Source organism: Oncorhynchus tshawytscha, linkage group LG15 (genome assembly GCF_018296145.1).
Source record: "Oncorhynchus tshawytscha isolate Ot180627B linkage group LG15, Otsh_v2.0, whole genome shotgun sequence".
NCBI classification, from domain to species: Eukaryota; Metazoa; Chordata; class Actinopteri; order Salmoniformes; family Salmonidae; genus Oncorhynchus; species Oncorhynchus tshawytscha.
This window is the reverse complement of record NC_056443.1, coordinates 12,020,259-12,164,437: the sequence shown is the minus strand read 5'-3', so window position 1 is coordinate 12,164,437 and position 144,179 is coordinate 12,020,259. Positions and strand designations below refer to the sequence as shown.

Genomic DNA, 144,179 nt, shown 5'->3' with positions numbered 1-144,179 from the left:
CCTCTCTCTCCTCCAGCTCTGACGCGCCGGCATCGTCCTGTCTCTGCTTCTCCTGCTGCTTGCTGTGGTTCTCGATAACCTGCATAATGATAATAACAATACATTACATTTTTGAACTCCTTACAAACAACTGAATGTATTATAAGGGCTTATATGTTAACATAAAAAGGACTTATGAGTGCATAATAAGCGCCTTTGAAACACCCAAGGATGACTGACTGCTGTGTATGTTTTTACATCACAGAATCACCTTGTTGGCGGTTTCCATGACGACCTCGATGTTGAGGTTCTGTGCAGCCATGGCGAGTAGCTCGTCATCGTCGTCCCCCACGTCCCAGGCATCGCTGGTGATGCTCTCAAACTCCTGGAAGGTGGTGGCTTTCTTTGGCTTCCCTCCCGGTGTTGTCTGGGGCTTGTTGCCCGCTTTAATTAGACTGAGAGGGAGAAACATAAGGAGAAGTTTAGGGTACTAGAAGTCATCCAAAACATTAAAGAAGACATCAAAAAGCACCAAAAAGATTCATGTATTTTCAAATTCATGTTATTTTTTGGGGAAGGTGGAAGGGGTTGGTAATAATGGTGATTTGAAGGACAGGTGTAAAACTTAGAAAGGATGAACAGAAGGGCCATGAAAGATTAGGACAGGGAGCCAAATTCACGCTGGAAAGGCAACTTCAAACAACCTTGCTGTCCATTAGATGGCATTAAGATTCAAATGCCAAATACAGTTTGTCAAAAAGTGCCTACTTCAGCCAAAGAGCATAATCTTGTACTAAATTCCAAAAATGCACGGGTCCTTTTTAAGTTATATTAGTCAGACTGCAGGTGTGCCTTTGATATTGACAGGCTACGGATGGATATTCTCACGTTGATGCAGTGAGCCAATGTTGAAAATAACTGACTGACGATAATGTTGGAAAAAACTGAATGACGATAATGAAAGAAATTAGACAACCACAAAAACATTCCACAAGGACAATCAATGAGTCAGCATCTATTTAAATTATTTCAAAATGGTTATTGTAAAAGGTACACAATCATTGCGCAGAGATGAAATCAATTAAAAATACAATCTCGCAGAAAACCTTCCTTTGTGTATGAGAGATGTTTTCTTCAGGGGGGAAATGTAATAAAAATTCTATTTAAATGTATCCTTTTTCCTCTCATGTCCATGAAACTCAGGTGTGCACCAAAGATTGAAAAACAGCACACGTGGAAGAAGAGAGGGAGGGGGGACCCTTCCTTTCCATCTAATTATTTTCATTCAAAACCAAGCATTAGCATAACAAAAGCAAAGCCAAGTTCAATATGACTCTGCCTGTCACTAGCCCACTCCTGACAGGTGATAAAACTATGGAACTCAGCCTAACAATAACAAGTAACTGAAATAAACCCCTCTGTGGACATCAACCACATGATTAAACTTGGTGCACTTTAATCTCAATGGCAAAGCAACAAAAGCCTATTAACGAAGATCAGCTGCTTCGTGTATTTCCGCTCCCTCCTTGTCAACCCACAACCAACAGTTGGGAGAATATACTTGGTATACTGGTATGTGAGCAGATGGGTGGAGATTCAGAACTGTGCTAGACTGGACTGTACAGCCCAGAGAGCCAGCAGAGAGAATATTATACTGTTGTTACGTATATAGAGTATTTGATTAGGCCTAACTTGGATCTGTGTGTGTTAATCTAAACAGATGTCAAATGGTGATAAGACAGATCATAAACAAATATATAGTCGGTGCCAGGCAGCCTGAGAAATAAGCCCTTCTAGGTATCAGTCTGTCTCTGCTTTAGGGAATTTCCATCAAAAAGGACACATGAGCACCGACATGTGAAGCTCATAGGCACATATAAAATTGTGTCAATTGAAAGCTATATATTTGGGGAAAATTAAGGCATAGATACATTTTTCAACCATTTTCCATCTTAAAAATTCAGCATAGTCAAGGCTTTGATTTCTGGATTATCAAATGGAAAAGGGCCTCCCGAGTGCCTGAGACGTCACTACAGATCCGGGCTTGATCCCGGGATGTGTCGCAGCTGGCCGCGACCGGGAGACCCATGTGGCTTGGCAGGGTCGTGTTTCAGAGGACACACGGCTCTCAAGTCCGTGCGGGAGTTGCAGCAATGGGACTTGAATGTAACTACCAATTTGATATCACAAATATTGGGGGGTAAAAAGTTTAATTAGAATTATAATGGAATAAAAATCTATGAGAAAAAGTAGTCAACGGTGTTAGAAATACATCAAAAGACCATAATGTTGATGTATAGACCCCTGACAACTAATATCATATTAGTATTGGAGAAATTGCTTACCTTCAGTAAGTTTAAGAAATATTGTCTTGTACCTTGTATTTCTGTTACCAAAAACTGATACCTTTAAGATATTTTCAAATTACTCTTCCTCATGAGGGAGGACAATGAAAGTTAGCAGAAGTAACAAGGAATGGTAGACCTACCAGTAGTTAGTGATTTTACTGATATAAATTTTGTTTACTAATTATAATGTAATTAAAACTCGTAATCCGTTAACAAATTGGTAACGGAATAACCCCACGAAAAAAAATCTGTAATGAATTGGCTACAATGGGAAATAATAAGTCACAAACCACAGTCACCTTCTATTGTCCTCCCTTCCACTGGCACACTTATGTTCAGCTCAAAATGAATTTCTTTGTCTTTCTGTGGTCTGGTAGTCTAACCAAGAGTGTTAAAACAGTCTGAGTCCCAGTTAATGTCTTACTGACACCTACCCATGACCCCTCTCTCTTTCCCTCTTTTCATTTACATTAACTAGCATCCTCACCCACTGAGCACCGACCAGCACCGGACGTTCATGAACATTGAAAAGTAGTTCACATTTGGTCAGGACACCCTGGCCTTGACGTTAACACCCAGACAAAACGGACTGGACCAAATCTGAACCAACTGTATCGTAGAAGTAAGTGCAGATTAGTGAGTAGAGCACAGTACAGTGAGTAGAGCACAATAGAGTACAGTCCAATACAATAGTACAGTATAATATTAGGACAGTAGAATACAGTACTATACTTTACTGAACTCTGCTGTATTGGACTGTCCTCTTCTGTGCTTCGTAAAGTATGAGGACAATATCATATCCATAATTATGCATTTCTGTGTAGTACAGATCAAGGAGCCATGTTGTAATGCCATTACCATAATTATATTACCGGGTGTAAATCCAACTCACTGACTGTAGTTCAATAACCAAAATAAAACAAATTCAAACAAGGTGCCATGTCATAGCTGACACCACAATCTTTCTGCAGACATCTTTGAATCTTAATTCAGAACTGATATTTTTCAGTTCTTGGAAAATGTGGTCTCATAAAAACCTAAGGGAGATGTTACCGTAATTCCGTTACCATAGTCATTGTGAATAGATTTGTATGGTCAGGTCAACTTTGAATCAATGTTTTTTGTTTGGCATACATTTGAAAGTGAAAAAAACTCAGTCAAAGCATAATTCTGTTACCGTGGAATTGCCCTTTAGCCAATCTGCTGTTGTCTTGGCAAGGCAACGATGTAGCTAGTGTTGATTAAACTGTTAGACAGCCAGGCTAAAGTGGAGCGGACATAATTCCCTATTCTCAATCAAGTCAAACGGGTGCTTAAAAAGACAGTCAAACTAGGACATGCAGTGTTTCTGTAATTACAATAGCCCTAACGCATAGATCACACTGACAGCGTCATTGCGCAAAATGGTATGAAGCATCATCTGGATATCTGTGCAAAAGTTCAACATTCACCTTCTGCTACCATTTCTGTCAAGCCATACAATTTGATGCATATGTTCGATAAATACAATGTATGCACCACACAGAATGCACTGAAACTGTCTCTGAAATGCAATGCTGCAAGGAAAACACAGCGATCCATTGGAAATGAATGTACTTTTGGTACTTCTGGTACCAAAACGCAATGTCGCTGTATGAGGCTTAAGGAAGTTACAATAGCATTGAACGTCGGCCTCAGTATTTTCTGAAAGTGCTAAACACACCCAGTTTATTGACTGGATTTTCAGGTACGTTCACTACTTCAACCTGAATGACCATCTTAAATCCCCAAAGGACCAACAGTCACCATTATAGAATATGTCCCGATATTATAGAATATGTCTCAACGTTATTCCCTATATTGTGCATTACTAGAAGGAAATGGGGTGCCATCTGTGACTCAGACATACTGTTGGGCCTATACAGTACAACTAATCAGACACTTACTTAGCATGCAGAAGAGGGTCAAAAGGAGGATGTTGAGCCCCATACACATGTTGTATGCTGTGGAGAGGAAAGAAAACACAGTGACCAATTGCTATGCTTTGACAAGAAATCTATTGAATGAATGTATTACTGTATTACAGTGTGTTATAGTGAACAGTGGATAACACATCCCTGTCAACTAATGCCTTGATTCAGTTAAAGTGCACTCCAATAAGGAGCAAAGTCGTAGAGCATGAATGAGCAGACTAACTTTGGTTTACTCAGGTTTCATTTGAAAACAACAGAAGTTGGCAATGTGATGCCCCATTTCATTATTTGATGAGCATGTAAGTTAGCTAGCTAACCTAAATGTGAAGTTACTTGAAACATGGCTACACATCAGAAAGAAGTTCAATAAGTCGTCTTATTTCATTGTTGGTGTGTTTACAATACGCTCTGACAACGAGTCAGTTCAATCAGAAAAGGCTACTAGCTAGCTAAATGAAAACCCTAGCAAGTTAGCGAACTGGCTAGCAAGGAATGTTAGGCTGGTTAGCTAAGCTAGCTGTTTACCTATCCGACTAAATTATTCTAGCCTTAAGCTAGCAAATGGCTGTTGATATGTTCTCTGAACTCACTGTCACATGCACACGTTTGACAACCCCATAAAGTATAACATAAAGCAAGAAATCATTCTTGGTATGTGAAAATTTTAATGTTTTAACGTTACAGTCAGTGTGATATGCATTTTCAGATTCAATAGTGCAACGTAGCTAGCTGTCAAGCAGTGAGTAAATGTAGCTAACAAGAAGGAACACGTCACTAACCTGCCAGGGACCTTAGCTGTGTTTCTTTTCCAGAATTGTTTCTTGTTTCCGTCAGTTGACATTTTACTTCCCCGGTACAATATGTCATATACACAAAAATGCGAGTGTTGTTAGCTATAGCTTTTAAAACGTCTAACGAGTGTTTATTTACACCCAGTTCCCTCCGCCATGTTGGATCTGGGTTCCTCTGAGCAAGCGCTGCAGGGATTGGTCCGTTTCACATTTCCTAGCCATCGCCCAATCACAAGTACGATCTCCCGAGAGTGATTTGAGACGCGGTTGACGTCAGTTTTCAACTATTGTCAGTTGCTGAATTCACTTACTAGCATTTTACCTCATAAATCTAATTGTGCTAATGGCAAAGTTTCACATTCATACGTGTAAATTCACTAATAAAAAAAACACTCTTCCGTGATTTCTATAAGGAATTCGAGCATTACATTAAGACCATTCTATATTCTTCTAATAAGAAAGCTGTTAAAACAATCTATATGTGTGTTTCTTTTAAGGTCTTTGTATAATCTGTCATTTGTTGTAACGTTACCCCCTAGCATATGGTATCATTGTCTATGCATTTATTGTATGTATAGACTTTTCTACATGGGTATTAAATAAAACAAATTTAAAAATGAATAACATTTTTTTATGTGCTAATCGATACTAGAAACTTGGACTTGTCCGACTACTTTCCTAGTTTAAGTTATTTACGTGCCGCGTTGAATGATTCAGCAAATCGGGCATTTCCAAGGTTCATAGTTCCGACTAGCTTTGTGAACGCGGCAAATGTCGCTGAGGTATAATGTTGCGTTTTCATGGTAGTCGGAATAGGAAACTCGGAAAATGTCCGATTTAAAAATTTTTATTAACAACAAATCAATACAGGAAGTACATGTAGGAACACAAGCATATATAAATAATATACAAAGGACAATTGGGCTAGGGGGTACAATATCACATTACACAAGGATCTTAAGGGACATACATACACTTATAATTCTAACAGCTTTTTTGTTAGTAGAGTATTTAATTGTCTTAAAATATAGTTCAATGTATTTTTGTAAGGTAAGAAAATGTGGTGTTTTGTTTGTAAATTTACATTTGTGAATATGAAATTTGGCCAAAATAATAATTACATTAATTGCATAAAATAGTTTCATCTTATATCTATCATAGGTAAAGAATCCAAGCAGTACATCTCTCCATAATAGTGTAAACTCTTCATAAATGTGTTCAATTATAAATCTACGGATGTCTTGCCACAGTTTCCTTACATGAACACAATGCCAAAAAAGATGCAACACGTTTCTTGGTGGTGATTACAAAAAGGTACAATTTGAGTTTGTTTTCCTTAAACTTCTTCATATAGTGGTTGGCAGGATAATATTTATGAACAATTTTGTTAACAAGTAGGTATGTGTGGCAACATCCAAACTTTTCCCCAACAGATATTATCAATGAAACCATTCCAATAAGGCATGACATAAGGTCATAGAGACAACATCCTACTGAAACAAGGTTTGTATCGCTCTGTTGTTGAACGGACCAAAAGATAAAAAAGCTTTCCTACTGATGAGTCAACAGGATTAATGGAAGGTAGGCTTTGAGGGACAGGTCTTGACACGTTCCTGAATAATAAAGCAGCACATGAGGGAATGGCATCTAAAACAATTGCAAAATCTTTAGGTGTTACAGGGAACTTATAAAGTGATAAGAATTCCTTATAACTAAGTAAAACAACCTCTGCATTTAGAAGATGGCTCACCAAGAGGATATTATTTCGGAACCAATATTCTAAAAACAAATAAGTATTTTTATACAATATATCCCAATTATTCCATATATAATATATGTGTGGAGAAAAATTATGCTTATAAATTATGACCATGACAAGAAAACCTGCAGATGAAAAGCAGAAAGTTTCATTGGAACTTTGTCAATATTATAATTGCAAACCAACATGAAGTTAAGGCCACTTAAAAGTAGAGAAGACATGGTGAGGAATAAAATTCCACATGGAAGTAGGTCTTCTTAGGAATTGTTTTATTCAATTGATCTTAAAAGTATTATTTAAGGTAGTAAAGTCCAGAAAATTCAGTCCACCAAGTGTTCATTACAACAGTTTTCCTGGTGTAATGGGTACGGTTTCTACACAGAAAGCTGAAAAGCATCTGGTCTATCTCCTTGTTTATTTTACTGTCAAGATCTAAAAACAGAGCGCCATATGTTAGCCTAGAGATACTTTCATCCTTGGTTATTAGGACGCTTCCTTTTAAAGATAAGTCCATCTATAGCCGTTGATTTAGCTTCTTCTGGGGTTTTTTAATAAGAGGAAATGTCCGACATCATTGAACGCAGTACGTGATTAACGAAAAGCAGTTAGCAAGTCGGACATTCCTAGTTTCCTAGTTCAGACTAGCACTTAAACACGGAATAATATGAACAGTCAGAGCGATGATAATTTCCTGTACATAGAGGCAGATAGTCTAGTGGTTAAGAGCGTTGGGCAAGTGGCCTAAAATGGCCTAAAAGTAATATATAAAAAAAATATCAGAGGTTTGGACGATTCACGAAATACAGTTGATGTCGGAAGTTTACAAACACTTAGGATGGTGTAAATAAAACAAATATTTCAACCACTCCACACATTTCTTGTTAACAAACTATAGTTTTGGCAAGTTGGTTAGGACATCTACTTTGTGCATGATTACAAGTCATTTTTCCAACAATTGTTTACAGACAGATTATTTCACTTATAATTCACTGTATCACAGAAGTTTACACACACTGAGTTGACTGTGCCTTTAATCAGCTTGGAAAATTACAGAAAATGATGTCATGCCTTTAGAAGAATCTGATAGGCTAATTGACATCATTTCAGTCAATTGTAGGTGTACCTGTGGATGTATTTAAAGGCCAACCTTCAAACTCAGAGCCTCTGCTCAACATCATGGGAAAATCAAAATAAACCAGCCAATACCTAAAAAAAAAACTGTAGACCTCCACAAGTCTGGTTCATCCTTGGGAGCAATTTCCAAACGCCTGAAGGTACCATGTTCATCTGTACAAACAATAGTACGCATCATACCGCTCAGGAAGGAGAGGTGTGAAAAGTGCAAATCAATCCCAGAACAACAGCAAGGACCTTGTGAAGATGCTGGAGGAAACAAGTACAAAAGTATCTATATCCACAATAAAACGAGTCCTATATCGACATAACCTGAAAGGCTCCTCAGCAAGGAAGAAGCCACTGCTCCAAAATCGCCATAAAAAAGCCAGACTACGGTTTGCAACTGCACATGGGGACAAATTAAATGTCCTCTGGTCTGATGAAACAAAAATAGAACTGTTTGGCCATAATGACAATCGTTATGTTTGGAGGAAAAAGGGGGATGCTTGCAAGCCAAAGAACACCATCCCAACCGTGAAGCACGGTGGTGGCAGCATCATGTTGTGGGGGTGCTTTGCTGCAGTAGGGGCTGGTGCACTTCACAAAATAAATGGCATCGTGAGGTTGGAAAATTACGTGGATATGTTGAAGCAACATCTCAAGACATCAGTCAGGAAGTTAAAGCTTGGTTGCAAATGGGTCTTCCAAATGCACAATGACCCCAAGCATACCTCCAAAGTTGTTGGAAAATGGCTTAAGGACAACAAAGTCAAGGTATTGGAGTGGCCATCACAAAGCCCTGATCTCAATCCTATAGAACACTTGTGGGCAGATCTGAAAAGCTTGTGCAAGCAAGGAGGCCTACAAACCTGACTCAGTTGCACAAGCTCTGTCAGGAGGAATGGGCCAAAATTCACCCAACTTATTGTTGGAAGCTTGTGGAAGGCCTACCCAAAACCTTTGACCCAAGTTAAACAATTCAAAGGCAATGCTACCAAATACTAATTTAGTGTATGTAAACTATAAAAGCTGAATTAAATCATTCTCAACTATTATTCTGACATTTCACATTCTTTAATTAAATAATTTTTAATCATAGCTAAGTTTCCGCAAGTTTCCGATTCCGCAACGCGGTCAGGCTTTATGGCTGGAACCGCAAGTTTTTCTCCCGGATTCCTGTTAAGTAGCAGTTAGCTGCTAGGCATCATGAAAACAGATCAGGCTAACGCTAGCAGTGCTAGCCCACCGGTGTTTTTTCCACAGCTGGGCACAAACGTGTCAGGTGTCAGATGTTTTCCACACAATTACACAATGAAGATAAGGTGGAACTGGGAAATAGACATGGATTTGTCTGCACCACCATCAAGATGCACCACCATCAAGCAGCTTAGGGAAGAGATCCTCTGGCTGTTCGCTCGGCTGTGAGAAAAGGATAAACTGCTTTCTAAGTACACCGACCTTGCTGTAAGCCAGGCAAACCGAATCTCAGTTTTAAAATGCCTCCTATAACAAAGCTGTTGACAAGTTCGGTGGCGTTGTCCCAATCCAACAGACAGATGTTAAGCCAACCGCAGCCCATGTGTTACGGCTTTCTTCCGTCGAAGGAGAGTCGGACCAAAATGCAGCGTGGTTAAATCGAGACATCTTTAATGACGATAAATACGAAACATACAAAAACAACAAACGGAAATGTGAAAACCTAATACAGCCTGTCTGGTGACAACTAACACAGAGACAGGAACAATCACCCACAAAACCCACAGTGAAACCCAGGCTACCTAAATATGGTTCCCAATCAGAGACAACGAGAATCACCTGACTCTGATTGAGAACCGCCTCAGGCAGCCATAGACTATGCTAGACACCCCTACTCAGCCACAATCCCGATACCTACTAAAACCCCAATACAAAAACACAACACAAAATAAACCCATGTCACACCCTGGCCTGACCAAATAAATAGAAAACACAAAATACTAAGACCAGGGCGTGACACCATGGGAGACTGGAAACTCACAAGGCGTGGGAGATCGGGGAGGCAGTCTGGCCACTCTTCATCTATCCGAGAAGATCTGACCCAGCTATCAAACAGCTTTCCCCCACTTGAGACGGATCTACTAGCCCCGGGAGTCAGCACGGATCCTGGGCATATACCAACAGCCGGTGGCCGCCCAGTGGCACACTCCACAACAGCCACCGCAGTTCAGCAGGTCTCTTCCCCATCAGATTCCATCACGACCACCATCATGGGAAACTCGATGGTGAGAAATTTTGACCTGCCTATTGAACTGTGGATCAACAAAGGTCCACTGTTACCCAAGAGCCCATGTCCATGACGTCAACTCCCTCCTGCCCACGGTTCTGGCCAACTACCCCAATATTGACGCCATCCTCACTCACGTAGGTTTTAACAATCTTCGTTTTAGGCGATCTGAGGAACTGAGGGAGGACTGCAAACATTTTTAAACACCCTCACTAGCACAGGGAAGAGAATAATTATCTCTGGCTCCCTCCAGTGCTACTGAAGGGATTCAGAACATTTTAGCCGATTCTTTGCCCTGAACGAGTACCTATAGAAACTTTCCAACGACAGGAATGTCTCTTTGATTTGATGTGGGAGCAACCAGCACTTTTTAAAAGAGATTCATCCTAACTGCAGGGGTTCCAGGATGTTTTCCAGCAACATCAAGTTTTAGAGACAGGCAGGGTCTGGTAGTACTCCAGTTCTCCCTGTCAGAAAAATCAAGAGAGGACGTGGCAAGCATATCAACTCCTTTAGAAATGCCACTATGGTTATTGTGAGTCATTTTATTTACGTTCCTTTAACTCATCCTTCTATTGAGTTTATACGGTACAAACTGTCATCTCCCACCATTCTGATAGATTGGAGACTGTCAGAAAACGTGTTTGTAATGTTAATCATTTGGTGATTGTTCTTTCTCATAAATTACCTCATTACTGAGCGCAAAGTTGATCGCATGTCCTTGAGTACTATGATAGAATCATTGTGTTGGGCGACTTTAATATTCATGTTGACAAAGAGACTGTCTCTAAGGCCATTGAATTTATGAATCTTTTGAGCTCTATGTACTTTATCCAACATGTTACTTGGCCCACCAATAACGCGGCCATACTCTGGGCCTGGTTATTACCAAGGGGCTTTCTACTGACATATCCTCTATTGTTGATGTTGCTTTATCTAATCACCACTGTATTTTGTAGTACCTTGTTGCCCATAGCACAGTGTAATACTGAACGCATTATTAAAACGTAATCTTACCTCTGAAGTTGCTACAGATTTTGAGTGTATGAATAATACTCCACCACCTATTATGCAATCCTCTTGTGATGATTTGGTTGATAACTTTAATAGCAAATTAAGGACAACCATTGATGCCATAGCTCCAGCGAAGTTGAAAAAGGCCACATAAAAATGGAGAGCCCCTTGGATGAGTGAGGAAACTAATCCATTAAAGAGAAATTGCAGAAAGGCTGAGTGGAAGTAGAGAAGGTCAAAGTTGCAGGTCCATTATGATATTCTGAGAGAGAAACTTGGCATATATTACAAAGCAATTGGAAGGCACAGGCACATTTTTGTAACGTGATCACTATTAATCAGACTCATTTGAGAATACTCTTCTCGACCATTGATGGCCTGATAAATCCTGCCCTCGCAAATCTGTGAACCTTCCTCCTTATCTAAATGTGATGAGATGTGGCATATTTCAGAGATACACAGCCTAATGTTGGTTATCAGTCAAGCAAGACCGGATGAGAAGTTTGATATGTGCCCTAGCCTACATGCAAAGGCACTGTCGTGACTTTACTTTCATTAATCTTTTGACTGTTATTTATCGAATAAACTAATTACACTATCATTCAAAAGTTTGGAGTCACTTAGAAATGTCCTTGTTTTTGAAAAAAAAGCAAATTTTTTGTCCATTAAAATAACATCAAATTCATCAGAAATACAGTGTAGACATGGTTAATATTGTAAATTACTATTAGCTGGAAATGACAGGATTTTAATGGAATATCTACATTTGCGTACAGAGGCCCATTATCAACAACCATCACTCCTGTGTTCCAATGGCACATTGTGTTAGCTAATTCAAGTTTATAATTTAAAAGGCTAACTGATCATTATAAAACCCTGTTTGCAATTATGTTAGCACAGCTGAAAACCCTGATTAAAGCAATAAAACTGGCCTTCTTTAGACTAGTTGAGTATCTGGAGCGTCAGAATTTGTGGGTTCGATTACAGGCTCAAAATGGTCAGAAACAAAGGACTTTCTTCTGAAACTCAACAGTCATTCTTGTTCTGAGTAATGAAGGCTATTCCATGCGAGAAATTGCCAAGAAACTGAAGATCTCATACAACTCTGTGTACTACTCCCTTCACAGAACAGCGCAAACTGGCCCTAACCAGAATAGAAAGAGGAGTGGGAGGCCCCGGTGCACAACTGAGCATAAGGACAAGTACATTAGAGTGTCTAGCTTGAGAAACAGACTCCTCACAAGTCCTCAACTGGCAGCTTCATTAAATTATACCCACAAAACACCAGTCTCAACGTTGTGACCTTAGAGATCCTTTTTATGTCTCTATTTTGGTTTGGTCAGGGCGTGAGTTGAGGTGGGCATTCTATGTTTTGTGTTCTATGTTTTCTATTTCTGTGTGTTTGGCCGGGTGTGGTTCTCAATCAGAGGCAGCTGTCTATCGTTGTCCCTGATTGAGAACCATACTTAGGTAGCCTTTTCCCACCTGTGTTTTGTGGGAAGTTATTTTCTGTTTTATGTGTCTGCACCAGACAGAACTGTTTTGTTTGTTCCGCTTTGTTATTTTTTGTTCTTGTGTTCAGTTTTTATAAAAAATCATGAACACGTTTTTTTTTGTTGTTGCTGAATTTATATACTGTAGCTAAGAAAGTAATACTAATTGTATGTTGTATAGTAAGCTGTTAGCAGCCCATGTGCCTCACCCTAATAATTTGGTCCCTTTCCCCCTCATAACTAAGCCTACTGTTCTGACTTGGTGGTGCACATGTAACCTGTAGACTGTTTTAGAGAAATGTAATCATTGAATATTGTTAGAGCTTTCATTCTCTGCTTACACTGCACTCGGAAAGTATTCAGAACCATTGACTTTAAAAAATGTTACCATACAGCCCTATTCTAATATTATGCTTGTCCCTCATCAATCTACACATAATACCCGATAATGACAAAGCAAAAACACGTTTTTAGAAATGTTTTCAAATTTGTAAAAATAAAAAATAGTATTCAGACCTGTGGTAAATTCAATCGATTGGGCAAGATTTGGAAAGGCACACACCTGTCTATATAAGGTTCCAATGTTGACAGTGCATGTCAAAGCAAAAACCTAGTCATGAGGTCGAAGGAATTGTCCATAGAGTAAAAGTAAATGTATAATGTAACGGTCCTGTGTGTAGCTGGTGTAGAGAGTCAGGCGCAGGACAGCAGATATGAGTAATCAACGTACTTTACTCAAAATTACAAAAATACAAAGCAACATAGCGAGCCCACTTGTATTTTCATGAATGTTTAATATTACGATTTTGTCATTTGAATTTGGCACGCTCCAGCTTCACCGGATGTTGTCGATTTTGATCCCTTCAACGGGATCTGTGCACATTGCACACTGCCATTGGCCTTTCTCTAAGTGGAACCAAATGTCCTTTAATAACCCTCTAAAGCTCTTAGGTCAATGTTCACCTAGCAATATCAAACACACAGATTCATACCCTCGACCAGCACACTGACGACAAGGGTCACTGTCCTTATCTGTAAACTAAACAAGGGCCGGGGGAGTCGGGGTGTTAACCTGGCTAATAACTCATTAGGGCATTTCCATTGAAAAGGACCCATGAGCACCAACAGATGAAGTTCATAGGTGCATATCAAATTGTGTGTCAAATGAAAGCTAAGAGTCTGTATTGTTTCGAAAATGCAGGCATAGATACATTTCTCAACCATTTTCCATCCAGTAAAACTAAGCATAAGTAAAGGCTTTGATTTCTGGATGAATAGAGGGAAAGGGGATCATAGAATCTACCAGAAAAAGTATTCAATTGTATCAGAAATACATCCAAACACAATAATGTTGATGTAAAACCCCTGACAACTAATATCAACACTTATATGTCATTTTGTAAAAATTGTTTACCTTGTGCCGTGTAGTTCCGTTACCAAAAATACAAGAGGAGGGAGGATTATGAAAATAACAAATAATGGTAGACTATAACCATTTAGTTATAGTGATTTTACAGATATTAACTTTGTTTACTAATAATTAAGTGATTCAAATTCATAATTATTTTACCAAAATTGGTAACGGAATTACAAAAAAATCCTAAATGGAATTACTGCAACTGAATTGGTTAATGGGAAACCACAGTTGAGTCACCTTCTACTGTCCTCCCTTCCACTGCCATACTGTTATGTTCAGCTCATAACTGTTTTAAAAAAATCTTTCTGTTGTCTGGTGGTCAAGCCAAGAGTTTGACAATCTCTCTTTCATTAATGTTACCTCTCCCAGCTCTTACTGACACCTACCCATTAGCCATCTCTCTTTCCAATTATTTCAACCAGCATCCTCACCCACTGAGCACCGATTGACGTTAAAAGTAGTTGAGATTTGGTCAGTTCCCTTGATGGCCTTGATGTTAACGTCCACGACTGACCGGACTGGACCAAATCTGAACCTACACTACATGATCAAAAGTATGTGGACACCTGCTCGTCGAACATCTCATTCCAAAATAATGGGCATTAATATGGATTTGGTCCCGCCTTGCTGCTCTAATAGCCTCCACTCTTCTGGGAAGGCTTTCCACTAGATGTTGCAACATTGATGTGGGGACTTGCTTCCATTCAGCAGCAAAAGCATTAGTGAGGTCGGGCATTGATGTTTGGCGATTAGGCCTGGCTCGCAGTCGTTCCAATTCATCCAAAAGATGTTTGATGGGGTTGTTGTCTGGGCAGGCCAGTCAAGTTCTTCTACACCGATCTCGACAAACCAATTCTGTATGGACCTCGCTTTGTGCACGGGAGCATTTTCATGCTGAAACGGGAAAGGGTCTTCCCCAAACTGTTGCCACAAAGTTGGAAGCACAGAATCATCTAGAATGTAATTGTATGCTGTAGCATTAAGATTTCCCCTCACTGGAACTAAGGGGCCTAGCCCAAACCATGAAAAACAGCCCCAGACCATTATTCCTCCTCCACCAAATTTTACAGTTGGCACTATGCATTGGGGCAGGTAGAGTTCTCCTGGCATCCGCCAAACCCAGATTCATCTGTCAGACTGACAGATAGTGAAGTGTGATTCATCACTCCAGAGAATGCGTTTCCACTGCTTCAGTCCAATGGCGGCGAGCTTAACACCACTCCAGCCAACACTTGGCATTGTGCGTGGTGATCATGTGCTGCTGCTCGGCCACTTCATGAAGCTACCAACGAATCGTTATTGTGCTGACGTTGCTTCCAGAGGCAGTTTGGAACTCAGTAGTGAGCGTTGCAACTGTTGCTCCTAGACGTTTTCACTTCACAATAACAGCACTTACAATAGACCAGGGCAGAAATTTGATGAACTGACTTGTTGGAAAGGTGGCATTCAGACGTTATCGATAGATGGGCAGGGACACCGCTGTCCTGACTTTAGGGGGAAGCTTGCCTTGTTCCACTATTGGGGTGCCATGACAGAGAAGAGCTTTGACCGAGCAGAAGCTGCCCTCCCGTAGTGGTGGGAGGACCAAGAGAGTTGGAATGTAGGTTTTGATTATAGCCTGAAGGTAAAGAGGTGCAGTTCCCCCTGCTGCTCCGTAGGCCAGCACCAGGGTCTTGAAGATGATTCAAGCTTTGACTGGAAGCCAGTGGAGTGTGCAGAGGAGCAGGGTGACATAGGAGAACATAGGAAGGTTATCATTTAGAAATTGTAATATCCCATTACCAGGCCAAGTAGCAATGGGTTTGAGGTTAAAAACTGCTTTGTTGGTACTTTATAAAAAAACATGCTTTGTTTTACACAGCTCACCTTTTTATGGATTTGTTCTATATTTTAGTTGTAGCTGGAGGACTGCCAATTCCCCCTTTGGGATGTTTGTATAAGCCAGATATAATGAGATAATTTTCACACTTCTTCCCTTGGTTATATTTGACTGTACTCATTAGGACGAAGTTGTTTTTCCTGACCATATGACCTGACTATAAAAACTCTGGGTCCCAGTTAGGTCTTGGTGCCAATACAATCTCGAAATCCTGTGCATTCTATACACAGTAGTTGTCAGACAACTTCTCTTGGTTATAGCTGTGCCAGACCAGTGAATTGTGTGTGGGAAAAGCTCCTGTGTTTTATAAACTGTGTCACACCATCAGGTCAGGTCACATACTGTCCAGCAACAGTAATTGGGTTGTGTGTTCAGCGTGGTAGGTGAGTCAGTTGTGCAAGCCAGGGATTCAAGGCCGTGCTTACTTAGCCGCCTGCTTTAGAGGCTTTACGCAAATTGGGTCTGCTCTATAATCATCGGCTCCTAATGCTGACATATCTTGAAGAGGAAGACCCAGTGTAGTTCACTTATCCTCACTTTGACAGTTTCTTGCTGACCAGATTTTTTTGTTGTTCTTAGGCGTTATGCCTTAATAAAGGCAGAGCATCTTTGGGTCCGTTGGAATGTCAGCCATTGTTCCAGCGGAACTTTCCACTTGCCCAGTTTAGTGAGGGTTGACGTCTTCATACTGGGGTGCTCCAGAGACGGCCTGACTGATTCTCAGGCACCTCTCTTATTTGACCTGTTTGAACAAAAAAATAGGAGCCTAGCATAGTGTTTGATCAATGTATTTAATTATATATTTAGTGGAGTGAATCAAAGTTTGGTTTATTCCATCATGTCATACATAGAGCCATAGCGTCACAGTGATACAACAGATTCAGCCCAAGACCTTATGATTATGACGGGCTGTAAACCTCGAGTCACCCATCCCATCTCTCTGCTATCACTAATCAGAGTCCACATGTGACTAAAGAATAACCTCTCCTGTTGATATACTGTCGCTAATATACTGGAGAATGTACAAGCAACACCGCCCTTCGCATTGTTTACCATTGTCAGTACTGGAATGTTTCGAAAGCTCCATTGTTCTTTATGTTGAGAATAATGTGTGATATTATGACTAGATATACAGTAGGCTCCAGAGCGGCATAAGGCACTGCATCGCAGTGCCTGAGGCGTTACTACAGACACCCTGGTTCGAATCCAGGCTGTATCACAAACGGCCGTGATTGGGAGTCCCATAGGGCGGGGCACAATTGGCCCAGCGTTGGCCGGTGTATGCCATCATTGTAAATGAGAATTTTGTCTTAACTGACTTGCCCGGTTAAATAAAGGCTAAATAAAAATAGAACCAATTGTTATACTACTTGACCGAGCGGGTGTAAGTTGGTTGACTGCCTATATCACAACACTAAAAGGTACAACACACAAATGGCAGGTTTCAATCAACTAGATTCCTGAGAGGATGGTCAGAACATATTTCCCAAACAGATATAACTTTATAAAACAATGATTTCAAACCTTGCTTACATTTGTGTACGTTCACATATATCTCTTTATTTCAGGGTGTTTTATTGTCTTTTATGCCCAACAACAACAACAATTAAACACTTTTGGGGGGGGGGTCAGGACTTTGGGGGCCAAACAAAATCACCCGCAGTGCAAATTCATCCAGAGGGCACCCATTCTTCAAGTGTTGTTTTTGCTGCCCTCTATAATTTTCATGGTGTCAGCTAACTTCCTCCAAAAGCTTTCATCATGACGCAGGTTAGGCTGTACTGTAGACCTAGACGTTTATGTATGTCGGCGTTAGGTGGTAACTGTGTATGACTATGAGGTAGATGATTAACGTCACCTAGTGCCTGGTCTAAACCCTCCACTCCCTTGAACAAAGCCATAACCACTGTCACCCTTCCCCCAGTATGTCACAGTCACATGAGATGTTTACTGGCATCCAGTGACGCAAACTGTAGTGCCCACAGCCTGTTAATAGGAAAGTCAACAAAACAGGAAGGCTCATTCCAAGCATTCACATGGTCCCAAGACAGATACAATGTTCCTTGATTTAAGTCATACAACCACTGGGAATATGACCCTAAAAATATGCCCAAGTTAACCCCAGGTTATCTTTGCCTTTTAATATCATATCTCTGTTATCGTTGAATTGTTAATCCTGACCGCAGGTCAAACTGTCCTTTCTGTAATTGATGTGTTATTATGGGCCACTAAACTGTTTTTCTGTGTTGTTTCTTAACGTTTACAGCAGACCATCATTTTCTCCTGGTGTCTGAGATAGTTGGTGCCAGAGAGACCAAAGAAGACGACCAAACAAACTAAGATGGTCGAAGGAAGCATAAAGTTCTGTTGTATCCGTCTGCATTCACAGGTAGGGGAGGGATACATCATCTGGCATGGGATGGTTTGTAGAGGCAGAAATCTTTGTTTTGTTTAATCTACCCTAACAAGACAGAAATTCATTTTTTTGTTGGAATGATAGAATCCTTCTGGACTTTTTACAGTTTTTCAGTCTCTGTCTTTATCGCTCTTTCTTTCTCTATTTCTCTTACCTTTTTCTAATTAAAGTGTCCTACATGGAGAGGGCCAAATCCATTAGCATACTATTTAGCAAGTACCTTTCCAATGCTTTTTGCTCATCTAGCCTTCAATATCCCAACAATTCATTCCCATAGAACATTAAGCGAATCAGTCAGAGGAATTCAGTTTGATGATGACGGAGCATTTCTGTAAAGTTTTGTTGGTTAATGAAAACTTCATGAAGTTGTCAGACAGTCACAGACTACCATCCGTTAAACTAAATGTTGAGTCCTCCGTTTTAATGACCAAACCAGACTCTTCTTCACTTTGCAGGCAGCTGACCGAAACGTTTGCTAGTGTACATCAATCCCTACGGTGGAAAACAGCGTGGGAAGCGGCTTTACGAGCAGAGAGCAGCACCACTCTTCTCCCGAGCCTCCATCTCCACCGACGTGATCAGTGACTTACTGTCATAGAGCCTACATTAACATTTACATAACAAATGAGCATTTATGGCCGGCAAATATTTTTTTGTTGACTTGGCAAACAGCCTATACCCGCCAACCACTCCCAAGAATATGGTTTTATTTATAGCACCATCCATCAAGGGAACACTAATGGAAGCTGTGATAGTCGATAAACATGAGAATCCATTCCAAACACATCTATGATTCGTGGGATGCTTTGAGAAGATCATGGATCATCTAGGGCAGGGGTACTCAACTCTCACCCTATGAGGTCCTGAGCCTGCTGATTTTCAGTTCTACCTGATAATTAATTGCACCCACTTGTTGTGCCAGATCTAAATCGTGAACCCTGATTAGAGGGGAATAATGAAAACGAGTACTGGAACTGGCTTCGAGGTCCAGAGTTGAGTTTGAGAGGTCTAGGGTATTGGCAGGGGGAGGCATCACATAGCTTGGGAAAATCAAGGATCGTCTAGGGCAGGGATGGGCAACTCCAGTCCTCGGAGGCTGGAGTGGTGTTTAACCCTTTCCCCATCCCTAGCAAACACAGCTGATTTAAACTAATTGCATTCTAAACTGAAGATCATGATTAGATGATTGTTGGAGTCAGGTGTGTTAGCTGGGGCTGGGGCAAAAGTGTGACACCAATCAGGCCCCCGAGAACTGGAGTTGCTAGTCCCTGGTCTAGGGTATTGGCAGCTCGCGACCATAGAACCGTCATGGGCTTAAATCTGGACCCAGCCCCATAGCTCAAGGTGTTTTAATTGGTGTGGGCATTTCACCATTAGTTGGAACACCTTTTTTTCCTTTTAGACAATGGGAGGAGAAATACTGTGTGCAGGATTCTTGGCTTAACTATTTTTGTGTTGTATGTGAACATCTTGACAAGCTTGTGAGATATTCGTCATGGGTTTCTAATTCTGACCATATAACTTGTTGCCATAGTTACGGAGAGTGCCAATCACATCAGGGATCACTTGAAGACGGAGGTAGATCTGAAGCAATGTGACGGGTGAGTTTTAGACCTTGCAGGAAGACACTTCAATCACCTGGCATAGACTTTATTATCTCGGTCAGAAATGACTTTGTTGGTGCAAAAGACTAAGTGAAGATTTCTGTACAAAACAGTCCATGTCCAACCACAATGCATTCATATCTGAGGAAAGGGGACTGCTGAGAGCAAAGTGGACATTAATGGCAGCATCAATGCAACAACAACATTAAGACGAAAGCTTAGGGGGACAGAGTCTCTGTGGGTTTTTACTCCTCCCTTGTACTTGATTGATCAATTAGGGTCACTGATTAGTTTGGAAATCCCCTCACCTGGTTGTATAGGTCTTAATAGGACACAAATTGAAGGGAAATAACAAAAACCAGCAGACACTCTAAGGCTGGTCTCAAAGTAGTGTTTTCATGCATCGTGGGTGTGTGTGTCCCTGATCAGGGTGGTGTGTGTGGGAGGGGACGGGATGTTCAGTGAGGTTGTCCACGGCCTGGACCCAGAGTGATTCCAGAGTGGACCAGAACCAATCGAACCAGGACCTGGTTCCATGTGTGCTCCGCATTGGAATCGTCCCTGCAGGTGAGAGAGGAGGGGTGGGGAGAGGAGAGGGGAAGGGAGGAGAGAAATGGAGAAGAGGAAAGAAGGGGAGACGGTAAGGTAAAGGCCAGTTATAGCCCATAGACTGTGTTATAACTGTTAGTGGCCATGGCTATGATTAACTCTCACAGTGGCTAACTTCAGCTCCCATGTTCTGTTATTTGGCTGTTGCTGAGTTACGGGAAGGAATCCCAATAGCAACGGGACACGGGGTCCTACAGGGGGTTGTGAAGACTCTATCACTCAACACTGCATTAAGAGGGGGCCTGTTGTGCTGCATGACACTTTTTAAAATAATATATTTCACCACTGTAAAATCCATTACTTCACAATACCTAAGGTTGAAGATAGAGGAGGAGAATCAAATCACAGCTGGTTAGGCCTTAGAGCATTGGGCCAGTAACTGAAAGGTTGCTGGATTGAACCCCCGAGCTGACAAGGTAAAAATCTGCCATTCTGCCCCTGAACAAGGCAGTTAACCCTGTCAGGTGTGCGTAAATGGGTGTAAGGGAGTCAGGTGCAGGAGAGCAGATATTGGGTAGCCAACAGAGCCATTTATTTAGGCGAACGTAAAACACACAGCAAAGTGAACACGGAATAACAATACGGGTTAACATAACACAGCGCAGGAGAGGCATTGACTTCAGCAGAAGTCGTGACAAACCCACTGTTCCCCGAAGACGTGGATGTTGATTAAGGCAGCCCCCCGTCTCTGATTCAGAGGGGTTGGGTTAAATGCGGAAGACACATTTCAGTTGAAGGCAATTCAGTTGTACAACTGACTAGGTATCCCCTTTCCCTTTCCTATAGCTTCAGTGATTCTATAGGTTAATGCTACTTCTTAGCATCAAGTGCATGCTGCTGCTGGGGTCCAGAATTACAGCCTTTTCCCGGTCAGTCAGATGTATAAGTATAAGCCAGTTGACATCTATATCTAGAGAAAAGGACTCACAGTATCACAGTTTTTGTTGTGCATTTGCCTTGGTTGGTTTCTCACTGACAGGTTTCATGAGGTCAAGTGTGGCCTCTTCTGCTGCCACTGCTTTTAAATATTGTTACCTATCAATCAATCATTATATCATTTTTGAGGCTGATAATATTAACTAAAAGTAATAACGATGTATTAATTAGACATGTGGTAAGATAGCGAACAAAAACCTCTCAGTATCAAATAGACTTTCACTGACTAATATGAGCAACACAGCACACATACAGCCTTGGTTAGAGTATCCAAGTCCCCCCAGTTTTTATCAGGTAACCTACTTAGATACCTAGTGGCTGTGTGTAATTCAACACATTGTCTTATCACATATTTTCTAGGTACTATGTTCAGGTAAATGACTGAACCTTGACTGTTAGTCTGTTAGTTAGGCAGACAGCGATAGTGAGAGAAGCTTTGGAAAGATTAAAATGAGGAAGTGAGTCAAAACTGCAGAAAATATCTCTTCGATGAGAATCTGGAAATCCACAGGGATATATTTAGCTGAGAGAGTAGCTAGTTTCCTCTCTTCTGTGAATATTTTGGCTGGGTGTTAAGATTTGTTGTTTGATCATGAGTACATGCTTGGCTCACACAGTCACACACCCAAGGCAGCCAGGCTTCCTTCATACAGATGTCTTCACTTGAGTAAGAAATAAGGAAGTGTAAACCAGTCTGTAGCACTACAGTAAGTTTTCATTTAAATTCAAGAACTTTTCAGAAAGTATTGGAGAAGCAAACCAGTCAGTCTGCTGTGTCATTGTCAAAGATTCTTCATAAAGAGCAATATGAAAAGGGAGGAGTGTGATTACTAAGCAATGATGAAGAGAGGAAGATAACTCATCTTCGTACTTATCTCTGTGTCCATCTGTAAACGGCAGGGCTGATTTCCCTGGCTGCTTTCTGCTCTGTCACGGTTCACTGAGTCAGCTGAAAACATCTAGCTTGCATCCCAAATAACACCCTATTCCCTATATAGTACAATACTTTGGATCAGGGCCTATTAGGGAATAGGGTGCCATTTGGGAAGCTTCCCTAGCATCAGTCTGCTGTCTAGCTGTAGTGATGGAAATAGGAAATAAGTCTGTCTCCTCACCAGTCTGTCTTGGTGTCGTTGGTGCGTCTCAACAGATAGTGAATTATCAAACTGTGACAGATATGCCTGAAATTACTGTCCCCCGGCTAAACGGTAGTGCACGGTCGATAGAGACCTATTACCATAATATAAAATCAGAGATTTCAAAGTAAAACTGAACATTTCTCTCAAGTGCCAGGCAGGGTCTGCTTCTCGCGTTCCCCTCATTTACTGTGTAGTGAGTGCTAATTGACCAGACCCAGACAGACCCATTGGCTATGATATCTTTCTTTGGCTCTGATACATATCACCTCTTTTCTGCCTAATAAAAAAATCTATTAAAATGTTATTTGTCACATACAACCGGTGTAGACCACCCTACAGACAGTCAGAGTAGACTGTTTGGTGTTGAACACACACACACACACACACACACACACACACTCCTCACAGCCCACTCTTCTCATCACAAACCATTATCTACCCCCCCAAACCCACTAACACCGCAAATACACACACTACCATCCCCACTATTGGGAAATGGGAAACTCTCTTCTCATCCAGAATTTGTTTATTCCGAGGAGCAGATAGGAGGATAAGTCATGTTTACTGAGAGCCACAGAGAGATCCCCTTTCTCCTCTCCTGGGACTCTAATTGGTGTTAATTTCAGGCTTCTCTGTCGAGGCTGGCTGGAGCGCTGGCTGAGGCGACAGGTTCCTGTGGAGCTGGGACACACACTCGCACACACAAAACACACAGAGGGAGACCGAACCCCACTAATCAGAGTTGGCGGGGAACTTGCTGCGCTCATTTTGGCAAGGAAATCTCCAACAACTGCTTAAACAATGGGGCAAGACACCGGCTGGGTGCCTCGTTGAAAACAAGCCTCCCAAAATACTAATGTGTGAGGGACACTTGAGAGGTTCCCGAGCTAAGACAATGCCAAGTCCCACAATAAAGTTTGTAAATGTCTCATCGTAATCAGATTGGTCGTTTTTAAGACATCTAATCATTTACCCTCCAATTAAATGGGACACATACCCAATGATTTGTTTTTTAATCCTCGTGGACTTCATGTTGGTTCAGGTTTTAGCTCCTGTGATGTTGTTATATGAGATAAGAAGAAGAAGAATTAAGCTTTTATGGCCTCGGATCACATAATATTCCCCCTGCGATCAGATATAATATTGTAAAACACTCAGGCATTTAGGAGTTACTGTATATCCCCCATTAAACCACTCAACCACTAATTGAATGGCAGAAGACTTTGATTCACCTGAGTGTTACCTAGTGGCATCACAAGTGTAATAACACATAATATTTTGTCCAGCCTTGTTCCTGATTTTAGAGTACCCCAAAGAGTTAACAAGAGTGTTTATATTTGACTAGCATTCTACAAATCAAATCAAACTTTATTTGTCACATGCGCCAATTACAACAAGTGTAGACTTTACAGTGAAATTGTCACGTTGATAACAATGTTTCAGGAGACAGGCGCAGGAATGCGTAATAGTTTTTGAAAATTACGACCCAAATTACGGTGTGCCATGTTAGAGCACGGGGACTAAGACCAAACAAACGCGTATACAAAACACAGGGTTGAAACCCAAACAAAAGAGCGAGGAGTACCTCGAATAAAGACACACGCGCACAATGATTAACACATGGGACGAGACCCGTAATCATATGCGCAATCCACAAGGGCACGAAAGCCCAAAACTCACAGCACAGGTACTCACACACACCAACGGACATTGTAACAATAATCAACAGCCCAATGGAAACCAAAGGGCACACTTATACCAGTACAAATCAGTGGGAATAGGGGACAGGTGTGCGCAATGAAAGTTCTGAAGGGATCCGTGACAGAAATGCTTACTTACAAGCCCTTACAAGCCCTTAACCAACAGTGCAGTTCAAGAAGAAGAAAATATTTACCAACTAGGCTATAATAAAAAGTAACACAATAAGAATAACAATAACAAGGCGGGGGGCACCGGTCAGTGTGCGGGGGTACAGGCTAGTTGAGGTAATCTGTACATGTAAGTGGTGGCGAAGTGACTATGCATAGGTAACAAACCACCAGCGAGTAGCAGCAGTGTACAAAAGGGACGGTGTCAATGTAAATTGTCCGGTAGCGATTTTATGAATTGTTCAGCAGTCTTATGGCTTGGGGGTAGAAGCTGTTGAGGAGAATTTTGGTCCTAGACTTGGCGCTCCAGTACCGCTTGCCGTACGGTAGCAGAGAAAACAGTCTATAACTTGGGTGTCTGGAGTCTCTGACAATTTTATGCGCTTTCCTCTCACATCACATTTTATATAGGTCCTGGATGGCAGGAAGCTTGGCCCCAGTGATGTACTGGGATGTTGTCATGCCCTCTTCACGACTGTCTTGGTATGTTTGGACCATGATAGTTTGTTAGTGATGTGGACACCAAGGAACTTGAAACTCTCGACCTGCTCCACTACAGCCCTGTCGATGTTAATGGGGGCCTATTCGGCCCACCTTTTCCTGTAGTCCACGATCAGCTTCTTAGTCTTGCTCACGTTGAGGGAAAGGTTGTTGTCCTGGCACCACACTGCCAGTTCTCTGACCTCCTCCCTATAGGCTGTCTCATCGTTGTCGGTGATCAGACCTACCCCTGTCGTGTCATCAGCAAACTTAATGATGGTGTTGGAGTCGCGTTTGGCCACGCAGTCGTGGGTGAACAGGGAATACAGGAGGGGACTAAGTACACACCCCTGAGGGGCCCCAGTGTTAAGGATCAGCGTGGCAGACGTGTTGTTGCCTACTCTTACCACCTCGGGGCGGCCCGTCAGGAAGTCCAGGATCCAGTTGCAGAGGGAGGTGTTTAGTCCTAGAGTCCTGAGCTTAGTGATGAGCTTTGTGGGCATTATGGTGTTAAATGCTGAGCTGTAGTCAATGAACAGCATTCTCACATAGGTGTTAATTTTGTCCAGGTGAGAAAGGGCAGTGTGGAGTGTGATTGAGATTGCGTCATCTGTGGATCTGTAGGGGCGGTATGCGAATTGGAGTTGGTCTAGAGTGTCGGGGAGCATGCTGTTGATGTGAGCCATGACCAGACTTTCAAAGCACTTCATGGCTACCAACGTGAGTGCCACGGGGCGGTAATCATTTAGGCAGGTTACCTTCGCTTCCTTGGGCACAGGGACTATGGTGGTCTGTTTGAAACATGTAGGTATTACAGACTCGGTCAGGGAGAGGTTGAAAATATCAGTGAAGACACTTGACAGTTGGTACAAGCATGCTTTGAGTACAGGTCCTGGTAATCTGTCTGGCCCAGCAGCTTTGTGAATGTTGACCTGTTTAAAGGTTTTGTTAACATCGGCTACCGAGAGCGTTATCACAGTCATCCAGAACAGCTGGTGCTCTTGTGCATGCTTCAGTGTTGCTTTCCTTGAAGCGAACACAAAAGGCATTTAGCTCATCTGGTAGGCTCGCGTCACTGGGGAGCTCACGCCTGGGTTTCGCTTTGTAGTCCGTAATAGTTTTCAAGCCCTGCCACATTTGACGAGCGTCAGAGCCGGTGTAGTCGGATTCAATCTTAATCCTGAATTGAAGCTTTGCTTGTTTGATGGTTCGTCTGAGGGCATAGCGGTATCTCTTGAAAGCGGCAGCTCTAGCATTTAGCTCGATGCAGATGTTGCCTGTAATCCATGACTTCTGGTTGGGATATGTATGTATAGTCATTGTGGGGACGACATCATCAATGCACTTATTGATGAAGCCGATGACTGAGGTGGTGTATTAATCAATGCCTTTAAATGAATCACGGAACACATTCCAGTGTGTGCTAGCAAAACAGTCCTGTAGTGTAGCATCCACGTTATCAATACTTCCGTATTGAGTGAGTCGCTGGTACTTCCTGTATTACAGGCACAGCAATGCAGAAAGAATTTTCCCAAAGGAATGACACATTTAATCGATCAACTCCTTGTGTTTATAGAGACGAGCGGTGATTGTGTATGGCGGTTGATCAGGGGGAAGTTCCTAGCAATCAACGCTGCCGGCATGAGCTGTGCCTGTCCTTGCAGCCCAAGAGGCCTGTTGCCAGAACCGGGCGGCCCTATACACTCACTACGCAAGTAGGACCCTGCAAATTACGCTAGGGCCCGCCTCCCCCTTGTGTCAAAGCAGGTGTCAATGTTTACAACTTCGATGAGAGGATGAAGTGGAAGTATCCTTCTGGTCACGAAAAGAGAGAACAAAACACCATGAGAGTGAATTGTGGGAACAGCAATCAGGTAAACTTGTGTTCTCTCCTCTCCAAGTTTGATGTCAGCAAATAGCAGTAACGTTAAGTTGATGTGCTAGCTTGCAGTGCATCTCTCTCTAGTCTGTCTGTCTTGCTAACCTAGCTGGATAGTGCATCTCTTGGTCTGTCTGTGTCTTGCTTGCTTGCCAGCCACTTCCAAGGCTGTGTTCTGTGAACTTGTGCCTAACAAAAGTGAGAGTGAAATAAGACTATTTATTACGTTTGACAAACGCCAACGGACAATGGTGTTTATAAACTGCAGCTCGGAAAAGATAACCGCGTTGCGCGTGAACATGCGTTCATATGTGCGCTTTCCAGCAGCAACCTCTGTGGGGACCAGTCCAGAAAATACATGGGAGTGACGGTACTCCTCAAAGGCGCACATCATTTTAAAACAATAAAATTATTATCTAGTCACTCAGTCAAGGTTTAGTTACAACTCTGGACTAATGCAAGATGAAAAGCAATGGATTGACATTAACTATTGATTTATATATTGAATTAAAAATGTTGATTAGCTGGCCATACTGGGCAATATGGAAACACATCCCTCAGTAAATAATAACCATAAATTACTCAGCCAAGCCATAGTATAAATAGTATTTTATGTTTGAAAATATATAAAAGGAAATCTGGGGGAGCCAGTTTGAATGGGCCTGATGCAGCTGATAAAATTAATACTAGTATTGTTATCTATAATTTACAGGTGCTATGCTTACGTTTCTCAGCAGAGGAGATGCTGGATCATCAGCCAGTACAAGCACAGTTAATCCAGATACTAGCAGCTCAGACCGCAATAGAACAGTTGCTTCTCCACAAAATGCCCCAGCAGATTGGCCCCCAGTCTTAACAGACTTTATGAGGACTGAGTTAGTGCTCAGTGGTCCATTCAAACCAGGACTGGATTTTTCTTACCCTAAAGACAAGTCTAGAAGAGGTTTCCATTCAGGCTTATTACAGAGACAGCTGTCAAATGGGGGAAAGATGAGCTGAGCAAGTTGTGTATTGTTTTAGCTGTAAGCTCTTTTCTACAAAAGACTATAAAATAATAAAGGAAGGCGTGAATGACTGCTCAAATATCAACGCCATTCTGAAACACCACGAGGGTAGTCCTGAACACACAAACAATATGATTAAGTGGAGAGAACTTGATCGGCGCCGAAGTCGGGACAGACTCTCGACCAGATACAAATGACAATTTTGGAGGCTGAAAGAAAGAGATGGCGGGATGTCCTTACACGTTTAATAAGTATCACCCAGTCTCTGGCTGAAAGAAGCCTAGCATTCAGGGGTTCATCAGACAAACTCTTCCAATCAGATAATGGAAACTTCCTAAAAGAGGTTGAATTACTAGCAAATTTGACCCCATTATGGAAAATCTTCTCAGCAAAAGTAAAGATGGAGAGACACATGCTCATTACTTTGGGAAGCGCACACAGAATGAGCTGATATAGATTGTGAGTGACAAGATTCTGGAAGCAATAGTGACTCAAGTAAGAGACTCAAAGTACTTCTTCATCATCTTGGACTGTACACCTGACATTGGTCACCAGGAGAAAATGTAAATTATTCTGAGAAGTGTGGCCTTAAAGGGAAAGCCAGAGATCAAGGAGCACTTCCTCGCCTTTGTGAATGTTGAGGTTTACAACAGGCTTGAACCTGTCCACTGTCATCTTAGATAAGCTGAACGAGCTGAAGATTCCATTTGAAGATTGCAGAGGGCAAGCTTATGGTAATGGGGCCAAACATGAAGGGCAAGCACCAAGGAGTACAAGCCAGGCTGCTCAAAGAAATCGTCCCATGTGGAGCACATACTCTAAACCTTATCATTGCAGATGCTGCCAAATCTTCAAAAGATGCAGAAGCCTAGCATTCAGAGATTCACACTTAAGAGTGTTTTTAAGAAACATGTGAACATAACTGAAGTCATGGAGTGACACAAGATGGGAGAGTAGGCTCCAAAGTGTTCATGCAATCAGGTATCAGGCTTCTGAGGTTCGGAAGGCATTACTGGAAGCCAGACAGATGATCAACGATCCTGTGGCCAAAGTGGAAGCACAAGTGCGTGCAGAGGAAGTTGGGTCCTACCGCTTATTGATTTGCTGTGTCATATGGTGTGAGATACTGACAATGACAAACAAGGTGAACAAGCTCCTCCAATATGTCTCAATTCAGTAAATTCGCAGTGAATTTAATCTCAAATGCAAAGGCCTCCCCCACTACATACGGGAAACTGGATTCTCTGTGACCCAGACAACAACCAAAAGCATTTTTGAAGAAATGATTGTGGAGGATGTTCTGAAAGAGAAGAGACTGAGAAACAGCAAGAGGCATTTCATCTATGAGGTCGCTGATGAACCAGTGACTGATGCACTGAAAAACCTTCAAGTCAACTACTTCATGTCACTGCTGTGATATTCATGAGTTTTGGAACAGTCAACCAGGTGAAAACCAAATATGGAGTTCTGCTGAACTTCCGCACTGCCTCTCAGATGTCCAGTGAATCTTTAAAGGTTAACTGCATGGAAGCTGAAAACACTCTAACCTTCAGTGGAATGGATCTGGCACACGAGATTCAGAATGTACCTGATCTTCCATCAGATAAGATGACTGCCTTTGAGCTGCTTTCCTTTCTCTGTGAGAAATACCTGGAGGAACTCTAGTCTAATCTTTGGATAGCCCTAGGAATTGCAGTCACCCTACCAGTAACAGTAGCATCAGCAGAGAGGAGCTTTTCAAAATTAAAGCTCATCAAAAGCTACCTGTGACAGGTCTGTTCCCGTCGGGCCTCAGCCGGACTGTCAGTTCTTGTTCGCCTGGCCGGTCCAGGAGTCTTTTTTGTTTGCTTTTTGTTTTGTTGGTGACGTTGGGGTGGATTCCGCCGTCGATGGACCCGGGAGTGCCTAAGCCAGCACGTCGGGCTTTCACGCCCTGGCTGGCTCAAGCGGTTTCCTTGCCTTGGTTGGCTCAGCGGCTTCCCATCAAACTTCACACTCCACCGGATCTTCGGGCTCCCCCTCTGCAGCGGGATTGACAGGCGTCTTGCCTCAGCTGGAACATTGGGCTTCCATGCCTCACACGCCTCGCCAGACTCTCACGCTTCCAAGCCCCAACCATCTTGCCCAGCGCCCATGCCTCGGCCGGTTCGCCCAGGTGGGACACCGGGTGGCGCCCTTAGAGGGGGGATACTGTCACGTCTGCTCCCGCTCCCCCCTCTGTTCCCCGCTTCTGCATTAATTGTTTTTTTTGTCTGTATTATTAGTTTGCTGACGCTGTTACTGTCTCGTTCCATGTCCATTCTTTATTAAAAGTTTTACTCCCCATACATGCTTCGTCTCTCCAGCATCATCCAATGTGACAACCTGAGGTATTCCATGTCACAGGAACGTTTGAGTGGTCTGGCCATCATGAGCATAAATCATGACGTGGGGAAACACATGTCCTATGATGACATCATTGATGATTTTTCTCAAAGTGCAGAAGAGGAATATTTTGATGGTAAGATTTTAATTCAAACATTGAAATGTTTACATTCTTTGTGACATTTAAGATTGTATGGCAGAAGTGCATTTGTGTAAATGACTGCTTAACTAACTATGTGACATACTTTCTCAACTTCTTCCAGACAGTCCAGATAGACTGGTGCTGATGCTGGAAATGCCCAGACTGCAGAGGGAACCAAAGTTAATCACACAGATATAGGTTTTATTTTACTATTTTGAGACATGTAGCTGCAGCCAGAGCCTATAGGCTTATGTTTACATTGTATAGACAAAGCAAATCACACAGCTGTATAGGTTTTATTTTACTATTTTGAGACATGTAGCTGCAGCCAGAGCCTATAGGTTTATGTTTACATTGTATAGCCAAAGCAAATCACACAGCTGTATAGGTTTTATTTTACTATTTTGAGACATGTAGCTGCAGCCAGAGCCTATAGGCTTATGTTTACATTGTATAGCCAAAGCAAATCACACAGCTGTATAGGTTTTATTTTACTATTTTGAGACATACAGCTGCAGCCAGAGCCTATAGGCTTATGTTTACATTGTATAGCCAAAGCAAATCACACAGCTGTATAGGTTTTATTTTACTATTTTGAGACATACAGCTGCAGCCAGAGCCTATAGGCTTATGTTTACATTGTATAGACAAAGCTAATTGTATAATACTGTGAGGACTGGACTAATTGCCAGGCAGCAAAGCCAAAGCTCAGGGTTATATTTGATTATTTTCTACGTTTGATATTTTCTACAATTTCTTATTTCTGTTCACGTTAATATTCACTTATCTTACGATTCTATACAAAATATTATATTTATTAAAATTGTTTGTTTATACCTTTGTCTGTATAGGTCTACTTATTCTTAGATTGACAGGTGGAGCAAACTGTTTTAAAGGAGGGGGGATTGTAGTGGGAGCACTGGGGGATCAGGTGTGACTGTGTGGCAATGGCAAATGGTTTACATGGCTCACGGTTCAGGTAGGAGGGCCCTTTAGCAGAATTTTTGTTTAGGGCCCCAGGGAGGTCAGGACCGGCTCTGCCTGTTGCCCTCTGCCAACCTGGCTGATGGCATCACGGACCTCATCCTAGTACGCGAGGCGTCCCGCCTCGACTTCCTCCGACACCTCATACGACACACCAACAAGGATGACCATGTAGGGAACTCTGAGTTGTTAATGAGAATTGTTTTGCTATTATTTATTGATTTTGACAATCATAAAAGATAATTAGATGTAAGATGATTCAATCAGAGGGGGATATCCCCCCTCCCCCCCAAAAGTTAGAAGATTTAGCAAAGTTACTTGCTAAGTAAGTACAGATTTTTTCCAAACCATATTAATCTCAGGTAATGTATTATGGATCAAGCCAGTAAAACTTTTGAAAGTCACAAGGAGTTCAGGAGAAGATGGAGAATTCCTCAGTCACTTACTCACTCAGTCACTTACTCACTCAGTCACTACCATGTACTGCATGTCATGGGTTACTCAGCTTTCACAGAGAGATGGAGATTGAGTGGGAGAGAGTTTCCCTGTACTTTGCTTGCACACCTCATGGTTTAGTTTGCTGACACAGCTCTTTCTAAATCGGGGTATACCTCAATTCAGACATGCTCTTGCTTCCCACTCTTGCTCTCTCACTTTTCGTAAATATCCCAATTCTACAAAGTGATATCCCAATTCTACAAAGTGCTCTGGATAGCTTGCGTCATCCTCCTACACACACACGCACACACGGGATGGTAGGATGTTCATTGCATTATACCTCTGTTATATCTGCATAGCCCATCCACCAAGGAGAGAAACAAGGAGTGAGAGGCCACTAGGTGTATTCATAGTTTTGACAGAAAGCTTTTTAGGGGAAACTTGGTGTGAATACTAACCAGGCCCAGTCATAAAGTAAGTCTGATGGAGAATAAATTGCTCCTCTCCTCTCAGACAGTCTGTGGAGTAGAACTGAGTAGTGATGGGGGGGATAAAGAGATTGTTTTCTGGGGCAGTGAAAGATTGAGATCTTTGGCACTGTTGATTGACCCCTTCTTTTCTGCATCTTTTCCCTACTCTCTATCCATCGCCTCTTGTCTTTACTCCCTTCTCCTTATTCCTACCTCTATCCATTCCTCCCTCCCCTAACTTCCCTCCATCCCTCCCTCTCTGCCTCCACAGTTTGACATGTCCTTCATGGAGGTGCACCGTGTGCGGGAGATCCGGTTTGTTCCGAAGCACAGCAATGTGATCTCAGAGGTGGACCCGAGTGAGACCAGTGGGAAGAAGATCTGTAACCAGGTCTGTACGGCCCATCCCAGCTACGACACAGGCCATAGCAACTGGAACTGTGATGAGGAGATCATGCCTCATGCGGCTATACATGTCAGGTACGCTATTCATAATTTGAATCTGTTGGTTTTGTTAAGAGATTTAGGAGTTTGAGGTTTACCCACGCGCAAACACACACACACACAGTGGTCCCATATCTTCCACCACAACATCAGTAGAGATCTTTTTATAGCATGATGGTGGCCCTCCCTCCACCACCACAACATCAGTAGAGATCATTTTATAGCATGATGGTGGCTCTCCCTCCACCACCACAATTTCAGTAGAGGTCTTTATATAGTACAACAGTGGCTTTCCTCCTGAACACATCATTTACTTTATGCTCCATTATACTTTGCCAATGAGGCATGGCTGTGTAATTCTAGTTTATCTAATTTAATATCCCTTCCACTGTTAAGAGCCTACTCCCTTTTAATTAAAATACAAGTCCATTCATTTATTGCCTTTTTCCTCTCTAGTAATTGTTCTTGGAATGAGTCAGCAAATGAGCGGCTGAGATAATTGATGGTGATAACCCCGATCTCCCCCCAAAAATAAAGAAAAAAAGAAGACGGAGAGAAGTTGGCTGCTTTCTTTCACTGCTAGACACAATATTAGTAGGTGACTTCAATAGTATATATATTTTAAAGTAAATATGGTTAAGTGTTTGGTTGCGTCTGTCTGGATTGCCTGATGGGCAGTGCATGCACAGTTGGGCCTATTCAAATATTATTTGAATCACCAGTGTGACTGACTGGAAAATAAAATCTGTATGGTCCTTGCAGCATCATCTGAGTTGAATTTTTATTAAAGTCGGGGTCTCCATACTGCATTAACAACTGTCTCACTACTAACGGACCATTCCAAGTCCCATCACCAGTGTTTCTGTCACCAAACCACGTGAAATCTAAATACCAATCTCCATTTTTACTCTAAAATGGGCAATAAAGTTCCTGAACTTGGAACTTGATCTGCATTCCATTAGTTTTACATCTGTGATATGGACCGTAAAGTCAGACTGGAAACGAACACTCATTATGTTGATAAATGTGTAGCTGTCCTTCTGTGTGTCTCTCTACAGTGTTCACTGCCTGCTGATCAGACTATTTGACCGAGGTGTTGAAAGAGGGACCATAATAGGATCAAATCTCTCGTGGCAAGCAACTGTCCCGAATTGTGCTAGAAAGTCCTGCATTTGGGCCCTTTAGCCCTCATCCTGTAACCACACATGCATGTCCTGCATTTAATTATTTTTTTATAAGTATAACATAAAACATTTTTAAAGTCAATTTGTCACGTATTTGACTTCCCATTTATTTGATGAGAATTAGCATCAGGTTGCGGTTTTGACAAGATATATAGGCTATCACATGGTGCTTTCCCTTCTCAGTCAAGTATCTTACTTGATGCATCTCCCCCCAGAACTTACTGTTAGCGAGTATCTGATATCTGACACAATTATGCAAGATTTTAGTTCAGGTTTCCGAGATTATGGAGACCCACAATGAGATGAAAGAAAAGAAGGACTCTGTTCTATATTCCTCAATCAAGTACGTGACTGATATTCTGTGTGGACATCCGAAGACAATGTGTGGAAGTAGAAATCACCTAGCTAGACTGTCAGTATTGCATCACTGTTTCCGCATATCACTGTGATACGATGTGAGGGCAGAGAGACTCATGGGCAATCAGAGGTTGCTAAGTGATTTTGCTTCCCCAGGAAGTGTCACACCTGTGGCACAAAGCAACAGTTTGTCTATTTAGAAGTTATTTAGTTAAGACTAGTAGCCCCCCTCACTAGCGGGGTGGGATGCTGCCAGTGGGTTGTCCTTTGTGTGTAGGGTAATGTCTTTGTGAGAGTGCCATCATAATGAGTTAGCTCCGTTACAATTATACACCAGACTGCCATCAGACAGATGCTGCTTCCTACAGCCAAAACATCAGCCAACTCTAGGACACACACACACACACACACACTCATCCATCATCTGCCACTGTGAAACCACACACACACCTAAACTCTCAACACAGTGGGAGGCTCTGCCTTTTCTTTTAGAAACCTCTCCAAGATCATTAGTGGTTGCTGTGAATGGCCATGATTATATTTCAACTCTGAGCTGTGAGTGAATCAGGTAGTGCTATAATGTTCCCTGTGGGTGTAAGGTGTCTGTGGCTGTCAGATTCTGATGAACTGGCTGAGGTTAGTCTCTTTGCTGTATAATACATATATCTGTGTGGAACCAAAAGGTGCTATGTCAGTCCCACCCTGACTCACTAAGCCAGCTGACTAGGGGGAACGTTTTGACTAGCACATGGGTCTTGTATGGATATGAGTTTATAATGACTGAATATTATGTAATCCATTGCAGGTCTCAAGATGTGTGTAACTAACCTCTGATGTGGATTAGGAATTGATAAAGATTGAATATGTATGAATGTTTGGATACAGTGGTTTTAAACTAATATTAGCATGTTAGCATGATTTTTTTTCTTCTAGAAATGGGGGGGGGGGGCATTTTGAAGATTGAGATTTTGGTGTCAAGTGCAAGTGAGATATTTTATAGTAGTCTGAGACTTTGAAAAAACGTAAAGCCTTCATCAACCCTGTGAAAGTTTTGGAGTGGGTTTATGTATGTTGCTTGTTCATTTATTCTCAGTGTGTCTTCTCTTGTTTTTCCTTTAACAGGGAAGGACATTTTCCACACACAAAAGCACAGTCCGAAAAAACAGACTCAGCCCTGTCTGTGGCAGGCAACCCTATCCTCTCTTGGCATTGTTTACAGGATGTAATTACAAATATACCACATGAAACCAATACATGTTTCCCTGTTATCTCTAAGGGTCTTCCATAATGCTGGATGCGCCGCAAAGCCCATTCCGCTGACAAATATGTGCCACTGGGGCAAGGGACGAATGAGACGCCCACAGCATTTAATAGGCTTATTACATAAAAATGACTGCAGGGGAGATAAAAAATAGTCTCTTCTCCCCTGGCATCCGATGGAGAGATATTTTGCCTCGACCACATTTGTTCATCCACCCAGTCTCGCTCACTGTTTTGATATGGCCCATACATTATGGTGCTATCTGGACCGGCATGGCAATGAAGCAAGGTAATTGTCAGATTTTCCAACCCGCAGAGTACGTTCTGTTTCCTCCCTTCTCTCCCGTTTTTCAGGCTTCACTGTGTCTTCATTGAAGGCGGTTGCGGGTCGCGTTCCATGGGGACCCACTGTCCCATTCTCCTTATTAAGAACCTGTTCTGAGACACCACAATAAACACACACACAGCCAGCTCCTGTCCTCGGCTCACACCTAAACTGGATGGAGATTGGTGACAACTCTTTGTGAGTGTGATTACACTTGCATTTTTTATCAAGTCGATGAGCTTCCATTCCCATCAGCCTTGAGACCGCTCCGCTCTGTCAGATCCCAGGATAGTACCTGTCTACACTGATCCCTGGTCTCGGGTCTTAAAGAGCCACAGCTGGGATCAGGTAATGCATTCTAATGGGCAAGAGAAACAGCCAATGCAAGGAGCCAATGCAGCGGGTAAGGAGCCAATGCAGCGACGCGGAAGGAATCATAAGGCCATGTGACGCAGAACTGGGTAAGCAAACCATTTGGGGCCTTAAAAGGGCAGTATTTTTTTTGAAAATAACTAAATATATCCCACATTGATGAGGGAAGGGAAAGTGGATACCTAGTCAGTTGCACAACTGAATGCATTCAACCAAAATGAGTCTTCCACATTTAATCCAGTCCCTCTGAATCAGAGAGGTGTGAGTGCCTTAATCAACATCATCAGCACCCGGGGAGTACTTGTTGGGGGTTAACAGCCTTGCTCTGCGTGAGGATTTGAACCAGCAACCTTTCAGTTACAGGGCCAACTGCCAACGCCTCTGAGTGGGACAGATGGAGAAAGAGTGTTTTGTATTTCCTGAGGTGGTGGCTGTGAGCAGAGGAGAGAGAACCGGGATCAGAAGAGTGAACCCAAACTGTTGCTGGCTGCCACAGGGCTCTATCTGTCTATTGATTGTAGCAGTCCTCCCGTTTCCATGTCTCAGCAATGAACTCCTGTGAGACTGCCACAGATCAATGAGTCTATAACACTCTCACTTCAAACACCCTGATAGCTGGCCCCCATCACAGCAGGCCATGAGAGGACTGACCACACATACGAGACACACACAAACAAAAACGCATCCACACACACAGACTGACACACAAGTACATACACACACAAAAACCACTGTGCCAGACTAGGCAGCCTGCTATGAGAGCCGTGTAAACCCAATTACCCCAACCCCTAGCTCTCAGTGCCTGCTGGGCCTACACCGGCCCTCACAGTGTAACCCTTCATAGCCTCTCAGTGGGACACTAATAAAAGCTTCACAGGACTGGCTGGGGAGAATGTTACCTACTGGGAGGTCACAAACAGGAGTGAACACTGAGAGTGTGGTGAGTAAATTACTGTATTGGTAAAGAACCGGTCTCTGTCTACGATTGGAGCCATGCTTCATTGCAGTCGAATGATTTGTCATCCACAATAATCAGCTGTCAGATGTAATTCCCAAAACACTGGTATTTGCTGCTGTCATTTACTTCCTATTTAGTTCGAAACAGAAGATGATGCATGACATGGCAAGGTGAGCAGAGACCTTTCTGCCTGTAGCAATTTACCCTCAGGTGTAGTAACAGGCTACTACAGGTACCAGGGTTTAGTTAAATGTTCTATTGAAAGCAGTCAATTCAGGAAGTAAACTGAAGACAGTTAGTCAGTTGATTAGGACTGTGTGTATACTGAAACAACGTAGCTTTTTCTCTGTCCAATTCAGACCAGCCTAGCTGGACTTGTAGCGAGACACTCCAAGTTATTGCATTCCTAATGGTGCTTAAAGTAATTACACTTCGTAATGTTCCTCCTTTTTCCCCTTCACCGAGCCCCATCAGATCAGCCCAATCCAATGGGAACAATGTATACATCCCAAATGGCACGCTATTCCCTACCTAGTGCACTACTTTTGACCAGGACCAGGGTCAAAAGTTGAATAGGGTGCCATTTGAGACACACTCAATGTCTTCCATTCCCCTCTAAATGACGCTATTAACCATGTTGCATTTGCTGACTCTCAGGCAACTGAACTCAAATGAGCCTCGGTTCACTGAGAGTTTAATTGACCGGATACAAGGTTTATCTAAAAGATTCCATGGTTGGATAGAAAACAACTACAGCATAACAAGTGGTTAGAAGGGATTTATGTTATTAGGCATTTGACATAAGATCTGTTGTGCATTGTTATACATTCATCACCACAACCTCAGGGCTACCTTGGAGGAAATAGAGACATTTTCAGCCCCAGACCATTATTCCTCCTCCACCAAACTTTACACTTGGCACTATGTATTCGGGCAGGTAGCGTTGTCTTGGCGTATGCCAAATACAGATTCGTCCAACAGACTGCCAGATGGTGAAGCGTGAGAACGTGTTTCTTCTACTCCAGAGTCCATTTGGCGGCGAGCTTTACACCACTCAAGCCGACACTTGGCATTGCGTATGGTGATCTTAGGCTTGTGTGCGACTGCTCGGCCATGCAAACCCATTTCATGAAGCTCTCGATGAACAGTTGAGCTGATGTTGCTTCTAGAGGCAGTTTGGTAGTGAGTGTTGCAACTGAGGACAGACGATTTCTATGTGCTACGCCCTTCAGCACTAGGCACTCCCGTTCTGTGAGCTTGTGTGGCTTACCACTTTGAGGTTGAGCCATTGTTGCACCTAGACGTTTTCACTTCACAATAACAGCACTTACAGTTGACCGGGGCAGCTCCAGCAAGGCAAAAATTTTACGAACTGACTTGTTGGAAGGGTGGCATGCTATGACGGTGCCACATTGAAAGTCACTGAGCTCTTCAGTAAGGATACTCTACTGCCAATGTGTGTCTATGGAGATTGCATGGCTGTGTGCTTGATTGAAATACCCGAATCCAATCATTTGAAGGGGTGTCCACGTCAAATCAAAATCATATCAAATCAAATTTATTTATATAGCCCTTCGTACATCAGCTGATATCTCAAAGTGCTGTACAGAAACCCAGCCTAAAACCCCAAACAGCAAGCAATGCAGGTGTTGAAGCACGTTGGCTAGGAAAAACTCCCTAGAAAGGCCAAAACCTAGGAAGAAACCTAGAGAGGAACCAGGCTATGAGGGGTGGCCAGTCCTCATCTGGCTGTGCCGGGTGGAGATTATAACAGAACATCGCCAAGATGTTCAAATGTTCATAAATTACCAACCAGCATGGTCAAATAATAGATCTGGGACAGGTACCACGTCCGATGAACAGGTCAGGATTCCATAGCCGCAGGCAGGACAGTTGAAACTGGAGCAGCAGCACGGCCAGGTGGACTGGGGACAGCAAGGAGTCATCATGCCAGGTAGTCCTGAGGCATGGTCCAAGGGCTCAGGTCCTCCGAGAGAGAGAAAGAAAGAGAGAATTAGAGAGAGCACACTTAAATTCACGCAGGACACCGGATAAGACAGGAGAAGTACTCCAGATATAACAAACTGACCCTTGCCACCCGACACATAAACTACTGCAGCATAAATACTGGAGGCTGAGACAGGAGGGGTCAGGAGACACTGTGGCCCTATCCGATGATACCCCCGGACAGGCCAAACAGGAAGGATATAACCCCACCCACTTTGCCAAAGCACAGCCCCCACACCACTAGAGGGATATCTTCAACCACCAACTTACCATCCTGAGGCAAGTCCAAGTGTAGCCCACAAAGATCTCCGCCACGGCACAACCCAAGGGGGGGCGCCAACCCAGACAGGAAGATCACATCAGTGACTCAACCCACTCAAGTGACGCACCCCTCCTAGGGACGGCATGAAAGAGCACCAGTAAGCCAGTGACTCAGCCCCTGTAATAGGGTTAGAGGCAGAGAATCCACATCCTTTTGTATATATAGTGTACTTCTTCCCCTGCCTCAATTTCTGTCTCTCCATTGGTCTCATAGAGCTTGGGGATGTTTGATTAGAAGTTTACAATACATTAGTTTCTTCCCCCCTCTTGTGTCACTTTATTTCACATGACTCTCTTCCTGTTTGTCATTGATGGGGATCATGGGCCATTGCGTCAGTGGAAAGGACCCTGTTGGAAGCACAGCATGACAATGACAAACAAATATTGTCATTATCTGATGGGGTTAAACTGACATTACCTCCAGGACGGAGACATTTTTATCTGTGTCGGGGAGGAAAACACACACACAAGCACGCACACACACACAAGCAAGGGCACACACACAGACACACATGGGTGCACACACTCAAACACACACATTGTCTGTGGGAAGGGAAGAAGCGTTGTTGTGAGAGAGCAGCCACATCCTATTCCTCTTTACGGCACAAGAAATCGTCCCAACCTGGCTCTCCAAGAGATGGAGAGAGAGAGAGAGTGAGAGAGAGGACATGTCCCTGAGTCTGCCGTCCCCATTTGTTAAACTGTCTGTGCAAAGAAGAGGAGAGAGGAGGAAAGAGGATAGATGGTCCTACAGTGCCCCCTCAGGTTGTCCTCTCTCTCTCTCTCTCTCTCTCTCTCTCTCTCTCTCTCTCTTACCCTGCCTATTTCCCTCTCATTCTCCTACGTCTTACTTCCTCCATCTCTGTCTCTCTAGTCTTTCCCCCTTTATCATGCACCTGGAGCCGTGCCTTTGAACCCATTAAAATGAGCAAAGAGAACATCCAGACCCACAAATACTGTGCGGCTGTTGGAGTGTGAACACACAGAATGGAATGATAACACTAGCTAGGTGTGTTGGAGTGTGAACACAGCACGGAATGATAACACTAGCTAGGTTTCCAATCTAATTTTGCGATAGACTTTCATGTGAATATTCTAAAATCTGCACATTATCCTGCCAGTGTTGTGTTTTTCACCGAATAGACTTGTAGCGGATGAAAATCAGTGCATGATGATGTAGTTCACTTAAAAAAATCTAAAGTTCAATGTGTTTCCATCGCATTTTCAACTAGTTTGGTCACAAAAACTGTTGTGTTAAATAGCTAAATGTAGACAGTGCAGGTAGGGTGCGCGCTCAGGGAAATCTACATAATCATATTATTATGGATAAGAATATTTCAATTTGTCAAACATAGTGCTGAACGAGTAACTGACATTTTTTGTTGTTGCTGTTAAACAACTAATTGACAGTTCAGTCAGTTCAATGATTTAATTTCCATTTCTTTAGGGTTTTTTCTGTGAGCTAGATGTGGAGTTTCTGTAGAGATAAATCAGATGAAGCCTGAACTGTGTGATGTAGTAGGGAGTTGTAGTTTGCAACATGTCAATATAGTTTAGCGCAAAACACGTGGTAATTAACTACAATTACCATAATCCATTGCGCACCGCTTAAACTTGTCCGATCTGTGCTGAGCAGACACAGAGACAGAGAGAACACACATTGATTATCTGAATCAGATAAGGACTCAGTTTGGAAAACCCTGATCTAAGTGATTGATAGTTGGTATTCGGCAGTCATAAAGTATGCCATATTTACTTTGAAGAACTACTAAAAACTACTGAAATCCTAAACCGTGATCATTTTTTTCTAATAAAACCTAAGCAACCTCAAAAGGCACTAATTGCTCAGCACTAGTCAAAGAGCAGTCAAGAATCGAACATCATGTCACCAGAAAAAGACCCTCGATATTTATTGGAAAATAAGAGGGAAAGGAGCATCAAGATCACACTGCACTTTCGAAGTTCATCATAAGTTGTTTAGTCTGTAGCATAAACTGCATGGTTTCCTGAGTCGTAGTGGGAGGACCACACACCATATCATTGCGTGACTCCAAGTTTACTTCAATATGGTTAATATTAGCCATTTCTCGCATAATTCAATTAACCACACAAAAAGATCCCACCATGTCGAACTAACAAATTATCTGTTGGCATTTCTAAAATTGTACCGAAACTTCCTGTTTCCATCACAGCCGTTGTGTTTTTTTTTTAATACGGTATGACTTTACTCGCATAAAAACTGTGAATGGATACGTGGTTAGTGACACACACACACATGGACACACAGTGTTGGAATGATAACACTTCTGTCAGGTCACTGCGTACCATCTGGGACGGTAAACAGGTAGGTTTGTTGGAACAGTAGATTATTTCTACACCTGTTGGGGTGCTAATATTTGACCTTACTCCTGCATGCATGTCTGTAATGATTTTGTCTACAGGGAATCATAGTGCGATTCTCTGTTGGATTCCCTTTGTAAAATAGTAAAGCTCTCTCTCTCTCTCTCTCTCTCTCTCTGTCTGTCTCTCTCTCTCTCTCTCTGTCTGTCTCTCTCTCTCTCTCTCTCTCTGTTCAGATGTCAACACCTTCTGCAGCCTGGTTAATGGATGAGATCCCGGCTGGCATATACTATATCATACAGCACTGACCTACTTATTTCATAGACCATTGACCACACTCATGTATTCCCTAAGTGTGTGTGTGTGTGTGGGTGGGGGGGGTTGAGATGGACTAGAGGTGTACTGGTCCGGAGAGGCTGCTGAGGACAGGTAATGGCATCATTGATCACAGTGGTCCCCAAAGGGTGGTCGCTCTGACCGTCGTCAAGGCCCAGTCAATCAATCAAATGTATTAATAAAGCCCATTTTACGTCAGCAGGTGTCAAAAAGTGCTATACAACCCCAAACAGCAGCAAGAAAGTACACCTGCACTTCGCTGATCCTCAACACTAGGGCCCCACAAAGATACATAATTGAGAGCATCCTGTCAGGCTATATCACCGCCTGGTACGGGAACTGCACTGCTCGCAACAGCAGGGGCTCTCCAGAGGGTGGCGCGGTTTGCCTAAAGCATCATCAGGGGCATGCCCTCCAGGACACCTACAGCACCCAATGTCACAGGAAGGCCAAAAAGATCATCAAGGACAACAACCACCCGAGCCACTGCCTGTTCACCCCGCTATTATCCAGAAGCGAGGTCAGTACAGGTGCATCAAAGCTGGGACCAAGTGACTGAAAAGGCCATCAGACTGTTAAACAGCCATCACTAGCACATTAGAGGCTGCTGCCCTATACATAGAATTGAAATCACAATCAAGCCTGTCCACGACCATCCTCTTGCCTATTCCCTTTGGATTTATTAAACATCGTAAACTCCAACCATCTGCCTCCTGTGTCTGCATTTGGGTCTCGCCTAGTATCATGACAAACACGTGTATGGGACAAATAACATTTGATTTGATTTGAATCCAGATGACTCTGTGTGCCACCTCCTCTTCACTGCAGATACCCTCATACCTTGGGTGCATTCATGTGGTTGAAATGATAAAGACCACTGCAGACAGAAACAGTTTGTGCAGAACAGACGTAATTCTCTAACCTGCTCTTATTTCAGTTACAGCCAGCAAGATGGTTCCCCCTGTAACTCATCCACCTATGAAACCCCCTGTAACTCATCGCATCCATTCTCCACCATCTAACCCCAGCCCATAGATATGGAAAGAGCTCTAAACTTGTATCTGTGCCATTATGGCATCTGTGATGGCATGGGCAGTGCCATTGAGGCTTTCTCCATTTAAAGTAGTACATTTTCTTCTTCTGTGTTTGAAAAAAAGTGTAAAGCTAATATTGGTGATTTATACTGCCATCTGCAGTGCTGGAGTTCTGTACCAAATCATTATTCATTTATTGTGGCCACTAGATGGCGGTGATATATCTTAAAGCCATTTACAAACCATAGCATCCAATTTGAAGAAGACAATGCTCTGCTCATTGACTGATTGCTCCCAACCCATAGGTATCCCCACCCAGTGGACTACTTTAAAATGGTGGAAGCCCTCAATGGTAAGGTCCATTCAAAAAACGGGTTATATCCACATTGAGTCCTATAACTATCTCTTTAAGCCCCAGCCCAACCTCAAGTCCTCCTTTCATTTAGGCCCTAACTTAACAGAATCATTGAAAAAAACAAAGCAATAAATATTCAGCAGGTCCAGCCTTCCATTAAGATTCTCTTAAATGTATGATTGAACCTAAACAGCAAAAACATTTTGGCCCACAGAAGCAGAGCAATCATTCACCTCACTTCTCCAACATGGCATGCTAAAAAAAAACATCTCCTTCCGAGTGTCGGCTGTGTGTGTGTGGTGTATGTTGCGTGTGTGTGGTGTATGTTGCGTGTGTGTGTGTGGCGCATGTTGCGTGTGTGCGTCTGTGTTCAAGGCAGTGTCTGCGGTGAAGCAAGCTTGGCTGTGCTGATGATTTCTCACTGCTGACAGTTGGATTCTCACATTCCCGGGCTGTGAAGTCAAACATGGCCCGCTGTGTCAGGATCCATCATCTCAAAGGTTACAATGTGCGTCAGGCAAACAGGAGGCTGCAATGTGTCCCAAATGCCATCCTATTCCCTAGTTAGTGCACCACTTTTGACCAGGGTATACTACACTAAAAATGGTGCCATTTGGGACGCACGCCTGCCTGTTACAGTCTGGTTACATCCACTCCTCATGAGGGCAAACCACCAGTCAATCTAGGCAGCACTGGCCCAGGAGACACATGCATATGTATGATCACGCAAACACATAAACAGCTGCCATCTACAGCAGCATTTGTTTGAGTAAGCACTATATTTGCCATGTGACATTCAGATAGATTGGATGCTAATGTTTTCCCCCCTGTTACCGACAGCATAGGTTGCGGATTGCTGAAAGGATGGAAAATGGCAGCACTGACCAGAGGAAGAGAGTACACAAGGCCATCGTCTCTAACTATAACCCTACCTAGCCCTTAGCCCTGACCCTAGCTTTATGTCCACATCTCAGTTCAGCTGCTACCCTAGTCTCAAACATAACCCTAATCCTATTTTCTTTTCATATCTTTTGTTGACGTTTTTCTTGTTTTGTTTGTGTAAGACAAAACAAAACAAAACCATTCCACCTGGTGGCGGACAAACAACAGATTCATGCAATAAAAGACAAAACAACATGAACAAACAATTGACAATAGCGCAAAGAGTAAAAACAGTGGCATAGTTTGGGTCCTTTAAGACACTAACGAAGTTGTGATGTGAGCTTGGAACCCTAACCCTTACCCTAGCTTCATGTCCACATCCTGGCCCACAAGCAGGCCCCACCCCTGTACGCTCTGAACACACGCGCACACACACAAACGGCTAGGCTGTTGTCTGTACCCGTGTTTCAGTCCGGAACTCGATCCGGCTTTAAACTTAATCCTGACTGTTGTAATGGTAAAATGCACAAGCTGCAATTTCGAAATTGGGTAGTTTTCCTCTTTTCATGTTAGTCATTGCATACCGTAGAGAGCTATTTATAACTTGTCAGAAATGTCCAGATCAACTAGCCCATGTCAGCTAACGTTTCATTATTTCGTTTTTTTTAGCCCATAGATATTGTTGTTGTAATTTGTTTGTCACTCAAATCACATGAATACACATTAGACATGTAAAAACGTATAGAATTGCAAGAAACTTTGCTTTAAACTGCAACATTTTCTTTGCACCCGACGAACACAAATGTGTAGAATTGCAGGAAACAAGCTTAAACCTGCAAAATTCTCTCCACCAACAAGAGGGGTGTGAACAGTTTGTGTCATGAACAGTGCTTGCGCCCAAGGAAATAGACCTTGTGCATGTGTGCGCACGCCGGTGGGGGCGCGGGATGTTCCCCATTGCTGGAAGTTGGGCCCTGAGTGAAAAATTTTGAGAACCCTTAGTCTATACCTGCGATTTTCTGACAGTCACTCCAATGGTCAAAACAGGTAATGAGGTCAATTTGTTAAGGTCCAGTCAGAGTGGAGGAGGAGAAACCCGTCGCTCCTGTCAAAATCTGTCCTCGATAAGCAGACCGTCTGCCTTTGCAACTTAGGGACAACGAAAGGCAGTGAAAAGAAAGTATGTCAGCCTCAAATAAGATTTTTTTTATCGTGGTTAGGGAGACAGAAATGTTGATTTGAATATGAGTAATGTTGATTTTTGTATTGAGGTTAGGGAGACAGGAACGTTGATTTGAATATGAGTAATATTGATTTCTGTATCGAGGTTAGGGAGACAGGAACGTTGATTTGAATATGAGTAATATTGATTTCTGTATCGAGGTTAGGGAGACAGGAACGTTGATTTGAATATGAGTGGATGTTGATTTCTGTATCGAGGTTAGGGAAACAGGAATGTTGATTTTTGAGAGTAATGTAAGGGGCTCTATTCAACCCGTACGGGGGAAGTTCAGCGTTACAGCGTGATTGACATTTAAAAGGAATGTTCCTGCGTTTAGCGGAGACTCTCACGGCAAATGCTGCCTACGCAGGCTCAATTGGAAATGACCTTAACATTTCTATCACACAATCTGTAATGCCTCAGCAATTAAATAGAGCCCTAAGACAAAGTTTCATCCACACTGCTGTTCCGCTCTGCGGGGAATACCCAGGGTATGAAAAGCACACACAATAAATACCCTGTTATTAAAACACAGAGGAACAAAACTGAAAATCCATTGTTCAATTATACTTAATTGAAATGAGGTAATAAAAGAAGCTAAAGAAAACTGGGGATATAATAGAAAGCCACTCAGCTCTCTTAAGAGATTTGACATATTCTACAGCCTTACACAAACATACTATGAAGGTTGCGTGTAAATTCAGAATGTATCAAAACCGTTATGGCTATTGGTTTAGGTCCCCATTTTCAGTTGGAGTGCAGAGTAATGAACTGACTCAGAGAGATTTGCACCTTTTTGATTTTTAATATGGAGTACCGCAAAGGCAGACAAAAGACTCTCCGTATCAGCACAGTACAGTCTGTCTACTGGAGTCCCCTAATGGGCTCTGGACACATTGCGAAGCATGCATACACACACAAACACACACACACAAACACACTCGCACAAGCAGTCACACGTGTACGCAGGCATGCACACACACACAAAACAATGTGGGAATGAATGTGGCTCACACAAAGGCATGGTAATGAGAGCAAGGATCTATTCAGACAAGGGCCGTCAACGGAGACCTGCTGTGTGTGTGTGTGTGTGTGTGTGTGTGTGTGTGTGTGTGTGTGTGTGTGTGTTTGAGTGTGTCTATGTATGTATGTATGTATGTATGTATGTATGTATGTATGTATGTATGTATGTATGTATGTATGTATGTATGTATGTATGTATGTATTATGTATGTGTGCGTGCGTGTGTGTATGTGCGTGCATGCATGTCTGCTTCCATGCAAGTGTGTGTGCTTGTGCGCTCAGGGCTGTGCATGCGTGCGTTCCTGAATGTGTGTGTGCGTGCATGTGTGAGACCATCAGTAGGGATCTGTGTCTCTCTCTGCCCCACTGACATGGTACAGGGTCCAGGACCAGCAAGATTAGAACATAACAGTGGTGGAAAAAGTACCCAATTCTCATACTTGAGTAAAAGTAAAAATACCTTAACAGAAAATGACTCAAGTAAAAGTGAAAGTCACCCAGTAAAGTATTGGTTTTTAAATACAGTTAAGTATCAAAAGTAAATGTAATTGTTAATTGTTAAAAGTAGAAGTTTAAATAATTTCAAATACCTTATATTTAAGCAAACCAGATGTCACAATTATTATTTATTGACGGATAGCCAGGGTCACACTCCAGCACTCAGACATCATTTACAAACATTTGTGTTTAGTGAGTCCACCTGATAACCAGGGATGTTCTCTTGATAAGTGTGTGAATGGACCATTTTCCTGTCCTGTTATGCATAAAAAATGTAACGAGTACTTTTGGGTGTCAGGGGAAATGTATGGAGTAAAACGTACAGTATTTTGTGTGGGGGGAGAGAGGGGGGAGAGAAGGGAGAGAGTACATTATGCGTGTGTGCATTTGAGGCGCATGTGTGCGTGTTTTCGTATGTGTGTGTGCTTATTTCTTTCTATTGTATGTATGCTTCTTCAGAAACCTTGAGCACTAGCTAAAGAGGCTCAGAAACCTTGAGCACTAGCTAAAGAGGCTCAGAAACCTTGAGCACTAGCTAAAGAGGCTCAGAAACCTTGAGCACTAGCTAAAGAGGCTCAGAAACCTTGAGCACTAGCTAAAGAGGCTCAGAAACCTTGAGTACTAGCTAAAGAGGCTCAGAAACCTTGAGCACTAGCTAAAGAGGCTCAGAAACCTTGAGCACTAGCTAAAGAGGCTCAGAAACCTTGAGCACTAGCTAAAGAGGCTCAGAAACCTTGAGCACTAGCTAAAGAGGCTCAGAAACCTTGATCACTAGCTAAAGAGGCTCAGAAACCTTGAGCACTAGCTAAAGAGGCTCAGAAACCTTGAGCACTAGCTTGAGCCACTAGCTAAGAGGCTCAAAGAGGCTCAGAAACCTTGAGCTAGCTAAAGAGGCTCAAAACCTTGAGGCTAAAGAGGCTCAGAAACCTAGCTAAAGAGGCTCACCTTGAGCTAGCTAAAGAGGCTCAGAAACCTTGAGTACTAGCTAAAGAGGCTCAGAAACCTTGAGCACTAGCTAAAGAGGCTCAGAAACCTTGAGCACTAGCTAAAGAGGCTCAGAAACCTTGAGCACTAGCTAAAGAGGCTCAAAACCTTGAGGCTCTCAGAAACCTTGAGCACTAGCTAAAGAGGCTCAGAAACCTTGAGCACTAGCTAAAGAGGCTCAGAAACCTTGAGCACTAGCTAAAGAGGCTCAGAAACCTTGAGCACTAGCTAAAGAGGCTCAGAAACCTTGGGCACTAGCTAAAGAGGCTCAGAAACCTTGGGCACTAGCTAAAGAGGCTCAGATGTACACAATGCCCTGAAGTCATGTTTCATCACACAGGTCTGTTATAACCAGACAGACATTTCCCTTTGTCTCCTTGGCTGAGATGAGAATATAAGTTGAGTCTATTCAATAGACTGGCCATGGCTTTGAGAACAGAGAGGGAGATCTGTACAGCACTCCGACAGCAGCACCTTGGGTTGTTAACACCGCTATCAGACTTTTTTTCCCCCATCAATGTAAAAAATCTGCAGAGCTGGGATTCTTGTATCCCCCATATATATATATGTATATATTTATATATAATATATATATATATATTTATATAAAACATTCTATTGGTTTCAAGAATTTTGTCAAATCATTTAAATTGAAAAAGTTTAAGTTCATAAACCAACTGCCATGGAATTGGTACATCGAAAACCTCTTTCCAACTATTTAGCAATCTATATGGCACAGCTGTCAATTTTATGGTCCTTAAATGGATGTGGTATACTTTTTTATTTTTCACAATTGTCTTTAACCAATTCTGGTCTTTAATGCAGGGTCGACCGACGAGTTCCTCTTGCCTCTTCCATTTTTGCTGTAATACTGCAATCAGTTGGTTGTCATTTTGAGTAGAGCAGACATTTCCATATATTTTCGCTAGCATCATGTGTGACATACCTACCTAGTCCTATGTATGTTAGAATTTACAAAGATTATACAGTTACATTTTTTCTAAAAATATAGTTTGTTTAATCAATTACTATATTTTAGTTGAACCATTTGTTGTAATATTTGTTCTGTCTTTTCTGGTGGATTAAACTGACATTGCAACCACCTTTCTACGGCTTGCTTTAAAAATAGCAATATTTTTAAGAATATTTCATTTTCAAATAACCAAAAGTGAGAGGTTTTAATCTTAAATAAAGGCAAAAAGGCCATTCTTGAACATGGGGTGAGTCAATCTTAATAATCTGCTAGAGAACCAGTTTGGATTTAAGTATAACTTGTGTATGACTGAAGACTTTAGTGAGAGGTCTAATGCTTTAATATTTCATCATTTCTACCCTCTGAATTCATATTCATTATATAAATAGGCCAATTTAATTTTGTCTGGCTTGCCATTCCAAATAAAATGTAATATTTTCTGGTCATATAAAAAAAACAAGTCGAAAGGTATAGGCAAGAAGATGAGCAAACAGGTAAACTGGGATTTGACTAAAGAGTTAATCAGGGTGATTCTTTTCCACAAATAGACAGGTATTATCCTTTTCATAGTAGCAAAATTGTATCTATTTTTGCTAACTTTCTATTCAAATGTATTGTAGTGAGAGCATTTTGGGGGGGGAATATGAATACATAGTATGTTCACTTCAGGCTATGTTATTGGTAAACTACACGGTAATGTAAAAGCTGTATTTTTTTAGTGATCCAATACGTAATATAGTTAATATATAATTATCATGATTTGGTTGTAATCCAGAGAGGTTAGGAAGTATCTAGATCCTCTATGAGGTTGTGGAGGGATCCAAATTGTGGATTTAAAAGAAAACATGAATCCTCAGAGTACAATGACACCTTTGTTTTTAAACCCCCAATTTCTAGGCCCTTGATATTATTGTTGATTTAGATAGATATGCTGATAGTGGACAACCTTGTTTTACATCTCTTGACAGTTTAATACTTTTGATAAGTAGCCATTATTTCATGTTTTACACCTAGGGTTCATATACATAACTTTAAAACATTGTATAAGAGATTCTCCAAAATTGAAATATTCCCGGCATTTATATATAAACTCCAGTCGTACTTTATTAAAGACCTTTTCAAAGTCAGCTATGAATTCCAGGCCTGGCTTCTCAGATTTTTCATAGTGTTTTATTGTTTCAAATACTTGTCTTATCTCCAATGTATCATCCATGTAAAAACAAACCTGTCTGATTAGGATGAATAACATCCAACAATATCTTTTTAATTCTGTGCGCTATGCATTTTGCTAGAATTTTTGCGTCACATCACTGAACTGTAAGGGGCCTACCATTTTTTTAATGGACTGGATCTTTATATTTACCACTTTGGTCCGAATTATGAAATTCTTGTTGCGTATCTGATATTTTTATAGGAGTGGTTAAAACATGCTAATAACAGCCCTCTGAGTACATCAAAAAAGTTTTGGTATACCTCAACTGGTATGCCATCCAGCCCTGGAGTTTTCCCGGACTTAAAGGCTTTAATTGCAGCAAGAAATTCCTCCTCTGTAATTTGGCCTTCACATGAGTCTTTCTGTTCAGCTGTTGGCACCCTATTCCCTACGTAGCTTTGGTCAAAAGTAGTGCACTATACAAGGAATCATTACAGGGTCCCACATATACCTGCACCCTCCACTATCACAGCCAGAAGGCCACCAGATGTCTTCTTTCAAATCAAATCAAACTACTCATGTGGTCTGTGTGTCACTAAAGTACTGGGGCAGCCTGGAGCGAAAATAAATACGGAATGGCATATCTGGGAGCTGGGAGACTCGTTTGCTGGGTAGGTCTGAGTGACCTCTGTCTGTCTGTGTACATGTGTGTGTGTGTGTGTGGGGGGGGGGCACTGTAGTCAGCCAACAGTTTATTAAGTCCTCCAACACACCTAAAATTGAGTGGTACAATGCAGTGAGATGCAACTGCCATTATAATCTTATTTTTTATTCAATTCCATTTATTGACCTACGATTAGACAATACAACAGCAGTAGTGTTGTACCTGCATACATGATTATATGTACTGTTATTATTACTGCTATTATCCTCATTGCATTCTACTGTATTTATGCTGTACCACTATACTGCTTTGGCAATATCCACAAATTGCATTTCATGCCAATAAAGCAATCTGAATTTGAATTTGAGAGAGATAGAGAGAGATGGAGATGGGGAGCGGGAGACGGAAAGAGGGTTTAATAGGTAAAACCACAGGAGGTTGGAGCACAATGTAGGATGCATACGGAGTCAGCTAATAACCCGTGACCACAGCGTAATTATAAACAATTTTGTAATAATGAATTGCTTTCGTAGCGGTGTTATGACCGCGGCACGCTAAGCTGCTCTTAGCTGCCTGCGGCGAAGATAACGAACAACAACGGAGAGCAAGCGAGAGCCTTGGTGTTGAGCTTTACTATTTTACAAAGGAAATCCAAAAGAGAAAGTCACTGTGATTCACTGTAGACAAAATCATTACAGTCTTAGCCCTAAATCCTGTCTCATTTGGGGGCTCTGGGTGTAACAAACAATATCTAGTGTAAAGAAGAAATGGTTGATGGCTGGAGGTGGGTGGTGGAGAGGGAGGCCTACTGAGTGTGTCCCAGTCAAAGTGCCTGAATCTGGGCTTAGAGCAGAGCGGTGGCAGCCTCTCCCTGGCTCTGGTGGAATGAGATCTGACTGGGGCTGGATGGTTATTAATGTGCCGCTGAGTTTGGGAGTGCGGGGCGCATGCACGTGTGCGTTTTAGGCTAGCAAGAGAAGATAAATCCAGAGGCAGACTGCGGGAGACAATCTGATTACAGTTCCCCTCAAGCTTTTCATCTTCATACTGCTCAGAGCTCACCATGGCAACCGGGAGAAAGACCCAACTGCCACCAACAGTTAGACAGTCACCCTATAGCCGCATGTCCTTGCAGGATCCAAAGGAGGGTGACAACACAACCACACAACCTACAGTACACCTAGCATCTAACTAGCTTCTATCTTTTGCTCATCCTTTTCAGAATTTGGCCAAATATTTGTCTCTTCTTATACCATTGTGTGGTGATTACAAGGCACAGAGGGGAGTATTACAACCAAAGACATAGACATAAAAAGGACCATCCTGACAATCCTGGACTATGGCGATATACAGTACCAGTCAAAAGTTTGGACACACCTACTCATTCAATGTTTTAAAAATAATAATAATACTATTTTCTACATTGTAGAATAATAGTGAAGACATCAAAACTATGAAAAACGCATATGGAATCATGTAGTATTTTGATTTGTTTAAATTTTTTTTGACTACTACATGATTCCATATGTGTTATTTAATAGTTTCGATGTCTTCACTATTACTCTACAATGTAGAAATGAGTAGAAATAAAGAAAAACCCTTGAATGAGTAGCTGTGTCCAGACTTTTGACTGGTCCTGTAGTTTACAGGCTTGCCCTGTAAACCTCCCTCAAAAAACTTGATGTAATTTATCACACAGCTATCCTCCTTGTTACCAGTGCCCCCTGCAACATTCATCACTGGGACCTTTACACCCTGGTCAACTGGCCCTTGTTACATACACAACGTCAGTCCCACTGGTACCAATTTACTTACAAGTCCCTCATAAGCAAGTCTCCCCTTTACCTCAGCTCACTCTTCAAGATGTATCACACTGGTCATTCCCAAAGCTTACACTTCCTCTGGTCATCATTCATTCCAGTTTTCCATCCCCAACGACTGGAACGCGCTGCAAAAGACCGGCAAACTTTACACATCCCCCCCACTAGACTCCTTCAAAAACATGAACTGAGCTGCTATCTGATCAATGTATCTGCTGATCATTAAGTCTGCTGTGTTGCCTTGGACTTTTCTGTTCTAACCAACCCACTGTGAATATTTCTTATTGTTGTATATTTGATAAATGTGTACCTTTCCTCTGTATATTGTGTTCATTTTTAGTGGTATCGTGTGTTGTCCTGTTCACTGTTGCGATGTTATTTAAATGAGTATTGGTTCTCAATGGACGTATCTGGGTAAATAAAGGTGACATAAAACAAATAAATAAACATTGCAAGGTCGAGCCAAGTCTAGACACCAACCATACTCCATTCCTTACTCGTGAGAAAAGTTGGCTGGGGTTCAGGGATTTAGTTGTGTGTGGGAGTTATCAAATCAAATTGTATTTGTCACATGCTCCGAATACAACAGGTGAAATGCTTACTTTACAAGCCCTTAACCAACAATGCAGTTTTAATAAAAATATGTGTTAAGTAAAAAATAAGAAATAAAAGTAACAAATAATTACAGAGCAGCAGTAAAATAACAATAGCGAGGCTATATACAGGGGGTACCGGTACAGAGTCAATGTGCCGGGGCACCGATTATTCGAGGTAATTGAGGTAATATGTACATGTAGGTAAAGATAAAGTGACTATGCATAGATAATAAATAGAGAATAGCAGCAGCATAAAAGCAGGGGGGGGCAATGCAAATAGTCTAGGTAGCCATTTGATTAGCTGTTCAGGAGTGTTATGGCTTGCGGGTAGAAGCTGTTGAGAAGCCTTTTGGATCTATACTTGGCGCTCCGGTACTGCTTGCCATACAGTAGCAGAGAGACCAGTCTATGACAAGGGTGGCTGGAGTCTTTGGCAATTTTTAGGGCCTTCCTCTGACACCGCCTGGTATAGAAGTCCTGGATGGCAGGAAGCTTGGCCCCAGTGATATACTGGGCCATACGCATTACCCTCTGTAGTGCCTTTTGGTTGGAGGCCGAGCAGTTGCCATACCAGGCAGTGATGGTGCAGCTGTATAACTTTTTGAGGATCTGAGGACCAATGCCAAATATTTTTCAGTCTCCTGAGGGGGAATAGGTTTTGTCGTGCCCTCTTTACGACTGTCTTGGTGTGCTTGGACCATGATAGTTTGTTTGTGATGTGGACACCAAGGAATTTAAAGCTCTCATCATTGTCGGTGATCAGGCCTACCACTGTTGTGTCATCAGCAAACTTAATGATTGTGTTGGAGTTGAGTCTGGCTATGCAGTCATGCGTGAACAGGGAGTTCAGGAGGGGACTGAGCACGCACCCCTGGGGGGCCCCTGTGTTGAGGATCATCGTGCGGATGTGTAGTTACCTACCCTTACCACCTGGGGGGTGGCCCATCAGGAAGTCCAGGATCCAGTTGCAGAGGGACGTGTTTAGTCCCAGGGTCCTTAGCTGAGTGATAAGCTTTGAGGGCACTATGGTGTTGAACTCTGAGCTGTAGTCAATGAACAGCATTCTCACATAGGTGTTCCTTTTGTCCAGTTGGGAAAGGGCAGTGTGGAATGCAATAGAGATTGCATCCTCTGTGGATCTGTTGGACCGGTATGCAAATTGGAGTGGGTCTAGGGTTTCTGGAATAATGGTGTTGATGTTGGCCATGGCCAGCCTTTCAAAGCACTTCATGGCTACAGGTGTTGGTAGTCATTTAGGCAGTTTAACGTAGTGTTCTTGGTTCTTTAGTGTACAGGGACTATGGTGGTCTGCTTGAAACATGTTGGTATTACAGACTCAGACAGGGAGAGGTTGAAAATGTTAGTGAAGACACTTGTCGGTTGGTCAGCGCATGCTCAGAGTACACATCCTGGTAATCCATCTGGCCCTGCGGTCTTGTGAATGTTGACCTGTTTAAAGGTCTTACCCACATCGGCTACGGAGAGCGTGATCACATAGTCGTCCGGAACAGCAGATGCTCTCATGCATGTTTCAGTGTTACGAAGCAAGCATAGAAGTAATTTAGCTTGTCTGGTAGGCTCGTGTCACTGGGCAGCTCGTGGCTGTGCTACCATTTGTAGTCTGTAATAGTTTGCAAGCCCTGCCACATCCGACGAGCATCGGAGCCGGTGTAGTACGTTTGGATCTTAGTCCTGTATCGACGCTTTGCCTGTTTGATGGTTCATAAGAGGGCATAGCGAGATTTCTTATAAGCTTCCGGGTTAGTGTCCTGCTCCTTGAAAGCGGCAGCTCTACCCTTTAGCTCTGTGCGGATGTTGCCTGTAACCTATGGCTTCTGGTTGGGGTATGTACGTACAGTCCCCTGTGGGGATGATGTCATCGATGCACTTATTGATAAATCCAGTGACTGATGTGGTGTACTTCTCAATGCCATCGGAAGAATCCCGGAACATATTCCAGTCTGTGCTAGCAAAACTGTCCTGTAGCTTAGCATCTGCTTCATGTGACTACTTTTTTATTGACCAAGTCATGGCTGCTTCCTGCTTTAATTGTTGCTTGCAAGAAGGAATCAGGAGGATAGAATTATGGTCAGATTTGCCAAATGGAGGGCAAGGGAGAGCTTTGTATGCGTCTCTGTGTGTGGAGTAAAGGTGGTCTAGAGTTTTTTTCCCTCTGGTTGCACATTTAACATGCTGGTAGAAATGAGGTTAAATGGATTTAAGTTCCCCTGCTTTAAAGTCCCCGGCCACTAGGAGCGTCGCGTCTGGATGAGCGTTTTACAGTTTGCTTATGGCCGTACACAGCTCATTGAGTGCGGTCTTAGTGCCAGCATTGGTTTGTGGTGGTAAATAGACAGCTACGACGAATATAGATGAAAACTCTCTTGGTAAATAGTGTGGACTACAGATTATCATGAGATACTACATAGACCGCCACCCCTTGTCTTAACAGAGTCTGCTGTTGTATCCTGCCGATACAGTGTGTAACCCGCCAGCTGTATGTTATTCATGTCGTCGTTCAGTCACGAAACATAAGATATTACAGTTTTTAATGTCCCGTTGTAGGATATACATGCTTGGAGTTAGTCTATTTTATTATCCAATTATTGTAGCTTGGCTAATAGGACCGATGGTAATGGCAAATGACCCACTTGCCTCAGGATCCTCACAAGGTACCCCGACCTTCGTCCTCGATATCTCTGTCTCTTTCTCCTGCGAATGGTGGGGATGAGGGCCTTGTCGGGTGTCTGGAGTAAATCCTTCTCGTCCGACACGTTAAAAAGTAATTGCTGTCCTGATTTCTAGAAGCTCTTTTCGGTCATAAGAGACCGTGGCAGAAACATTATGTACAAAATAAGTTACAAATAACATGAAAAAACACCCACAATAGCCCTATTGGTTAGCAGACTGTATAAGGGCAGCCATTCTCTCCAGTGCCATTCACTGTAGTTAGTGGACAGACCAGAGAGAAGATGGTAGGAGGTAGGTAGGAGAGTGGGATGAGAAGAATATCCCCTGTCTTTTTTAGTGAACAATTATAGATGACAGGACTGAAATGTTGGTATTTTTGTTCTGCCTTTTAATAGCTTAGCCCAACAAAGGGACCAGTTCTTAATTGAAGATAATTCCTTATGCTTCTTTGATACGTTAAACCACTTTGTAAGTGTTTGAAAGCTCTGACTGTAGACCTCCAAATCTGATTTGCCTTTATAACATACTGTCAGGTTGTTAATAGCTTCTAAAATGAGAACATGAAGCATTTTGTGAACTTGCCTTGAGGAGAGAGGAGAGATTTGGTAGAATTAACACACTTACCACCACACATAATTAATCACTGTGTTTTGATTGGTCTATTTTCAAACCATTTAAAGAACCATGCCCAGAGAACATAGCAGAACCAAACCTTTCAGACCTAGAAACCACCACTGGTGAGGGAACCTGTGAGTAGCAGGTACACACTTAGGTACATAATCACACACACAGGTACACACAGCAGGTAGACATTCACTTATGGACCAGCCAAAGCACTGAACAGAGCGGGGTGTCGACCACAGTAAACTAAATCACCAGTGTTGTTTGCTTCTCTCACTTGTTGAAGAAGAAAGCTTTTGCTTGACAGAGCAATAAAGAGAGAAAGCGAGAGAGGTACACTCATGTAGTCACTCAGCAGTTTATTAAGTCTGCTACAGCGCAGTGAGATACAACTGCCATTAGACGGAAAGCGTTTTAGAAGGGTAACCTTGGTAACTGCAACTGCTCTCAGGATAACAAGAACCTTTACAGTGTTACAGCTCCCATGAGCCTCAGTATGGGTGTGTGACCAGACAAACAGGCATCCATTGACAGTCCTTACACACATGCACACACGCTCATAAGAGCACACACACACACACGCTTTCTCTCTCGCACACACACTCTTGTAGTGCAACATGAGAGCGCTGCACTAACACAGGATGTTTTTCGTCCTCTGTTACTATGTGGACAGCAGTCAAGGATCAGGGACCTCCCTGTTTTTACTGACCTCAGTACAGTACTCACTACCATGTTCAGAGACTGCCACACAGTGGTCACCTGGGGTATTACAGATAGTACAGCATCCACAGAGTTCGAGCTAAACAGCATGCACTTACAAACATATTAACATACAGATAGAACACCATATCTATTACATAGGTCAATTGTGTGAAATCACACAGCAAAGCATAATTGTGAGCACAAAGAGTTGTTGTTATTGACATCATCATCATCACAGATAATTATACTTTCTCACCTAAATCAGGTCTCACTGGGCACACATTGGTTGAACCCAATGTTGTTTCCATGTTATTTCAACTAAATTACGTGGAATAGATGTTGAATTGATGTTTGTGCCCAGTAGGGTTGCGATAGAGTAAGACTCTTCAACACCAGTGTGATTTATACATTTAATTACTTGTGAATCAAGTACATAGAAAAATATTCTAAAATATGATTTAGTCTTATATTCAAGTAAACCCATACACAGTTCACCATTTTCAATAGTTTCTTCTAAATCAAAAGGAGATGATGGTAATTGCACAGGACGTCAGACTTATTGTCGTTATTATCACACATCAAATGTCTAGACTTTGTTGTTTCCACCATCTTAGCTTCACAGCAAGTACCAGTCTGTCCAACTAAACAGACCACTTAAAGTGCTGTTAGAGGCTTCAAAATACCTCATAACCACTTTCTCCTTTCCATCCTAGTGTTCCCTCTGCTCCCTGCAGGATGTACAGTATTCTATATCCCAAATTACAACCTATTCCTTTCAAAGTGTGCTACTTTTGACCAGGGCCCATAGCGTAGTGCACTTTGTAGCCAGGGAATAGGGTGCTATTTGGGCCGTTAATTTAGCCTCAGCCCCCTTCGGCTCTCTACAGCTCCAGTCAGCAGCTTAAGTAAAGTAAAGGGCCTGATCTTCCATCACCTGCTGTTCAGAACATCTCCTTCTCTCCTCTCTCTCCTCCTCCAGCACAGTGTCTGCCTGTCTGCTACAACCCTCTGAATGGGGTAAAAAAATCATCCTTTTAAAGCCAGTAAACAAAGTGACCTTAACACAACTCTTTTTGAAATGGCCATAACCAGTGGTGTAAAGTACTTAAGTAAAATACTACTGTACTTTACTATTTATATATATTTTTAAACTTTTACTTCACTACATTCCTAAAGAAAATGATGTACTTTTTGCTCCATACATTTTGCCTGACACCCAAAAGTACTCGTTACATTTTGAATGCTTAACAGGACAGAAAATGGTCCAATCCGCACACTTATCAAGAGAACTGGTCATCCCTACTGCCTCTGATCTGGCGGAATCACTGAAAACAAATGCTTTGATTTTAAATTATGTCTGAGTGTTGGAGTGTGACCCTGGCTATCCGTAAATAAAAAAGGAAAAAAGGAAATTGTGTCGTCTGGTTTATTTAACATAAGGAATTTTAAATGATTCGTATTTTCACTTTTACTTTTGATACTTAAGTATATTTAAAAACAAATACTTTTAGACTTTTACTCAAGTAGTTTTTAATGTGTGACTTTCACTTTTACTTGAGTCATTTTTATTAAGGTATCTTTACTTTTACTCAAGTATGAGAATTGAGTACTTTTTCCTACCACTGGCCATAACTAAACGCAGTGGTCCACAAATGGTGGGTCGAGAATCAACATGGGTTGGTGAAAATGGAAAGGTCTTGGTGGGCCACTGCACAAAAAGGTTTGGTAACCATTGGAGGATAAGGAGAGAATATTTGACATGGGGAAGGGGAGAGCGGAGAGAGTAGAGAAGTGAAGAGAGGCTTGAGGTTTTAGAGAGAACAGCAGCTCAGTGTCACACCCTGATCTGTTTCATCTGTCTTGTGATTGTATCCATCCCCCACCAGGTGTCTCCCATTAGCTTTTGTATTTATACCTGCGTTTTCTGTTTGTCTGTTGCCAGTTCGTCTTGTCTCTTCAAGTCCTACCAGCATGTTCCTATGCTCTAGTTTTTGCTTTTCCTCATCTTCCCAGTTCTGACCTTTCTGCCTGTCCTGATCCTGATTTCCGTCCTGTACCTGCCTGACTCTGATTTGGATTACGACTCTTTGCCTGCCTTGACCTACCGATTGCCTGCCCCTTGTACTGTAATAAACTCATGTCTCTGCCTTGGCTACAGCTCCCTACCACCTCCATACAGCATTAAAATATCCCTACTTAGCATAACCTAACTGGGGAGCATGTCCACATTTACAGCAAATACATTCCTTTAGTTTCTTAGCTACCGCTACCGTCCGAATCACCACGGTATGATTAGCCAGCGCTGTGTGCATCACACGGAGGCTTATGCCACAAAGGTAATTTAATCTGCCAGTGTAGTGTGGACAGTGGTTACATCCCAAATGGCACCCTAGTCACTACAAAGTAGTGTACTATGTAGGGGATCAGGTGCCATTTGGGACTCGGTCGGGATATCGACAGAAAGAGAAATTTTTTTTAAATAAATGAAAGAGTGATTAAAGAGTGATTGTAGGAAAGCAACGTCATCAGGCGTTATTATGATAAGAGAGGGGTATTAAAGGAGATTTAGATTGGATTTACCGCTCACAGTTTTGTGAACCACGCTTACACGATAAGGAACCTTGCCTGAGACCTGACGTCTTGTGTTAGGCCTATATAAATCACTATGGTAAAATCTACATCTGCTACTGCATGGTCTGCATGTTTGCAGGCCATTGAGCAGCAGACCCCTGGTGGGGGAACGCACTGAAGTGCTTAATACCAAACTATCGGTCCATTATTAGTCAGTGTTATGCAGGGAGGGGATGGGTGGAAAGCTGGGAATCTCACATAGCCTACCAACATGAACTAAACTAAAGGCCTACATTCAATCAGATCAAGCATTAACAGGTGAAAGCCGATACCTGCATAGCTGATGTTTTGGTGGTGTGGGATTGAGTGCATTGGAGCTGTCAAATCGGTGAGCAGCTGCTCTTGTGATCATTGTCAAGCCGCACCTGTCCCGACAAGTTCAGAACGGGAAAGGGTAGGCTATATCGAAATAATCACACTCAAATTGAAAATCATTTAACTAAATAATGAGGATTTCTATCAGCCTAATCGAGGTGGAGATAACATCTCACGTCAGTGTTCCAAATTGTAAAATCATATCAAATTGTATTTGTCACATGCCTCATCAAAAACAGGTGTAGACTAACAGTGAATTGTTTACTTACAGGCCCTTCCCTACAATGCAGAGGGAAAGAAAATAGAGAAATAATAGAAAAGGAATAACAAAAGGAATAATAAATACACAATGAGTAACTAACTTAGTTGTATACACGGGGTACCAGTACCGAGTCGATGTGCAGGGGTACAAGGTAATTGAGGCAGATATGTATTGTACATATAACTACAGTGACTAGGAAACAGGATAGATAATTAACAGTAGCAGCAGCATATGTTATGAATCAGAAAAGTTAGATATCAAAGTGTCACCAACAAAAAGTTAACCAATAGACCTAAAGCAAATGCAGTATATGGCATTCCTTTTTCACATGTAAATAGCACTTTTCAGTAGAGCTCAAAGCATGCCATTCCATGAGTGCAGCATTTATTTTTCAACTCGAATCAATGAGCCCAATCAGTCCTCCATGACAACAAAATTATAAACAACAGAGTAGGGCTGGCTAATAAGTCCTTAGTTTTTGGGGTCATGCTCAGGTAAAACAATTTGTCTAATCTATACTTCCATATTTCTAAGTCCTATTCTTGAATATCAAGGGGTATAACGTTTATTGGAAGACTAGAATTCTGATAGACTTTGGTTTTTAATGTAAAGACATAATTTAACCGTATTATTATATGTATTAGAAGGCAATGGGTTTGAAGAAGCCTACTTAACCAACCCATGAAGTTAAATGTAACATCCATCTGGCCAGCTATTTAAAAGTTAACATGGATTTTTCCTGCAATTGACATCATTTAATTGGTAACATACATTTTTGTCTTCTTCTAATGGCTCTTAAGAGGAAAGTAATCTCAAAGTAACGGAATGTAATTCGATTACATTACTAAGTTTGGGTAATCCAAAAGTTACATTACTGATAACCATTTTGGACAGGTAACTAGTAACTGTCTAACTAGTAACTGTAACAGATTACATTTAGAAAGTAACATACCCAACCCTAGTCATCAGTGATCAGGCCTACCACCATCGTGTCGTCAGCAAACTTAATGATGGTGTTGGAGTCATGCCACGCGGTCTTGGGTGAACAGGGAGTACAGTAAGGGACTGAGCATGCACTCCTGAGGGCCCCCCATGTTGAGTGTCATCGTGGTAGATGTGTCGGTGCCTACCCTCACCACCTGGGAAAGGCGCGTCAGGAAGTCCAGAATCCAGTTGCAGAGGGAGGTGTTCAGTCCCAGGGTCCTTAGTTAGTGATGAATTTGGTGGGCACTATGGTGTTGAACACTGAGATGTAGTCAATTAACAGCATTCTCACATAGGTGTTCCTCTTGTCCAAGTTGGAGAGGGCAGCGTGGAGTGCAACAGAGATTGTGTCATCTGTGGATCTGTAGGGGTGGTGTGCAAATTTGAGTGGGTCCTGGGTGTCTGGGATGAGGGTGTTGATGTGATCCATGACCAGCCTTTAAAGAATTTAATGGCTAATTAGGAAGATTGTTATGAGGCGATAGTAATTTAGACAGGTTACCTTGGCGTTCTTGGGCACAGGGACTATGGTGGTCCACTTGAAACATGAAGTTATTACAGACTGGGTCAGGGAAAGGTTGAAAATGTCAGTAAAAACTCTTGCCAGCTGGTCACCGCATGCTCTGAGTACACATCCTGGTAATCCGTCTGGCCCTGTGAATGTTAACCTGTTTAAAAGGTCTTACTCACATCGGCGGGATCACACAGTCATCCGGAACAGCTAGTGCTATAATGCATGGTTCAGTGTTGCTTGCCTCAAAATGAGCATAGAAGGAATTTAGCTTGTCTGGTAGGCTCACGTCACTGGGCATTTAGCGGCTGGGTTTCCCTTTGTAATCGCTTCTAATATGCAAGCCCTGCCACATCCGTTGAACGTCAGAGCCGGCGTAGTAGGATTTGATCTGTATTGAAGTTGCCTGTTTGATGGCTCGTCAGAGGTCGTAGTGGGATTTCTTATAAGCTACCGGATTAGTCTCCCACTCCTTGAAAGCGGCAGCTCTAGCTTTGTCGCAGTGCGGATGTTGCCTGTAATCAATGGCTGCTGGTTGGGATATGTACCATATGTACAGTGACTGTGGGGATGACATTATCGATGCACTTATTAATGAAGCCGGTGACTGATGTGGTAAACTCCTCAATGCCATCGGATGGGTCTCAGAACATATTCCAGTCTTTGTTAGCGAAACAGTCCTGTGATTTAGCATCCGCTACATCGGACCACTTCCATATTAAACGCGTCACTGGTACTTCCTGTATGAGGTTTTACTTGTAAGCAATAATCAGGAGGATAGAGTTATGGTCAGATTTGCAAAAAGGAGAGTGAGGGAGAGCTTTGTATGTGTTTCTGTGTGTGGAGTAAAGGTGATCTAGAGTCGTCTCCACTAGCTGCACAGGTGAGATGTTTGCGTATGGCACTACATAGCTATGTGAGTGCGTCCTTAGTGCCAGCATCTGTTTATTTTTTTAGATATTTTTTTATTTATCTTTATTTTACTAGGCAAGTCAGTTAAGAACAAATTCTTATTTTCAATGACGGCCTAGGAACAGTGGGTCAACTGCCTGTTCAACTGCCTTCCGGTTACTAGTTCAACGCTCTAACCACTAGGCTACCCTGCCGCCCCAGGGTAGCCTCTGTTCTGGGGGTAAATAGACAACTACAAAAAAATATAGATGAAAATTCTCTTGGTAAATAGTATGGTCTACAGCTTATCATTAAGTATTTTAACTCAGGCGAGCAGAACCTTGAGCCTTCTTTAATATTAGAGATAGTACTGCAGCTGTTGATAACAAAGAGACACACACCTCCCCCATCAGCTTACCAAATGCTGCCGTTCAACCCTGCCGATGCATAGAAAAACCAGCTAGATGTACACTAAGTAGACCAAACATTAGGAACACCTTCCGGGAAACTGTTGAGCGTGAAAGACCCAGCGGCGTTGTAGTTCTTGACACAAACCGGTACACCTGGCACCTCTACTACCATACTCCGCTCAAAGGCACTTCAATCTTTTGTCTTGCCCATTCACCCTCTGCATGGCACACATACACAAGTCTTAAAAATAATGATTTAACCTGGCTTCCTCCCCTTACTCTACATTGATTGAAGTGGATTTAACAAGTGACATCAATAAGGGTTCATCCACAACTCAGAGAAACATAGGGTATTACAGTTCTTCAGGTCCCTTAGGTAGGATAGTCTCGAACGGAGCCTGTCCAGTTTGTTTCCCACTGATTGTATGTTCGCCAATAGAACGGAGGGTTGAGGCGGATTATACATTCACCAACGTAGTTTCATTAGGGTGCCCGCGCTGCTGACTCTATGAAGTAGAAATCTTCCTCCAAATTGAGGTTTGTGATCGCTGATGTTTGGAAGCGCTTTTGGGTCATAGGAAACGATGGCGTAAACATTATGTACAAAAAAAGTTATGACCAGAGCAAAAAAACACAAAATAGCATAATTGGTCATGAGCCCGTAAAATGGTGCAAAGCAACGAACAAGGCTGCATGGGACTACTTTTAATGCAACTCCGGGCAGCCAATGGCAATGTCCTCTTTAGGTATAATTGCCGGGAGCCGCTTGTAGATCTGACAGCTCTAATGCCTCATTCACATTACATATGAGCTGTCCGTTGCATTGGATTGCGGCAGATGTCATTCATTTCAGTGGAGACCGTTCGCAACGAACTGGTATCGCAGCACCCCCTTGCCTGTTGAAGGTGCCATGGCGAAATGGATGCCGCATACTTAAAATATTTCCAAACGTTGCAATGTCTATACAGACTGAGGTTATTATATGCCGCGCCCACTACATGTCACTACAATCAGATTCTGTGAAGGTGACGTAGGTCGTAATAAATATGTCACAATGTGTATGGGCATAACAGGGTTCCACTTCTGACACCGCCAAAACAAACACAATGAGGATGTCAGCAAGTAGAGATCTGATAATGTAGCCGTAAACTCCCTAATACTTCATCACCAAAGCCTCCTCACCCAAATCTCCGTTGTCAAAGTTATCTGACTTCTTATGAATATTTAATATTTGAATATGAAGTTTCCTATCAGAGGATTTAGTGGTTCTCCCTGCATGAAAACCCTTCATTAATTAAGGGGATAATCTCCTGTTGTTTCTCTTTCTCTCGCTCTCTCTCATCCTTAATGTTGGCGTAGAGCCCAAACTGTTAGATGATTGTGGATGGTAATGAGCTGGTGCAATGTTTACCCGAGAAGCATGGTCTGCGACACGCGGGGGAGGTGGGAAGAATTGTTTTAATGATGTTGATTTGCCTTATATTTGAGGAGAGGGAGCGTTTTGACTGATCAGCAGATGCTTAAGTTTAAGGGGGGCACACCACAGATGTATGCTCAACGTTGCACAGAGAAACACCGCTAATTCCCCCAGACATATTTGAAAGGGTCTTGGCCTCTCAGATAAATTCAACAAGTGTATCGGAGAGAACATTTCTTGGGTTTGTTTTTGTTGTCTCTTCATCTGTACATTTTCAAGCAACATGTTTTGTATTTTCTTATTTTCCCCTCCTGAACAACAGTAAACAAAAACGTGCTCACTGGTTGCCAGAGGCAAAGGCTATAGACTATCCATTACGTTACTGCAGACCTTGTGCTCTATTTAATCTGTACCATTGAAGTTCAGCATTACAGCATGATTGTTTAAATTTCAATGTTCCCGAGTCAGTGGAGACTGCATACACGTTGGCTCAGTCGAAAAATATCCTTTAAATTTCAATTGTGCAATCTGGAACACTTCGTCGACACAGATCGAATAGAGCCCCTTGTCTCAAATCACTCTAATGACAGAGGATCAATAGCCCTGCCTTTCATAACAGTAAACAACAGTAACGGTAATTGCTTTCTCTGAGGCTCTGAGCATATAATCTGTGTATTGTGTGCAAACACTAGCCATAATGGAAAACACCGCAAATTAGTCTTGACGGTGGCTTGACCCCAACTAGCCTACTCTCATTCCGCAGAGTTTGGCAGCTTAGTACGAGCAAGGGGAGGATGGATAATAAAAAGTGACACTGTCACTTGCTGTCACCACATTGCCTTAAATTCTGCTTTTCACCAAGAGAGAACATTGTGTGTGTGTGTATGCTCCATGACAGTGGAGGGATGTGATTTGTCTAGAGCTTTTTGATACATATACCTTTTATATACAGTATATAATGTGTATATATATATATCACACACACACACACACACACACACACACACACACACACACAGTTGAAGTCAGAAGTTTACATACACTTAGGTTGGAGTCATTAAAACTCGTTTTTCAACCACTCCACAAATTTCTTGTTCACAAACTATAGTTTTGGCAAGTCAGTTAGGACATCTACTTTGAGCATGACAAGTAATTTTTCCAACAATTTTTTACAGACAGATTATTTCACTTGTAATTCACTGTATCACAAATCCAGTGGGTCAGAAGTTTACATACACTAAGTTGACTGTGCCTTTAAACAGCTTGGAAAATATGTCATTACTTTAGAAGCTTCTGATAGGCTAATTGACATCATTTGGGTCAATTGGAGGTGTACCTGTGGATGTATTTCAAGGCCTACCTTCAAACTCAGTGCCACTTTGCTTGACATCATGGGAAAGTCAAAATAAATCAGCCAAGACCTCAAAAAAAATTGTAGACCACAAGTCAGGTTTATCATTGGGAGCAATTTCCAAACGCCTGAAGGTACCACGTTCATCTGTACAAACAATAGTACGCCAGTATAAACACCATGGGACCACGCAGCCGTCATACCGCTCAGGAAGGAGACGTGTTCTGTCCCCTAGAGATGAACGTACTATGGTGCAAAAAGTGCAAATCAATCCAGGAACATCAGCAAAGGACCTTGTGAAGATTCTAGAGGAAACAGGTCCAAAAGTATCTACACTGCTCAAAAAAATAAAGGGAACACTAAAATAACACATCCTAGACCTGAATGAATTAAATATTCTTATTAAATACTCTTTTCTTTACATAGTTGAATGTGCTGACAACAAAATCACACAAAAATGATCAATGGAAATCAAATTTATCAACCCATGGAGGTCTGGATTTGGAGTCCCACTCAAAATTAAAGTGGAAAACCACACTACAGGCTGATCCAACTTTGATGTAATGTCCTTAAAACAAGTCAAAATGAGGCTCAGTAAGTGTGTCTGGCCTCCACGTGCCTGTATGACCTCCCTACAACGCCTGGGCATGCTCCTGATGAGGTGGCGGATGGTCTCCTGAGGGATCTCCTCCCAGACCTGGACTAAAGTATCTGCCAAGTCCTGGACAGTCTGTGGTGCAACGTGGCATTGGTGGATGGAGTGAGACATGATGTCCCAGATGTGCTCAATTGGATTCAGGTCTGGGGAACAGGCGGGCCAGTCCATAGCATCAATGCCTTCCTCTTGCAGGAACTGCTGACACACTCCAGCCACATGAGGTCAAGCATTGTCTTGCATTCGGAGGAACCCAGGGCCAACCGCACCAGCATATGGTCTCACAAGGGGTCTGAGGATCTCATCTCGGTATCTAATGGCAGTCAGGCTACCTCTGAAAAGCACATGAAGAGCTGTGTGGCCCCCCAAAGAAATGCCACCCCACACCATGACTGACCCACCGCCAAACCGGTCATGCTGGAGGATGTTGCAGGCAGCAGAGCATTCTCCACAGCGTCTCCAGACTCGGTCACATGTGCTCAGTGTGAACCTGTTTTCATCTGTGAAGAGCACAGGGCACCAGTGGCGAATTTGCCAATCTTGATGTTCTCTGGCAAATGCCAAACATCCTGCACGGTGTTGGGCTGTAAGCACAACCCCCACCTGTGGATGTCGGGCCCTCATACCACCCTCATGGAGTCTGTTTCTGACTGTTTGAGCAGACACATGCACATTTGTGGCCTGCTGGAGGTCATTTTGCAGGGCTCTGGCAGTGCTCCTCCTGCTCCTCCTTGAACAAAGGCAGAGGTAGCGTTCCTGCTGCTGGGTTGTTGCCCTCCTATGGCCTCCTCCACCTCTCCTGATGTACTGGCCTGTCTCCTGGTAGCACCTCCATGCTCTGGACACTACGCTGACAGACACAGCAAACCTTCTTGCCACAGCTCACATTGATGTGCCATCCTGGATGAGCTGCACTACCTGAGCCACTTGTGTGGGTTGTAGATTCCGTCTTATGCTACCACTCGAGTGAAAGCACCGCCAGCGTTCAAAAGTGACCAAAACATCAGCCAGGAAGCATAGGAACTGAGAAGTGGTCTGTGGTCACCACCTGCAGAACCACTCCTTTATTGGGGGTGTCTTGCTAATTGCCTATAATTTCCACCTGTTGTCTATTCCATTTGCGCAACAGCATGTGAAATTTGTCAATCAGTGTTGCTTCCTAAGTGGACAGTTTGATTTCACAGAAGTGTGATTGACATTGTGTTGTTTAAGTGTTCCCTTTATTTTTTTGAGCAGTGTATATCCACAGTAAAATGATTCCTATATTGACATAACCTGAAAGGCCACTCAGTAAGGAAGAAGCCACTGCTCAAAAACCACCATAAAAAAGCCACACTACAGTTTGCAACTGCACATGGGTACAAAGATCAAACTTTTTGGAGAAATGTCCTCTGGTCTGATGAAACAAAAATACAACTGTTTGGCCATAATAACCATCGTTATGTTAGGAGGGAAAAGGGGGAGGCTTGCAAGCTGAAGAACACCATCCCAACCGTGAAGCACATGGATGGCAGCATCATGTTGTGGGGGTGCTTTGCTGCAGTTAGGGGCTGCTGCACTTCACAAAATAGACAGCATCATGAGGATGGAAAAGTATGTAGATATATTGAAGCAACATCAAGACATCAGTCAGGAAGTAAAGCTTGGTCACAAATGGGTCTTCCAAATGGACAATGGCCCCAAGCAGACTTCCAAAGTTGTGGCAAAATGGCTTAAGGACAACAGAGTCAAGGTATTGCAGTGGCCATCCCAAAGCCCTGACCTCAATCCTATAGAAAATTTGTGGGCAGAACTAAAAAAGTGTGTGCGAGCAAGGAGGCCGACAAACCTGACCCAGTAACTCCAGCTCTGTCAGGAGGCATGGGCCAAAATTCACCCAACTTATTGTGGGAAGTTGGTACCTTCAGGGGTTTTTGAAATTGCTCCCAAGGATGAACCTGACTTGTGGAGGTCTACAATTTTTTTCCTGAGGTCTTGGCCTGATTTATTTTGATTTTCCCATGATGTCAAGCATAGAGGCACTAAGTTTGAAGGTAGGCCTTGAAATACATCCACAGGTACAACTCCAATTGACTCAAATTATGTCCATTAGCCTATCAGAAGCTTCTAAAGCCATGACATTTTCTGGAATTTTTCAAGCTGTTTAAAGTCAACTTAGTGTATGTAAACTTCTGACCCACTGGAATTGTGATAGTGAGTTATAAGTGAAATAAACAATTGCTGAACAAATTACTTGTGTCATGCACTAAGTAGATGTCCTAACCGACATGCCAAAACTATAGTTTGTTACCAAGATATTTGTGGAGTGGTTGAAAAATGAGTTTTAAATGACTCCAACCTAAAGTGTACGTAAACTTCCGACTTCAACGGTGTGTGTGTGTGTGTGTGTGTTTGTAAAACACACACACTGAATTGTGTATTCAATCAGGCAGGCTCTAAAAAGGTTTTGGGAGTTAATCACCTTATGCCACTGCCCTCTAGTGTCTAAAGGGTCATTATCAGCCTCCATCCATCTGTCCTGCAGTGACATCAAGTTGCCGAATGTGGGAATTGCAGTCAGCACTCGACCACAACATCTCCTACTACAGTACCTTCGTGTTAATTTGGAATGTCTAACATTATTCTTATAATTATCTATAGGTGTACTACAAAGGATAACAATACAGAGAAGGTCAAATACTTAATTCATTTTATTTAAATAAAAAAAAATGGACACAACATATTTTACAATGGACATTGTTCTCTTTAAAAATCAATGGATTACCTTATTGTATACAAATTCCTCTTTTGTCATTTTAGTCCTCGGACCCACAGATGACAAATAATTACCCACAACTGACAGATGATTACAGTATATTGAACGTTGCAGTGATATACTGTATGGGAATATCATGAAAGTAATTGACTAATGTTTACATTTGCGTTACAACTAATACTTGGTTAACACAACGAGAGCCACAGAAGTGGAAACCAATAGAAACCAGTGGACAGAAGCTCTCGGAGTCTCCATGACGACCTCTGCTGTCTGTAAGGAAGGCCTGTGAGTGATCCAAAAATAGCTAAAAGATGATGATTTTAGCATGTACTGCACGCCACTACCATTAGAACGATCACTGACAGTTGTTTTTACAGCGTGATTGACGTACAATATAATCTGACTAGAATGTTCTCTGATGTCACCGTCTATCTACTGTTAGCCTGGTCCCAGATCTGTTACTATATGCTTGATCCAACTCCTCTGACTTTCATTACCACGCTATGTAGTACATGTATAGTATTTGCCATGACAACAAACTCAACAGAAGAGCTAAACTTTAGCTTTAGCTATTAAAGCATTATAAAACAGATCAGAGATCAGGCTTACGTTTGCTGTTGGGATGAAGGTGCACAGCAGAGGTTGTCCTGAGACCAGTCTGAGCAGATTTAAAAGCTGACACAGTGATTCAAACGCAAAAGGAAGATGTCTGTCCAGTCTTCATGACTCCACCTGTGGCTAGGAGCTCAAACCGACATTTCAAACAAAATAAAAACAAATCAATTAAGGTTTTTAACCCAACCTTCAGTAAACATCAGTGTAGGCAGAGTATGGCGGGCAGTAAAAGAAAGAAAGAAAAATTACATTTTGGCAACAATTTTTTTTTTTTTTAACTAAGCGTTTATAGCAGTAACACAATACATTCAGTGTGCTTCTTTTAGGACAGACCCTGATTGCAGATTTCAAAGTTAGTTGTTACTAATAGACTAAGAAAGGTTCCAGGTAAGCATTAAGACTACAGTAAGGTACAGTCAGACAATCATTCAAATCAACACACCAACAGCATGAGTTCCTTAGACAATAGACCATCTCCAGAAATGAAATTTCATATCCAGTCGTTACACAACTGGAGATTGGGTTTTGTAAGACAATGACTGACTAAGTTTATATGGGCTTGTTAACAGTGTGGGAAGATGAATGCGTTTTAGGGGACTAGCTTGTTGTGCGGAGGCAAAAAAGGATCTGAGAGCATGGTATAACCTCCCCTCTCATTTGCAGTAAACGATAAACGAGAAATATTTACCCACAATAACTCTTCCAGCCATCTTACAAAACACAGAAAGTGTGCACATCCACTTGGTTTGGCATTCATTACAATTCTACATATCAAACCTATCTGAGAAATAAAAGACCAGCTTTTAATCTAGAATGGTGACAATAAAGTGACATTAAAATATTCCTTTCAAACTTCTACTTCCTCCTGCTGTCAATGAATACTACAGAACTAGGCCAGTTGACTGACTCGATTTTGCATTGAAATACTGAGATAAGTCATCCAGGAGTTAACTAGTTACTAGTCAAGTTAACCAAGTTAATTTAACAGGACAGCACATTGTACACATCTGACCACTCCAGTGTTAATACTACAGGTTGGTATTACCGTAGGACTACTATAGTACTACTATACCATAACATGTCACTAAAGACTGAAGTAAACACAGGTTTTGGGCCTTAGTATGTTTATGTGACCTACAGTATGCACCTTAAGATCGTGTTAGCCTACAAGGCTAAAGCCAAGGCATTAACTCATCTTTAGGTCTTAGGCCTCGGGGTTACTCAGCACACAAGTTTAGTTCACTGAACCAGTTATGTTACATTTAAACCATGTACCTTCAGTTTAGACACAGTATTCAGGGTTTAGGTCTGTTATGACTCTCTCTAACAGCGAGTGTGCTTTAGTTTTATAACACAATCCACAGATCCAGGACATACTTTAACTAAGTCCAGATCCTCATCATTCCATTGGTTATTACAAAAATAAGCAGAATTCAAAAGAAAGGCATTTGAAAACATTTCACAATGAACATCATCGCCAAGGTCCCCACTACTGTACGTGACACAGTACAGTTCAGTAGTGAGTGTTGAAAGTGTAACACATACCACACGTCATATGCAAAAAGACACCTGAAAGCAAACGGTTTGTTGCTGAAACGTGCGTGTCTCCACAGAAAATCCACAGCAACGATGTAAACTAATGGAAAAAGGCTTCGTGTCATGTTGAACGTTGTTCAGATGTTGGCTCGACTTTCTCACAGCTTTCTGTTTTCTACACAAACATCTAGCTACCGTACGGCATACTGTCTGTACGGTTCCGTGCAAGACCAGCAGTAACAGTTACACGGACTCAGACTTTGCGAGAAAGACAGAAAGAAGACAGGTGAGTAGAGACGCACGCTGTCTGGGCAGGCACACACACACACACACACACACACACACACATCTGAAGCGAATTAAAGCTGTCAGTCAGGCAAGCAGGCAGGAGAGCCAGCTCCTTCTCCTATGATGAGATGTGTGTTAAAAATGTCCCCCCCCCATCCCCTCTTCTTCATCCCCCTCATCCACGGTCCGACATAGAAAGAGTGCACCATCCCTATTAGACTACAAGTCCCACCTCCAGACAGACGTGCGCACAGACACCTCTCAGTCATAAAATAGAAGATTGTCCAGTCACTGTAAATAAGAGAGGGAGGAGAAGAGGTGTGTGTCCTGTCACTTTCCTCCAATTGTCTTTCCTCCAGCCAGGGAGGGTTCAGGGGAAGGTGGCCCAGCCCTGATCCCAGCCTAGCCCTCTGTCCATGGGGATGGCAGGGCTACAGCTCAGGGCTGCCCGAGGGTGGCCTGGAGGTGGTAATGATCTTCATGTACTGGGTGAAGATCGCCTCGAAGGCCTCGTCTCGATGGATCATGGCACCAAACACCAGAGGCTGAGGAGGAGGAGGAGACACAGAAATCCACAAATTAATTGCATTTATTTGCAAATCTGTGAAGGATAATAAATGGTCAAATGAGTCTTTATTTCCAAACCTTCTGTGTGGAGGGAGTGGCTATGGAGATTCCCATTCCAGACCCAGGTAAGACAGACAGCACTTTGTACTGGGAACAGAGAAGAGATGGTATCAGATGCATACAACTATGATAGCTTCATTTCAAAAGAACCTATCAGTTGTTGGAAGATGCATTTCAGGATGTGATATCACAGAAAACATAGAAACGATATGATAAAAATATTGAATTAGCTGAGTGTAGATAGATACCTTCTGGATATCTGTGATGTCCACCAGCTTAATAACCTTATTCTTCTTGGAGGAAGCTGATTTGGAACTGGAGCTCTCGAAGCACAGATAACTGAGAGACAAAGAGACAGATGGCGAGAGAGGAGAGATGGAAAGATGTAGAGACGAGTCAGCACAAAGCAGTCGCTCTTGGATCTAGCTCTGAGAATCTGCAACATAATGGCACTATTTCGTGGCACTGTTGTACACACCCACATTAGAGAGTAAAGATAGCACACCAAAAAGGAATAGCAGACCACGAGGTGAAAAGCTATTGTGATTAAGTACTTGAAGAGACAAGCTAGTGTGATGAGGTAGGTCTACTTACTTCTCTGTAACGTAGAGCATGCCGTTTCGAATGTAGTCGGTTGGCATCTTCCGGTCTCTGTTGATGAGGCAGCACCTCCACCCATTCTCACACACTGTAGAAACACACAACAACAGAAAAATAGTTATTACAAGTGGCTGGACAGCAGAGGGAAATGTTTTTTTGAATAAAAATATTTGAGGTGCAATAGGTACTCTGACCTGGTAGAGGGCGCTCATTCTCTGAGACATTGAATATCTCATGAAAGGCTCCCTTCTTGGTGCTATGAATCCTGGCGCTGTCACCATCCAGGTTTACACCGCATGGGACGGTTGCTAAGCTACCTCTTGCCACCACAGGCTGAATCTAGACGGGAGGAGGAGGGGGGACGAGGAGAAGGAGGATTTGGGGAGCGGGTGGAGGAGGAGGAAGAGGAAGAGGAAGAATTATACTACAGAGCACTACTGTAGCCATCTTCCACTATGGATTCTCTCGGAGACTAAACTGGTAGACAGCCTCTCACATAGAGGAAACACAAGATGGAGGCCATTCATCTGTACACAGTAGGAGTACGTGCTCCTCGTAACATAGCCTTGCAAACAACTTGCGGCTTATCTAACATCAGCCTCAGGGTGAGGGTCTCGTGCAAAGCGCAGAGCAGTTCCGACCCCCCCCCCAGTACACTTACAGTACATGTAGGTAGTCAGTCATCTCCGTTAGTTTCATTTCTAAGTGAGGACATTTTATTTAACTTAATTTATTTAATTGTCTGTGTTCTAAGGGTATCCTCTACCCTTCTGCCCTGAAGTGTTCACTGGTTCACTACCCCTCACTAGTGTATATAATTATGGTGGAACATTGCCCACCTGTCTTTTGCCTATGCATCCTTACACCCACCAATCCAATGTTTTAGTGAAGGCTAAATCCCTGAAGGAGGGTGAGCGAGTGCACACTTCAGGCAGAGGGGTGGGGGAATCAGAAGTCAGTGTACAGTATAGACAGGATGGTATAGTAGCGGATTAGTTAGTGTTTGTAATGCTAGGAGTGAGAGTAGGGAGCTCTGCAGATAAATGGCCATGCCATTTACAGCTACAGTACAATATACTCCCTCATGCTGCAGGCAGGCAGGCCCCTAGCTATACCAGCAGGTAGACGGGATTATTTGTAATGTTACGTAGAAGTAGAATAGAGTAGAAGTCTTCGAATAGCTGTAGAATAAGTCTTAGTTACATGGTTGGGAAATTCAGACACTAGTTGGCTCTGTTTTTCAAGGGTTACCTGGTAAATTATTCTAATTGAGTGATTGTTATACAAAGCCTACTACTAATTGGAATCACAAGAAAGTTTTACCTTACCTGATTGTCTTACCATCGATATGAAGGAATAAACATTTTAGTGTTCTAGAGGTAAACTATAGGGGAAATAAAAGTGCAACTGAAAACCGGACAATAGTGTATCCTACTCTAGTCATACTAGTTGCTTTTGACAGTGCTGGTTTGGGGTTGTGTCATTACACTGAACACCCGGTTACTACAGAGTATGTCTGTGAAAATGGATTAAAAAAAATAAAAAAAGTCAAATGAATTCATAATTGTATCAATTAAGACAGGTTCAATTAAAAGCTTAGAAAGTGTCTCTTTTGGACTGAGTTTAACGTTATGTCATTATGGCCCACTAAAAGTGGATACATGCATTGATATTTTTGATCCATTTATTCACAAACACTCAGTTAATGTTGGGAGGTTTGTCGTGAACCACACGCACACACTCAGTGCGCACACACATACAGACAGACTAATCGGTCAAAAGTTTTAGAACACATACTCATTCAAGGGTTTTTCTTTATTTGTACTATTTTCTACATTGTAGAATAATAGTAAAGACATCAAAACTATGAAATACCACATAAGGAGATACGTAGTAACCCCCCCCCCCAAAAAAGAAGTATTAAATCAAAATATATTTTATATTTGAGATTCTTCAAATAGCCACCCTTTGCCTTGATGACAGCTTTGCACACTCTTGGCATTCTCTCAACCAGCTTCACCTGGAATGCTTTTCCAACAGTCTTGAAGGAGTTCCCACATATGCTGAGCACCTGTTGGCTGCTTTTCCTTCACTCTGAGGCCCAACTCGTCCCAAACCATCTCAATTGGGTTGAGGTCGAGGGATTGTGAAGGCTAGGTCATCTGATGCAGCACTGCATCACTCTCCATCTTGGTCAAATAGCCCTTACACAGCCTGGACGTGTGTTGGGTCATTGTCCTGTTGAAAAACAGATGATAGTCCAACTAAGCACAAACCAGATGGGATGGCGTATCGCAGCAGAATGCTGTGGTAGCCATGCCGGTTAAGTGTGCCTTGAATTCTAAATAAAATCACAGACAGTGTCACCAGCAAAGCACCTCCACAACACCTCCTGGGGAAATACACATGCGGAGATCATCCGTTCACCCAGACCGCGTCTCACAAAGACACGGCTGTTGGAACCAAAAATCTCAGTTGGACTCAGACCAAAAGGACATATTTCCACCAGTCTAATATCCATTGTTTGTGTTTCTTGGCCCAAGAAAGTCTCTTCTTCTTATTGGTGTCCTTTAGTAGTGGTTTCTTTGCAGCAATTTGACCATTAAGGGCCTGATTCACACAGTCTCCTCTGAACAGTTGATGTTGAGATGTGTCTGTTACTTGAACTGTGAAGCATTTATTTGCACTGCAATTTCTGAGGCTGGTAACTCCACTGAACTTGTCCTCTGCAGCAAAGGTAACTCTGGGTCTTCCATTCCTGTAGCGGTCCTCATGAGTTTCATCATAGCGCTTTATGGTTTTTGCAACTGCACTTGAAGAAACGTTCAAAGTTCTTGAAATTTTCCATATTGACTGACCTTCATGTCTTAAAGTAACGGACCGTCGTTTTGCTTTTCTATTTTGAGCTGTTCTTGCCATAATAATGCTTTGGTCTTTGACCAAATAGGGCTATCTTCTGGATCTTCTACCTTGTCACAACACAACTGATTGGCTAAAACGCATTAAGGAGGAAATTCCACAAATTAACATTTAAGAAGGCACACCTTTTATTTGAAATGCATTTCAGGTGACTACCTCATGAAGTTGGTTGAGAGAACACCAATAGTATGCAAAGCTGTCATCAAGGCAAAGGGTGATTAACACTTTTTTGGTTACTACATGATTCCATATGTGGCATTTCATAGTTTTGATGTCTTCACTATTATTGTACAATGTTGAAAATAGTAAAAACAAAATAAAAACCCTTGAATGAGTAGATGTTCTAAAACTTTAGACCGGTAGTGTATATACATGTTTTAGCTGGTGGCACACACAGGCACTACGTAACATAAGGGGACAGAGGCACACCAGAGTCCCTACCTTCTCAGACCCAGACAGCTGAGAGAGAGAAACAAAACACAACGTATAGTGACAGTCACTAAAGCAAAGCCCATCTAGCACCACTAACATTACTGCCAATTGGCTGAGGAAACAAACCAGATAGCCATTGCAAACACTCAACACAGTCTCGCACACACACACACCACACCCACAACAGATCATGACATTCAGGTGACAGTGTCGAGGTAAATTAAGTAAGGGCTCAACATAAAAAAAAGGGTTAAGGCTCATCATAAGATAAAATAATTACAATGTTTGACAGTAGTTACGACAATTATTTAAAAATAAAAATCTATCCTTCAGTTGTAATAGATACTTTGGGGTTTAGTTATTTAGCATTTGGATACAGGCCAGTGTTAAGGAAGTTTGGGTTGGATAAAGAATTGGTTCCTTTCTCTATGGGGCTAAGTTATTTTTTTAAGTTGTCAGATGACAGCCTGTGTGTTATTGTATACCGTATATGCTGTGTACGTGTGTGTGGATATGTATACATGCGTATGCATTCATAAGTGCGTGTCCTCACCCGTCGGGACATTGTAGCGTTGGTCCTCTCCTTCAGCTGTGGATCAGTTGGTAGGTTGTTCCAGTCGATGTGAGGTGTGTCATATTTGTCCCTCAGCTTGGGACAGCTCTTAAACAAGAAGTCTATGATGAAGAATTTGATCCCTGCATACAGTCCTGAGAGCGAGAAAAAAAAAGTCTAATTATTATAAAAATTTAAAAAAATTGACAGTAATTTTGTAAAGTACAGTGATTGTACCAAAACATATGTTGGCATACTTTTTTATTTACACGTTTTATGTATTTCTAAAAACATGTGTCTGCTGTCAACTAAATGGCTCAGTCAGTCTCCTTCCTCTTAAAGCCTCCACAGCCACCAACAGGGAACACGCAGGAGAAGACCAATTGCTTTAGAGAGGAACAAAAATTGTGCCAAGGGACAATGCCCCGGAGCAGCAACGAGAATAAAGTGGTGTTTTTATATTGAATGTTACGTAACCATAGCATTTCACTCAGTGTGTGTGTGTGAGGGCTACAGCAGTGTGTGTATGATTGTGTGTGCATGTACTCACCAATCATGAAGCCCACAAGTTTAAAGGGCAGTATGCAGGAGGAGAGAAAGGCAACCCACAGGCTTATGTAGAGCTTCTGAGTGATCTCAGGCTGCACCCACATGAACAGGCTGAACACACACACAGAGAAACAGAGAAGGCGATAGTAAGAGGGAAACCATTTGATCAACTATTCAGACCAACTTAGAGAAAAAGTACAGAACGGTAAGACAGTGAAACGGCCATTTCTTACTTACTTCTTTATTTTCTCCAAAACATCCGCCATCTTACCAAAAAGGTTCTGTGAAAAAAGACCAACAAAATGACTTTTCCGAAAAATACAATGTCTGAATGTGGTGTGTTTGCGTGTATGTACGCGTGCTTGTGTATGGTCACTACTACTGTACCTGGGCTTTTTGTGCAACGTCAAGCACTAACTGGAACTTTTCAGACACAGTCAAGTCATCCTTTGACGGTTCCTACATGAAACAAACCCAAAATTAAAAATCAGCTCATTCCATTCCAAAAAGGTAGGAAATACGACAGGCCACTTCCTGTGAGGTCAGAGGAAGTCATGTGAAAATGGGAGGTCTCTTACTATAGGATCCGTAATATCCGGCACAATGCTCCACTGAATCCTCCAACCTCTGAAAAGGAAAAAAAAAAGGGAAGAGATCAAAATAACTGTAAAGACCTCAAAACTCTAAAGCAGGGATGGACAACTGGTGGCCCGCACCTGCGGATCAATTTCAATTCTTTTTTTTAGAACTCAGTCGGGGTCTCAACTTACTGTTGAGAGTTTGAATAATAGAATACACAACATTTGGTTGTGCATCAGAAGTTTCTCTTATGTCATTCACTCAATTAGCCCATGTCAGCTAAATTTCTTTAGATTGGTAAGTTAGTCTACCGGCCAGCTATCTACACTTGTAGTAATCGTTGTTGAATTACTGACCCATTGATTTTATAAGTCACTCAGAATTCATGCAATTCTCTCTCTCCACCCAATGGCAAAATGAGTAGAATTGCAGGAAATTAAATCTGCAACTTCAATTTTCCCTCTGCTGTCAAGAGGGCCGCTAAAAATGTTTTGTTCGCAAGGCAGGGTGGGTTACAAGGTTTCGCTTAGGGTCCCCTTAAACTAGGGATGGCTCTGACTGCATGTGTGGGTATGGATGAGGGTACAGAGACCTGCGAGCCACTGCAGTCCCCCATGGTGAGTTCAGATTTTTGGTGGGCCCCACCCCCATCAAAGTTGCCCATCCCTGCTCTAAAGGACTGTGAAAATGAGTTGCCCCACATTAAATAGGTAGGTACCGTGTAATTACATGTAATTGAGAGCAGAGTATGGATTTATTGATCCCAACTTGGTAAATATGAACAAAAATAATGAACATAAATAAATGTAAAAGTGTTGGTCCCTTGTTTCATGAGCTGAAATAATGTCCCCGAAATTGTCCTTATGCAACAAAAAAAAGCTAATTTCTTTCAAATGTTGTACATCCTTGTTAGTGAGCACGTCTCCTTTGCCAAGATAATCTATATACCTGACAGGTCGGCATATCAAGACACAGATTAAACAGTATGATAATTACACAGGTGCACCTTGTGCAGGTGTACAAAAAAGGCCACTAATATGTGCAGTTTTGTCACAACACAATGCCACAGATGTCTCAAGTTTTGAGTGAGCATACAATTGGCAAACTGACTGCAGGAATGTCCAAGCTGTTGCCAGAGAATTTCATCTTAATCCATTTCTCTACCATAAGCCGCCTCCAACGTCATTTTGGAGAATTTGGTAGTACGTCTAACCGGCCTTACAACTGCAGATCACGTGTAACCACGCCAGACCAGGACCTCCACATCACCTGCAGGATCGTCTGAGACCAGCCACATGGACAGCTGATGAAACTGGGTTTGCACAACCAAAGAATTACTGCACAAACTGTCAGACACCTTCTCAGGGAAGCTCATCTGCGTGCTCGTCGTCCTCACCAGGGTCTTGACCTGGCTACAGTTCTGCGTCGTAACGGATGCGCTCTTCGCGGATGAATCCTGGTTTCAACTGTACCTGGCAGACAGCGTGTATGGCGTTTTGTTGACAAGCGGTTTGCAGATGTCAACATTGTGAACTGAATGCGCCAGGGTGGCGGTGGGGTTATGGTAGGGGCAGGCATAAGCTACGGACAATGAACACAACTGCATTTTTGAAAATATCCCTGTTTCTTCCATGGCCATACTCAGACATGTAACCCATTGAGCATGTTTGGGATGTTCGTGAAATTGTTGCATGTTGCGTTTATATTTTGTTCAGTGCAGAGCATCTGCTCTGCTAAAAAACGCACCAAATAAGCTCCATTCATTAAAATAAGTTTAACCAACACCCACCTATTTTTGTGACTACCTGGACCTACCAATTGGTTGTAAAGTATTGAAACCAAACCATAAGGATTTGAATTAAAAGTATTTGAATAAACATGAAAAAGGTGAATGTAAGAAGCAAACCATTTCAAAATAGGCTAACATTAACCAACATATTAAACACTAAATAGGTCAGGAGCCAGACAGGGAGCCTAAGAAGGAACGAGATTGAATTATTTTGGCTATATTATTTCAATTAATTCAAGGCTATAGCCTACAAATGAATAAATTTGTGAAGCATTTGCGAGTGCTTCACAATAGGCTTAAAATCATTAGTTTATAAATTGTGACTTACTTATACAATTTAAACAAAAAAAAGCTCATTAGTGCCTTCGAATACATTTTTAGAAACATGAGTTTGGCCAGTCTATGGCTTCAGGCTCATGCAATGGTGCCTGGAGAGCCGGCCAGCAGCGGAGAATATTCTCTCCACACTTGCAGAGCCACTGGGGATGCTAAACACCCTGTTGGCCACTCGCCAGGCTGGGCAGAGATGCAGTTGTTTTTTTCTTTTTCTTTCTATATGTAGGCCTAAAAGGTTTTTAGGCTGAATAACCCAATCAAAACAAAAAGCTGCTTGAATGTGGGAATATTCCAGGCCTATTGGGCGTCACTACAGTCCCTGGTTCGAATCCAGGCTGTATCACATCCGGCCGTGATTGGGAGTCACATATGGCGGTGCACAATTGGCCCAGCATCGTCCGGGTTTGGCCGCCGTTGTAAATAAGATTTTACAATGAAGAACTGACTTGCCTAGTTAAATAAATAAATCAATGATGGCCTATTGTATAGATAGAGGTCGACCGATTAATCGGAATGGCGGATTAATTAGGGCCGATTTCAAGTTTTCATAACAATTGGAAATAGGTATTTTTGGACACCGATTTGGCCCAAAACATTTATTATTATTTTATTTTTTTACACCTTTATTTAACTAGGCAAGTCCGTTAAGAACACATTCTTATTTTCAATGACTGCCTAGGAACGGTGGATTAACTGCCTTGTTCAGGGGCAGAATGACAGATTTTTACCTTGTCAGCTCAGGGATTCAAGCTTGCAACCTTACAGTTAACTAGTCCAACACTCTAACCACCTGCTTTACATTGCACTCCACGAGGAGCCTGCCTGTTTCGCAAATGCAGTAAGAAGCCAAGGTAAGTTGCTAGCTAGAATTAAACTTATCTTATAAAAAACAATCAACCATAATCACTAGTTAACTACACATGGTTGATGATATTACTAGTTTATCCAGCATGTCCTGCGTTGCATATAATCGATGTGATAAGCATTCGCGAAAAAGGACTGTCATTGCTCCAATGTGTACCTGACCATAAACATCAATGCCTTTCTTAAAATCAATACACAGAAGTATATATTTTTAAACCTGCACATTTAGCTAAAAGAAATCCAGGTTAGCAGGCAATATTAACCAGGTGAAATTGTGTCACTTCTCTTACGTTCATTGCACGCAGAGTCAGGGTATATGCAACAGTTTGGCCCGCCTGGCTCGTTGCAAACTAATTTGCCAGAATTTTACGTAATTATGACATAACATTGAAGGTTGTGCAATGTAACAGCAATATTTAGACTGATGGATGCCACCTGTTAGATAAAATACGGAAAGGTTCCGTGTTTCACTGAAATAATAAACATTTTGTTTTCGAGATGATAGTTTCCGGATTCGACCATATTAATGACCCAAGGCTCGTATTTCTCTGTGTGTTATGTTATAATTAAGTCTATGATTTGATATTTGATAGAGCAGTCTGACTGAGCGATGGTAGGCACCAGCAGGCTTGTAAGCATTCGTTCAAACAGCACTTTCGTGCGTTTTGCCAGCAGCTCTTCGCTGTGCTTTTTATGACTTCAAGCCTATCAACTCCCGAGATTAGGCTGGTGTAACCGATGTGAAATGTCTAGCTAGTTAGCGGGGTGCGCACTAATAGCGTTTCAAACGTCACTCGCTCTGAGACTTGGAGTAGTTGTTCCCCTTGCTCTGCATGGGTAACGCTGCTTCGAGGGTGGCTGTTGTCGATGTGTTCCTGGTTCGAGCCCAGGTAGGAGCGAGGAGAGGGACGGAAGCTATACTCTTACACTGGCAATATTAAAGTGCCTATAAGAACATCCAATAGTCAAAGGTATATGAAATACAAATCGTATAGAGAGAAATAGTCCTATAATTCCTATAATAACTACAACCTAAAACTTCTTACCTGGGAATATTAAAGACTCATGTTTAAAAGGAACCACCAGCTTTCATATGTTCTCATGTTCTGAGCAAGGAACTTAAACGTTAGCCTTCTTACATAGCACATATTGCACTTGTACTTTCTTCTCCAACACTTTGTTTTTGCATTATTTAAACCAAACTGAACAGGTTTAATAATTTGAGGCTAAATTGATTTTATTGATGTATTATATTAAGTGTTCATTCAGTATTGTTGTAATTGTCATTATTACAAATACATTTTAATATAGCGGCTGATTAATCGGTATCGGCTTTTTTGGGTCCTCCATTAATCAGTATCGGCCTCTAATAGATAATAGAATGAATATGAACGAAAGTTTAACTGCTCAAATGTTTTGTTTATAAATACTTTGCTACAATGACACACGATGTTTAACACACACACACACACGTAACGGATGTGAAACGGCTAGCTTAGTTAGCGGTGGTGTGCGCTAAATAGCGTTTCAATCGGTGACGTCACTTGCTCTGAGACCTTGAAGTAGTGGTTCCCCTTGCTCTGCAAGGCCCGCGGCTTTTGTGGAGCGATGGGTAACGATGCTTCGTGAGTGTCAGTTGTTGATGTGTGCAGAGGGTCCCTGGTTCGCGCCCGGGTATGGGCGAGGAGACGGTCTAAAGTTATACACACACCTCACTCCCTTATTTTAGCATGTGCACGTAGTAAGTACACCATCATGCTTTTTGGATACATATGTCTTTTCAGACTCCACAATGATTCTTTAGTTGTGGACACTATCACCGCACTCCCTCTCTTGGTCCTCATATTTGCAAGTCACCTTGATTTAGCACCTGTGTGTTTTATCAGTTTCTTTATGAAAAAATTTAGGGAACACCATTTCCGTAGCTAAAGCAAGGGGCTATATCAGCACACAAGTAAACTACAAATGCATGCTAGGGTGAGCATGCTCGGAGCTCGTGAAGTTAACGCTGCTGGAGCAAAATTGGAGCGGGTGAGGAGGCCGACGCTCCGGCCTTTGGGAATTTCGCTCCACACTCCCGTCAAATTGGGCACGCTCCGCTACTCGCTCCAGCTCTGCTCATATACTCTGGTTCAGTGTAGCTGCATCACTCATTATCATCAATAAATGTAATATATATAAATGTGTGTGTGTGTGTGTGTGTGGTATGCTCGTCTTACTTAGCAATGAGGTAATTCAAGGAGAGCCTCAGGATGGCCAAGAAGAGGAACATGGGGATGGCCCAGCCATGCCACGCAGCATTCATGTAGATCTGAGCCCGGAGGAAACACAAACGACATTCATCATTTATATACAGTACTTAGCCTACATCCTATTTCTCACAATCAGATGTATTATACAAGTCTTCCAAATGACAAGCACTACTGAATAGAGTGGGAAATTTGGGATATTGAATGAGAGGAACTTGAAGAGACAAGCATTATAGCATGTGTCAAAGCCGTGAGATGTTTACAGTAGTCAAAAAAAAAATTCTTTTAAATTACCCTTTATTTAACTAGTCAAACTTATACAGGACAGCTCACTAAAGGGATAGTTCACCCAAGTTATAAATTAGTTTCCTTACCCTGTAAGCAGTCTATGGACACGGTATGACAGAAATCCAAGCTTTGGTTTTGTTTGCCTGGCCATGTTTCCAAATGATAACTTATTACATTTGTGGCACAACTCCATGGTACCGATATTAGCATTTTTCACACTTCATGTCTAAATCATCCTAAAGTTCCTCAAATTAATTGTGTAGCTCAATGAAGTTACTTTCAGACGGATTTGGACATGACTCACATATCCCTTTAAAAAAGACAGATCGGAGCAGTTGTACTCACTATGAAGGAAATAGCTGAGGTGTATACTGAGTGCCAGTTGGATAAGGCTGAGAGGTTCCTCATGAAGTTAGTTACCGGTCTGGCTCCTCGCTCTGAAAAAAAAAAAAAAAAAAAAAATCAGTTGTCAACCCATTGTCACACTACAACAATATCTGACAACAGTAGCTCAATGGCAGAAAGTTCTGAGTGGGTATTAATCTATAAACACTCACTGAGTCGCCTCATGTTTTCTGTTAGCCTGGAGAGAGAGAGGGGGGACATACAATGGTAGATGAAACAACATGAACTTTAGCAAGCACTTCACACAGACACCACACCGTGGGGGAACAGAATTCTCAAACATCTACTACAAAGAGCGAAATGTTTCCTGCTAGCGGAGGTGGCTACACCTCAACCCACTGATCATTCTGTTTGTGAGTCACGCAGAGGCGAGGAGGAGGAGGAAAGAATGAAGAGCTCGATCTATTTCTCTGTCCTCTCCATTCTCCCCTCTGCACAAGGTCAGCTACAATACAGCACATCCTTTATTCCTAGAGCTTTCTACCTGCACTGACAACTTTAATCCAATCCGTGGGCACTTCAAACTGTGTATGTATTTGTGTGTTTACAGTAGCTTTCTGCCTAAGGTCACAATCGGATGCGTGCTTAGCAGGAAAATGAGCCAAATCCTAGACTGAACCCAGCCAGCTTAAAGTGGAGTAAAGAGGAGCATGACATATGAGTTGCATCTCATATGTCACCATTAGGAGTTTACCCCCTAATGGTAAAGGTTAGAATTGGGGGATAGTGAAGCTGATCCTAAATCAGTGCGCCGAGGGCAATGTCTATAGCCTCAGTCAATGGCTGCAGGGAGTCGTAGTGTGGTCAAACCACCACCAGAGGGCACATACATTGTATTCACTCCCTGTGGCCAATATGCCTTACATGACCTCATATTAAACCCAGACAGGAAGGGCCTACCAGCCAATCAAATGTCTGAACATCGAACTAATGTTTCTGTGAGTGTTACATGGTTTCACACCGTTTTAAAATAGCTTACTTCCTACTGAAAACCACCCTGGTCATGTTGCTCATGCAGTGATGTGCAACATATACAGAATGTCCAGAGGTCTTCTGTCTGTATAGAATTCACATCACTACCATTAAGGTCAGGGTAGAAGACTACTACTGTTTCTGTGAGTGGTAGGGTACTGGCCATGAGGGGTGCAACAAATACACAACGTTCAGATAATGACTACTACAACACAGCCTCTCAATGTGACTGCTGTTTTCACCACCTAGACCAGTACATAGAAATAAGATTACAAGAATAGACATTGCCATTCAAAATCAATATTCCATGATGGGTGGACCCATTCATTCAGCACATCGTAGGAACACAACAATGTACCTTTTAGCACTTAGCGGTTCCTCAGCCTCCACAGTGTTCTCCTCCGGGACGAAGCGGAAGTCTTCTATGTAGACCCCCACCCTGTCGTAGAGCCATCTCCATGCCCGCAAGTACAGGGTCTCCCCCTGTGGCGGCTTGTCTTTGTCTGGAGGGGCCGAGTTGAAGATCATGTTGTCATTAGGCTTCTTTTTTTGTGTGTGGGTGTTTTATGTTATTGTATACTTGGAAGAGGACTCATGTATGCTCTTTCGTCTTTTATCTTGTTACTGAATATAAATAAACATGCATTCAAAAGACAGAAAGAGAGAGAGCGAGAACAAGAGCGAGACAGGAAGAGAGGTTACAGGCAGCACAGGTTTATAATTAGTACAATGAAGTTGCCTCCCTGTCGGATTGGCATTTCTGTTCCTAGATCTGTGCCTAGGGGCAACTTCTATAACTACTTGAAGCTGTTTATTGAAATGAAGACAGGTACAGAAGGAGATAGAGGTCTGTAGATCTCCCAGTTCAGAAGCTGCTTTAATTTAGGAGTTAAGACCCATTAACCTAAATTACACACTGAGCTCCTTGTGTCTCTCTTACAGAAACAAATTCATGTACGCACACATACACACATTCTACATTTGGTGAGGCTGCTCTAACACTGTGGGCCTGTCTGGCCTAGATTAAAAACTTAGCCCATTTCCTAAAATAAAAACACCCTTGCCAGTGTCACCAGCACCTGAAGCTACTAGACGAACAACTGGTTCTGGAACCCTAAAATAATTGATTTTCAAGAGATCCTTCTACAGCGCCTCTCCCCCAACCCACGCACACAAACAGTGTATTATTCCAGCCTGCTGACGGATAGGCTGCCTGGCAGTAATCTGTGCTCCATGCACACTAAAATATCTCTGCTAATGAGGATGTTCAGCACCCAGAAAGTGTTTTGCACTAAACACTGCTATTAAAGCTGCCTGTCCTTACTGCTGGGTTATAGTTTTAAAGTTAATGTGTGTGTGTGTGTGTGTGTGTGTGTGTGTGAGAGAGATCTGTTTCAGGAATCTATGCGTATGTCACAAGTCACAACTTAACATGAGAGCCATTCATTATTCTTGTTGGCAGAAACAAATGCCTTCTGGAACATGTGATCTTTCATGTGCCTTAAAGTTGCATGTTTAATCTGTAAATACCAATAAAATTGTTAAAATTACAAGCCTTGATTGGCTGAGATAATGAGTGGGCTAGACATGCAGAAAGAGGAGTTCAGATTGATCTGCCATATAGAACGCTGTCTATTTGGGCTGGTCAGTCTGTGTTGGTAATCCTGTCGAACACGGCTTTAAAGAAATATATGTATTGTGTAGTGGAGCTACATAAGTGTTGCTCTCCACTTTCTGGAGGATCGAGTTTTAAAATCGGTGGAATTAGAGTATGATAGAGAAAACACCTATTTCTGGATTACATCTTCAAACTTAGGGCAACAGTGGCATGGCATCCGTGACAGGGAGACGCCTCCATCATGCGCGATAGTGTGACCTTACACGTTTACCTAGCTAGCTACATGTTTTAAGCTAAAGTGTACTGTTAGCTAGCTAACGTTAGCTGGCTGGCTCCCTAGCTGACATTATTATTCGTATCCCAGAGCCATTTGCTTTGCTAGTTAGAGCCTAAATGTTAGCTAGCCAACATTGAACCTGGTTGGTTAGCGCCCAGCAGATTCATGCAGGGTAACATTAGTACAGTGGTTCTTCCTTTAATTTTTTTTTGAGCTTATGCTGCGGTCATTCGTGATAGATGGTGGCATATTGTGGTAAATTGCATCATTCTGGCAACAATGGCTGAGAATTAAATAACATGTCATAGAATTCTGCAGCACCCTGCAAGCTGTGCTGCAGTACACAGCAACTTTAAAGGAAGAACCACTATGTTCATTGCTGTTTAACTAGCTAACGTTAGATGGCTGGGTCGTTCATTACGTGATGTGTGTGATCTTACACATTGTTGACCTAGCTAGGTTCATTGTTTAACTACCTAACTAGCTAGCTAAGTCGGATGTTTACATACACTTAGGTTGGAGTCATTGAAATTTGTTTTTCAACCACTCCACAAATTTCTTGTTAATAAACTATAGTTTTGGCAAGTCGGTTAGGATATCTACTTCGTGCATGACACAAGTAACTTTTTCCAACAATTGTTTATTTCACTTATAACTCACTGTATCACAATTCCAGTGGGTCAGAAGTTTACATACACCAAGTTGACTGTGCCTTTAAACAGCTTGGAAAATTCCAGAAAACAATGTCATGACATTAGTAGCAGCTAATTGACACCATTTGGGTCAATTGGAGGTGTACCTGTGGATGTATTTCAAGGCTTACCTTCAAACTCAGTGCCTCTTTGCTTGACATCATGGGAAAATCAAAATAAATCAGCCAAGACCTCAGGAAAAAAATTGTAGACCTCCACAATTCTGGTACATCCTTTGGGAGCAATTTCCAAATGCCTGAAGGTACCACGTTCAACTGGACAAACAATAGTATGCAAGTATAAACACCATTTGACCACGCAGCCGTCATACCGCTCAAGAAGGAGACGCGTTCTGTCTTCTAGAGATGAACGTACTATGGTGCGAAAAGTGTAAATCAATCCCAGAACAGCAGCAAAGGACCTTGTGAAAATGCTGGAGGAAACAGGTACAAAAGTATCTATATCCACAGTAAAACGAGTCATATAACCTGAAAGGCCGCTCAGCAAGGAAGAAGCCACTGCTCCAAAACCACACTACAGTTTGCAACTGCACATGGGGACAAATATCGTACTTTTTGGAGAAATGTCCTCTGGTCTGATGAAACAAAAATAGAACTGTATGGCCATAATGATCATCGTTATGTTTGGAGGAAAAAGGGGGAGGCTTGCAAGCCAAAGAACACCATCCCGACCGTGAAGCACAGGGGTGGCAGCATCATGTTGTGGGTGCTTTGCTGCAGGAGGGACTGGTACACTTCACAAAATAGATGGCATCATGAGGGAGGAAAATTATGTGGATATATTGAAGCAACATCTCAAGACATCAGTCAATAAGTTAAAGCTTGATTGCAAATGGGTCATGACCCCAAGCATACTTCCAAAGTTGTAGCAAAATGGCTCAAGGACAAAGTCAAGGTATTGGAGTGGCCATCACAAAGCCCTGACCTCAATCCTATAGAAAATTTGTGGGCAGAACTGAAGAAGCATGTGTGAGCAAGGAGGCCTACAAACCTGACTCAGTTACACCAGCTCTGTCAGGAGGAATGGGTCAAAATTCACCCAATTTATTGTGGGAGGCTAACCAAAACGTTTCACCCAAGTTAAACAATTTAAGTTAAGAAATTTAAAGGCAATGCTACCAAATACTAATTGAGTGTATGTAAACTTCTGACCCACTGGGAATGTGATGAAAGAAATAAAAGATTCTCTAATATTATTCTGACGTTTCACATTCTTAAAATAAAGTGGTGATCCTAACTGACCTAAAACAGGGATTTTTTACTAGGATTAAATGTCAGGAATTGTGAAAAACTGAGTTTAATTGTGCTAATTTAATTGACACTTTAATTTGGCTAAGGCGTATGTAAACTTCCGACTTCAACTGTACATGTCTTAAGCTAAAGTGTACAACACCCGTTGAACATGGCCGGTGTCAGTAAACAAATCATTGGACAGAGCGTAGACAAAGAAGAGCTCTTCAATCGAAACGAAAACATTCATCGGCCATTTTCTCAAAAGTGAGTTTACAAGTTTATTAACTTTCAACGCAGAATTACTTTCCCATTGTTCCTCAAAAATGCAGTGTATGACATACCATTTTGTAGTGCTTTACTTTTATCCAATGTAAAAAACACAATTTCAAATTTTGCTACATAAGATCGAATCCTGGTGGTGAGTCACATATGTGAAATCCCCCATGGAGAAAATAGATTCCCCAACATCCTGAAGCCCCCCCACAGGGTTATTACAGTCTTTCAAGAATAGTCATCCCTACACACTCCCACTGTAAAACACACACATCCACTTATCCCAGTCCCTAAAGTGTCAGAGCAAATGTCGGTTCCTCCCCCTGTTCTGTCTCCTGTCCTTTTCCCTTCAGCTCTACAGTCCCACCAGACTCCCACTGGCTTCAACCTAACTCCTGAATGCCTTCCCACAGTCTCTCAGTCACTAGCTGCCCTGTGGCCCTACAAACCCTTTTATTTCAGTGATCTATGAGAGTTACTGCGATTTCTAACAAAGGTTTCTTCTGACCCAAAGCTTGAAAGCTTAGCTCGTTAAAATACAGAATCTGGCATCTGATTTAAGTGACTTTTCTACAGATTATTCCCTTATCCTTTTCAGTCTTTGCAGATCTGAAGGACTGGGATAGGTGTGAGCAGTATCAATCCGGTCTCTTCAATTCCATAAACAGTAAAGGTAGGGGCAGTTTTTGGTGTATACTAATCAGCAGTCATAGGTGTTACGCCACAGTCCACTTTCTGCCTTGCTTACCTCCGTCTTTGCCATTGGCAGCAGGCGTTGGAGACGGGGGTTTACGGGCAGGCTGTGGTGGCGAGTCTTCCAAACTGATAGAAGTATAGAAAAAAAGGAGAGGAGAAAGAGTGAGTCTTTGCAACACTATGTAAACAAACATTCATGGGCTTTATGCACCCCAAGATTTTGGTTATTTGATGTGTAATGTGTCTTCATGCCCCCACTATGGCCTTGTGGACCTTACTGTACGACCAAGGAGACATTCCACACGGTGTCCTTCTGGCAGGAGCTAAAATGCCACTGAAATCCATTCTGAGTAGACAGGGTGAACCCGAAGCTTTTACTTAAAAGGAAAATTCCACCCCCCCCAAAAAACGCTATTTTGGTATTTGCAGCATTTCTGTATTTTGAAAGTTATACATGTTAAACTTGATTGTTGACATGCAAAACATGTTTGGGACTATATCAACAATGGACTAATGAAACAAATACCAAAATATAGTTTTGGGATACAGAAGTGAACGTCCCAAGACTAACATAACTGCTGCGTCATGCTCTGCGCTCTGATATAGAAGCGAGTGATTTGGTTATGACACACATGACACACTACAGTGAGCACACACGCGGTCCTTGAGGACTTCCCTGCCATGTGCCAAACAAGCTGCAGCTATTTATACCCGCTGCAGCCCAGGGTGATCCACCCCACCAAAGGACCCCTCACTGGGATAGGCAGGATGGTAGGCATGGAGTAGAGTGTTGCAGCACTGAAGGCAGCACAGACAGACAGAGTGAAGTGACTAACTAAGTGTTCTCTAAGCAAGCAACACTTAGAGAATGAGACAACACACATTGTTCCCCTCACTCTCTCCATCACACACCTGGATTTTAGCACCTCGTTCATCCTCAGTTCGAGGTCGAGCCTCTTCCCTCGCTCTCTCTCCAGCTCTTCCTTCATCTTCTCCACATTGGTTTCCTCTCGTAGCTTCCTCAACTCCTCTTCTGAAAAACACACACACACACACCTGGTATCATCGCAATTCAACGGCTCAAGCATGAGACGTATGTGGCAGGGTCTACAGTCAATCACGGATTACAAAAAGAAAACCAGCCCAGTCGGACATCGACGTCTTGCTCCCAGACAAATTAAACAACTTCTTTGCTCGCGTTGAGGACAATATAGTGCCACTGACACGGCCCGCTACCAAAGCCTGTGGGCTCTCCTTCTCCATGGCCAACGTGAGTAAAACATTTAAACGTGTTAACCCTCGCAAGGCTGCCGGCCCAGAAGGCATGCCTAGCCGCGTCCTCAGAGCATGTGCAGACTAGCTGGCTGGTGTGTTCACAGACATAATCAACCAATCCCTATCTGCTGTCCCCACATGCTTCAAGATGGCCACCATTGTTCCTGTTCCCAAGAAAGCGAAGGTAACTGAACTAAATGACTATCGCCCCCGTAGCACTCACTTGTCATCATGAAGTGCTTTGAGAGACTAGTCAAGGATCATATCACCTCCACCCCACCTGACACCCATTCAAATTTGCTTACCACCCCAATAGGTCCACTAACGATGCAATCGCCATCACACTGCACTATCCCATCTGGACAAGAAGAATACCTATGTAAGAATGCTGTTCACTGACTACAACTCAGTTTTTAACACCATAGTACCCTCCAAACTCGTCATTAAGCTCAAGACCCTGGGTCTGAGGGGCCACCCCCAGGTGGTGAAGGTAGGAAACAACATCTCCAACCTGCTGAACCTCAACACTGAGGCCCCACAAGGGTGCATTCTCAGCCCTCTCCTGTAATCCCTGTTCACCCATGACTACGTGGCCATGCACGCCTCCAACTCAATCATCAAGTTTTGCAGACAACAAAAGTGGTAGGCCTGATTACCAACAATGACAAGACAACATACAGGGAGGAGGTGAGGGCCCTCGGAGTGTGGTGTCAGGAAAATAACCTCTCACTCAACATCAACAAAAAGGAGATGATCGTGGACTACAGGAAACAGCAGGGTGAGCACCCCCCAATCCATGGGACAGTAGTGGAAAAGGTGTCAAGTTAAGTTCCTCGGCGTACACATCACGGACAAACTGAAATGGTCCACCCACAGTTACACAGACATCACTAACATAGAGAGCCTGCTGCCAACCTAGACTCAAATCTCTGGCCACTTAAATAAATGGACTTAATAAAAGGTATCACTAGTCACTTTAAATAACACCACTTTAATAATGTTTACATTTCCTACATTACTCATCTCATATGTATATACTGTATTCTATACCATCTACTGCATCTTGCCTATAGGGCACGCCATCGCTCATCCATACATTTATATGTACATATTCTATTCATCCCATTACATGTGTGTAAGGTAGTCGTGGATTTTTTAGATTACTTCTTAGTTATTACTGCATAGTCAGAACTAGAAGCACAAGCATTTCGCTCCACTCGCATTAACATCTGCTAACCATGTGACCAATAAAATTTGATGATGATCATCATCAGATTTCTTTACCCCCTTTGTTAATGCACATAGACTGATGTGTCTTCTGGAATCTGTGTGTCTTTGCTCAAGACCTGGTAAAAAATAAAAAATGAAAACCCAAACCTTTGAGATGTTCCGGATCACATTGTCACATCTTTACAAGGGGCCGTTTCAGAATAATAACTGTGTTATTCTGGTAGCTTCTGTGCTGTGATACAATTTCAACCCCTGCAGACTGCAGTACAGAATGATAATCACGGGATGAGATCGTGATCCTCTTACATTGTCCCACTTGGCTCCTTTCACTGCTCTGCCCTGTACAGAGCCACAAAGGTTACAGAGTGATCGAGGTGCTAAGAGGCTGGTCACTAGTCAATACACACCTGACAGACGAGAGGAGACTCTGGTAATTGTTTCACTAAACGTCTCGTTTCTTTCTCGTTTCCTCACTTTTTTCTTTGTCTCTCTCATCCTCTGCTTTTCTTACTGACCACTTTCCCCTCCTTCCCCCTCTCCTCGCCTGGCTGACTCCAGTAGTGTCAGGTGTCATCGGGTGACTGGGCAGACCATGCCTCCTCTTAGCCCCACACCGGAGCTCAACACAGTGTTCCTGCTCACCTTTTGTCCCTGCACACACAACCACAGAGTCTCATGAATACTGGAAGAGAGAGAGGGCAGCTCCTCTCACAACCTCACACAGACTGGAGGCACATGGTAAATGAACAGCTACACAAAACGACACCGGATTCAAAACATAAGAGTTTATCAATTTCAATTATTCAAAATTACACTGGACAGAGGAAGATGCGGGGGGGGGTGTTATGGACAGACAAATCTAAGTTTGAGGTGTTTGGATCACAAAGAAGAACATTTGTGAGACGCAGAAAAAAAATGAAAAGATGCTGGAGGAGTGCGTGACGCCCTCTGTCAAGCATGGTGGAGGCAATGTGTGATGGTCTGGGGGTGCTTTGGTGGTGGTAAAATGGGAGATTTGTACAGGGTAAAAGGGACATTGAAGGAGGAAGGCTATCACTCCATTTTGCAACGCCATGCCATACCCTGTGCTTAATTGGAGCCAATTTCCTCCAATTTCCTGACCCAAAGCACAGCTCCAAACTATGCAATAACTATTTAGGGAAGAAGCAGTCAGCTGATATTCTGTCTATAATGGTGGCCAGCACAATCACCGGATCTCAATGCTAATCGAGATGTTGTGGGAGCAGCTTGACTGTATGGTACGTAAGAAGTGCCCATCAAGCCAATCCAACTTGTGGGAGGTGCTTCAGGAAGCATAGGGTGAATCTCTTCAGATTACCTCAACAAATTGACAACTAGAATGCCAAAGGTCTGCAAGGCTGTAATTGCTGCAAAAGCAAAGTTCGAATGACACAATTCTTTCAATTAAAAATCATTATAACCTTGTCAATGTCTTGACTATATTTCCTATTAATTTTGCAACTCATTTCATGTATGTTTTCACAGAAACCAAGGACATTTCTAAGTGACCCCAAACTTTTGAACGGTAGTGTGTGTGTGTGCGTATATATATATATATCTCAATTTGCAATATAAAAAAAAAGATTTTAAAAAGGACTGGAGGAGAGGACGAGATGAGCAAGATCCAGTCCATCTGGGAATCAAAGTTGTCAGTTGAAAACAATAGAAGCCATACTCTTTGTTCGGGAGCAACAGAGCTAAGTGAGGGGATCCACCGTCCTTATACAAATGGTAAAAAATGGTAGGGTAAACACTGCCATACTGTAGATCAATGCTGAGGTGACTGTTGTCAAAATGAATATCAGTGATAAAAATAGGTGGCCAAACGCTGATCGGCATTCGCGGTGAGTCAAGTAACGCTCCCCATATTTTCAATGCAATTTGATTTTTCGTTAAAAAAAAGTTGTAGAAACAGTGTTTACCCCTCACTACACCACTGTCTGTTGTTGTGCGTAGGCTCACCACTCATGGTACTTATTGTCTATGAGAATGTCAATTACAGTAAAGAAACACAGCTCAACAGCCTGTGGAACTAACATCCATTATAAATGACTATCCACATCACAACACTAGTCTCCATACAAGTACTACATTGAGTCATTTATAATGTCCCGTCACTCACACCAGTCACAACTCAGTGGTTGACTTCATGCTATAAGCTACACACAAATTAATGCACCCCCCCCCCCCAATATAGATATTGGTATTACTTTACTCCACAGCCTTTGATCAGTCTCTCTCTTAATAGTGCTGCGCCAAAAAAACATGCCGATACTAATGTACTATCTTATTCTGAGTCGACTATGTACTGAAGCAACCTTACATGGCAATCATGCTAGCCTGTACAGTGTGATTAGACACAGTCACCAGGATCACTCTCAGATCCCAAAACAGCACTGCGACACTAGGGGTCAAAAATCAAACAGAACAAAATCAGGAGGAGAAGAAAAAAAAAAAGTAGTAAGTACACCGATCAGTAGATGTCCACCCGGTGAATGCATGTTGAGAGAAGAAGGGGGGGTAGCGGGAGAAAGGTTGACAAAGAACGAAAGAGATTGAGAGAGAGAGAGAAAGAGAGAGCAGCTACTCCCACCTGTAGGGCTACATGTATAATTCAGTTTCCTCTACCACCATCTCCTTAATTATCTACCATAGGAGATTTATACTACCGCAGTGTCACTCTTCTCTCTCTCCATCACTCTCGTTTCTACCGGTTACCCCTCAAACATAATAACCTTTGATTAGAGCAAAGATTTCGCTCCAAACAATCAATTGGAAACATGATTGTCATCTTAATAAATATTTTTTTTAAAGGAACAATTTCAAAGATTTTACAGAGTTACAGTTCATGTAAAAAAGAAAATCAATTGAAATGACTAGGAATACAGATACTACGGATCTGTTGGTCACAGATACCTTAAAAACAAAACGTAGAGGCATGGATCAGAAAACAAGAGAGCATCTGTTGCGACCACCTATTTGCCTAATGCAGCGCGACACATCTCTTTCGCATAGAGTTGATCAGGCTGTTGATTGTAGCTTGTGGAATGTTGTCCCACTCCTCTTCAATGACCATGCGAAGTTGCTGGACATTGGTGGGAACTGGAGCACGCTGTTGCACATGTCGACCCAGAGCATCCCAAACATGCTCAACGGGTGACATGTCTGGCCATGGAATAACTAGGAAATGTTCAGTTTCAGGAATTGTGTACAGATCCTTGTGACACGGGGCAGTGCATTATCATGCTGAAACATGAGGTGATGGCGGTGGATGAATGGCACAACAATGGGCCTCAGAATCTCATCACGACATTCAAATTGCCATCAATAAAAAGCAATTGCGTTCACTGTCTGTAGCTTATGCCTGCCCTTACCATAACCCCACCATGGGGCACTCTGTTCACATCTGCAAACCACTTGCCAACACAACAGTGTGGGGTACAGAGATGAGGTAGTCATTCCAAAATCATGTTAAAACATTATTATTGCAAACAGAGTGAGTCCATGCAACTTATGTGATTTGCTAAGCAAATGTTTACTTCTGAACGTATTGAGCCTTACCATTACAAAGGGGTTGAATACTTATTGCCGTCTGCCATCTTCCCAGCACATTTGAAACTATCTGTGAAGAGCACACTTCTCCAGCATGCCAGTGGCCATTTGGCCGATTGCAGTCGGGTCAATTCCCTGGTGAGGATGACGAGCATGAAGATGAGCTTCCCTGAGACGATTGACAGTTTGTGCATAAATTCTTCGGTTGTGCAAAACCACAGTTTCATCAGCTCCCCGGTTGGCTGGTCTCAGACGGCCCCACAGGTCCTGGGCTGGCATAGTTACACGAGGTCTGCGGTTGTAAGGCAGGTTGGACATACTGCCAAATTCTCTAAAACAGTATTGGAGCCAGCTTATGGTAAAGAAATTAACATTACATTCTCTGACAACAGCTCCGATGGACATTCCTGCAGTCAGCATGCCAATTGCACGCTCCCTCAAAACTTAAGACATCTGTGGCATTGTGCTGTGTGACAAAAATGCACATTTTAGAGTGGCCTTTTAATGTCCCCAGTCCCCATTCTGTTTAATCAGCTTCTTGATATGCCACACCGGTCAGATGGATGGATTATCTTGGCAAAAAGGAGAAATGCTCAATAACAGGGACGTAAACACATTTGTGCACCAATTTTGAGAGAAATAACCTTTTCGTGCATTTGGAACATTTCTGGGATCTTTCATTTCAGCTCATGAAACAAGGGACCAACACTTTACATGTCGCGTTTATATTTTTGTTCAGTAGAAGTATGTGTGGATGGAGGGTAGGTCACGATAGGGTCGGCATGTAGCGTGACGGTTAAGAATGTTGGGACATTAACCGAAAGGTTGCTGGATAGAATCCCAGAGCAGACGTTAAGGGACACCGGTCCGGTAAAAATTACTGCAACCAAATCATGTGGTCATCAACTGAAAGTTAGTTGCACCAGTGCCACCCGTGGAAAAAGTTGGTCTCGACTAGAGCCCTGCGTGGTATAAGTAGCTTAGTTGTGACCTCGTGCTAAGTGCCAGAGAATGCCTGTAACCCTATTAGACACCAGCTGACAGGACAGAGAGGCAGGCTAGGTAATAAGAGAGAAGCATGCTGGGTAATGTAACAGAAAGGCCTCCGTCCCTCTCCCCATGCTTGTGTAATGGGTATTGAATGATTGGAGTAATCAGGCAGAGCCAGTTACACTGTCACTCTTCATCCCGTCATCGAGGTGGACCCGACACTGGGCCTGCCTGACCTATGCCCCCACCCACTCTACCCCCCTAAACATCTAAGGTCGCTCATCAACCGAGGATGCTTTTACATCCACTCTCCCCATTCCACCCCTTCCTTGTGGGCATGAAACAAGTTAAAAATAAAATGTAAAAATATGTTGGGCTTTATTGTTTATTTGTATAGGTTGGACTTTAAGATTCTTTACAGAGTCAAGTATATTTGGGGGGCTCGGGGGGTGCCCGAGTGGCACAGAGGTCTAAGGCACTGCATCTCAGTGCAAGCGGCGTCACTGTAGTCCCTGGTTTTAATCCAAGCTGCATCACATCCGGCCGTGATTGCGAGTCCCATAGGGCAGCGCACAATTGGCCCAGCATCTTCCAGGTTTGGCCGGGGTAGGCCGTCACTGTAAATAAGAATTTGTTCTTGACTGACTTGCCTAGTTAAATAAAAAGGTTCAATTAAAAAACCTCAATTACTACTTGACTAGCATCATTCGCTCTCACTGTCAATAATTCTAAATGTTCTAACAGTGACTGGGGCGATTGCCATCTACAGTGGGGCAAAAAGGTATTTAGTCAGCCACCAATTGTGGAAGTTCTCCCACTTAAAAAGAAGAGAGGCCTGTAATGTTCATCATAGGTACACTTCAACTATGACAGACAAAATGAGAAAAAAAATCCAGAAAATCACATTGTAAGATTTTTTATGAATTTATTTGAAAATGATGGTGGAAAATAATTGTCCGTCATCTTGAACTTCCATTTTCTAATAATTGCGCCAAAGGTTGTTGCCTTCTCACCAAGCTGCTTGCCTATTGTCCTGTAGCCCATCCCAGCCTTGTGCAGGTCTACAATTTTATCCCTGATGTCCTTACACAGCTCTCTGGTCTTGGCCATTGTGGAGAGGTTGGAGTCTATTTGATTGAGTGTGTGGACAGGTGTCTTTTATACAGGTAACGAGTTCAAACAGGTGCAGTTAATACAGGTAATGAGTGGAGAACAGGAGGGCTTCTTAAAGAAAAACTAACAGGTCTGTGAGAGCCGGAATTCTTACTGGTTGGTAGGTGATCAAATACTTTATGTCATGCAATATAATGCTAATTAATTACTTAAAAATCATACAATGTGATTTTCTGGATGATAAAAATTACAGACCTCTACATGCTCTAAGTAGGAAAACCTGCAAAATCGGCAGTGTATCAAATACTTGTTCTCCCCACTGTATATCCCTTAAACAATGTAAACTACGCCTTGGTCCAATTATTGCTCTCACAATTTCTATTTGGCACAAAATTGAAAAACAATGTAACTGGGAATCAAAATGGCATGCTATGCTCCAATATTTCACAATAATGCCTTGCGAACTGGAGGGCAGCCTCCAGTTGGAATCTGTACCCTTGCCGAAATCATGGACATAATGATTTTAGAACATTCCAAGATTTTAAAGACCCCTATAAACAGAGTATATCAAACATTAGGAACACCTTCCTAATATTGCGTTGTACCCCCTCTCCTTTTGCCCTCAGAAAGGCCTCAATTCGTGCATGGAAAATGTGTCAAAAGTGTTCCACAGGGATGCTGGCCCATGTTGACTCCAGTGCTTCCTACAGTTGTCAAATTGGCTGGATGTCCTTTGGGTGGTGGACCATTTTTGATACACAGGGGCAACAGTTGAGTGTGAAAAACCAAGCAGTGTTGCAGTTCTTGACAAGCCGGTGAGCCTGGCACTTACCATACCCCGTTCAAGGGCACTTAAATATGTTGTCTTGTCCATTCACCCTCTGAATGGCACATATGCACAATCCATGTCTCAATTGTCTTGAGACTTTAAAAAAAATCGGTCTCCTCCCCTTCATCTACACTGATTCAAGTGGATTTAACTAGTGAGCTCAGTAAGGGATCATAGGTTTTACCTGGTCAGTCTGTCATGGAAAGAGCAGGTGTTCTTAATGTTTCTCAGTGTACGTTAACGGGCAACTCTTTTTTTCTCTCTATTTTTACAATTTAGGGCAGCTATGCTGGCCTATAGAATCCCTTGGGGAAACCCAACTACCGAACCATCCAATGATGGGATTTATAAATAAATTCTCTAATATATAAACAACTTCTGGAAAGCTTATATTCTGAGCTAGCCATTTTTAAAAAGTATGGTCCACAGATCTAAGTGAATCTGAACAACACTTTAACTGGAACAGAATATGGAAAAATTATAGTCTTGACATCCCGTAATCCAAACCATCAATTTAAACATTTTAATTTTGTTCACAGACTGGTGTTTAAAACCTCTTACGTCGACCTGGGACGTCTGCGTCCCATCTAGGCATCTGGAAATGCAAATGCGCTACGCCAAATGCTAATAGCACTCGTTAAAACTCAAACGTTCATCAAAACACACATGCAGGGCATTGAATTAAAGCTACACTTGTTGTGAATCTAGCCAACAAGTCAGATTATTAAAATGCTTTTCGGCGAAAGCATGAGAAGCATGAGAAGCTATTATCTGATAGCATGCAACACCCCGACGTAAACAAAAGAACGTAAACAAACAAAGGCGACGTAAACAAAAGAATTACCGTAGCCGGCGCTACACAAATAGCAGAAATAAAATATAAACTTTCATTACCTTGGACGAGCTTCTTTGTTGGCACTCCTATATATCCCATAAACATCACTATTGGGTATTTTTATTCGATTAAATCGGTCCATATATACCCAAAATATCCATCTATGGAAACTGTGTGATTCAGAAAAAAAGACCGTTTCAAAACGCTACGTCATTTTTTTAAATTAAAAAAGTCGACGATAAACTTTCACAAAACACTTCGAAATACTTTTGTAATCCAACTTTAGATTATTAACGTTTACTAATACCTATCAAATTGATCACGAGGCGATGTGTATTCAATAGCTCCACGTCTTCAAATCATCTTCCAAAATCTCTCTTCCATAACGTCCTGTCGGAGACCGGATGGAAAGTGGTCTCTCTAACTCGTTTGACCAAGAAACAACGAGAAGGCAAATGACAAGAGTGGTGACATCGTGTGGAAGCTGTAGGACTTGCAATCTTGGCCCTATTTAATTTCGTGCCCCTTGAACAATACATGCAAGTGGCGCATGGATATTTTTTTCAGTTTTCAGTGATCAGTTTTTCTTGCGCTTTTCGATGAAACAGACACTCTGTTATAGTCACAGTGGTGATTTAACCAGTTTTAGAAACGTGAGTGTTTTCTATCCACACATACTAATCATATGCATATACTATATTCCTGGCATAAGTAGCAGGACGCCGAAATGTTGCGCGATTTTTAACAGAATGTTCGAAAAAGTAGGGGGTAGGATCAACAGGTTAAATACAAGGAAAAGTTTTACAATGAAATTTGACCCAACTGTTTACTGCCCCCCCCCCCTAAATCAGGTAGGCACATTCCTTCATATAATGTGGGAGTGCCCTGCAGTTAAATGCTTCTGGGACCAAGTTACAAAATTCATTGAGGTGCATCACCCTCGGTCTAGGGCTCCATGCAAGATCTCACCTCATGGGGCATCAATGATCATGAGGAAGGTGAGGGATCAGCCCAGAACTACACGGCAGGACCTGGTCGATGACCTGAAGAGAGCTGGGACCACAGTCTCAAAGAAAACCATTAGTAACACACTACGCCGTCATGGATTAAAATCCTGCAGCGCACGCAAGGTCCCCCTGTTCAAGCCAGCGCATGTCCAGGCCCGTCTGAAGTTTGCCAATGACCATCTGGATGATCCAGAGGAGGAATGGGAGAAGGTCATGTGGTCTGAGACAAAAATTGAGTTTTTTTGGTCTAAACTCCACTCGCCGTGTTTGGAGGAAGAAGGATGAGTACAACCCCAAGAACACCATCCCAACCGTGAAGCATGGAGGTGGAAACATTCTTTGGGGATGCTTTTCTGCAAAGGGGACAGGACGACTGCACCGTATTGAGGGGAGGATGGATGGGGCCATGTATCGCGAGATCTTGGCCAACAACCTCCTTCCCTCAGTAAGAGCATTGAAGATGGTTTGTGGCTGGGTCTTCCAGCATGTCAACGACCCGAAACACACAGCCAGGGCAACTAAGGAGTGGCTCCGTAAGAAGCATTTCAAGGTCCTGGAGTGGCCTAGCCAGTCTCCAGACCTGAACCCAATAGAAAATCTTTGGAGGAAGCTGAAAGTCCGTATTGCCCAGCGACAGCCCCGAAACCTGAAGGATCTGGAGAAAGTCTGTATGGAGGAGTGGGCCAAAATCCCTGCTGCAGTGTGTGCAAACCTGGTCAAGAACTACAGGAAACGTATGATCTCTGTAATTGCAAACAGAGGTTTCTGTACCATATGTTAAGTTCTGCTTTTCTGATGTATCAAATACTTATGTCATGCAATAAAATGCAAATTAATTACTTAAAAATCATACAATGTGATTTTCTGGATTTTTGTTTTAGATTCCGTCTCTCACAGTTGAAGTGTACCTATGATAAAAATTACAGACCTCTACATGCTTTGTAAGTAGGAAAACCTGCAAAATTGGCAGTGTATCAAATACTTGTTCTCCCCACTGTATCAGTAAAGACCACCTCTTCCAGGGTAATAGGAGACACCATATTTCTTTATACCCAGCCAGAGAGCGGAAGAACCATGTCTAAAACAATTTAGGATGGGACAAAATGCTAGTGCCTGGAAATACTCATTAAAAATAGCATTTATACAGAAGTGATAATTAAATAGAACTATGAAAACAATGGAAAGCACACCTGTGCTCCCAAGCAGAGAGAACAGATGCACTAGTGTGCTTCGCAAACACTTAAGCTTTAGAATCACGAGTGCAGTTTACCCTGGGTCACCAAGGCACAGTAACAGAGCGTGTCTTTCACTTCCTTCTCTGGCCACAATGAACCCCAGTACAATGACTCTGTCCCTGGGTTTAAGGCATGCACAGATGTCATGTTTGTGGTTCAAGTGTCCTTAAATAGGTAAGACAATCTGTCACATGCCAGAGTGTCTCTCCTGTTCTCTTCACTAACCAGCTGAGAATAAACTGATTTGCTGTTCTAGTGCAATCTCCTATGAATCCATATCCCATTCATCCACACACAGTGGGGAGGCTGAGCCCTCCAGTTAGAGTGCTGTGCCTCACACCCCAGAGCTGCTGGTCTAACCAATGAACTGACATCTACAGAGGTACAGAGACAGGTCAGAGAACTAGGAGACGGTTACCCACAAAAGACAGGTAATATATTCTGGGGCTATCGAAACAGACAAAAGGGTCATATGACCCTACTGACGTTGAGGGAGACAGAGGTCTTATAAACAGATAGGTCATGTTAACTTACTGAGGTTGCGCTTGTGAGATTTAATCTAGGCCACTGCAGTCCTCCATCTCCTCTGACCCGCCCCCCCCCCACTGAACCAACCCACTCACCTCACATACACAGCCAGCCCCCTGCTGTGTTCGGATATTGGCTGACACCGCAGGATCCCACTCTCCAACCAGGCTATGGTATTGACCAAAACCAGAAGCAACCCAACTCGCCACACTTCAGAAAATACCCGCCAGCACTCTGATACTAGAGGTCGACCGATTAATCGGAATGGCCGATTAATTAGGGCTAATTTCAAGTTTTCATAACAATCAGAAATCGGTATTTTTGGGGCGTCTTTTTTTATTTTTATATATATACACACACACACACACACCTTTATTTAAGTAGGCGAGTCAGTTAAAAACACATTCTTATTTTCAATGATGGCCTAGGAATAGTGGGCTAACTGCCTTGTTCAGGGGCAGAACGACAGATTTTCACCTTGTCAGCTCGGGGGATTCAATCTTGCAACCTTACAGTTAACTAGTCCAACGCAATAACGATCTGCCTCTCTCTCGTTGCACTCCACAAGGAGACTGTCTGTTACGCGAATGCAGTAAGCCAAGGTAAGTTGCTAGCTAGCATTAAACGCATCTTATAAAAAACAATCAATCATAGTCACTAGTTAACATCTAGTAATATCAACCATGTGTAGTTATCTAGCGTGTCCTGTGTTGCATATAATCTGACTGAACATACAAGTATCTGACTGAGCGGTGGTAGGCAGAAGCAGGCGTGTAAACATTCATTCAAAAAGCACTTTCATGCGTTTTGCCAGCAGCTCTTCGTTGTGCGTCAAGCATTGTGCTGTTTATGACTTCAAGCCTATCAACTCCCGAGATGAGGCTGGTGTAACCGAAGTGAAATGGCTAGCTAGTTAGCGCGCGCTAACTAGAGGGACGGAAGCTATACTGTTACACTGGCAATACTAAAGTGCCTATAAGAACATCCAATAGTCAAAGGTTAATGAAATACAAATGGTATAGAGGGAAATAGTCCTATAATTCCTATAATAACTACAACCTAAAACTTTTTACCTGGGGATATTGAAGACTCATGTTAAAAGGAACCACCAGCTTTCATATGTTCTCATGTTCTGAGCAAGGAACTGAAACGTTAGCTTTCTTACATAGCACATATTGAACTTTTACTTTCTTCTACAACACTTTGTTTTTGCATTATTTAAACCAAATTGAACATGTTTCATTATTTACATGAGGCTAAATAGATTTTATTGATGTTTTATATTAAGTTAAAATAAGTGTTCATTCAGTATTGTTGTAATTGTCATTATCACACACACACACATACATATATATATATACATATATATACACATATACACACACACACACACACACATATATTTTTAAATTGTCCGATTAATCGGTATCGGCCTTTTTGGTCCTCCAATAATCGGTATTGAAAAATCATAAAATCAGTCTACCTCTATCTGATACAGGACCAAACTTCGCTGAAGCCTGGATTCAGTGGAAGATTACTGCCTAACGGGCCTGACCCCAATCAACTCCGAATCTCCCTGCACTCAAATACAGCTCCCAGTCAGCCCAACTAGGTGTCAAGTTTATAGCCTAGCTTCACACAGCAACAGGTCAGTACATGGTGTACCAAACAAACAAACCTCACAGCTGATCAAAACTCCAGAGAGAATGAGGGAATGTGGGTCTGGTCTGCTTTGAGCTGGTCACAGTTGGATCCTACAGCATAAATACAAGAGGCTTTGCAGTCTGCAGTGTTAGAGATGGAGCCTTGTAGAGTCCCTAAAAACAGCCTGGAATCTACCAAACAAGTACGTTGAAGCCATACACCACTCCCCTCCCATGCTGTCTTTCCCTACAGAACCTCAGGACCCCTGTACTAGTCCCGAGGCAGTGTCCAGTGTGTATTCAAGCAGATAAATACATTCCCTCTCATCGAGGCTTAAAGAGCCGGGAGAAGGAAAAGTACTGCATGAGATTATACCAGCAGAACAATGGGTCCATTCACACACAGAGACCTGCTGCTGGTGCACTGCTGTTTATTGTTCACATTCTGTACAGTACTTAACACGCCGACGACTGACTGACGAGGATCAGCAGTTAGTGCAAGACGGCGCTATGCAATGCATACCTGTACACATCACTAAAAATAAAACACATGGTAGCGTTATGTACTGTATAGTATGTAGTCTTCGGTTTAAAACACACAAGAAAAGCTGATTTGACCATCGGTAGGTGGGGACATTCAGAGATTGTGATTGGCTGATCTATTAACCCCGGCAGACATGGAAAGCCCATGTACTCACACACACACAGGGTCCATCTGTTTAACATCAACACAGACCCTACAGGTCACAGGGACAATGCACTATTGACCCCAACTCTACCCTACTGTGACCCTGATGTCACCATGCCTCATGTTACTGTTGATTTCCCTGCTGTCCTGACACAACCCAAATGCATTCCATACAGAGCCAGAGGGGGGAAGATTACAGTTTGTTCTGTTTTTTTACTGTATGCATTCAGGCTGTGGAACAGTTAGTTCTGTTTGTGACTGATCAATAATTCTCCTCTAGCTGCCCTACTTCCCACTGGGTTAGACAGACAGACAGACAGACAGACAGACAGACAGACAGACAGACAGACAGACAGACAGACAGACAGACAGACAGACAGACAGACAGACAGACAGACAGACAGACAGACAGACAGACAGACAGACAGACAGACAGACAGACAGACAGACAGACAGACAGACAGACAGACAGACAGACAGACAGACAGACAGACAGACAGACAGACAGACAGACAGACAGACAGACAGACAGACAGACAGACAGACAGACAGACAGACAGACAGACAGACAGACAGACAGACAGACAGACAGACAGACAGACAGACAGACAGACAGACAGACAGACAGACAGACAGACAGACAGACAGACAGACAGACAGACAGACAGACAGACAGACAGACAGACAGACAGACAGACAGACAGACAGACAGACAGACAGACAGACAGACAGACAGACAGACAGACAGACAGACAGACAGACAGACAGACAGACAGACAGACAGACAGACAGACAGACAGACAGACAGACAGACAGACAGACAGACAGACAGACAGACAGACAGACAGACAGACAGACAGACAGACAGACAGACAGACAGACAGACAGACAGACAGACAGACAGACAGACAGACAGACAGACAGACAGACAGACAGACAGACAGACAGACAGACAGACAGACAGACAGACAGACAGACAGACAGACAGACAGACAGACAGACAGACAGACAGACAGACAGACAGACAGACAGACAGACAGACAGACAGACAGACAGACAGACAGACAGACAGACAGACAGACAGACAGACAGACAGACAGACAGACAGACAGACAGACAGACAGACAGACAGACAGACAGACAGACAGACAGACAGACAGACAGACAGACAGACAGACAGACAGACAGACAGACAGACAGACAGACAGACAGACAGACAGACAGACAGACAGACAGACAGACAGACAGACAGACAGACAGACAGACAGACAGACAGACAGACAGACAGACAGACAGACAGACAGACAGACAGACAGACAGACAGACAGACAGACAGACAGACAGACAGACAGACAGACAGACAGACAGACAGACAGACAGACAGACAGACAGACAGACAGACAGACAGACAGACAGACAGACAGACAGACAGACAGACAGACAGACAGACAGACAGAGTTTAGAACTAAACAAGGTTATGACAGGAACATTATGGCAGGAAATGGTGATAATAAAGGAAACATTGTTCAGAAGTAAACACATTCTCCAAGCGTTGTGGAGTAATGGATGTGAGCATGTACTGTACTCAACATTTAATGACACCAGGGCCAAGCTTAAGCGCATTGCACACAGCTAGCATGGTCAACGAGTAGCACAAGGCCGATAGGAATCATGCCCACAATTGACAGGGAAAGCTTTGCTAGTGTCATGTCTGTGACCATCATTAAAATGTGAAGACTTATTTTATCGAAACAATTCTGTGTAATTAATAATACGTGATTAAACTAAATCATGTAAACTTTAAACTAGGAAGTCGGGGCACCCCGGGAAAATGTGTACGACATGTTTCTATTTCCCGAATCGACTTCAGATATTTTCATATCTTATCGATTAGTCTTAGATAATAATGAAAAATTAATGTCTCATTTCTGAATGTCACAAACCCTTGGATACTTGCTCGAACCCTAGTCTACATAATGAATCAACGATATACACAGTTAGTAAATAAATAATTAAGCATAACTAACCAAATCACAGAAATACATAAATATAGTTATTGGTTAAGTCCCTAGTGGTCTAAAGCAGTATGACGGCTTGGTAGACAATGGAAAGGGGTGGGAACAGAAAGAACGGGAAAGACAAAATGGATTCACTACACACTGTTGATAATTATATTAATTGAAATGCTAATCCTTTGCACATGAACGGCCGCTCATTTGGAAATAATTGCAAGGTATATATTTACGACCGCATGTCGTCTCTGAGAGTCAGTTCATCAGAGAGTCTCTGGTTAACATCCCCAGAAGTCACAATGTATTTCATGGTTGTAGCCTTCTCAGCGGCTCTGGATAGTGTCTGTTGTAATGGAACGTAACTTCCATCTGCAGACTAGTAATTATACATCTAGGATTTGCTCTTATTCTGTAGTGATAGATAGTCTCAGAGTTGAACCATTTCCAGCCGTGTAGCCAACACCACATGCAGTCTGGTCTCCAGGGCCTATACAGTGGTAGCCATTTCAATGTGGGGACTCCGCCCCGGCGTTGTTTGACTTCAGTTTGTAGATGTCTTAACCATTCCAACATGTAGCAACAGCTCTATATTTTCTGGTCTAATGTAAATTTCGACAGGAGTGGGTTTTATACTCACTGAGAAAATGGCGGTCCATGACGCCGACATAATGTCTATGCTCACTTGGTTAACTTTATAAGAAAATCTTCTAAATGAGAAAGTATGGGTTAACATCACATCTTTTCACAAATAGTCTCATGTTCAATCATATACATTTTACAATATTTAGATGTAAACCCCATAATTAAGTGTACACAACCAAAAGACACTGTAATGAGTGTTCTGTCCTTCATGAGATCACCAAATGAAACAATTGTCATGTGTCCCTTAAGTGTCCACGGACCACTCCCACATTCTCAAAAATATAAATATTGTTTAAATATTTAAACTTTAAGTCCAAGGGCCTCTCTGTGTTCCACAGTTTACATTCCAATCTCAAACACGACAGAGCATAGAGGCAATGTATTTTATGACCGCCATAAAACAGCCAACGTCACGCTCTTTCACTCTACGAGAGAGAGCATGCTGTAGAGCAGCCTGTCGACAACTTGGCTGGTAAGCCTGTCAACATCTCGTTTCGACGGGGCCTCCCGAGTGGCACAGCAGTCTAAGCCAGTGCTAGCCGTGTCACTACAGATCCTGGTTCGAATCCAGGCTGTGTCACAGCCGGCCGTGACCGGGAGATCCATGAGGTGGCGCACAATTGGTCTAGCATGGTCCGGGTTAGGGGAGGGCTTGGCCAGCTGGGAAGTCCTTGTCCCATCGAGTGACTCCTGTGGCGGGCCAGGCGCATGCACGCTGACACGGTCGCCAGGTGTATGGTGTTTCCTCCGACACATTGCTGCAGCTGGCTTCCGGGTTAAGTGGGCATTATGTCATGCAGCGGTGCGGCTTGGTAGGGTCATGTTTGGAGGACGCGCGGCTCTCGAACCTTCACTTCTCCCGAGTCCGTACGGGAGTTGCAGCGATGGGACAAGACTAACTACCAATTGGATATTGGAAATTGGTGAGGTAAAAATGTTTTTGTTTTTTTAAAGACGAAAGCAAATGGAATAATCATGGGGCTAGATAGCTAGCTACTGAACACCCTGCTACTACAACGCAAAGTTGAGAGACACAGGGTAACATGCGCTTGAGCCAGGTAAGCAGAAACAGACAGCTTTATTTACCAGAGTGGTGGGAAATAAATGCAGTCTTTATACTTTCAGTGTAGTGAAAGTAGAGCTAACAAGGATGCTAGCTAGCCATCGCGTCAAATACCGAGTAGTGACTCGGTTTGTAAACCAAGAACGAGGTAGAAACACACAGCTAGGTCATCTTTAACAGGATAATTTAAAAAGGGATGGTGCTTCAATGGTGGTGTAACACTCGGAAAAAAAACAGCACCGCTCGTGTTAACCAAACAAACTGAATGGGGGTTGACAGCTAAAACACCTGTGGTGCCGTTAGCCCACTAGCTAGCGAAGACATGGGAATGTTCAGCTAACTCTGAACAATGGGAACCGATGGGGAGCTAGAGACCACATGTAAAAGTAGCCAAAACTAGTGGAAACCTGCGGGATGCTAAAGCAGTAGCTAGCGAGCTATCAATGCTAATTGCTTGTAGGCCAGGCAACAGGTGAACTGTAGCTAGCCGACTACAAAAAGCGATCCTAACAAGCTCACTTCAAAATCAGTAAAGTGAAGCTGTATTAACAGAATTCCTGAAAATAGAAAAGAAGCCACTCAAAGCTCCGTGGTGGGTGGAATCCCCCAGGAAGGGTAGCTGGTGCTTTCGCAACAGCGAATGGTGATCCTAGTGAAATATCAAATCCGCACCGAAATGAACAGTTAAGAGCTAGTTGTCCGAAGAAAGCTACTTAACGAGCCAGTAACCAAATAGACTTGTGACGAGGCAAAGAATGAAGAAACCAGGGCATTATATAGATTGGCCTGTTAGAAGTGCTTGAATAAGGCTTAACCAATGACACATAGTGAGATCTGAGTTGACTGAAAGAACTACAATTATATTCTATATAAATTAAACTACTTAATGGTATATGCCCATGTTGTCATCATTCATATAACTTATTGAATATAGTTTAACTGCTGTGTGTCCTTAGCAGCATTATTACAGTATTAGCCTGCTGACAACCAGGGAGATGCTGGAGGAGGATGCTGCTAGTTTGCTGCTGCTTACTGTTTTATGTATTGAGCTAAACTCCTTATATAATTTAAGCATCCATTGTGCAATGTCGTGATATCTGCAGTACTTTATGCTAAAAGGAGGCATCTGCCTGCAGAACCCAGGCTGCAGAGTCAAGAAGTACAGACACACCCCCGACAACCACACATAACAGGCTGCAGCAATAGAAACCAAACCAATGACTGTGCAGAAGCGGAATATGCAGAACAGGGAGGTAGAACAATTAAGCAACCCACCTACCTGCTATGATCGTCTTAAAAATCGACTAGTAAGCACAAAACACAGTTTGTGCCTCCAACAATGACTCAGCCCCTATCAGATAAAACCCTGATAAAAGGCAGCATAGCTATCAAAACTATACCTGGAATCTATTACATGTATTGCAACTGAGCCCCGGAGTGTTCCGCTTCTCTTTTCTACATTTTCCTATTTACCAAAAAGATCAAGCGGCCTAGTAGACATCTGATGTCTGATCCTATTCACATAGTTACCTCACACGTATTTCTTAATGACTTATCAGCTACAGTGCTTATCAACCATTAGCACACAGGGCTAATACTGTTAATAGACTCAATAGACACCCTCTAGGCCAGTTCCATAATAGGGTCTTGAACCTTCCTGTAGTCTAGCTGTGGTCTGGTAGGGGCTTTGGCCTAGCTATGGTCTGTTATTTTTAAGAGTCTCTTACTGACTTATAAACACAAGGCTAATACTGTTCCATGTTCAATAGCCACAACTAAGCCATTTGGGCTCTCCTGTGATAGAGGCAGAGAGGCTGGTAGGACAGGGTGCCAGGTAGCCAGGTACCCTAACGGTTGGTACAGTAACCAAAATATTGCTTGTTCGACTAGGTGAGAAATCTGTTGATGTGCCCTTGAGCAAGGCACTTAACCCTAATGGCTCCTGTAACTCGGTCTGTATAAGAGCGTCTGAAATTACTAAAACGTAAATATAGTTTGTGTATGGTATGGGCTTTAGCCTAAGTATGCTATGATATAGGCTTTAGTTAAGCCTAGCAATGGTATGGACTTTTGAGTTCCTTCACACAACCAAGTAATCTTTAACCCGCCAACTGGAGTCCCAGTGTTTTTTCTGCGATGCAGTCTGGCTTCAAAACTGAAGGTTCTAAATCATATCTGCTTTTGACAACAAGGAGTATTTTGCATCTTTTTATTGATCTGGCTAAAGGTTTGGAATCAGTGAGGCACTGCATCCTGCTCAACAGACTCGTCGATCTAGGGTTCTCAGAAAATTGGCTAGCCTGTTTTGAAAACTATTACGTGTCAAATCCGAGGGCCTGCTGTCCCAAACACTGCTCGCTGTGTCTATTAACAATGTTGTGCATGCGGCTAGAAACTCCCTCATCCACCTTTATGCCGACGACAACACTATCCTGTACACAACTGGCCCCTCCCTGAACACTGTGCTGACAACCCCACAACATAGCTTTAACATCCAGCGTGCCTTCTCTGACCTTCACCTACTCTTCAATACCACAAAAACAATATGCTCTTCAACCAGAACCTACCTCAACCTGCAATGCCATCTTAACATTCTCACCACGAATGGGTCAGAGCTAGAGTATGTCGACACATACCTTGGTATATGGCTGGACTGCTCACTCCCAATCCATACACACGTCACCCACCTTCAGTTGAAAGTTAGAACCAATTCTGGATTTGTACTGTTACAAAACATCCTTCACCCACTTTGCCAAGCACACCATCCAGCCAATTGGCGATGTGGTTTTACAGGCTTGCCCCCTAAACCTCCCTCAAACTAGACGTAATTTATCACACTGCTATCCGCTTTGTTACCAGTGGTCCCCTCAACACACATCACTGGCCCTCGTAGGCAAGTCTCCCCTCTACCTCAGCTCACTCCTCAACATCTCTGCTACCAATAGCAACCTGCGCTCTGGTAAATGTATCACACTGTTCATTCCCAAAGCCTGCACTTCCTTTGGCCATCATTCATTCCAGTTTTCCTCCGCCAATGACTGGAACGAGCTGCAAAAGACCCTCAAAACTTGACACATTCATCCCACTACACTCCTTCAAAAACATTAACTGCTATCTGATCAAGATTCCTGCTGATCATTAAGTCTTTTATTTAACTAGGCAAATCAGTTAAGAACAAATTCTTATTTACAATGACGGCCTACCCCGGCCAAACCCTCCCCTAACCCGGACGACGCTGGGTCAATTGTGCGGTGCCATATGGGACACCCAATCAAGGCCGGTTGTGATATAGCCCGGAATCAAACCAGGGTCTGTAGTGACACCTTTAGCACAGATGCAGTGCCATAGGCCACTGCACCACTCGGGAGCCCTGCTGTGTTGCCTGGGACCCACTGTACATTTCTTATTGTTGTATATTTGATGTATATTTTATTTTTCCTCTGTAAAGCATTTTATTTATTTTTAATGGTATTGTGTGTTGCCCAGTTCACTGGTTTCAGTTCTCAATTGACTTACCTGGTTAAATAAAGGTGAAATAAAATCTTGAATGAACTCCGCTGTCCCTCTCTTTTGTCACATACTTACTTCCTGACTTTATTGTCCCCATGGGGAGATGTTGTTGCAGTGTCATGTAGACATTTAAAGTGGTGTTTAAATACAAAACAAAATTGACAATACAACTTTCATAACAGTTACACACCAATAAAAATAGTAAGAAATAAAACATGAAACTAAAAAAAGACTAGCCTGCTGGCCTTACGGAGTCAATAGGAACAGTCACCCGAGCTATTGAGGAGGGATATCACACCTGGCATTGTCTCGTTCTGTTTTTCCTGCTGAGGGGTGCCCTATACCTGCGCCCAGAGGGGAATAATTCAAAGTCCAGGTACAGGGGGTGACTTGGGTCTAAAATTATTTTGTGAGCCTTACGGAGGGCCCTGACCTTAAAGATCTCATCCAGGCCTGTCTACATACACATGGTTAGCAGATGTTAATGCGAGTGTAGCGAAATGCTTGTGCTTCTAGTTCCGACAACGCAGTAATAACCAACAAGTAATCTAACCTAACAATTCCACAACTACTACCTTTACACTTGTGTGTGTGTGTGTAAGGGATAAAGAATATGTACATAAAGATATGAGTGATGGTACAGAACAGCATAGGCAAGATGCAGTAGATGGTATAGAGTACAGTATATACATATGAGAAGAGAAATGTAGGGTATGTAAACATTATATTAAGTGGCATTGTTTAAAGTGGCTAGTGATACATTTTTACATCAATTTCCATTATTAAAGTGGCTGGAGTTGAGTCAGTATGTTGGCAGCAGCCACTCAATGTTAGTGGTGGCTGTTTAACAGTCTGATGGCCTTGAGATAGAGACTGAAAAACAGCTTCTCGTTCCCCGCTTTGATGCACCTGTGTCCTTGATGATCTTTATGGCCTTCCTGTGACATTGGGTGGTGTAGGTGTCCTGGAGGGCAGGTAGTTTGCCCCCGGTGATGCGTTGTGCAGACCTCACTACCCTCTGGAGAGCCTTACGGTTGTGGACGGAGCAGTTGCCGTACCAGGCGGTGATACAGCCCGACAGGATGCTCTCGATTGTGCATCTGTAGAAGTTTGTGAGTGCTTTTGGTGACAAGCAGAATTTCTTCAGCCTCCTGAGGTAAGTGGCCAGAGATTTGAGTCTCGGTTGGCAGCAGTCTCTCTATGTTAGTGATGTCTGTGTAACAGTGTGGGTGAACCAATTCAGTTTGTCCGTGATGTGTACGCCGAGGAACTTAACTTACTACCCTTTCATTGTCAAAACAAAAAGCGCTAAATACATTGAGAATCGTTGAACCGTTCACACACAGTACATGCCTCTGCTCAATGGTGTCTAAGTAGTTGCATAGTGCGCCTTAGTCAACAGCATCCAAGTTCTGCACTGTACAAACTAGCTAAAATGGTCCCTGTAGAACTGAAATGAAAGTAGTGATTGAGTATTGATAGTCGTCAACTAATGTGGTAAAGGTGATCAGGCAACACAAGAACAAACAGGATCCCCACAACACAGACAATCCAGTTGTTCCCTCACTGGCTCGCCATCTCACATAGCAACACTGTATGCATTCCAAATGGCACCCTATTCCCTACATAGTGCACAACTTTTGGGCCCTGGCCCAAACAAACAAGGTGGGCTTGGATTATCATCCAGGTACTTTTGAAGACCACAATGCCTTCCTGCAACCTCCAGAGACTGCTCTACTCTGCCATATCTGCATCCTCTGCTGCAGATGTCACCAGAGAAAGAGATAGGTGATGAGAGGCCATGGGTGAGGGGGAAGCACTCACAGGGAATCGATGAAAAGTGAATTCATGAAAGGCGTAGATGGGAAAGAAGCCCATAAAGGCAGCTCAGGGGGTGAGTAGAGATCTTACAGCGAGTGACTTCAGAGGACTGAGTGACTGTCCTATTAACACATCACCTCTGACTGCACAGAGATTAGACGTCTTCCGCTTGAATCTGCTAGCCTCAAACAGTAAAACATATAGAACTAGCACTGCAAAAGTTACTTGTCAATTACGGTTGTCAATTACGGTCCCAAATGGCATCCAATTCCCTACATAGTGCACTACTTTTGACTAGAGCCTTATGAGGGCTGGTAAACTGTAGTGCACTACATAGAGAATACGGTGCCATTTGGGACACACCTTGGTTGGCCGAGCGCAACCATTTCATCAGTATTATGAATTTTCATGGGTTCTATCAAATCCATGCTGCCATGTCTAATAGATGTGGTAAAAAGGTCAATTATTTTATTTATTTTTTATTTTTTATTTCACCTTTATTTAACCAGGTAGGCAAGTTGAGAACAAGTTCTCATTTACAATTGCGACCTGGCCAAGATAAAGCAAAGCAGTTCGACACATACAACGACACAGTGTTACACATGGAGTAAAACAAACATACAGTCAATAATACAGTATAAAACAAGTCTGTTTTAAGGGAGGTAAAGGGAGGTAAAGGCAAAAAAAGGCCATGGTGGCAAAGTAAATACAATATAGCAAGTAAAACACTGGAATGGTAGATTTGCAATGGAAGAATGTGCAAAGTAGAAATAAAAATAATGGGGTGCAAAGGAGCAAAATAAATAAATTAAATACAGTAGGGAAAGAGGTAGTTGTTTGGGATAAATTATAGGTGGGCTATGTACAGGTGCAGTAATCTGTGAGCTGCTCTGACAGTTGGTGCTTAAAGCTAGTGAGGGAGATAAGTGTTTCCAGTTTCAGAGATTTTTGTAGTTCGTTCCAGTCATTGGCAGCAGAGAAATGGAAGGAGAGGCGGCCAAAGAAAGAATTGGTTTTGGGGGTGACTAGAGAGATATACCTGCTGGAGCGTGTGCTACAGGTGGGAGATGCTATGGTGACCAGCGAGCTGAGATAAGGGGGGACTTTACCTAGCAGGGTCTTGTAGATGACATGGAGCCAATGGGTTTGGCGACGAGTATGAAGCGAGGGCCAGCCAACGAGAGCATACAGGTCGCAATGGTGGGTAGTATATGGGGCTTTGGTGACAGATTGCACTGTGATAGACTACATCCAATTTGTTGAGTAGGGTATTGGAGGCTATTTTGTAAATGACATCGCCAAAGTCGAGGATTGGTAGGATGGTCAGTTTTACAAGGGTATGTTTGGCAGCATGAGTGAAGGATGCTTTGTTGCGAAATAGGAAGCCAATTCTAGATTTAACTTTGGATTGGAGATGCTTAATGTGAGTCTGGAAGGAGTTTACACAGTCTAACCAGACACCTAAGTATTTGTAGTTGTCCACGTATTCTAAGTCAGAGCCGTCCAGAGTAGTGATGTTGGACAGGCGGGCAGATGCAGGTAGCAATCGGTTGAAGAGCATGCATTTAGTTTTACTTGTATTTAAGAGCAATTGGAGGCCACGGAAGGAGAGTTGTATGGCATTGAAGCTTGCCTGGATGGTTGTTAACACAGTGTCCAAAGAAGGGCCAGAAGTATACAAAATGGTGTCGTCTGCGTAGAGGTGGATCAGAGAATCACCAGCAGCAAGAGCGACCTCATTGATGTATACAGAGAAGAGAGTCGGTCCAAGAATTGAACCCTGTGGCACCCCCATAGAGACTGCCAGAGGTCTGGACAGCACACCCTCCGATTTGACACACTGAACTCTCAGAGAAGTAGTTGGTGAACCAGGCGAGGCAATCATTTGAGAAACCAAGGCTGTCGAGTCTGCCGATGAGGATGTGGTGATTGACAGAGTCGAAAGCCTTGGCCAGATCAATGAATACGGCTGCACAGTAATGTTTCTTAACGATGGCGGTTAAGATATCGTTTAGGACCTTGAGCGTGGCTGAGGTGCACCCATGACCAGCTCTGAAACCAGATTGCATAGCAGAGAAGGTATGGTGAGATTCAAAATGGTCGGTAATCTGTTTGTTGACTTGGCTTTCGAAGACCTTAGAAAGCCATGGTAGGATAAATATAGGTCTGTAGCAGTTTGGGTCAAGAGTGTGTCCCCCTTTGAAGAGGGGGATGACCGCAGCTGCTTTCCAATCTTTGGGAATCTCAGACGACACGAAAGAGCGGTTGAACAGGCTAGTAATAGGGGTGGCAACAATTTCGGCAGATAATTTTAGAAAGAAAGGGTCCAGATTGTCTAGCCCGGCTGATTTGTAGGGGTCCAGATTTTGCAGCTCTTTCAGAACATCAGCTGAATGGATTTGGGAGAAGGAGAAATGGGGAAGGCTTGGGCGAGTTGCTGTGGGGGGTGCAGTGCTGTTGACCGGGGTAGGAGTAGCCAGGTGGAAAGCATGGCCAGCCGTAGAAAAATGCTTATTGAAATTCTCAATTATGGTGGATTTATCAGTGGTGACAGTGTTTCCTATCTTCAGTGCAGTGGGCAGCTGGGAGGTGTTCTTATTCTCCATGGACTTTAGTGTCCCAGAACTTTTTTGAGTTAGTGTTGCAGGAAGCAAATTTCTGCTTGAAAAAGCTTGAAAAATGGACCGCAGACCAGGGGATAGAAGGATGCCAGATTGTTAGACCAGATTTGTTGAATGTGCGCCAGTGGCTATTCGTCACATCAATCATGATTAAGTTATTGTAACAGGCCCACAATGTGGCTACTACAGTCCGATTTTATATACATTTGGCTGTTATCACAGCATAACATTTAGAAGTTGCCCCTTTTCAGGTTTAGAAGTAACTGCTAAATGCTAGCTCCTGTTCGTATAAGCTGGTAGCATAGCTAGCATACAGTAATCGGTGGTCGTTTTGAAGTGTAATGCAGTTTATTGGTGATGACATGAACATGTACTGGGGTTGACATCCATACAAGCATTATACTCTGATTTTTTTCTCAACATAGTGTGAAATACACAACCAAGAGACGAAATGTATAGTTTTTGGTCGATTGATCTCTATCGAATGTATACAGATTGTTTCAGAGTTTTAGTAGCATATTAGCCTGTCCAGTAGCTTGAGGTTGTTTCAGCTGTTCAGAGTGGGGCATCAGATGGACTATAGGCAATGCTATAGTCTAAACACTAGCCAGTCAAGTCTCAGCCACACATGCCCGTCTCTTTCTCAATTCACCCTGCTCCACACACACACACACAACTGTGCAGAGATGAACACAAAAGAAAGCAGAGATTAACAGAAGAAAACAAGGATGAACAGAGCAAAGTCCATTCAGCTGCTAATGGATTCTCCTGCTTCACCACTCCTACTGGTCCAATTACACTGGGAGGAAAAGAGGGGTAGAGGACAGGAGAAAGAGAGCAGAGCAGAGAGGGGCCTGGTCAGGACCTGTATTACCCAGAAACAGATTCACTCTAGTTCACGAATACAACAGGCACCTACTGCCATTCAGTATGAAGTGTGCAGATATGTTTAGTCCCTGGCCTGACATCTCTATTCTGACCTTCAGCAAGGCAAAGCTGCCATGTTGTGACAGTATTTTATAGCATGCTAAACGCTAACTCAAACATCAGCTATGGAAGACTGTCATTGATAGCAAAGCAGAGTTTAATAATGCATGAGTATGTCCAGTATATATGCAGATTCTTATACAACAGTCCACCTTCCCTCTCCATACAGATCCTACACAAAACAGGAGTGAACTTGAAAACGGCAAATTACCCTGAGAAAAGAGTGTGCTCAGTACTAATGACACAATGGTACTCAACTCTGTAGACAACATTCATCAGGATATATTTGTCTGTCTAGATGAGTAGTGGTGATGAGACCATATTGTTATTAGATGCTGAGTCTCTCATCCATCTGTGTGTGTGTGTGTGTGTGTGTGTCTGACAGGCTCTTCATAAGGACCCACTACAGGGCTGAGATGGACTACGCCTGATTAATTCAACTAATGTCAGGAGAACAATAGCCGAGGGGATAAGAACAGACCGACAGAGAGAGACACACACAATGAGCGACACAGGCCGAGCAATCAAGGAATATTGAGACTGGTAGCAGCAGTCCTAGCTTTAGCTAAAAATGTGTAATCTGGCGTCATGTTGGATTTGAGATCAAAATGTTTGGAGGCAACAGTACAAAATGTCACCTTTTATTTTGAGGTATTCTCATACATATCCATTTTACCACTTAGAAATTAAAGCATTTTGTGTCAAATCAAATTTGATTGGTCACATACACATGGTTAGCAGATGTTAATATAAGTGTAGCAAAATGCTTGTGCTTCTAGTTCCAACAGTGCAGTATTATCTAACAATTTCACAACAACTACCTAATACACACAAATCTAAAGGGGTGAATGAAAATATGTACATACAAGTATATGGCCGAGCGGCATAGGCAAAGTGCAATAGATGGTATAAAACAGTATATACATTTGATATGAATAATAAGATATGTAAAGATATGTAAACATTATTTAAGTGGCATTATTTAAATTGACTCGTGATCTATTTATTAAAGTGGCCAGAGATTGGGTCTCAATGTAGGCAGCAGCCTCTGAGTTAGTGATCGCTGTTGAGCAGTCTGATGGCCTTGAGATTGAAAAACAGCTTCTGTCTCTCGGTCCCAGCTTTGATGCACCTGTACTGACCTAGTCTTCTGGATGGTAGCAGTGTGAACAGGCAGTGGCTTGGGTGGTTGTTGTTCTTCTTAAACCTTTTGGCCTTACTGTGACATGGGGTGCTGTAGGAGTCATGGAGGGCAGGTAGTTTGCCGTAGCAGGCGGTGATACAGCCCGACAGGGTGCTCTCGTTTGTTCATCTGTAAAAGTTTGTCAGGGTTTTGGGTGTCAAGACAAATTTCTTCAGCCCCCTGAGGTTGAAGAGGTGCTGTTGCCCCTTCTTCACCACACTGTCTTATGTGGGTGGACCATTTCAGTTTGCCCGTGATGTGTACGCCGAGGAATTTAACTTTCCACCTTCTCCACTGCTGTCCCTTCGATGTGGATGGGGGGGGTGCTCCCTCTGCTGCTTCCTGAAGTCCACGATCACCTATGTTTTGTTGACATTGAGGGAGGTAAGAATGAGTAAGAATTCTCTCGGTAGGTAAAATGGCCGGCATTTGATAAGGAATTTTAGGTCGGGTGAGCAGAAGAACTTGAGCTCCTATAAGTTGTTCTGATTACACCATTAACCGTTAATCATGAAGCACACACCCCCGCCCTTCCTCTTCCCAGAGAGGGGTTTAGCTCTGTCAGCACGATGCATGGAGAAGCCAGGTGGCTGAACCGATTCCGACAACATATCCCGAGAGAGTCATGTTTCTGTGAAACAGAGAACGTTACAAGCTGATGTCTCTCTGGAAGGCAACTCTTGCTCAAATTTCATCTACCTTGTTGTCAAGAGACTGGACATTGGCGAGTAGTATACTATACTGGGCAATGTGCACGTCTACGGAGCCAGGTCGCCACTCCGTCTGCGGCGCCGTTGTTTTGGGTCAGCTACTGGGATTAGATCCATTGTCCTGGGTCGTGGTTCCGAACAGAGGATCCGCTTCGGGAAAGTTGTATTCCTGGTTGTAAATGTTGGTTGACGTTGCTCTTATATCCAATAGTTCTTGTTAGTTTATCTTATAAGATTTCCTGGGGTAACAATAATACATTAAATGTTTTTATAATACTGTATAGTTTCCAAAGAACTCAAAGCAAGGCAACCCTCACCGTCGGCACCATCTTGAAGTCCACCCATTTGAAGGTGTCATAAGGTCATACCCCCAAAACATGCTAACCTCTCCCCATTACCAATAACAGGGAAGTTAGAATTTTGGGGGGGGTATGATATTTATGCTTCTGTAACTTTGTCACTCATTATTCACAATTCATTCATGATTGTCACATCGCCAGTTTACTAACCACAGCTCCTGGCAACCCATTATTACACACACCTGCGCCTCATTAGGCACACCTGGACTTAATCACTTCCCTGATTACTTGCCCTTTATTTAGCCCTCTGTGTTAATCAGTCTTTAGATGTTATCATCTCTCGTTCAGTAGACTTCTCATGTTGGTTCTTTTGCATCCGTTCCATATTAAAAACTCACCATCTGCACCTGCTTTCTGACTCCCGGCGTATATGTAACAGATTATCCGTAATCATGTGTCATGACGCTAGCCCTTTCAGTGAATTGCCTAGCAGAGATGCAAACAACCCCCTCCCCTATTGGGAAGGTCAGGTTTACAATTTAACCCCCACATCATCAATTGGGTAAAGAGGCTCTCCCTGGCCATGCAGTGAGTTTCACAGTAGAACTTCTACTACATCAGAATTTGGAGAACTGAACAATATCCATATTTTGGAGAATGTGTAAACGGTCCGTTTTGTTTCATGTTTGTGACCTCATGGAAGGCAATACAGCCATATTACCTTAACTCTGTTTATACAGGTGCCTCCATTATGAGGTTTGCATCTAATTATTGTATAAAATGAAACTATAAGTGAAAAGTGATGTTAAACCTTTAATGTGAGAGAATTGTATTCCCTTTAAAGTTGAACTAAGTCATTGGCCCGCCCCGATTAGCACAGACATGATCTGGCGTCATGGAACCGCCTTTTCTATTGTTACGAATAAAACCCCCTCCTGAGAAAATCCTCTTCAGACCACGCATGCTGAGGTGGCACAGGTTTGAGTACCAAGACTAAGCAAAGCCACAGCGTGAGCTGTGATTGCGAATAGTTATTGAATTCCTAACCATACCACGTGGAGCATTGGCTACACGGCTGGAAATAGTTAAACTCGGAGACTATCGATCCCCACAGAATAAGAGCAAATCTTGCACACCAAAGAGCAAATCTTTAATGATGATAAAGACATGACACATGGTAGCATCCACATTAATGTAGAAGTGTTCAGAAATATATTCTAATTTACAGTCAAAAAGTGACTCCAAAATGACACAAATCCTTATTTACCATTCATTTCTATTTGACACAACATAATCCGAAACACAAAAAACTGCAATATGCATCCAACAAGTTTGTTGAGTGCCAAGCTTGAAGTAGTCATTGCGTGCTAGGAATATGGAACCAAAATAGTACAATTCTGACTACAGACATGTAGATAGGAATCAACCAGTGCCCGAGCACCTGCCCTTCTAAGAGAAAGTGTCCTCGCTGGATTTTTTACATTTTATTAATTATTTTGAGTGAGTGAGACTGAATGAGCATGAAAGTCAACAATTGAATTTGCTTCTCCTCAGGCTACAGAGCATCCCAAATCCCTCTTCCATTACTCCCAAGATTCTTTTTTTTTTTAAATGAATATGTTTGGAATGTAACAATTTGCTCATCACATTAGGAAAAAATAATACATTTAAAAAAATGTATTTTTGCATTTTATTTCAGTTTGCAAACAAATATTTTTTATAGTAACTTAGATAATAAAACCGCATACAAATATTATAGTCTCTTTTTTGCTTTCTTAAGGCAGGTGTTTCAGTCAAACTCTGCGGTGGTGGGACAACCAGGGAATAGGGCGATTGGCTCAGTGTTCCACCGTGATTGGCTCAGTGTTCTGTTACTCATGGGGACACCAAGTCACCTCAAAATCTATTGGGAGAGCTCATTAGAAGTGCCCATCCAAGAAGGCTCAATGTCATTGGCCACAGATTTTTTTTTTAATCACATCTACCATAGCGTTGATTGGACTGATCATGTCAACATCTAACTTTCAAAGTCTTAGTTAGCAGTTGCCACTGGTAAGAGGCACATCAGCAGCAGAAAAATATATATAATAATTGGGGGACAGCATAGCTAGCTAACTAGCAGATTTACATCATCAACTTCCCGATGTCAATCATGTCTTTAGGAGGTATTGTCATTAGCTTGCTTACAAAGTCTGATGAGCGAGTGTTGCAAAAAAAAAAAAAAATCACTACAGAGGCAGTTGGTATGTTAAGAATTATGGACGTTTATTTCTGTGTGCTGTTTTTTTTTTTTTTTTTTATATATTTTTTTTGTACATTTTTTTTATACACCTGCTGCCTCCCCCCCAGCCCTGACACACTAAGTGAGTTATCCAAATACTTGACACCTTCAAATGTGGGGATAGATACATAAAGTGCTTTCATTTCTAAATGATAAAACAGATAGATATGTATGAAAATACCCTAAAATAAAAATGTGATATTCTGTACTGTCGCCACATAAAACAAAATGCTGGAGTAGAGAGCTAAAGTAAACGTTTTAGCTTCACTATCCAAATAAATACTAGGGGAGTGTATATTAAGTACTGCAACTTTAGCCATAGCTTTAGCTTCACTGTAGCACTATAGCTTTGGACATATAGCTTTAGCCCTGGCAATTAGCAATAACCTATAGCTTTAGCCATATATTCTTTCAGCAATAGGCTTTAGTCATACAGCTTCAGCAATGCAAGCTCACACTCTCAGATGGAGAGGTACACTGGCAGACCTGTGGATGGAAAAACTGCACGCATGCACGTACGTCAGCTACACGTGGGGTAGCACACCCACACAAACAGCACAGGCCACTTCACCGTAGTGAAGGCTTGGTACAGTGTGTACCCATCCCTGAGTGGGGTTAAATGGGGCAGGGCAGCCACATTGGCCAGAGGCATTAGTGGCTGACCCAGCGCAGAGGTGTGTGTGAAAGAATAAACATGAGTTAGCACAATTGAATGTGCTCCCCCTCAGGCTACGGCGCATCCCAACTCCCTTGTCCATTCCTCTCCGCCACCCATCCCTCCACCATCCTCTTTCCCCGTTAACAGCCAATCCTCCAGCCCCTCCCATTCTCACACTTACTCGCCAATTAATGTGCAAAAGCGGATCGCTACTACAGCAATGGAGGATGAATAAACAGCAAAAAATGTGTGTTAGAGTTGTTAGGTTACTTACGTAGGAAGTGTTTCTCCAGTAAGGCAATCTCTAGATGACCCTTCATCTCATTTAGCCGGTCTGACTCGCTCCTCTGGAAGTCTTGAAATGCTGCAGCCATGGTGAGAGCCCCTGAACCCGCCTGCACAGAGGAGATACGCACATTCATACAGGCGTAATATCAAAGCACACAGACTGGAAGAACTGAAAGGCGGCCTCCATGGTGAGAGCCCCAGAACCGGTCAAAGCAAGAACAACAAAGAGAGGCGAAACTGACATTAATACAGGTATGACAGCAACACACGCACGCCAAAACATGCATGAGAGCGACTTTCAACAAAACATGCATGAATTAAAAATTGACACACGCATCACACACACACCATGGCGGAGTAGCTATATCTCCAGTATGATGACTCACAGGCAGTGCGTTTCCCTCCCGTTTGGAAACGCGTTGCAAAGGAGATCCCTACCGACTGACTGTCCTCTAGTCTAAACACTACACTGATGACTCAACCACTCTCCCTAACTGACTGACTCAGATCTTTAGACCACGTAACCGCATTACTCCATAGATTACCAGACTAATACCAGGTGAGCGAGATGGTGAGAGGGGAAGAGTGGAGGAGCAGATGAAAAGAAGTGTCAAGAGAAAGCGACAGAAATAGGAGTGTTAAAGAAAGCGACAGACAGAGAATGAAACGAGGGAGGAGAGTGTGGAAGCTACCGTGCTGTGTTGCTATTCTGAGCCACTGCAGGTTTACCAGCCACCGACTGACCAACGCAGGCAGGGTGCCCCTTTAAGAGGCTCCCGCCACAGACAAAGACACACACGGACAAACACATACACTGCAGCAGCTTCTTCTCCCTGCAGCAGTCCTGACTGCAGCGTGTCTTAAACTATTATGCTGCCTGTCAAGTCCACGAGAGACACACACACACACACCGCATGAGAAAGCGAGAACAAGGGATGAGTAGAGAGAAAGGAATGAAGGAAAGATGCCCTACTTAGGATGCAGCCAGTGATCAACAAGGGATGAAGAATAAAGGCAGTGAGACAAATGAAAGACTAAACAGACAGCCTTCGCTCTGTAGCCCAAATGTCAGAGAGAGATGGCGAGAAGGAGGATCGAGAGGAGACGGGGGGAGGACAACAATAGAGAGGGATGATGAGAGTGAGGAGAGAAAGAGCGAGCTGGAGAGGGGAGGGGCTAGACTGGGTGGGTCTGAAACAGGAAGAGGATTTGGAAGTAAACACCTAAGTCATGTGATCTGGTCCTGAGGGGCAAAGAAGAAGCAGTGCAGAACTAGCACTGAGGAAGGAGCAGTGTCTGTATGTGTATATATTTTATTTATTAATTCAACCTTTATTCTTATTTACAATGATGGCCTACCAAAAGGCAAAAGGCCTCCTGCGTGTGCTGGGATTCAAAATTTAGGACAAAAAAAAACACTGCATGATAGAGACACCACAACATTATATAGAGACCAAAGACAACACAGCATGGTGTGTGTGTGTGTGTTTGTTGGGGATCATTGCAGCAGAGCCCAGGCTCTTAAAGAACTAGGACCCTGCATAGAGAGAGAACCTTTGTTGGGCTAACTCTTTGAATTACTGGGAGAGGCATATTACTGGCATCTTCATTTACAAAACCACTGTTCAGGTCTATTCCCCTCAGTTCTATGCTCCTACGATTGCAAAAGTAGTTTTTCAGACAATGACTAGAAAGTCAGCAGCAACCTCACACATACAGGTGGCATGGAGCTTGTCTCATGACTGTTCCTGGGCAGAAAATATATATAATTATTAGGCTTTGGCCACATACCGTTTATCTGGTTATTTTGAAATATCGACAGTATGACTTTCGATACCGGTTTTGTGGGTACCCATAAACCCCCCCCCCTCCTTAGTTATGCTTATAAACTTAAATATAACTATAAGAAATCTAAGATGACAAATAATTTCCCTAGCTCAGTGCTCTAGCTATCCTTTCATTTGCTAACTAAATGTTAAGATGAAGCTTTTTGGTTACACCAAATACATTCAATCCCCTCCTGGATCAAGATCCCTGTTGCCTAAATAGGTGTGTGTACATTTTTTTTATAAATCATAAAAATATTGTTTTGTACAAAAGAGTGTGAAAGACCAGGCATTCTTAATGTTTTGTACACACTTGGCAATCTCTCGCCCAGCTTCATGAGGAATGCTTTTCCAACAGTCTTGAAGGAGTTCCCACATATGCCAAGCACTTGTTGGCTGCTTTTCCTTCACTCTGTGGTCCAACTCATCCCAAAACATCTCAATTGGGTTGAGGTCTGGTGATTCTGGAGGCTAGGTCATCTGATGCAGCACTCCTTCTCTCATTCTCGGTCAAATAGCCCTTGCAGTCTGGAGGTGTGTGTTGGGTCATTGTCCTGTTGAAAAACAAATGATAGTCGGACTAAGTACAAAGCAGATGGGATGGCGTATCGCTGCAGAATGCTGTGGTAGCCATGCTGGTTAAGTGTGCCTTGAATTCTAAATAAAATCAGAGTGTCAACAGCAAAACACCCCCGCGCTTCATGGAGGGAACCACACATGTAGAGATAATCTGTTCACCCACTCTGTTTCACAAAGACACGGCGGTTGGAACCAAAATGCTCAAATTTGGACTCATCAGACCAAAGGACAGATTCCCACCAGTCTAACGGCCATTGCTTCTGTTTCTTGGCCCAAGCAAGTTTCTTCTTATTGGAGTCCATTTATAGTGGTTTCTTTGCAGCAATTCGACCATGAAGGCCTGATTCACGCAGTCTCTTCTGAACAGTTGATGTTGAGATGTCTGTTAAGTGTTTGGGCTGCAATCGGAGGTGCAATTAACTCTAATTAACTTATCCTCTGCAGCATTGGTAACTCTGGGTCTTCCATTCCTGTGGCGGTCCTCATGAGAGTTTCATCACAGCGCTTGGTTTTAGCGACTGCACTTGAAGCTTTCCAGATTGACTGACCTTCATGTCTTAAAATGAACGGACTGTCATTTCTCTTTGCTTATTTGAGCCGTTCTTGCAATAATATGGACTTGGTCTTTCACCAAATAGGGCTATCTTCTGTATACCACCCTTCCAGTTAAGTCAGTTAAGAACAAATTATTTACAATGACAGCCTACCGAGGAACAGTGCCTTGTTCAGGGGCAGAACACATTTTTACCTTGTTGCTGGATCGAATCCCCGAGCTGACCTTTCGGTTACTTGTCCAATGCTCTAACCACTAAGCTAACTGCCACCCCTTTTAACTAGCAATACCTGTTAACTGAAATGCATTCCAGGTGACTACCTCATGAAGCTGGTTGAGAGAATGCTAAGAGTGTGCAAAGCGGTCATGAAGGCAAAGGGTGGCTACTTTAAATCTAAAATATATTTTGATTTGTTTAACCCTTTTTTGGTTGCTACATGATTCCATACATATTATTTCATAGTTTTGATGTTCACTATTATTCTACAAAGTAGAAAATAGTCCAAATAAAAGAAAAATCCTTGAATGAGTAGGTGTCCAAACTTTTGATTGTATCCATCCATCCACACTTATTCTGTTTAAATGGCACCCCTTAAGAAAAGTTCCAGTAATACAGTACAGAAACGGTATGATAAAACTGGATACCGCACAACCCTAATAATTATATCTGTGGCAGGAAATTAAACCTTCAATCAAACCACAAGCTGGCTACATAAATGGTACATTTGATGTTTGGTTAAAGGGGAAAACAATAAATATCCACGATTAAAATCTAGCTGTGCGTTTCAGCCCAACAGGAGAGCGTTTCCTGATCATGACTCATCGGTGCTGTAGCAGGTGTCGTATCATCAGCGGATTGGCATAAAAATGGTTGTCCAATTGAAGACTAATAACAGACACCAACAGCACAGAGGCAGACCACTCACAATCAGACCCTGTGGGAAATAATCAGAGAGCACTCCTAACAACAGAAAGATATCATCCCTATTAGAGCATTCTAGCAAAGATCAATGACAGATCAAACCACCTGGGCTGCTGTGATGGGAGGGAGTGAGGGAAAAATGGATGTTTTATAGCAGAAAACATTGAGAGGACACACACACACACACACACACATATATATATATATATATATATATATATATATATATATATACACATATATATATATACACATATATATATATACACTTTTTTTCCAGCTCTAGTGCACAGTTGGATGTGTGCAAAACAGTCTGTTCATATAGGGAGCAATAAGGGCTCCATTAGCAAGCTGTAGGCTGTACCCCTCAGGCGTGGCCTGATGAAGAGCAGAGTAGCTGGACTGGACTGCTATACAGTCTGCCAGACAGACTACTAAAGTAGGCGCCTGTTCGCGGTGATATAATTCCTTCCATGTTAGAAGGTTAAGCAAACAGACAGCGCCTTAGCAAAGGTCTGGAGTTTAAAAAGCAAGTCTTACCTCTGTCTGACAGAAAAGACCGGCGTTTCTACTGCTTCTATTCCTCTTGGTTCGGGTACAGGCCATGCAAATGACTTGCAAAACACTCCTGCTGAGATTTGCTCTACTTAGAAGGGGATTAAAATGGGCAAAACCATAACATTACAGAAGCATGGAATAGATTCATGGATTGATCCAAGATTGAGTCATCAGCTGTTACAGTATTCCTGCTCAATACAACCAATCCGGACAGTTCCATAGTTAAGCTAAATATGGATTAGAATGCATCGGTGACTTGTACCTTTGCAGAAAGACTTAAAAATCAGGAATGAGGACAGTGGATTGACATGTGGATAATCACTTGCACCTACAATCTGTGTTGTATGAGATATTGAATGAGAGCTAGATAGGACGTTCTAGAATGGCCTGAATATCTCAGCTGAGGAATTGCCTCCCGTCATGTTATTTGTTTTGGCTTATTCTCCCCTAAGCTACAGACCGGCTGAGACATCTTATTGAGCTGAAAATAAAAATTTACTCCACTTCTCATCCATCAATAGCGTTCTCCTGTCATCATCTAACCCACAGAGACAAGACAGAAAGGAGAGACAGAAAAATGGAGGAAAACAACTATTTTTGTATCCTCTGATGCCAGAGGCCATCAGGCATAAGGTGATGTAACGCTAACACCACAGTAACCTGAAGCAGCAGCAGTACTCTAGGCAACTGGGAAGCTGGCGTGGCAATGGTTGGTGACCCAGTATCTCTGGCACTGGTCCTAGTGCAGCCTTAATCACAGAGGGAGGACATTTTGAGTGTGCTGTGGCCAGGGGATTAATACTCGTGACCAGGGCCTCTGTGCCAGTTAACCAGTAAGAGTAGGGGTGTGAAACTCATTTCCCCAGGGGCTGCACTCAGTCTTCACCAAGGTCTGCAGGGCTGCACTTCATTTGTTATACTTCCTTGCCCTCAAAATTTGCTAAATAAATATTTTTCCATCACTTTTGGAACTGTCAATGTTTTCCCAACTGTCTAGATTTAGTTGAGGACTGTTAGCAAGCAGCACAAAGTAAACCAACCACAAATGTAGGTCCATTAAGTCTACACAGTTTTGATATGGTTTTAGTCATTTCAAAGTCAACAGAAGCTTTCCCCCAGAAAAGCCACCTGCGGACCAGATTGAAAGGGCTAGAGGTCTGAGCCTCGAGTTTGACATGCGAGTTAAAGGTTACACACAGGGGAATGGGAGACTCAATCGTCTAGAGTCCTACTCTCCTTGTTTCACCTTCCTAGCCTGTTTATGTATCCAAATGCCCCCGTCGGACTCATCTGCACTGACAGGCGCAATAAGGGGAGGAACAGGGAGAATACAGCAGAGGGTAAAGTATGTGTATACAAAGCCTTCGGAAAGCATTCAGACCCCTTCCCTTTTTCAGTCAATCTACATACAATACCCCATAACAAAACAAAAACTGTTCATTTAAAAAATATATATATAAATTAGCAAACATTTCTGAAATATTACATTTAAAAGCCACCTGCGTACTTTGTTGAAGCACCTTTGGCAGAGATTACGGTCTCAAGTCTTCTTGGGTATGACGTTACAAGCTTGATACAACTGTATTTGGGGAGTTTCTCCCATTCTTCTCTGCAGATCCTCTCAAGCTCTTTTAGGTTGGATGGGGAGCGTTGCAAAGGGTCAGAAACGTTCAGGTTAAATTTCCAGAATTTTCCCAGAAATTTTCCATGGGAAGTTAAGCCTGGGGATTTGGGGAATTTTGCTTAAATTCATCAAAAAAAGTTAGCTTATAACAGTGAACCTTTTTTTTGCTTATAACAGTGAACCTTTTTTTGAGAATCACATGTACATGTGATTCTCAAGATCTTGCACAGTAATGAGATGCTATTGAGCCCAGACTACTACACTGTCTGAGCCAAGGACTACATGTTTTCTGGTAAGTTTTTATTACAATACTGGGTGGGGTGAATATCTTTGATTACATACAGTGGGGAGAAAAAGTATTTGATAACCTGCAGAATCGGTAGTGTTTCCTACTTACAAAGCATGTAGAGGTCTGTAATTTATATCATAGGTACACTTCAACTGTGAGAGACGGAATCTCAAACAAAAATCCAGAAAATCACATTGTATGATTTTTAAGTAATTAATTAGCATTTTATTGCATGACATAAGTATTTGATACATCAGAAAAGCAGAGCTTAATATTTGGTACAGAAACATTTGTTTGCAATTACAGAGATCATATGTTTCCTGTAGTTCTTGACCAGGTTTGCTCACACTTGCAGCAGGGATTTTGGCCCACTCCTCCATACAGACCTTCTCCAGATCCTTCTGGTTTCGGGGCTGTCGCTGGGCAATACGGACTTTCAGCTCCCTCCAAAGATTTTCTATTGGGTTCAGGCCACTCCAGGACCTTGAGATGCTTCTTACGGAGTCACTCCTTAGTTGCCCTGGCCGTGTGTTTCGGGTCGTTGTCATGCTGCAAGACCCAGCAACGACCCATCTTCAATGCTCTTACTGAGGGAATGTTGTTTGCCAAGATCTCGCGATACATGGCCCCATCCATCCTCCCCTCAATACGGTGCAGTCGTCCTTTCCCCTTTGCAGAAAAGCATCCCCGAAGAATGATGTTTCCACCTCCATGGTTGGGATGGTGTTCTTGTGGTTGTACCCATCCTTCTTCTTCCTCCTCCAAACATGGCAAGTGGAGTTTAGACCAAAAAGCTCTATTTTGTCTCATCAGACCACCTGACCTTCCTCCTCTGGATCATCCAGATGGTCATTGGTAAACATCAAATGGGCCTGGACATGCGTTGGCTTGAGCAGGGGGCCATGGCGTACGCTGCAGGATTTAATCCATGACGGCGTAGTGTGTTACTAATGGTTTTCTTTGAGACTGTGGTCCCATCTCTCTTCAGGTCATTGACCAGGTCCTGCCGTGTACTTCTGGGCTAATCCCTCACCTTCCTTATGATCATTGATGCCCCATGAGGTGAGATCTTGCATTGAGCCCCAGACCGAGGGTGATTGACCGTCATCTTGAACTTCTTCCATTTTCGAATAATTGTGCCAACAGTTGTCTTCTCACCAAGCTGTTTGCCTATTGTCCTGTAGTCCAGCCCAGCCTTGTGCAGGTCTACAATTTTATCCCTGATGTCCTTACACAGCTCTCTGGTCTTAGCCATTGTGGAGAGGTTGGAGTCTGTTTGATTGAGTGTGTGGACAGGTGTCTTTTATACAGGTAACGAGTTAATACAGGTAATGAGTGGAGAACAGGAGGGCTTCTTAAAGAAAAACTAACAGGTCTGCGAGAGCCGGAATTCTTACTGGTTGGTAGGTGATCAAATACTTTATGTCATGCAATAAAATTCCAATTATAATTACTTAAAAATCATACAATGTGATTTTCTGGATTTTTGTTTTAGATTCTGTCTCTCACAGTTGAAGTGTACCTATGATACAAAATTACAGACCTCTACATGCTTTGTAAGAAGGAAAACCTGCAAAATCGGCAGTGTATCAAATACTTCTTCTCCCCACTGTATATGATTTTTTGTTAACTAGTAAATAGTAGGCTACAGCAAGTGTTACATGCCATGCCCTTCTCCCCCGATTGCTCAGTTTGGACAGGCCACCGGCTCTAGGAAAAGTCTTGGTGGTTACAAACTCCTTCCATTTAATGGAGGCCACTGTGATCTTGGGGACCTTCAACGTTGCAGACATTTTTTGGTACCCTTCCCCAGATCTGTGCCGACACAATCCTGTCTCGGAGCTCTACGGACAATTCCTTCGACCTCATGGCTTGGTTTTTGCTGACATGCACTGTCAACTTTGGGACCTAATATAGACAGGTGTGTACCTTTCCAAATCATGTCCAATCATTTGAATGCACCAGAGCTCAATTTCAAGTCTCATAGCAATGGGTCTGAATACTTATGTAAATAAGGCATCTTATTTTTCTACATTTGAAAAACATTTTCCGCATTGTCATTATGGGGTATTGTGTTGATTGCTGAGGATTTTTATTTATTTAATCCATTGTAGAATTAGGCTGTAAAGTACCAAAATGTGGAAAAAGTCAAGGGGTCTGAATACTTTCCGACGGCACTTTATATGAAGTGAGAGGACTGTGTATGCAACGACTGACTGTCTTTTCCTGAGGCCTCCTCCAGTCAGTGACCTCTCACACCCTCTCAGTGAGCAGCTGCCCACATGCCTGGTATAGAAACACAGGGCAGTCAGCCTGCGACATCCACACACACACACACACACAAAACGTACACACACACGAAATGTGTACACTAAAGTCCTAACTCTGCAAAGGTCTCAGTTTATATTAGAAAATCAGCAGATGAGCACAGGAAACTGACCTCTGAGGAAATTAGACAATCAAGTGACCAATCTACTGTTTCAATATGGTGGAAAACACTGACTGGCTGATGGTACATGAAGCATGAAAAAGTCAAGATGACAGTGCAGTTTAAAATATCCCGTTGAGACAAGTCCAAACACTGAGATCATCAGCAGTAATGATATATTAAATTGGCAAGCAGGGGACGATAAATTCAGAGTAACCATAGTGGCTGAAAGCCTTTAAGAGGTCGTGTGTGTGTGTACTCTGTATCCCTCCCTCCAACCCTCCCTCTGAGGAATGAGTAGAGTAAACAGGAAGAATGCCTATCAAACCACCCTGTGCTTCCTTTTCTCTTTCCCTCCCACTCTTGCTGAAGTACGTTCTCCATTAAGTCTCCCTGAGGGATAAGTAATCAACTTCACTGGAACCTGTCTCTCACACACACACACACACACACACACACCTGTAGCAACATTAAAACAGTCTCTTTGCTTTCCCCAGGAGGTGCTGGAGATGTTAAGCTAAGATCAAACTTCGGTCTGCAAAGTAGGCTAGATGTGTGGGAAAACACGTCTGCCAGTAGGAGCTTTTCAGGTAAACATCAAACGGAGGACAAGCGGAACATTTCAGTGGAATTTTTTTTTGAAAATGTTCTGTAGGCTACAGTCAGATGGTGGGATGATTTTGTGCCCAATTTACACTACCGTTCAAAAGTTTGGGGTCACTTAGAAATGTCCTTTGTTTTTGAAAGAAAAGCTATTTTTTAATTCATTAAAATAACATAAAAATTGATCAGAAATACAGTGTATACATTGTTAATGTTGTAAATGACTATTGTAGCTGGAAATGGCAAATATTTTTATGGAATATCTACATAGGCGTAGAGGCCCATTATCAGCAACCATCACTCCTGTGTTCCAATGGCACGTTGTGTTAGCTAATCCAAGTTTAGCATTTTAAAAATGCTCATTGATAATTAGAAAACCCTTTTGCAATTATGTTAGCACAGCTGAAAACTGTTGTACTGCTTAAAGAAGCAATAAAAAAAATCTAAACGGGCCTTCTTTAGACTAGTTGAGTATCTGGAGCATCAGCATATATGGGTTCGATTACAGGCTCAAAATGGCCAGAAACAAAGGCCTTTCTTCTGAAAAACATCAGTCTATTCTTGTTCTGAGAAATTAAGGCTATTCCATACGAGAAGTTGCCAAGAAACTGAAGATCTTGTACAACGCTGTGTACTACTCCCTTCACAGAACAGTGCAAACTGGCTCTAACCAGAATAGAAAAAGGAGTGGGAGGCCCCGGTGCACAACTGAGCAAGAGAACAAGTACATGAATGTCTAGTTTGAGAAATAGACACCTCACAAGTCCTCAACTGGCAGCTTCATTAAATAGTACCCGCAAAACACCAGTCTCAACGTCAACAGTGAAGAGGCGACCCCGGGATGCTGGACTTCTAGGCAGAGTTCCTGTCCAGTTTGTGTACTTTAGCCCATCTTAATCCTTTTCTTTTTATTGGCCCGTCAGATATGGCTCTCTAAACTCTTAAAACAGGTTTAGACATGTTTGAAAGTCTATTAAAAAAATAGAAACACACTACCGGTCAGAATGTTTAGAAAACCCTTTATTTTTACTATTTTCTACATTGTAGAATAGTAGGGAAGATATCAAAACTATGAAATACCACACATGGAAACATGTAGTAACCAAAAAAGTGTTTCAAATCAAAATATATCTTATATTTGAGATTCTTCAAAAGCCACCCTTTGCCTTGATGACAGCTTTGCACCCTCTTGGCATTCTCTCAACCAGCTTCATGAGGTAGTCACCTGGAATTAATTTCCATTAATAGGTGTGCCTTCTTAAAAGTTAATTTGTGGAATTTTTTCTTCTTAATGCATTTAAGCCAATCAGTTGTGTTGTGACAAGTTAGGGCTATCTTCTGTATACCACCCTATTTGGTAAAAAGAAAACAAGTCCATATTATGGCAAGAATAGATCAAATAAGCAAAGAGAAAAGACAGTCCATCATTACTTTAAGACATGAAGTTCAGTCAAACTGGAAAATGTCAAGAACTTTGAAAGGTTCTTCAAGTGAGGTCGCAAAAATCATCAAGCACTATGACAAAACTGGCTCTCATGAGGACCGCCACAGAAAAAAGAAGACCCAGAGTTACCTTTGCTGCAGAGGTTAAGTTAGAGTTGCCAGCCTCAGAAATTGCAGCCCAAATAAATGCTGCAGAGTTCAAGTAACAGACATCTCAACATCCACTGTTCAGAGGAGACTGTGCGAGTCAGGCCTTCATGGTCGATTGCTGCAAAGAAACCACTACTAAACGGACACCAATAAGACAAAAACTTGCTTGAGCCAAGAAACGTGAGCAATGGACCATGACTGGTGGAAATTTGTCCAAATTGGAGATTTTTGATTCCAACCGCAGTGTCTTTGTGAAACGCTGTGTGGGTGAACGGATGATCTCCACATGTATATTTCCCACCGTAAAGCATGGAGCAGGTGGTGTTATGGTGTGGGGGTTCTTTGCTGGTGACATGATCTTGAATTTATTTAGAATTCAAGGCACACCAGCATGGCTATCACAGCATTCTGCAGCAATTCTCCATCCAATGGATTGTGCTTATTGGGACTATCATTTGTTTTTCAACAGGACAATGACCCAACACACCTGCAGGCTGTGTAAGGGCTATTTGACAAAGGAGGAGAGTGATGGAGCGCTGCATCAGATGACCTGGCCTCCACAAATCACCCGACCTCAACCAAATTGAGATGAGTTGGACTGCAGAGTGAAGGAAAAGCAGCCAAAAAGTGCTCAGCATATGTGGGAACTCCTTCAAGAGTGTTGGAAAAGCATTCCAGGTGAATCTGGTTGAGAGAATGCCAACAGTGTGCAAAGCTGTCATCAAGGCAAAGGGTGGCTATTTAAACAAATCAAAATATATTTGAGATTCTTCAACACTTTTTTGGTTACTACATGAATCCATAAGTGTTATTTCATAGTTTTGAGGTCCTCACTTTTATTCTACGATGTAGAAAATAGAAATAAAACTCTTGAATAAGTCGGTGTTCTAAAAATGTTGACCGTTAGTGTACCTTATTTACATAAGTATTTAGACCCTTTGGTATGAGACTCAAAATTGAGCTCAATTGCATCCTGTTCCCATTGATCATCTTTGAGATGTTTCTACAACTTGATTAGAGTCCACCTGTGGTAAATTCAACTGATTGGACATGATTTGGAAAGGCACACACACCTGTTTAAACACCCCAGTTGACAGTTAATGTCAGAGCAAAAACCAAGCCATGCGGTTGAAGCAATTGTTCGTAGAGCTCCAAGACATGATTGTGTCGAGGCACAGATGTGGGGAAGGGTACCAAAACATTTCTGCAGCATTGAAAGTCCAATAACACAGTGGCCACCATCATTCTTAAATTGAAGAAGTGTGTAACCCCAAAGACTCTTTCCTAGATCTGGCCGCCCAGCCAAACTGAGAAATCGGGGGAGAAGGACCTTGGTCAGGGAGGAGACCAAGAACCCAGTGGTCACTTTGACAGAGCTCCTCTGTTGAGATGGGGAGAACCTTCCAAAAGGACAACCATCTCTGCAGTACTACACCAATCAGGCCTTTATGGTAGAGTGCCCAGATGGAAGCCACTCCTCAGTAAAAAGGCACATGAGAAACAAGATTCTCTGGTCTGATGAAACCAAGATTGAACTCTTTGGCCTGAATGCCAAGCGTCACATTTGGAGGAAACCTGGAACCATCCCTACAGTGAAGCATGGTGGTGGCAGCTTCATGATGTGGGGATGTTTTTCAGCAGCAGGGACTGGGAGACTAATCAGGATCGAGGGAAAGCTGAACGGAGCAAAGTACAGAGAGATCCTTGATGAAAAGCACTCTGGAGCAGGTTAGGACCTCAGACTGGGGTGAAAGTTAATCTTCCAACAGGACAACGACTCTAAGCACAAAGCAAAGACAACACAGGCGTGGTTTCGGGACAAGTCTCTGAATGTCCTGGAGTGTCCCAGCCAGAGCCCAGACTTGAACCCGATCTACATCTCTGGAGAGTCCTGAAAATAGCTGTGCAGCGACACTCCACATCCAATATGAGAGGGCCTGAGAGGATTTGCAGAGAGGAATGGAAGAAACTCCCCAAATGCAGGTGTGCCATGCTTGTAACGTCATACGCAAGAAGACTAGAGGCTGTAATCTCTGCCAAAGATGCTTCAACAAAGCACTGATTAAAGGGTTTGAATATTTAGTGGTTGCTCCACTAAAAGTTATGTGATTATGCTGCGGTACTTAGAGGTAATTTGTGGTTCAGTACAGTACCCTGTGTCACCACTTCATTGCTCCAGACCAGCACAAGGGTGAGCTAGAGCACGGATTATGCTTTTGGGGCCTACTGAGTCTAACTGACAATGAACGTGCAACATAAACCTAAATAGAAACGGAGTTGTGCACACCTTCAGTAATATTTAATAAAACTGTTGTTACACTAAGGTTTAAATTATTTTACTCTTACTGTAGTAGCGTAGCCCACTCCCGAATGGTCACGTTGTACAGCGACTGAGTGGCACAACGGTCTAAGACACTGTATAGCAGTGCCAGCTGTGTTACAGATGCTGGTTCAATACCCATGCCGGCCTCTACTGGGAGGCCCATGATATGACAGAAATAAATAACAAAACTGGCTTTATTTACAAAATTAGTAACAATGTCTCATTCCATGTTCAAGAATGGCCTTTTTCCTCAGTCATTTTACTTTATTTGAAAACATTTTTTATAATAATCACTTTGTTTAATTTAGAATTATATAAAAGCCCCTTGGATATTCTCACAGATATTATTAACCCTATTAGCAGGACAATATATATAGGTCATGGCTCCCGAGTGGCGCACAATGGGATTTCCTTGCAGTTCTACAGCTGTATCCACTGAAAGCTTGCAAGGTTCAAGGCACGAGGGCAGGGGGCACAGGATGGGCCGCAGAGCTACGCACAGAAGACAGACCTAGCCCATGGGGAAGGGAGGAGGAAGAGGGATGTGGACCCCCACCACACTGGGCAGCACAGAGCAACACTTTAAGGGGCATTGCACTAATAATGGCCCCAACTAGGGAAACGTTCCCACTGTTCTTAGTGCCAGTCTGCATGTTCAAATTAAGACAACATAACTAAATGTCATTTTTATGCTTTCGCTAATAAAATGATAAAAACTTTCAAAATGCCAATGTTTATTTAGTTACGGATCCATAACTAATTACTATGGGAATAAATATCACTGAATTACAGAAATATTGGAACAAAGTTTTCTAATGAAGGTAAACAAATTGTTGCTTACTGGAAAATACTATTTCTAACACACATGGTCATGTTGTAGAGCGACATTATGGCTATTAGCTGGACAATAGACTTGCCTAGGAGGAGGGTGGCGGGAGAATTCTATTGTCAAATTAGTTAGGTTGGCTGTATCATAACCGGCCCGTGATTGCAACCAATTTCAGTTTAATCCACCAGAAAAGACTAAACAAATAATACATCAAAGGGTATTATGTATCACATCACATCGGAGTCCAATAGGACGGTGCAATTGGTCCAGTGTTTCTCTCCTCTTAAAACAGAAATAAATGTTTTGGTCAATACTAATATTATTTTGGTCTTTATTCACTTTACAATCGACTTTCATTTTTTAAATTTTATTTAATAAATAACCTCAAATATTTTTAGATATCAAGTTGATGGCACAGTCATGTAGCGGCACCTACAGAAAGCTGAGTGACTAACTCATTCATGGCTTTGGATCAAAATAAATAAGTACCAACATTCTTTCTGATAGTCTTTAATAAAGAAATGTTTTGGTTATCCTGACCTGGACACCATGTACAGTATAATAATAGCCCATTATTGGCTGTTATAGCAGGATAATATACCTTTACCAACACCTCTCTGTATTTTGATACTTTGTGGATGGGGCCGCCCGATTGGTGCAGCGGTCTAAGTCACCACATCGCAATGTAAAATGAGTTGCTACAGATACCCGTGCCGGCCGCCACCGGGAGCCACATGAGGCGGCTTTTGGTTTTAATTTAGAATCATCCAATCCTCGATATGTAATTATTGGCAGAGAGTCACGTCATATTTTTCGATATACTGTAGGCCTACAGTAGGCGACATGAGTCTCATGTCACCTACTAGTGTTGAGTAATGTGCTGTTAAAAGTGGTGTAGGTCTTATTTAAAGAGCATATTGAAGTTAGAAGCAATAGGATTTGAAGCAGTAGCCTACAACTATTTGAGCACCGTTTCGCGTTCCTCTGAGACAATCATGGGGACTAGCATTAATGGTACCAGTGGTTGCCACTTAAATAACGTGCCATAGAATTCTGCGGCACCACGCAAGCTGTGCTGCAATATGCTGCAACTTTTAAAGGACGAACCACTATGTAAATGTCATATTTCATTTTTTTAAATTAGCAAACATTTCTACAAACCTGTTTTTGCTTTGTCACTATGAGGATTTGTGTGTTGATTGAGGGAATAAACAGTTCAATCAATTTTAGAACAAGGCTATAACAAAATGTGGAAGAAGTCAAGGGGTCTGAATACTTTCCGAATGCACTGTGTAGTCTGTGTCCAGAATTCAGTTTACATTTAACCCATCTGAACAGTAGGCTACTTTGACGTGCCATAGGCCGATTTGAAGTCCTTTTGTATAGCGCCTCACAGATCATCACACAACATCCACTATTACCACGTCATCAAATTTTTACCAAACATTACATTTCTGGCCCTCACTTCTTTATTTTTAACTCTCCATTTTGCAGCTTTTGTCTTGAATGTTTTGTTTTTTTAAACAGATATTGTTCTTTTTGCCTCAGTGGATTGAAGATAATTTTTTCTGACCATTCCCAAGAGCTTGGCAACTGGTATGTAGGCTATGTCACACGTAAAGCCTAAGATTTAGGGCCTACACACTAATTCCATAGCGTAAAAACTCAAGAATTATACAATTTATTTTGTATGGTTTTCTGTTGATGCAACCTGACTGCCACCCACACAATATTTCAAGACCCGTTAGGAAACACTGACATAGAGTTTTTCCAGACCACCTGATACGGCCTATAACTATGACCCAGAGTTTTTCCTGGTCGGGTCCCGTTGAAAGGAAAAACTGCTGTCCCTGCTCATGGTCTCTCATTTGAGTCAAAGAACACAGCTAAGTAGAATGAATACTTACAGGGTCTCCTAGTTCTTCCGTGTCTTGTGTCTTGAGTGAAGGCTTCGTCCTCAGCAGGATGTCATCGCTACATTCATTGTCGGATCCGTTGGGGGACTCTGCTAGATCCAGGAAGTCGTCTCGCTTCTGACCTCTGAACCTGATTTTGTCCAGCCGCTTTAGCATGTTCAACACCCCTCTCGTCGGCGGCTTTACCTTAGCATGGTGTACAGCATTTCTGAAAAGACAAAACAGAGAAGGGTCAAAGGTTCCCCTTTGAAACGCAGTGAAAATGAAAGGGACACATTTCTTTGCATTAGAGTTTGCTTTTGTAAATAAGTACCTAAACACTACAGAACACAGATGCACAAGTTAAGACAATTGTTGAGTGTGGCCAATACAAGCCTTTTTTTTTAAATAAGATGCATAAATAGACACCATACAGACAAACTAAAATATAGGCCAGCCAGGAGCCACAGTATCCTAATAATGTAGCAGATCACTCCATTTAAGATGTCATCTCTGCCCCAGTATCCAGTTAAAGACTATCACCTTTCATAATTGTGTTTGTCATCTCTGTCTATGACTCAGACAGCCTAATGACAGAGACTGTGTCCCAAATGGTGCCCTATTCCCTAAATAGTGCACTTTTGACCAGAGCTCTATAGGCCCTGCTCAAAAGTAGTGAGCTATGAAGGGAATAGGGTGCCATTTGGAACACAGCCATATAGATCTAGCGGTAGATCCATCGAAGGCTCAGTGTTTGAGTCATCCGCCATCATCCAGGGCCACGTCTCTTACTGCTTAGGAAATTATCACAACGAGGCATGGAGCGAGATGGAGACAAGAGGCGATCACCCTCTCACTTCAAACACGGTCACCAAAAATATATACGACTTAACGACTTGATTAATGTGAATCCTTTTGACCTACATCTACACTCCCCTGCGTATTTATTTAGGCATTGAAGCTAAAATGTTTAATTTGGCTTTATAGCCTACTCCAGTATTTTGAATTTGAGAACAAATGTTTTGAGGCAACAGCACAGAAAGTCACATTTTATTTGAGTGTATTTTCATACATAGCTGTTCTACCCTTTAGAAATAAAAGCACTTTATGCATCTAGTCCCCCCATTTGAAAGGGCCATAATATCAAAACATGCTAATCTCTCACCATTACCAATAACAGGAGATGTCACCATTTTAATGCCTCCAACTTTCTCACTCTGTATCTAATCCCCCCCATTTGAAGGTATCATACATATTTGGACAACTTCCCTTAGTGGATTACATTTTGTCAAAAGTTTAGAATTTTGTCCCATATTCCTAGCTAATGATGCTCAAGGTAGAAGTTACCCCTAACCACAGATCTAGAATCAGATTACCCCTGCCCCAATCCTAACCGTTTAGGAGGTTGAATAACCTCTGACATTAGATCAGTCCTTAGGTAACATTCTCTAGTCAGATAATGACCCCATAGCCCAGAGCTCACCACCATCAGCTTAGCTTAGTGAAGCATCTAGACAGTTGCAGGAGCAAGGTGAGGTGAGAGGGTACCATAGGGTAAAGCTGTAATGTTGTTCAGAGAAGAGTGAGTTTTTCCTCAATGGGATATACCTAGAGAGCTCTTAAGTACTGCTTAATCATACACACAGTCAAACATATACAAGGTTAGACTACACAGACTCAAGACACTCACCCCCACCTCAAATATTCAGGCAAATTGACACTGTACTCTTGACACAGTAGACTGCACATCAGTCTATACGCCTATGAGAGCCATTGCAATGGCAGCCATGAGTGCTGTCGTGTCTCACTTCAATGAGATTACCACCTCTGATGTGAATCTTCTGAATAAAAGAGAAGGGGCCACAGAGACTTGACTATGCTCCCCTCGGTGCCTAGTGTGTGTTTGATTGAGCACCTTGAGATGAAGAAAACTGCATTCTAGGAACTGGATAGTCAATGGCATCGTTTAGTAGTGATGGAAGGCCCCACACTTGAATAGAAAATAGGACATTGTTGAATTAAACAAAGACATTAATCAGACATTGTTAGGTTTAGGGTGAGAGATAAATGAACAGATCTTTCTGAGCATAATACAAACTAAAAACTCCCACCTGGAACCCCCACTGGCAAGTGTTTTACACCTCTCACACCCACCTGTAGGCATCACATTTATTTTAGGCACAGTCACCTCACAGGTTTTGTTTCACATGAAATACACCAAACCCCCTGTCAATGTCATTCCTGGTTGCAGACCCACTGAACCTGTAGTTGACATGCGATTGTTCATTCAGAGACTGAATTCTGAATGAATGTCAACGTTAGGCTAAATGCTTTAGAGTGTTTGGTCATTTTTATTAAAAATTAAGTTAAATAGGAACAAAAACAACCTGATTTCAACTATTATTATTATTTAGAAAATATGAAATGAAATATATCAATATTATCTGAGGACACCAGAAAGCTATTTGTGCATCTTTCCAGGCCATGGGACTTTTGTCTGAATGGCCAAATCTGTTTTTTATTTTTATTTTTACCCTTGTGGTTTTTACTGTTATTTGGCATTTCTTGTTGCTTACTACCTACTATCACAGTGACAATAACATGTGGTAGCCAATTAGCTTGTTAATGGTTTCCAAACAAATTCATGAATGTGATAGAAAACTATACAGCTATCTAGCTTGTTAACTAAGTTGACTGCCTCGACTAGCCAAAATTGACAATTGACTTGTTTTGAAAGTTGGATGATCTTATCCTTTGAGGCTTTAAACGTGTTCTTACTGGGAAACATCCATGGCAGGCATTGTTGTCACCTTAGCGCACCACAGAACTTCTGAACATTAACATGCATCGCTTGCGGTACGGGCTTGGAAGGACCTTATCTTTCATATCAGGAAAAAAAAAAAAAAAAGATTTAAAGAAACAATGTTAAATTGATACACACCTTTTTTTTTAAATAGGGTTGGGGTTAGTGTTCCCACATGGCCATATCTCCATGTTAGTGTGTGCTTACAGAAGACATGGACCACCTGTGCTAAGTAGCTATCTAGCATGCCCCCGAACACCTGTGTGTAACAGAAGGCCGCCAGAAACATGTTGTCACTGAAAAATACTGTTGGCTGCAACTGTGATAAATCAATAAAGCCTTGTACACAATGAAGGCCTTTAATGCCCATTTCAGTTTTGTTTTTCAAATCCGTTTTGTAACACTGACTGTCCATAGACAAGTGACCTAATTGGATTTGTGGGTGTTCAGACAGCAGTCATTTGCTGACATGGCGACGCTAGTTGTCATAATAATGACACGCGTGTGTACAGTGGTGTAGGCTGATTGGTGTTGGTGCTCAACTTCCGATCACTCAGAAAGAGCTTCGGGGTTCTTTTAACAAACCTTCCCCTTACAGAAGACGCCTTCGTCCAATTACTTGTGTGACGTAATGGAACAGAGTTATGATCAAAGGCTAAGGCACTGTGAGCGGTCATAGCTTCGCAGCAAACAAAAATAAAACGGCTTATAAAATGAGCCTAACACAGGGTGATAATTGACGGAGTACGAAGAACCAGGAATGTATGGCTTCACTGTACCCGCGACGATTTATAACAATCCGCGTGAGCAACAGTAGGTGTTGGCCCGTGGTGACAACGTGACAAGTCCGTTATGTTCGTCTTCGCTTCATTATTGAAACATTGGCGATGCAACGTTTCATTTGTAATACATTCATTTACTCGTAGTTCCCATTTCTCAATTACAATTGTAATCTTCGTAAATGACAGGCTACGCACAGTAGCCCTTGCGCCCTATTAAAAACATTAATTACCCAACTAAAAGCCAGACGTTTACATAAACATCACACGCAAAGACTTGAGCTAGGCTACTTTACATGATATTATTTATATTTAAAAAATACGTTTCTTCTTACCCAGCCCGTAAATCGTAGCAAAGTTTCATTAACACAGAGAATTGCCTTTGAATGTATCCAGTAGCTTCCACCTGCTCAGATCCGCCAAGCCACAAGCTGTTCATTGAGCCTCAGCCCCGCCATCGCAATCCGCTCTTTTGTAAACCAAAGAAACGAGTTTACATCCCGCTGTATCCTTGATTAGTTTTGCAGGAATGCCAGTTCCCCCCCGATAGATAATAGTATAGGCGATCTCCGTCAGTACCGTTTGAAACCAGTCACTCTCTCTCTTAATTCCATAGCTCTCGCAAGCCAGATCAGGGAATTCCGTCAATGTCAGCAGACTTCCTTTCTTAAAGGGGCCGTTTATGGAGTTTCAAAGTTATCAACAAGCCTTCCCTTTCTGTTATTGTACCGCCCACTCTGTATTCGTCTGCCTTCATAATGCCCATCAGCATCCTCTGTTGGATGACAATATTATAGCAATGCAGGCCTACCAACAGTATTGCATGTGCACAGTTGATTTAATATATTATTCGACAGTTCTTTCATGTAATACAGGTGATAAATAAATAATACATTTAATGAATTGACATTTGCACGTATAAACATTTATATATAAAACAGCAATGAAACAAATGTTTTAATAAAATCACCAAACAGTTGCCAAGTGTTTTTGAAATGCAAACCTTTGCATGTTTCCACTCAGATTAGCAAGGTAAAAATCTAAACTTCCATCATCTTTTTTTTTAACCTTTATTTAACCAGGCAAGTCAGTTAAGAACACATTCTTATTTTCAATGACAGCCTGGGAACAGAACAGTGGGTTCAGCCTGTTCAGGGGCAGAACAACCTTGTCAGCTCAGGGGTTTGAACTCACAACCTTCCGATTACTAGTCCAACACTCTAACCACTAGGCTACCCTGCCACCCCAGAAATGAGAAATGAGCTCCAAAACAATGACATGATGTCAGCTGGTCCTTTTGTGGCAGGGCTGAAATGCGGTGGAAATGTTTTTGGGGGGATTCAGTTCATTTGCATGGCAAAGAGGGACTTTGCAATTAATTGCAATTAATCTGTTTACTCTTCATAACATTCTGGAGTATATGCAAATTGCCATCATACAAACTGAGGGAGCAGAATTTGCGAAAATTAATATTTGTGTCATTCTCAAAACTTTTG

The 144,179-nt window shown here is 42.5% G+C and overlaps 2 protein-coding genes across 7 annotated transcripts in view; both read right to left on the bottom strand.

The window, feature by feature from the left end:
- LOC112214424 (TBC1 domain family member 22B) overlaps positions 1-5,263 on the bottom strand; it is a 201,203-nt gene extending 195,940 nt beyond the window's left edge. Inside the window, exons 1-4 of the mRNA XM_024373144.2 lie at positions 5,059-5,263; positions 4,253-4,309; positions 251-434; positions 1-79 (exon numbers count right to left, since the gene is read on the bottom strand). The exon at positions 1-79 is cut by the window's left edge and continues 159 nt beyond it. Coding sequence (XP_024228912.1) covers positions 1-79; positions 251-434; positions 4,253-4,309; positions 5,059-5,120 — 382 coding nt within the window. The 5' untranslated portion in view covers positions 5,121-5,263. The remainder of the gene's footprint in view (positions 80-250; positions 435-4,252; positions 4,310-5,058) is intronic.
- Positions 5,264-69,565: 64,302 nt separating this feature from the next.
- On the bottom strand, positions 69,566-143,355 carry gramd4a (GRAM domain containing 4a). 6 transcript variants are annotated; one of them, XM_024373139.2, is made up of 20 exons: positions 143,019-143,355; positions 139,114-139,330; positions 123,066-123,186; positions 90,971-91,091; positions 90,111-90,184; positions 85,608-85,752; positions 84,430-84,455; positions 84,218-84,309; positions 83,555-83,646; positions 78,346-78,394; positions 78,155-78,226; positions 78,005-78,048; positions 77,769-77,878; positions 77,219-77,373; positions 76,675-76,692; positions 73,509-73,653; positions 73,309-73,402; positions 72,963-73,053; positions 72,733-72,801; positions 69,566-72,632 (listed from the first exon to the last, which is right to left on the bottom strand). In XM_024373139.2, exons 1-20 carry the CDS (start codon positions 143,120-143,122, stop codon positions 72,519-72,521), a joined length of 1,953 nt encoding a protein of 650 aa, XP_024228907.1. In that variant the 5' UTR covers positions 143,123-143,355; the 3' UTR covers positions 69,566-72,518. The 6 variants fall into 6 exon arrangements, with proteins under 6 accessions (XP_024228907.1, XP_042154107.1, XP_024228908.1 ...); XM_042298173.1 differs by having other exon boundaries at positions 143,263-143,340; XM_024373140.2 differs by lacking the exon at positions 76,675-76,692.
- Positions 143,356-144,179: the final 824 nt, after the last annotated feature.

Bases quoted from the DNA above. Each gene is read 5' to 3' on its own strand.
- gramd4a (XM_024373139.2), bottom strand. From the start codon at position 143,122: ATGAACAGCTTGTGGCTTGGCGGATCTGAGCAGGTGGAAGCTACTGGA. The intron at 84,456-85,607 runs GTACATTGTTGT...CTCTCTCTCCAG, and splicing joins GAACCGCTAAGTGCTAAAAG to GCTAACAGAAAACATGAGGC. The intron at 78,227-78,345 runs GTAAGAGACCTC...TGTTTCATGTAG, and splicing joins CGGATATTACGGATCCTATA to GAACCGTCAAAGGATGACTT.